This window comes from Nyctibius grandis, chromosome Z, assembly GCF_013368605.1.
Source record: "Nyctibius grandis isolate bNycGra1 chromosome Z, bNycGra1.pri, whole genome shotgun sequence".
Lineage (NCBI taxonomy): Eukaryota > Metazoa > Chordata > Aves > Nyctibiiformes > Nyctibiidae > Nyctibius > Nyctibius grandis.
Window position 1 is genome coordinate 63,666,534 of NC_090695.1, and position 144,179 is coordinate 63,810,712.

The 144,179-nt window shown below is 41.1% G+C and overlaps 1 protein-coding gene across 5 annotated transcripts; it reads left to right on the forward strand.

Moving 5' to 3' along the window:
- The first annotated feature begins 14,091 nt into the window (after positions 1-14,091).
- On the forward strand, positions 14,092-113,203 carry CDC42SE2 (CDC42 small effector 2). Of its 5 annotated transcripts, XM_068422831.1 has the most exons (7): positions 14,092-14,456; positions 15,404-15,461; positions 29,419-29,491; positions 71,960-72,282; positions 103,918-104,019; positions 110,658-110,775; positions 111,216-113,203. In XM_068422831.1, exons 4-6 carry the CDS (start codon positions 72,229-72,231, stop codon positions 110,754-110,756), a joined length of 255 nt encoding a protein of 84 aa, XP_068278932.1. In that variant the 5' UTR covers positions 14,092-14,456; positions 15,404-15,461; positions 29,419-29,491; positions 71,960-72,228; the 3' UTR covers positions 110,757-110,775; positions 111,216-113,203. The 5 variants fall into 5 exon arrangements, with proteins under 5 accessions (XP_068278932.1, XP_068278934.1, XP_068278933.1 ...); XM_068422833.1 differs by lacking the exon at positions 29,419-29,491; XM_068422832.1 differs by lacking the exon at positions 15,404-15,461.
- Positions 113,204-144,179: the final 30,976 nt, after the last annotated feature.

A 144,179-nucleotide genomic window follows, 5' to 3' on the forward strand; every position in this document is an offset into this window, starting at 1 on the left:
AGTCCAGGTAGATGACATCAGTCGCTCTTCCCTATTCACTAGCACTGTAACTCCATTGCAGAAGGCCACCAAATGTGTCCTTAGTGAAGCCATGTTGGCTGTCACCAATCACCTCCTTGATTTCTGTGTGCCTCAGTATAGTTTCCAGGAGGATCTGCTCCATGGTCTTGCCAGGCACAGAGGTGAGACTGACTGGCCTGTAGTAGTAGAGATACTTAATTCCAATTACAGGAAAGGAGAACTATAAGAAGTGGTCAATTATGAGAATAAGGCTGAAATCACTAATAAAATAGAGGCGGATATATACTGCTGAGAGGAGTATGATGTTGAGTAAGTTGGGAGCATGAACACTATTAGTTCTGACTTCTGCAAAGGACTTTGTTAAATTGGCAATTGGCACAAAGGATCCTCTGCTGCATTTCCAGATATGGGCTTAGTTTCCCCAGGGCTGTCTTCCATGCTTTCATGTTTTAAACCATATAAACTATGACTTCCTGAAAATAAAAATAGCTTTGTTAAACTTAGACTTTCAATAGACTACGTCAGATTACATGAGGCAGGAAAAGTATTTCTTTGCATAATAAAAGTTTCTGGCTAGTAACAAGACATTTTAAGACTTAAAACATATGCGACATCCTGAGCCTTCTTTCATGTTCACCAGTTTAACTCTGGATGGAATGAATGCTACTTCTCTCCACATTCAACTTTCTTCTCACGCTGAAGCTTTTAACAGCGATAAAAACATAAACCCTACCTCTGAGTTCTTCTGTCAGACAGAGAAGTGAAACAACTTGGACCAGTATCGGCATTTCATATTTTCTTTGCCATGCACAGCAGGACTTCAATCTACATGCAACTTTGTGAACAGTCTCACTGAAGGCAATCAAAACTGTTCCCATACAAAGAGATAAAGAAGAATCATCCGTATTTCTACTCGTGAGGCAGATTGCCATTCTAGAGATACCCACAGGTCGCGTGTTTGGTGAAATCACAGCTCTGGAGGCTGACTGCCAAGTCATGTAGGCAGGGTTTAACTGCTGGGCTGTTAACCTGCACTCCGTTCAGAACAGGCACTCGGTGAGGGCAAGCAGCACAAGGCAGAGCACTGTGACAGGCAGTGTCAGATAGGAGTAGCTTTGCATTTTCAAACGTGCTAAATAAATGAGACAACTTGTCTATGTGAAGTTTGACATGGGTGTGTGAAGGGCTAAGGCCTTAACAATGTATTAGAGTTATTGCAATGATATTTTCAGGGAAGAAGAAAAAAGAAAGCTAAATCCTATAGAAGTCTCCTGAGATGCAAACATGAGCAACATGCTGTACCATCTTCCCGAGTTTATTTGCAGGCCTGAATCACAGGGGAGTGCTTGGAGTGCATTTTGTCTGTCCACCACAAAGTGTGTTTCAAGAGGGTTAGGGAATGTATTTTTTTTCCCTTTTGGTGGTTAAAAAAGGATACTTCGCATTGTCAGAGAACAGACATTCATTCAGTCTAGCCCAGTCAAAAGCACAAGGCAAGGAGATTATTTCCTTGATGGAAGAGGACATTGAAGAGGGGTCCCCTCTTCCATGGGCACTTTCACTCATCCCTGTCAGTAGCTCTCTTTCTTTTACTTCTGCATTGCTGCAGGAGGTCTATAACTGTTCGTGACTGCAAACCCGCTTCACTGTTGACAGCAGAGTGAAGAGACAACTGGGAAAGATGCATAGGAGAAGCAGCAACTAAGAACACAGCTTTCTGCAGCACCTTGCTGCCAGCCTGAGGACAAATTATACAGATATGCACAACAATTTCTGCAACAGTTATTTTATCTGGGCTAATAGCAGCATAAAGTGAGTGAAAGTCAGCTTGCAGAATTAGCAGTCTTGCAGTATTAGCATCTTGTGGCCATATAAAGACAGTAATCTCTAAAATGGCTTCAGTTGTTTCTCTCCAGATAGCACAATAGGCAATGACTCAAGAATACAAAATGAATTACAGCAGAACCACTGATACAAAAGGGAATAAAGAAAAACAATGGGGATGTTTTTAATGAACCACTTGCCCTGTTATAGACAGTTTTCAGAAGCTATTTTTATGATTACTTTATATTTATACACTGTTATTTGCAAATCTGCTCTTGCCAGTACACGTCAGTGACTCAGTTTGTAAGGCACTTCTCCATTTTTGATGCCCTCACAGGAGTTTACAGTTGTTGGAGCCTCATGGAACTGGTTCTCTCTATTTGTCAACCATGCATGCACACACGTGTATTTAATATAAATATTTATTAATTCTCTGTAGATAATACAAGTACAACAATCAAACAGTCCTTGAATAGCCAGGGTCCGACAGTCTAATTTTTGAACAATCTGGAAGTGAAACACTCTGTGCCTAGCTGTTAAATTTACATCTTTTGTTGTACATCAGTGAATTCAGAAGGCCTAAGTTAATTTTTAGGGCACTTCTACATTTTGAGGTCTTTGTGTCACAATAGTTTTATCTGAAACTTAAAACAAGTATATATGAATGCAGTTCTCTGTATGGCCAAATGGGGAACTTGCAGTTATCTTTTTCAAATGAGTGAAACAGAAAATAAATAAATATCCTGTGTGCAGGGTGGGATTGTAAGATGTCCCGAGTATAGGTTGGGAAGCCAACGGTCCTGAGTTCTGAGCCAGATTAGAAGTCACTTTCAAACTTTGATGACAAAGTTACGTAAGTAAATCCATACTTAGGCATTATAATAGGGTACACAGTACGTCAGAGCTGCTTGGAAGAGACAGAAAGCCTAAGACACTGCAGCCAAGTTTGTCCATGGGTTGCTATAGTCTGCTGTGTGACATGCTTACTCTAAATGTGAAATAGTTCAGAAAGACAGTTTCTACATGAGCAAGTAGCATGGTGCAGCAGCAGCAGCACAGCAGAGCAAAGCACTGAGTGCAGAGGACTCAGTGTCTATACTACACACATTTTGGAGGTTTTGGAAGAAAAATGCAGGTGTGAACTGATTGGAAATTCCTGAATCCATTTTCACTCAGTGCTTTAAAGGAAAAATTATTATAAGCAAAAGAGACAATTAGAAAAAAAAGAAACTGCTAGAAAATATGCCTGTGGCCAACTTTTATTTCTTTTTTTTTCCTTTGGATTATGGTTCTGCATGAACTGAGCACTAGCAAAGGCATTTTTTTTCAGTGTCAAATTGGGTTGAAACAGACCATTTTGATAAAAACCTGGGGAGAAAGTTTTGTCTTTCAGTGGGTAGTCTGGAACTGTCAGAGTGGTACCAAGGCCACACAACTGGTCATTTAACCATCCTCATCTCCTCCTTCATTATTGTTTCTTAATTTTACTTGCTCCATCTCATTCTTCGTCTTGACTGTGAGCTGCTCAAGGCAGGATCTATTTCTATTTTCATAAGAACTTTCTTGTTTTGGTTTCAAATATGACATAGTGGGCCTTTTGGATGCTGGCCCAAGGCAAACAGTAAACGACAACAAAACTAATAATAATCATATTTAATATCCTGAGCTTCCATTACATTTTTAGCCTGCTCCTCCTCCCTGTTTTTAAAGCAGTTGACCACCTTGGGAAGTTAATGAATAGATAGCCATTTCCTGCATCCGTAGATTCAGTTTGTTGTGTTTGTAAAAATTGTATATGCAGCGATCATATATGGGTGAACTCCAAATGGACAGAAAAGCCAGAGAAACTGGTACCTTATTCAGGCACATACACATCAGTAGTTACAAAATTTGAACTGAAATTTGACAGTTGTGAGATTTTCTAACATTAGGCTGGGACAAATAGGCTGTGTCTTCACTGTGGGGTAACCATGCTTTGTGGCACACCCTGTGTTCTGGTCCACTAACGTACTGAACATAGGACATGCTGGAGCACATGGCAAGTCCCTGACAGGCTGCCAATCCTGGTTAGCTCTGTATAACAAGCAAGGTACAGCCAGGAACAAGAGGCAGGTGTGGTGTGTTCCCATATCCCTGGCTGTATCCCAACTCTATCCTAGCATAAGTGTGCACTCCTAGATTGAGACACTGGAAAGACAATCACAACCCAATTAATAATATATGGTGAAATGCATGTAATTGATGGTGGCAGGTAAACATGAAATTGTCAGCAAAGCTGAGGCACTTTCTGAAACAGAATCTGGACTGTTCACTGTTCCTGGGTTATAAATTCATGTGTGTGGAAAAACTGTTTGATACAGAGGGAGTTTTGGGGAGGGAGGGAGGAATTTTGTAGGTTCAAGAGGAGGGTTTGGGTTTTTTGTGTGTGTGTGTGTGTGTTCTTTTTAAGTCTTCTTTGAGAGAAGTGGTAGGAGGAAATTTGTAAAGGAAGGCAAGAGCGCATTTAATTGCTCTGTTCCCACACTAGATTGTCTGGGCACAATAAATGGAACATGAGCCCCATGTCTCTAATTTGATACTTTGAAAGTCCTTAATTTTCTTTTTGCTCAAGGCAGACATCTATTCTCCTATTAAAGTTCTTCTAAAACTAACTAAGCTTAATCCAGCTTCCATTGAAGTCAGTGGGAATTTTTAAATTGATTTCACTGGGAACAGAAATAGGCCTCTAGGATATATCCCTGCATTATTATTTATTTCCTTTTTTTGTCAGATTATGTTGTCATAATTACCTCTGCATTCTTGAGGAAGTGGCATGGGAGATAGGTAAAGACTTTCACTTCCCAGGAGATCTCTCATTTTTTTACAAATCTAGAAAGGGTTAAGGAAAAAAGCTCTAAGACCACCCAAATCTGTCCTGTGACCCAAATGATTTAGTACAGTTTTTTGTTTAAAACCCCTATGCTTACATATTAAACTCATTTTGCCACTACGAGTATCTTGTAGATAAGTATCTTACAATACCAATCTGTAAACTTTTGCTGGAGGCTACCAAAAGTTTTTTGTAAAAAATTTCCAACCATTCCTGAGTGGTGGGAATCTGCTGGTGCAACATTACAGGGAAAGTTCTGACAGCTACATGGAACAGGTTTAAGCAGCATTGGTTGCCAGCAGTGTGTCTTTGCTGTTGCTTCCACTTAATTAATACTGAGGTTGTCCTAGCACTGGCAACATGTAGGTTGAAAAATACCTTTAAACAAAAGCTTAGTGCTTGAGTGGATTTAAATATTTTTTTAAAGTGATCTCACATTGCATGGGTAAATTGTGCTAGCTATTTTCCAGCAAGATTTTTGTTTAAGCCCAGAACTGGCTATCAGCACTTGAAATGCCTTAGGGACAGGGCCTCAAAATAGAACTACTATATATAACCAGATGGTGTCAAAACTGTAAACATCTGGGGGAGCTGAGAAGCAGAATGTCATTCCCAGTCCTCCACACACTGAAGCAACTCACTTGCTTTTGGTGCCCTACAGACCCTCTTCTATCCAGTAAAGCACCAAAATAAAGCCCATAACAACAGCCTGTGTGATACACTGATGTTACTCCCTGTTTTGAATTCCTTGCTCCCTGGATAGGGCAATGCAGTGTGTTAACAACCAGGACGTCTCAGCTGGTTCTGGTTTTGTCACTCAGGTAGGCTGTGTATGGTCTCAGTGAAGCAAGTGGTGGTTAACCTGTTTCCAAATGTGTATTTGGACCAACACAGCTAAAAATGTAGAAACCAAAAGGGAGGCAATCACATGGTGGACACAAAGCACTAAAGTACATACTGACTTTTCAAAATTATACATCCTTATATCCTCCAGGGCACAGTCCTGTTTAGGTATCATTGCCATGTACAGAGCAGCTGTAGGTTGTTTGAGGAAAAGACCCTTTACAGTTTCAGTGAAGTATTCAGCATAGAAATCCTTGGAATGTTTTCCTAAATATATAAGTGGGTGGGACATTTTATATAGTTGTTCCCTGCTGCTATCCTCCATGTTTTCACTGTAATTTATTTTTCTAATTTATGCACACTGTAATCAATCTCTTTGTCAGGGATTTTCAAAGTGGAAAACAATTCATCAACATTTTGCTTGGACTATTTTTGGGACGTTAGAAAAGTAACAGCTACGTTATTGAGCAGGGGTAGCCTGTCAAGCTTCTGAACCTGCTCTGGTAGCATACTTGCTTTGCTTATGAATAGTACCTACACTAGTTTGTTTTGTTTACAGAATGAACTGTTCTAGAACGAACAGCTGAAATCTACTCAGGTGCGATAAAAGTCTTACTGCTTTTTAATAAGAGATGTTGCTGAAGTTGCTGTAAATTTCAATGGGAGCTCAGTATCTGGAGCACCTCCAAGACCTGGCTCCTAATTTGGAACCTGAATTACATTCAGTATCCATTTAAAGCCTAGATTGTTTTTAAGTTTGTCCAGCCCGTTTTATCACACAGTGCCTGCTTTTTCTTTGCAATTACTCAGAATCCGCCAAACTCTAGTAAAATTGCATGTCATGGGTATGCCAGTTACCAGCAGCTGAATGCTAATATTTACAAGTGAAAATGAGGTGTGCATTCCTACAGTTTTTCACAGAAACTTACTTGTATGAATTAGTGTGGTTGTTTTGTTACTTTCACCTCAAATATTTTCTTTAAAGAGTTCCACAACATGATGGAGGTAAGACTTGGGTAGATGTGGTGAATTCTGAATGGCCCAAGATTTCTCTGAATGATTGCAAGGGAAGGTGTTTCTCTGCACTGCAATCGCCTCCTGCTGTGCTACTGTGGCTGTCCCACAACAAAGGAGGTTCCAGGAATATGTGAAATACAACAAAGAGCAATAAACCTTAGTTAAAACTACTTTCAGTGCCATTCAAAGTGTTGGTTATCATAATAAGAACATCTAAGGTTTTGTTTCACTGGATGGAGGCCTGATACAAATACCACTGCAGCGGGAAGGAAGCTTTGGCCATCTCACCCTCATTACACCAGTACCAACCTACTGCACTGCTCCTGCTGCTGGCTGCTGGGTAGAACCCTGAAGGCATGGCAGCAAGCTACTTCCACTGAGGGCCCATACCTCTGAAACCTGCTTCTTCTGAGACTTCTCAGAAAGCCATACTTGATAATATTTTAATTTGCAACTTACCAATTAATTCATACAGGTGAACCTTTTGTTGTTTTTTTTTGCAGCACAACTTCCAAGGCGTTAAATCCCCTTATTGTAGAATGTCTGCTTTTTTCTTTGGATACAGCAGGATTGTATTTAATTCAGGTTAGATATCCCGATGCTCTGATATGTTAGACAGGAATGTTGCTACGGAGAGCTCAACAGTTACCTCTGAGGAACACTTCCTATGTTTCACATGGTTTTGTGAGGAAAGGAAATAAATTAAGATTAAATACAGGCTAGTGAAGGGGAAGAAAATGGTTGGTTAAATGCTGCTTTCTCAATTTTGTGCCATAGGGGAGAAAAGGCAGTCACTCAAGACAGAGAGGAAATAGAGTTTCAGAGAAAATTTGGATTTACAGTGTGATTAGCTGGCAGAACTTATTGCCACCATATATTCCTGAAGGCATAAAGCTGGAAAAAAAGATGTATTTTGTCTGCCTACAGCAGCTATGATTTTCATCATATCAATTGGGTAATTGGATAGTTCCATTTTCAAGGCAAATTCTCCCAAATACATAAATGTGAAAATCTGATATTTCTCTAAAGCTATTTTCCTGTTATTCTATTTGCTCTTTGTCAGTTCTGTGCTAGAGTTTCTCTTTTTTTGTGTCTAGGTAAGTAAGTTTTTTCTTACCTTAGTTCAGGTTGTGCATGCTGTCTATGTCTGTGTGTTTGTCATAAAAAGGTAAAGTCCCAGCTTTGTAAGTCTCTACAAGTTTTCAGTAAAAGAGGTAGCCCAAGATATAAGATAAATCTTGCCCATGAGGTGGAAAATTACAGAATTTTATTTCCCTTTATTAGACTGTGGAGAAATCCCACAGTAAAGACTCTGTTAATGTCTCCACCGCAAGAAAAACTTTGGTCACTTGACTTTTTACAAGACACCAGAGAATTGATCACAGAATAGAAACCCTAATAAAGTGGAATTTATGGGTTCCAGCATTCATGGAACTTCATACTGTTCTCTTACTATTAGTGCATCTTAGTCATATTTCAACCTATACGCATAGTTTTGTCCTTTTCTTTTGTAGTTTTGCACAGATCGAGATTTCACTTCCCTTCTCGGATCTGGGACCAGCATTCAGAATGGATGTTATCCATTTACACTTCAGGAAAACACTCTCCTACCAAATACTATGGGCAACATCCACATGACTTGTACCCCACTGTCAATGTTATTTGCTACATCACTGGGCTTGTTCAATCAGGAATAAAAAGGCAGGTGTTTGGACCCAGCCTTGTGCAGACACCCATGCCCTGTTGTGGTAAACTCTCTGTCTGGCAGTGCAGCTGGGACATGCAAAACTGCACCTTCCCCAGGAATGAAGCAGTGAGGCTGATGGCGTGGTGATAAAAAAAACCTGTGTAACCTCACATATGCATTTTGTGTGGAGTGGGTAACATTTGAGTTTAATTTTTGAGGCAACTGCATATAGATCCTGCCTCTGGCTTGACCTGAGAGTTTTCTGAAATTATCCCAACTCTGCTAGCAGTTAGTGGGATTCTTGTTCTTGGAAAAACTCGGCACATTTTTCCTAGCACATCATCTAGTTCTATTGTGAGCCCCACCCCTCTTTTGACCGGTACTATGGACATGAAATAAACACTGGTACTTCATGATAATAAGTCTGAAATCCCAGCTGCAGGTTCAAAGAGCATATGCTTCAGGGCATACAGTCAAGGTTCAGATGCTGAGGGTGGTTGTTTTTTTCTCATTAATATGAATGTCCCATTCAAAACAAATGTCATCAATATTTGGTGGCCTAGGACTGAAAGCAATTCCACATTAATCTAGCAGGTTGGCAAGAGATCAAAAATAGCAACAATATATGACGATGCAACTTACTGCCAGTTACATAAACAAGGAAGGCATCATAATGGAGTGGCTGACAGCAGAGCCAGATACTGCTGTAAGCAGGCTTTTAGTACTGCCTATCCGTCAGCTGAGTAAGACTCTGTTCACTTGCTTAAAATTAAGTAATGAAATTAAACTAGCTACAATAAACACTGTATGGTGTAGACTAAAGAAAAAAGGCAATGGAAGAGGTACACTGATATTTATAAGGTGGAACTGAATATCAGAGTTCCTGGTATAAAGAAAAAAGACCCAGACACACAAAGCACTGTGTTATGAAGCTAAGCATACAAGGTAAAAAAGTGGAGTGGTCTCACTGAAGGTAGTAGCACGTCTTCCACTGAAGCCATTCAAGTTCTAAGATCAGGATCAGACTGGGGTACTTCTGTGTGTTTAGGATTTAAAGGACATTCATAAGAACATGGAGAGGACAGAATTCTCCTTAGAAGCACAAAATACCCCTGATACTGAATACTGCATCCTGTTGTATTTTTTTAAAGCCAGAAATAGCATTATTCTGAAAGTATTAGTAACGTTGGTCTCCTTTTCATGTTCCTTTTTTTTTTTTTTTTCAAGGTGGGGTTGGGGGGAAGAATGGCTTTGAACAGCCTAAAGTAAGAAAAAGCAATGGGGATTTATATTGTTACCAGACCAAGAATTGCCATCTCATCACCTTTCCTCAGTTAAATTGAGCTGGCTATGCTGCAGGAACAGGCAAGTTAATAGTAGTGAGAATGTGAGTCCACCTGGTTTGCAGTTCAGAATAGGGCTGGTATGGTCACATTCAAAAAACAGTGAGTATAAATCTTTAATGGAAGTGGCAATTAAAAAATCAAAAGAAAAAGAAGAAAAACAATTTAAAGCACAAAAACAAGGGAGCAATGCCAGCTTTCAAAGTGCTGGCTGGGTGCTTGGAAGAGTGAGTGTAAATGAGTCAGAGACCTAGTAAGTCACTTACCCAAAGTTCCTGTTGATTTCAAAGGACTTTTTCCTGAATGAATAAAAGCTCACTAGGAAAATACTTGAACCTAGCCAGCAGCGCTAATGAGATAAGTCTGTAAAACTCTCCGTGCCATTAGTAAGGCACCTAGGAATATTAACAGCAATGGTGAGAAAAATGAGATGTCAAAGCAGATTCTGGGGTGTTTCCTCCCCTTCCTGAACCGTTCTACCCAGTTGGGTAGTAGCATGTTGCAAAGCCTGTAAAAAGCAAAGCCTGCTTTTTACAGTGCCTAATGGAATGCCCCTGATCTCTGGTAAAACCAATAAAACTATATTTTCATAAACAGGAAAGCAAAGTTAATCCCTAGAGCTTCTGAAATAATAATAAATTTTAAAAGGATAGAATTATGTATTATTTGTATCACAACAGCAAGTAGGTAAGCCAAACAAATTGGGAGTTGCTTAATACCGGGCAATGTGCAAACATAGCACAACCATAACAGAAACATGCAACCTAAACAGACTGGACAGCCAGAGGGTGAGAGAGGAAACACAGATGCATGTTAAATAATTACAACTTTCCACCGCCACATACACACACAGAATGAAAACTAAGGGAAGTTACAGAAACTATATTAGAAACATAATTACCAGCCCTGGTTCTTGCAAGTGTAAAAAATGCTATTGTTTGTGGGGTTGCATTTCTGTCAGAAAAAAGGACAATGAATGAAGATATCATACAGAGATTTCACTGCAGGCTTACGCTGAAGCAACTGTATCACTGCAGCTATTTAACAAAGATCCTTTCTGATAGAAACAGTACTATTATCTGAGAAAATCCCTTTGGATTTTCACTCGGTGAGCTTCTTTTGTTCAAGGATCTTCTTTTTATTGTGCAGAAAAGCTCTGAGCTACTTTGCCAAGTTCAGGTTTTTACATGTTGAGTGAGAAGTGACTGAGTCAAGAGGACACACATTCTTTTCCATTCTCCCCCCACTTTCTTGGTGAGTGGTAAATCTGCCTCACACTACTTGGTGAAAGAGCACCTCAGCTAATGTTTCAGGTCTCTGGATCTAATTCAGAAAGAGACATATGCTACCTATAAAGCCATAAGGGAGCAGGCGTGGTGCATCTGTTTCCACATGGACAGTTATCAGGCCATGTAGAGGGGCTTGTGTCCAAAACCTGTGCACATTCAGAGGGTTTGCTGGGACTTCCAGGTGAAACTTCTGTCTCTTCTGGAAAAAGCAATTTTTTCCCTTACCCGGACTCATTCACAGGGAAGAACCATTTAGAGAAAACACTGGACCATGAATATCCCCAGTAGCTTCCTCTTTCGGCAGAGGAGAAGACAACTAAGAAGCTAGACTTTCTCTTCCACCCTTGCCACCTCCATTCATTGGGCTGAGCTCCTCTTAAAGCTGGCGGTTATGACTGGACTCACCTTCAGCATTGGTCATGAACAGACCCTTGCAACTGACTGAACGATCAGAGCATAACATGTTGCCTCTTGTTAGCTGAGCCACATTAACAGACCGTACTTCTGGTTCCTTTCCTGTGGCAACTGCAAAATGAAACACATTTGCCTAGGCTGCCGTCATGAAGGTACACAGTTGCCACAGGTAAGGAATGCAGGTATGGTCAGCTAACACAGCTCAGTCAATAGCTACCTTAACCACTTGTAATTGCTGGTCCACACCTTCACTGACTTGTATATGGCTACACTAGAAATGGAGGAATCCTGCGGTGTTTATGAGTGTTACACCCACACACTGCTATTTAGTCACAGCTAAAATGTTCAGTTTATTGTTCATTTAGAAAAGGGAACAACGCATTGTTAACTTTGGAATTATAAAGTAATTTTTCCCTTTTTCCCTTTTAAAAAGCAGTCTTTTTTTCACAGATACCATCAAAGCCAGCAGTTATGGATTTCTATTTGTTGTGTTTGGTATGCTAACTAGCAAGCACTCTGGACCACGGGGTGGGAAGAATGTCATTTATCATCAAAGATTCATATAAATATTGAGTTATTTCTGCCTTACCATTTTTTCATGCTTTGGCATGAGGACAGCAGGAGAGGAAAAAGTTTTTGCAAGATAAAGTTCTTGCCTAACTTTGGACATGGAAGAAGTAATTAGTAAAAGTAGTCAGTAATATGGGCAAGACTGTCACTGGGGAAAGAAATCAGGAGAATGGTCAGTATTTAGTCAGAAAGACATAAGAGAGACACTTGGAAAGTGGTAAAGACAGTGTGACTGCACTTTTGGGGAACTAACTGTAATAAAGCAGAGTACAAACTGTTGGTCAAAGCGCATTTGTCCAACCCAGTTCAACCTACGGAAGGCTTAATTGAGTTTATTTGCAAGCATGGCTGGCTCTATACACAGTTTGTTCTTACACACAACATGATTAGTACTTTGTTAGTAACTATGACAGCTGAATATGTACCACTACTGCCAGAAGCAGCCTGGCACATGACTGTCTTCTGACAAGTATTTGACACATGCTTTCACAACGTTGATGAATCTCCTGACTCTGCTGCTGGACTTGATTTGAAGAGGTTGGCTTCTTACAGGTTTATGCTACTGGGCTACACAATGTGCCTTTGAGCACTCTAGTGTCTGATGAGACACATGGCAGGGGAGCTGTCCGAAACTGAAGATGTACCAGAGCCATGTAACACAGATGACTGTGGATGCACGCCCTTGACACATCTTTCTTCCTTGAGAGGAGTTGCAGTGGGGAACAGTTCAAACCGTTTTGTTACCACAAGGTCTGATGAAAATGCCACAACTCTTTAGAATGCAGTGGTACTCCTAATGTGGACAGTCCTTCATGGGAATCATTAATGTGTTAGCAGCTTCGGCCTAAGATTCCTGTGATGTTCCTGTGGTTCACCTGCTCCTGCATGAAATTTGGCCAATAAAAGCCAGATGTTCTTACTCACATCACATGTCTTAAACGCACAATAGTGAAGTGACATGTTGCATGGTGTTCCCCTTCTTGGTTTTTACACTTAACCAAATCAGGATAATGTTTCTGCAGAACTCTGTGTAAATATGCCTACTTGCAACATTTCCATTTAACTACACTCCTTTTGCACGAACTCAGCAGAATTCCTGTTAGCGTGTCTTCTTCAATATTGCTTTGCTCCTTCTCCCAATAATTTTTCAGGAGTGGAGTCCTGAGAAACAGAGCTTGAGAAAGAAAATGAACTTGTGGTTAGACTGGCTGGATCTGCACCCAAACTCTGGATGAAGTTTCTGGTTTTACCCCATACTATATGTATGACCTGAGGCAAGCTATACTGCCTCTTTGTGCTGCAATTTCTCACCTTGAAAGTGGAGATAATAATAGTTTCTCTACATCATAAGATTCTTGTGAAGTAAAGTCCGTTAACACTGGTGAAAAGTTTAAACAGAATGGAAGCAACCATCGCAGCTGTTCTTTGCAGGCATCAGATAAGGGTGCTCCGGCAGGGGGATTGGACTAGATGATGTTTCGAGGTCCCTTCCAATCCCTGACATTCTGTGATTCTGTGATTCATCATCTAAACAAGTGCAACTGAAACACCACCGGCAGGGCGCTGGGCTGGGACTGGTTTCCAGTGCCTGCATCTGCGCAAGGGAAGATCAGTGGCTGGGCATGCCTGATTCAGTCACCCCTCTGAAGGCAAGTTAGACATAACCACATCTGGTACCTCGGTGAGCACAAATAAAAGCCTATTAGAAATGTCCAAAATCATTAAAAAAAAAGAGCCTGGAAAAAGAATAAAACCCAACCATGTTGTCAGTTGATGCAGGGCTTATTAACGACAATAAATTTATATTGTTAGTAAGTGTAACTTTTGGGCAGCTGGCTAACGAACGGTCAGCCCTCTGCGCTAACCGCCTCCAGGGCGTGCTGTATGCTAAGGGAGCGAAGGGGGAGAACCGTCTGAAGAGGTGAGATGACCCCCGCCGGCTTCGGAGGGCTCTGGAGCGCTGGCTGCTCCCGGCTCCAGACAGGGAGAGCCCCTCCCGGGGACCACACTTGCGCCAGCCCGGACACGATGTCCCACTGGGGTACCCAGTAAGGCCCGTGGTAGCTCCACGGCTCGCCCCGCTCCCACCGGCCGGGCGGGGCGGACAGGGGGCGCTGCGGCGCCGGCCCCTGCCGGCGGTTGGGACGCGCGGCGGCGGCGGAGGAGGAGCGGGCGGTAAATCGGTAGCGCTGACGGGCAGCGGCAGCCGTCCTCGCCGCCGCCCGACCTCCTTTGTCCCCTCCCCGACGCGCCCAGCCCAGCCGGCAGCACGGAGCGGGCCGGCCGGCCTGGGGATCCCCTCCGCGCGCCGCCGAAGTCGCCATCTTCGCCCCCTACCCCGGCCTCGGAACCTGCCAGCCGGGCTGCCGGGAGCCGGCCGGCAGCGCGGGAGAGGGTCTGCGCCGCGCCCGCCCGCTGCATGTGACCGCCGGGCGGTAGCGGCCTCCTCCGCGGATCTCGTCTGCGTCCTCCTCCGCCCCCAGCGCGGCGGGGAGGGGGCGCGGGGCGCCCGGCAGCGGGGGACGGAGGTGCCGGGGCGCGGCGGGCTGACAAAGGAGCGGGCGCCTCCGTGGGCAGCGGTGAGTGGCAGGGGCAGGGGTGCGGGGGGTCCCCGCTCTCGCCGCCCTTCTTCCCCGGTGAGCCCGCGGGGCCGGTACCTGCCAGCGGGCCGGACTGCGCCGCGGCCGCTCCCTTCTCCGGGGGGGCGCAGGGGATCCGGCTGGAGCCGGCGGAGGCGGGAGCGGGGGGCTGCCCCTCCGCCGCCTGAGACTGCCGGTGTTTCCCGCACCGCCAGCCCCGCGGCCAGGCAGTGGCGAGCGAGGGCCGAGCGAGGTGGCCGGAGGCGGCGGGCGCAAGGGCTGGGGGGAGCCTCCGGCCCCGCCGCCGCGGGAGCGGGCAGCAGGGCTGGCCGGTGCCGCGGGTGCGGCGAGTGATGCTCAGCGGTAACCCCGCCTGTCCGTCAGACAAAAAGGAGAGAGCGACGGGTTTTCTGGTGTGTAATAAAAAAGATGAAGAGGGGTTGTTTCCTTTTCCTTTTCCTTTTCCTTTTCCTTTTCCTTTTCCTTTTCCTTTTCCTTTTCCTTTTTCTTTTTCTTTTCCTTTTCCTTTTTTTTTTTTTTTTTTTTTCCTCCTCCTTGGCGAAGCGTGTGGCGGGAGGGCAGGTGCTGCCGTGAGCAGGTGGGCGGCGGGAGCGGCAGGGCAGCGGGGCCTGGTCTCGGCCCGTGCCGGGCACCGGGCGTGGTGGCGTGCCGGGGGTGCCGCGGCGCCTCCCTCCCCGCGGGCCGCGGCCACCCGTGTCCGTGACCGCCGCGGGGAGCCCCGCACGGCGGCGTGAGGGGCAGAAGGCCGCTCGGGGCGAGGCGCTGGGGTGTAGCAGCTACCACTTTGTTGAGCATCCAGAGAGGTAAAGTCGTATTTAACGCGGTTATTTGGAATGTGGCGTTTGTTTTCTGGGTTAAGTGTTTGGTTTTCAGGCAGCGTGTGTAACCTTGTGGTCTTACCGAAATTATAAATCTTACTTTTATAGGCCAGGAGAGCGTAAGGTCGTGTGACATTTAACTTGGAAGTTGGATATGCATTAAACTGTAAGTCTTCTGATTTCGTTTTTGAACTTGGATGGGTGAATGGAGTACTTATTTCACGTTTGTGAGAAGTCATTTAATTCAGAAGTAATTGAAATGAAACCCTAAGCACACTGTTCCCACGCCCATTGCAAATGTATCGCTCCTGGACTGTGATAACTGGTTAAAAAGTAGAAAAGTAAAAAAATCTGTGAAGTCTGGGGGGAGGGGTTGCCTTAAACTCTTTTTTTAGGTATTTTTTTTGGTAATGGGTTTATTTAATCCTCAAGGGCTGACAGTCACCTTTTAAGCTTAAATCAATGTATAGGAAACACCTGTAAGTGTAATACTAGTATGTTTCCTTATATTTAACTGAAGTAATTGAGATTAGATGGTGCTTTTTCCTCACTCATAAGGAATGTTTGGTCAATTAATTTGCTTAGGTAATCTGATCAATTAATAGATCAGTGAAGCTACAGATACTGAAGGTTGCTTTTTATGTTGTTGAAATATAGATGCAATTTTGAAAGATGTAATAAAATACTCTATTTCTATTGTAATAATTTTTTTTGAAGGTTGAAAGGGACTATTGTAGATGAAATTGTAGAAGGTGATCAAGCAAATGATTACAAACACTAAGGAAGTAAGTAGCAGCTCAAATAAGCAATGAGATAATTCACTGTATAAATTTTAGTATGTACATAAATGTAATTGTGTGTCAACAGTGTGCACCACTGCTTTCTTAAATTTAATCTCTCCCGTTAGCTTGGGTGAGAAACTAGAATCTGGATATAGCTGTCCAGATAGCTAAAATGATTTTGCTAACGGGTAATACTTTCTACATGCTTTCTGCTTTGAGAAAAGGCTCGTATTCTTTCCACAGCAGAGAATGTTATTCTATGTCCAAGAAACTTCCTGGTGAAGTTTCTGTATATCTAGACCAAAGTTGTATAGATCAGAAATTACAGCGTAGAGTCTATAAAACATTATAATGTATTTGTGCACCAGAGGAATGAAGAACTCTGAAACTGTTGTTAGATGTAGCTTGCCCAAAAATGTTACAGCTGTGTCCTATGTTATCTTTGATTTAAAGGCTGTTTAACTGAAAAATAATTGATAATTTACTTATGCTGTCCTATGACCAGATAAATTGTTTTGAAGGATGTCAGAAGGTCTGTGGTGGATTGCAGTGTTGTGGTCTGTGGGAAGCGTTGTGCACATGGTGGCTTGTCACAATAGGAAGAAGACAGTCAGAAATGTTTTGAACATCCTATCATAGTTTTTGCTGTCCAAACAATAAGTTGATTTAGAAACAGGAAGGGGAGCAGAGAAATTGAGTGTATGTTCCAAGTAGCTTTCTAAATCTTTTACTGTGACTTTTTTTACCTAGATATCAGAGCTTTCATTGCAGTGACAAAACATTAACCCTAGAGTAGTGCTGAGGAATCAGATCGTGTCCTGTGGAGGCATTACGGTAAACAAGAAGTGTTAAACATCTCATTTCATGTTTTTTCCCCCCAGGAAGTGTAGTCGACACTGTCTTACATTTCTAGAATGAGTAATTGTTTGTGATGGTGAAATAATATTAATCAGCAGTTGCTGCTATAATTCACTGTCTGCTGGGGAGGAGACTGTGTAACACCTGGTAACTTGAGCAAGCCTTTTAGAGCAAACTTGCATAAACCCTTTAGATATTTGTGCCAGACCTTTTGACCCTCAAAGGTGTTGTGTGAAGGGTTTTCTTTTTTTGCCTCTTCAGTTAGGACTTCTTGCTAGAATTACTACTGTATTATAAAAATACAAATGTCTTTTTCTTTACGCTATTGACATGTGAATTACAAGCAAAACATGTTTCATTCTGTGGTATATGACTGAGGTGGTGGTTCTTTAAGTTCAAAAATTTTTTTCAAACTATTAAAACTATTAAGAATAGCATTAAGATATTTGCTTTACTTAGAGAGATTTATAGACCAAGCTTTAGGCATGAAGCGTAATATGGAATTGAATTAATAATGTTAAAAAAATGTTCAGGTACTTCTTGGAAGTACTTCTTTTGCACGTCTTTTTTTTTTTTTTTGCTAAGAAAATCTCATGCCAGTCTGTTTTGCAAACTCTGTCGTGATTCTTGTTAGCTCTGTGTGTGGAAACCCACTGGGTTCTGGTCCCTGTCACTGGGTGCTTGTATAGAATTAAAATATGACTAACTTTCTCTTGCTTTCCAGTGATACTTTGATGATTCAAATTAGCTTTCAGCAACTTAGTTGCAACTCATGATTACACTTGACAGCCTGAGTACAGGAACTGAAGAGCAATTCATCAGCAAATTCATTACTGCAACACATGTTTTTACTAGATATGGTTCTAGCTAGTATAAAAGGCTGTCGGCTTACATAAACAAGTGTCTGAATGGCCTAGTTATCTTTGGTCACTGCCTTACCTCTGGGTATCTGTTTCTTGCTGTACGCCTCACTGTATGCTCAGATAGAGAAAATGGGTGAACACTAGTGTTGCCCTTTGTAGAGCCTTGCTGTACCTTGCTGTGTCATATTGATGGAAATGTGTTTGCTAGTAATTACTGTATCTGTTTAATATTAATTTTCTTGTATCTCCTGATCTTAATATTAAACTGTAAAGCAAATAGCTGAGTTTTAAAAGAACTGAGAATGTAGTGAAAGTGTTAGTCACTGTTTTGATACCTTAAGTAAAAAGTCAGAGAAATTCTTTCTTATATATGCTGAAGGATTGTAGGGAATTGGCTGCTGCTTGTTCCACAAATGTAACTGGTAAATGTATGCCTGTCTTCTAATGCAATTTTATCAATTCTTAAAGCATACTTAACAGGGTTAACATGAAGGACTTTTTTGAGTATTATAGTTGTCTTGCTGTATCAGTGTTGCGTTAAAAGTACTGAAGCTAAGTGTACATGATGATGACTGCACAAGTAAATGATTGTTTTTTTTCAAGAACAAATTTTGAATAGACTAGATGGAGATGCATTAGAAAAGCAGGGACATGGTGTTCCTTCCTGTAGCCAAGTCTCGGAGGATAATAAAGGGGGAGGAGGAATGCTCCTCTGAAGGATGCTGATCCTGAGATGGGTGGGTTGGATGCCTTTTTGTTTAAAAAACATCAGTAAATCGGAAGAGAGGCTTTTGAGTATTCACAGTCACTTAAAGATTTCAGGATATTTTGATGAAGCAAGTCTGTCTTGCATGATTAGTGTCTCTTGTTTTATTGCATGCCTAGTGATAATGTCAAGAAATAATGACAAATTCAAGCAACAAGCAGCCTGAAACAAATGAAAGTGGTCTGTTTCTAGTTCAATGTTTTGTGTGTGGCTAGAAGTTGATGTGCGAGATGAAACTACTAGTCCAAGGATAATTATTGTCCCAAGAGGAACAGAAGCTTCTCTTGATCACTTCTTCTTGACTCCAAGAGGAAGAGGAGCTCCCTTACCTGGAATGAAGGCACAGTTAAGGGAGTGCAGACCTACTTCAAAGCACTCTTCCATCGTCCTTGTCAGTGTCACATTAACAAAAGGATTTAGGAGGGAGGTGTAAGGAGAAAGACATAAGGTGTCAAGGTTTTGCAAGCTTCTTCCTGGACACATGACTATGTATTAACTTATTCCTCTGATTAGTTAGCTTTCTGTTTGATCAGATCGATAATATTTGTCATGAGATGTCAGAGGGAGAGCTGATACCTTCTCTATGCATGTGCAGTAGTACATTGGAGTGGTACATGGGAGAAAGCAAGCTGCTGACAGTTGTGTTGCCTGAAGAGCTAGGAACTGGTGTTCGGCTTGCTTCCAAGTTATGGTTAAAGTATATTAAACAAACAGCTGAAATGGATCTCTGTGGGTAGTGTTCAATGGATGGTTTCCTTATTTGGCTGACGTTGAAAGTATGGATCACGGTATAGGCCAACATCTAGTAATGTCAAATGTCTATTGGGTTGCAGTTACCTGAGCACTTGATGTGATACTGTGGTTATTAGAAAACTGTCAGCTCCGTCCTTCACTGGACAGACTTTGAATCCTCTCCCCACCATACATAAATAGTAGCAGAAGTGTCATGGCCTGTGATGAGGTTTGTTGGCACTATATAAACCACTACCTATATTGCCTCTGTGTTGGAGGAGAGGGGCTGGAGGAGAAATTGCAATTCATCTTTAGCACAGTAAAGGAGGAGAAACTTTAATTCGACAATAAGTGGTTCCTAATGCTGGGAGAGGATTACACATGTGATGAGCACTCTGATCTAATAATTTTTCACAGCAAAACAGTACTTACAGTTGCACTTTAGGCAAGTACAGATAAAATACTGTATCTATAACCATTTAGGCTAAAACAGAGGGCTATTTGTTGTGTTAGTATATAAATCACAGTACGAGGGCAAAACAATGCATGAACCAAATACCAAAATAGCCAGCAAACAATGGTGCAGTTATCTTGTGCTTTTTTACAAATTACTGTGCAACTCAACATGTTTTTTTCTGACTGTACATGCCTTGAACTTTATCAGTTATTACACAGAGTTCAGAAATGTTTTCTTAGGAAAACATTCTTTCCACAGAACAGAAAATGTGTTGTCACCAAAGCCTTCCCAGTCAAAATCCCAGTTGTCCTCATAGAAAAAATAAGTGTCTCTGTCTTTTGAATGAAGTTGGTGATTTCTGTCTTAAACTTAGTGCCTTTTCTGTCATAAAGTACAGACTTTGTATGGGCTTGATATACTTTTGCCTCATTGCCTTTTTGGAAGGGGATCTTTTGTCATCTTCTACTCACGCTCTGAATTTGGAGACCGACAGTTTAAATCTTGTGAAAAAATAGGGCTTTCATAAATCGCAGCTGACTTCCTCATCAAAACAATTATACCAGTTAAGTATTGAATTATTACATGCGGAAAGCTCTTTGTTACCTTTATTGGTTGCTTTTATCTTACAGCTCATATTCAATAACTTGTGCTCACCGATAACATCTCTTTTAATTGGCCCCACGATGCAGCTATTCTCATCAAACACCAGTTGCTAAAGGAATTCCACCTACGCCTTTAAAGCTTCCTGAGAACAGTTTTTCATTTGAGCTCAACTGCCTGTTTCCCCTCTTAACCCTTCAAGTGAATGGTACCTTGCCCTGATTTTCCATACTGAAGTCCTTTTCTAATAAGATGAGTTCTCTGAGGTTTGTTCTGCCTTGAGATAATAAAAAGAAATTAGAATTGATGTAAGAAAGTAGTTTGAAGTTAAGAGTAGTCCTGTTCATCTGAACTGTATAAACAGATTCCAAGATATAATAGAAGCTGTTTTCTCCAGCCAGAAGTATGTGTAAATATTTCAGAAGCAGGAGTTTACCTGTTTTTTATTTGGTGGTGACATATCCAAGAAGTCAATATACAGTTGAATGAAAGAAAGGTTTAGAAATACCTGTTTTAAGTAACCTCTAATTTTTAAGGAGAGGGAGGAGGGAGCAGGGAGTGGTCTGCAAATACTTGCTTTAGTTTTGGTATTTCATGCACTCCTTGCTCATCAGATTTTTTTTTTATTGTCCTCAAGCATATGGGGGAAGTAATTTGTGGAGCTAATGGAAGACTAAGTCAGTAGCTCTGGTGCATTCTTTTATTTTCTTTCTTGTTTTTTTTCTTGTCCTATCAAAAGTTCACCTTATGCAAATGTTTAGGTGATCTACTCACAGTGGGAGCATGTCACTGATCATGTCATTGGTACAGCCAGGGTTTGCTGCGTAATAAAGTATTTTTATTTCAGTGTTGAAATAATGATGTATTCTGAAAGATAAATCTAGGTGTGGCCAGCTTTGTTATTTGACACAATTGTAACTTTTTTTCTGCTAAGCTGTGTTGAAAAATGTTAGTTGGACTCAAGACTGTATTGAGGTGAATTCAGAGGAGCAGTATGTCAGTACAGCCACTCTATCATGAAACACGTGATTGACTCTAATGCATTTTTTCCACGTGGACCATGTCCCAGGGTTCACCATTGCCAAACTTCGTGTGAGGGCTCTAAACAAGAGCCTGTAAATCCCTGCAGTGGTGCCTCTCCTTCACCCATGTGTACTTGTTAAGTGGTGTTTCCACTTACTGCAGGCCTTTCCCCAGAAGTCAGCAGGAGTGGTGAGGGACGCCTTTCAGTTTTAAGTGTTTCAGGTTAAACCCTGGCTATAATTAAATCACTGGTGAACCTATCATTGAGATCCTAAATCCATTATAATTGTGTCTGTGAAGAAAGTCAACTGCACCCCTGCAAGAATGCATTTGCAAAGGTAATATTCGTCATTACCTCCAGGTAGCAGTTATAGTGAAGTCTTGTCCCTTGTATTTCTTCATTAGAATCATATTTGCATTATTTGTATCCCAACGTGCATACAAACTAGAGTATGAGACATTACCACTGTACATACAGGACAATACAGATACCAGAGTTTGTGGTTGATTTGTTTAACCTGTTGTTTGGTTAGGGCACAAAGAACTAAGAAATGTTGCATTTGCTCCCAGTCCTGTGCCCTCTGTGTTGTTGGGATGTGTGTGTATTCACAGTAAGATGATCCTCATTTCTTAAGATGTTGGTTTTTTTTTATTTCTGTTGAAAATTATGATAAATAAAAGGAAACTGTGTCAAGAGTGATCCCACTTGTGGGAAACTCACAAGAGGCATAGACCTGTTATAGTCCAAACAAGTGTGCAATTTAGTGAAATATTATATAAATTAAGAATTCCTTCAAGGAAAATATGTTTTTTCTGAAAGTGACACTTCCACAGGTATCTATGAAATATTGACAGAGATAATGAGCCATTCTAGATTATGCGAATGAATGCTATTTCTTTTCTTACATCCTTAAACTTAGTTCCCTTTCTTTCAGGGACAGAAAGCATAATGTGAAAGCTTTGTTGCTTTTTTTTTTCTACTGGTTGAGGTCATTAAGATATTTTTGACAGTGTTCTTCTGTAAAGACAGCTTCATCAAACTATTTGTGACTTATTGTCTCTTTGAATGTAACTTAATTCGTGTTTGCATCTATTCAAAGATGCTGAGGGCATTTCAGATACTGTACTGTTCAAAATCCCAGGCAGCAAATTTTGCAAATCACCATGGTAATGTGTGAGGAAGGCTAAAGTCAGAATCTACGTTAACAAAATCTGTTAATATTGCATATGCTCAGTGCTACTAGCACTGCTTGTTCTTTGATGTAGATATGTGTTTGCTTAATTAAAAACAAAGTAATATGATGCAGCTTCTAGTCTGGGGGTTTTTTTTGTGATTCTGAAACTAATCCACTGAAATAATCAAGTATGTTGGTCATACTGAGTCATCTTTCTGTTCAGGAAATGGCATATAAGAGTCTCGTAATCTAGCAAAGAAACTTCAAAACATCTTTGTTGCCTCTCTTTGAACTTATGGATAGGCTTAAAAGTCAGTGTTTTACAACTGCAGGTACATACCAAGGACACTTACTACTGATAGCTCATGTCCTGGTGATTTCTGCCAAGTCATTATGAATGTTCAGTGTTCTTGGTTTTGGATAAGCCTGTCTGGATGCTTTTGTGCATGCAGTTGTTGCCTTAGACACAGAATTAGTTCTGAAGTGTAGTCAATGCTAGTTTAAATTAAAAAAAAAAATTAAGAGAAATTGTGTTCTAATCTAGAGTGTTGAAACTGGTTCTTAATAATTACCCTTATTCAGTCAGTGCAGATGACAGATAAACTTATAAATTCATAGGAATTTATAGGAAGACTGGCTATTGCTTTGTGTGGGGGACAGGAGAAGTTAAACCTGACATTTCTTGGCTCTTTACTACTGTAATGTAAATAAACTGGAAAAAAATGGGAGACTTGGATGAAGGACGATTTATTTTCCTCATTAGTATATTGATTGTCTCTAATTTTAATGAGTTTCAGTACCTTACTGGTTTAAGAATGCTGGCCCACTGCTGTTGAGAATTACAGAGCCATTGATACTGGTTCAAAATGCAGACCAAGTTATAATGACTTTTGTGTTAGACTGCCTGAGAGAATGGGCTTTTTCACTCTTTCATTGCATAGATAAACCCTATAGCAAAACCACTAAGAGGGTTGTGGAGTTGAAATGCTCTCTCTGCATCAGAGTTCAGGTGAGCTAGGAGAGGCTCGTGAGAGCTGACTATGCCACTGGCAGAGCTGATTAATTAGCCCAGTGTGACATGAACATTCAGTCAGACTGTCCTGAACTTACACAGTCAGCTGTAGGTCTGACCCACCCATGCGTACATTCACATCATTTGGTGTCTTTTGTTTTTACAACACTATTCCCTTGTTATATGCAGTCTGTCATAGTAATAATGTTTATTACTATGGTATTTTTTCTTCAAAATGCCAGGCCTCCTTTTGAGAGAGTAAGTGTGGGAAGTGATGACTTTGAAAGTCTTTGCCTTAGGAAAACAAGTTGCCATTTCAAGGCTGTTTTTGTGAAGGCTGAACTCCACTGTGTAGGCGGTGGAGCTGTTTGTATAGCTCGTGACTTGCTAGGTCCTTTCTTTGCTTGTCGAAGAAAGAGATGTTTAATGTCCACTAACAGGATATCTCTCTTTCCAGTTATTCACAAGACAAAACTTTAGGGCCGATAGGATTTCAAACTATTGTAGTTTTGGGTGGGTTTTTTTTTTGTTCTGTTGATTATGTTGACCTGTCTTCTTCTATTATGTACAGGATTTGTAGTAGCACACGGGTTGATTATGACCTGTGTGATTTAAAGCAGACAGCTAAGGGATTATTCATACTAGATTTTGAAGAAAAATTTAAGTAAATTACATCCATTATCTGATAAATCAGTTAAGTTACTCATATCAGGTTCTCGAAGTCTATGTTGGCAGGTATGAAAACACAGTACCTGCTTCTGAAAAGCATACTATTAAATGTACCTTCCACCAAAACCCCTGACAGTATTCAGCTGTTTCCATATGAAAAAGGAAAGCCTTTATATACAGCAAGGGATCACTGTTAGATTTAGGTTTTATGGTGGTAAAATAATCTGAGAAAGAAGTATTAGTGCACAGATACTTCTTCCTCCTCTGTGAAAGGCTTAGCCCCTCAAACATTGTAATACATACTGAGTTTCTCTGTACTAAAAATCCAGCGTGTCTAATTGGAATGAAATATAAGATTTCACGCCTTACGTAGCTGAATTTTTGCACTCCCAGCCCCTGACCCAGGTATCTTTGAGTCTCCTCCTTCGTGTGTTCATACAGTGTCGTCCATTCATCATCCAAGTAGACACACTTGTGTCACTGATGAGCCAAAGAATTTCATTAGAACAGAGAAGAAATAGGAAAGCTTGATGCCAGCACAGATAAGCATGACCTGGAAGTCAGGCTTCTATGTGTCTGACTCCCAGTGGCTTCAAAGAGGATTACTTGCTTTTTTATCTTGGGGAGATTTCTGGAGGCCAACGGAGGTAAATGTAAACATTATAAAATATTGAAATGTCTTAATGCTGCTGTCTTCTAAAGATCTCTCAAAAACAATGTTTAAGGTGGGGAAAAGGTATTCAGAGATAAGTTCAAGTAGGCTACTGTTCCAAGTTGTCTTCTAGGTTAAATTGATGGATAGAGCTATCTTCCTCCTTCAGACGTATCTAAGTGTAAATGCTGTCTCTACGTTGTCCTCTAAAGGACTCTGATTTTGAGACTTACATCCCTCTGATAGGAATGGGAGAAACTAAAATGAGCTTTTATGATTCTTTGTGCCTCGACTTACATTTAATGTTACATACCTTATGGCTCTTTTGCTTCCAAATATGCACAGCTCTGAACTCACTGACATGTATTAACTCCATTCACATTCATTATGGCTCTGTTAAAAGAATTGGTATACCAGTTATAAGCTTCATAAAGAAATGATAAAATGTGTTCTACTGTCTATCTGTAATTTTCTGTTTGTATGTGACTTTGCCATTGACTGGAATGGAAGGATGATTGTAAATCTGTGTGTATATGCTATATATGTCTATAAGGATATGAAAATTGCTTAGCAGGTGCAAAACTAATCCTTGGTGTTTTTTTCATTTCTGTTTTTAATAGCTTGCAAAAGGATGAAAAAGTCAGATGTTCTAATGAAGATAACAAAACAAAATATAGAGTTTAGATTATAATTTTCTTATGGATAAACTGGTGAAACTTCTGAAGTTCAATATCTGAATTTTTTTTTCAGTGGAAGGGACTGAATGTTTGCAAGCATTTAACTCTTCATCTGTCATATGTGCATGGCCTCTTTAGCTTAGAAAATACTTTTCCTTAAGAGACAAATGCATTTTTTAAGCTTACACTTTACATATATAGTGTCTTCAGGTTCTTTATCAAATTTCAACCTCTTCTGTGTAATCAGAAAACACCTTAGAAAATGTTACAGGGCTGCACTAATTATTTTCTCTCTGAATTTGATTCACTTAGTAATAACAGCATTAATTTTCTCAAGTCTGTTAATGCTTATGACACTTTTGTAGCTGCCCCATCAAAATATGACTTCTTTGGCATTTAGGTTCTCTAAAATAATGTGTATCTCTTCAGTAGAAGTACTGTACTAATAGATATGTTTCACCTTTCTGAAGTAATCTGTATGTCATTTTATCATATTGATTTGTACTTTGTCATGTTTGTTTCCATACACAGGTTTTACACTGAACTTTTCAAAAAGGCTAATATGACTTCTAAGCTCTGATGGACTAAGTAAAATAAGAAACCATCTGAGCAGATAATATCAGGATAACGATGAAATTGCCTGCTAATGTTGCAACATTAGTGATTTTGTGCAACTGGTTAAACCAGTGATTTAATTATCATTTAGAAATACAGGAAGTATACTGAATTGTTAGCTCTGAAAACAAGGCTTCAGACAAGCAGAAAGCTTCAAATTCTCATGCAAATATTAACACTTAGGCAATTGCTATTTATAACTGACATTCTTAAGGAATGACTGATGTGGGCAAGTCTGCAATAAGGTGTCCAGGCTTCACAGAAAGTGGTTACAGCTTGATTAGTAGGGTGCCTTGGCAGTACCTGCAAACAACCGTTCTTGCCACTCTGCTGGCTGGTACTCTATGCCAGTTCATTTAATAACCTTTCAAGCCAGAAATCTACCATTTATAGAAATGGTTTTGTGAATTACATTGTCCATTAGGATGTGGGTTTGGTCTACAAGCTTCATTCATCTGGGACTCTAAATAGCTGTGACACGATGACTTACAACAACTGGTCCAGATCTCATTTGTGACTAGCTTTTAAAAATGTTATTGTACAAGGATGGCCTTCATTGTTCTGTCCTGCTGCTCTTACAGCATGGCCCTAGATTTCTAATGCTACAGTTTAGGAAAGTGTAATTCATTTATTTTCCACCTAGTCTATTTTTCTTTAAGGAGAGATGTGGAGGAAGACATTTTGGGTTAGAAGTCATAGATATTCTTATATCTGCCTCATTTGTATAAATATTGTTACATATGAAATGGCTTATACAAAATTGCAGTCTCTACATGTTTTTAGGATGTTGTGTGTGCTATTAGTGTGTACTCTGTGCTAACATCTCGTAATGCGGAATTGTCTCAGTTTTCTCTCAGTAAAATTTACTACTATGAATCTTCCTTCACTTCAATTTCAGTTGCATTGCGTTTGAGTGAGGAGGTCCATGTTTAACTACAGTTAAGTTGGTTGGTTCTCCTACCTATATATCAGATATTGTCCACAGAGTCTTTAGCTAGAAGGCAGCCAACTTCCAGTGACAATTCTGTTACACAATTGACATCTACTCTAAAAATGCATGTTCGCCTTGCTGAGTTTAAGGATTTTATTTGCTTTCTTATTGAACTTGTTAGGCAACCAGTGCAGCGTCATGTGTTATAAGCTGGTTGCTCAGCTGTTTTGTCTGAGGAACAGCTTATTGTGACATAGTTATTTTACCAGGGGAAAGAAAAATCATCAGAACTCTACTTACAGGTATTCTGAATATAGTTTATGTGGAGCCCAAGCATTATGATATTGAAGTGTTTTCCCTGTGTTCCTCTGCGGCTATGTTGATGGCCTCCTGCTTTTCTCCAACTAGATGTCCTATCTTTACGACCTGTAGTTCTCCAGCCCGTCATCCAGTAACTCTACACCTTTTATATAGACTATCAAGCTTATCGTTCTGTCAATTAAAGTTTGCTTTTGTCTCCTCTTCATTATTCTGGTGTAACTAAAGATAAACGAAGTGTAAAAAGCTCTTGTTTGACTCCTTAGCCGAAGGAAGGAGACTCAAATCTCATTCTTTCAACAGTGTCTCCTTCTGTCACTATCAGGGCTATGCAATCATCAAACGTTATTTTCACGAAGGCAGTTATAGCCAATTCCTAATACTGTTCCTCTCAGTAATCCACTGTTGTGAAGACTGTCTTTTTTGACCACCCAGATTTCTATCCTAACAAAAAAGGTGATCAAAGCTTTCTGTCTCTGACATGTAACGCTGTCCACACAAGTTTCCTTCTTCCGTCTTTCCCTCCCCAACATTCTTCTCTTGATTTACAATTTCTCTTCATTTATAGTCTATTTTATCTGCTCTCATGTGCCTCAGCTCTTTGTTTCTAGTCCATAAATTTTCTGACAGTCTTTTCTGAAAGCTACAGAGGTAAAGATAAAAAACCCCTTCATTTTACTTTTCAAATCTCTCAGTCTGAGAAAAAACAGAAGACTCAGTTTCCTAGTTTGTGAGCAAGGAAGGGCTGAAATATGACAAACAAGCCCGCAGTGGAAAGTCAACAAGCAAATGTCTTGCCATGTAGCGTGAAAGATAAATCATTAGGGAGCTCAAGTGTAGAAGGGAGTTTTGTTTGTGTGGTTTGGGTTTTTTTTTTTAAATAAAATCTACATAACGTTGCCCTACCTACCATACAAGATGCATAAAATTTAATTTACTACTACTTTTACCTTATCTTACATTAACATTTGAAGTGTGAACTGGATTGTTTGGAGTTTTCAGCTTTCCTCACGGCTTCTGTCTGTTTGAAGCCCATTTCTGCTATATGAATGCTGTCACGACAGTTTGTCATTACATGTGAATGCTCTCTGAATACAGAGGTGTTCTGTTTTGGTTTGTTTTGTTTTTTTTTAATACAGGTTTAACACTGGTAAATAATCTGCTACTTCAACAGCAGAGTCTAGAGCAGTGATACTTCTCGCTCAGAGCCAGCTCTTATGAATGTGTTGCCTTTCTGTTACTGACTGAAATACTTGTAATCCATCCTTCCTTTTACAGAAAACTGCTGAACGTGGTCGCAGATATTATTGACAGTAATTCAATAACAAACTTTTTTGCTAAACCTGACACATGTCATGAGACTTAACTGCCAAGTTACACATTTTTACTGGACACTTAGTACAAACCAGTTATTTCCTGAACTACCTGGTATTGCCAGTGATCTGAAGGCTGATCAGTAAGAAGGATTATCTAACTAATCTTGCACACAAAATGTTGGAATATACATCTGGTTTAGGGCCTTTCCACCAGCCCATGCTAATATTAAGGTTTGACACTAGCAAAGGGAGCAGCCAAAACGAAGTCGTTTCTGCTTTTGAACCCACGCTCCTTATTTACTTCCTTTAACTGTGCCATACATATACACACACATAAATTATATATATATTTTAAACAGTGTGTAAACATTAGGATAACAAAAAAGAGCACCCAAGAGTGCACAAGTCAGTGAAGGTTTCTGCCAACACTGCAGTGAACAAGGTAGCCTCTAATCCTTGAATTCATTCACAAACGACAGTAGCTCAGCTATTCTGATGTATCTGCTGCTCTGCCAATGAGAAGAATTGGAGAAACTCCTGACTCTCCCTTTTCGTAGCTGTTTTCTTTTCTTCCTGCTAACATGAAGTTACATTGCTCTTCGTTATAAATAATTTGCATTAGGAGCTGTAATAGATAGTTACTTATGCCATTTTTTCCCTCCTTCCTTGTTCTCTAGAATTGGGGATCTCTTCAGTGAAAAACTTGCTGCTTAAAGAAAGGACTAGAGTAACTGAAGCTGTGAAACTCAGGTAGGTAATAGTGTCAGTTTACTTTTTACTTTAAATGTTAAGGTAAACATAGATGACAGATTTATGAATATTCATTGTGGTACCAAAACTATCAAAGCATGATAGGGATTTTAACCTTAAGTAGATTGATATGCTTTCATGGCTTTTGTCATGAATTCTATGCAGCATTTCAAGTGCCTCCCTGGCGATGAGCCCCTGATGTTCCGGAAGTCCAGCAGAATTGTGATATGCAGGTGTACTTTTGTGCTTATAATAAAACCAGACTGATTAATTGTCATATCTAATTCAGACTAACTTTGACAGGATGTCCAGGTACTTTGCGACCCTCAGTTAATTTAATGAATTATTTTTGACAGCATTAAATTGTCTTGTTGCCGTAGCAGACTTCGGTATTCATGATATGTGCAGCCACATATACTTTATCTAGATTTCCTTCCCTAATTTTCTTACCAAAGTATACTCTTGATGGATTTGCTGATTACTTTATGTCCATTTCACATTCCCATTCCTTTGTTCAAAGTAAGGCTTCTAAATAGATCTCCAATACCTAATTCTTCAATAAGATAACAAAACTCCTTTGGTGTTCTTTGTGTGATACCTTTCATGGCTTTCATAATTTAACTTGCAATTTAATATCATATGCTACTGCTTATCTTGGTTTGCTCAGCTGTGAAGGACCCATTCAGCTTGATTTTACTACTTTCTAATTCCTGTCAAGTACACATGCTTTGGTATGGTGTTAAATAATGTAGATGAATGGCCAGTGTTTTTAATCAGCTGAATTTGCCTCCAGCAAAATTCTGGGATAGATCTATTCCTTTTCGACTTTAGTAAGTGATACGATTGCAGCGCATTTATGTAGGGTTAATTTCTGTGGATTACATGAGTACTGATGGAACAGTTAAACCCTGAATCTACTGCTGGTTTCTTATGAGCTCACTTCTGTACAGCAACTTTCATTTTAGAAGCATGTAAATTCTACTTTAATGTTTTCCTTTACTGTTTCATATTTTACTGCCTAAAACCACAAATGAACTGTGGAGAAGAATTCTGTTAGGTAACAGTACTTTAGGAAACGTGCATAAAGATCTCTTACGCATGCTGCTTCCTCAGAAAGAGGTGTAACTTGTGGAACACATTGCACAATTCTCCGCATTGACAGCAAAGCCTGCAAAACACTATTTCATTTGTCAGGTACTACGTAATAAATATCTTTCTATTGTACCTTATTCCTTGTGCTTCTGAGCACCATTCATGAAGTATGTAACTCAAGTAGCAGTCAAACTTGATGCTTTACTCTAAAAATACTCTTAAGTCTGCTGAATTTCAGTTAAATACTAGTAAATGGCTAACATTACATTTTCTGTTTCCTTCTTTCTCTCTCCCTTCCCCATGTTCCTTTGACAACTCTGAAGTGTTTTTAGTACAACTGACGACACCAGACATGTTTGGGCTTATCCTTCATGTTGTGCACTTCCTTTCTATGAACACCTGTTTTTTTCAGCTCTGATTTCACTATGACTTGTAAAATCTTTCTGCCAGAAAGCCTGGGGAAGAAAGAGTCCGCACATTAATTTACCTTGGAGAAGTATGTGACAAGGAGGTGGTTTTATTACTGGCATGTGAAACTAGAAGTGTAAGTGGCATCCCAAAGTGGGAGCAGGAGCTGCAACATCCCCTGCTGGCCCTGTGCTTCGTCCTCTGGCTTGCTTCTTGCTGCTATGCCTCAGGAGCGTCCCCACACTTTTATATGACTACTCTGTGAAAAAATGTTTCATTGTAGAATGAGAATGGGATGTGGGGATGTGGAATCTCTGTCCTTGAGACTGTGTCAGGAGAAGGGAGAGAGCAGAAGGAAATGGTAGCCCAACCAGGTAATTTCAAAGTAAATAAAAAAACTACCAACCCCGTAAAACCCCACAACCAAAAAAACCCACCCTGTGGAGGTGGATGGAAGGGAAAGAAGAGAAGGCAGACAGCTGGGTAGCAGATAGAGGGGTGATCAGGGCAGGTAAAAGATGGTGGTGTCTGTTTGAAGAAGACGACTGAGAGGAACAGCGGAGGAATATTTACTCCCAGAGAATAAGGGCTGTACTGCAAACAGCAGGAGGAGGGCACAGGCATGGGTGAGAACTGATGCAGGAAGACCAAGTGGAGAAGGGACAGGACTTCTCCTGGACCACTGGCATCAGTCAGTGGTGATCCCCCCTGGAGCAGGGAGCAAAGAGAACTCCACAGCACAAAAAGATGTGTATTTCATTCTTGTGCCAGAAACAAGTGAAGTGCAGTGGGTGTTCCCAACCTGTTGGCTGCCCTTTCTGTACGTGCTCCAGGAGTGTCTGCAGGAAGCTTCAATCACAGGTCAGGAAGTACAGCCTTCCTGACGTGCCTCGCTGGCAGCTGTGAAAACGGTGAGTGTAAAATCTCCATAAACATCTTATGGTATGTCCTATTCCAGCCTAACAAAACTATGCTTGAAGTCCTAATATTTTTCTTTATTTATCTAAAGTGTTTTGAGGTTCAAACTGACAGTTTGTAAGACAGTGATGCAGGACAGTGCACCAGGCCCATTCCCTGCTGCCTCTCCACCTAGAACCCTGCAACTTTTCCCTCCCCCGTCCCCCTGCAATTGTGTGGCTGGACTTCCCTCTTCATTCACATAGCCAGTGTTTCTTGTCGCATGACTTTGACCACATGGTGGGTGGATGTACTCCCAGTCATGGGAAGGAGAAGGCATTAAGGCTTGTGGCTCTTCCTCATAGGATATTCCTCATCTGGTCTCATGATACTCTGAAACATAGACTTTCCAACTGCTTAGAGCAAACCTGGAACAATCTGAAAAAAAGATAAAAATGTGTTTACTTTAACATGTCCATTCTAGTATTGCTACCTATCAGTTAATTCACTAGAGGTCTAGAATATTGGGGTGGGGGAGAAGGTAGAAAAAAAATTCTTTTCTCCCATCTGGAGTTAGTGTCAAAATGGTAGTGAACTTTAGATAAATGCTTTTACACCAGTAAACAACTTGAGTTGTCAAGGAAACCCCTACTCCATTCACGTCTAGCACTAAAAGCTTCTGCAACACTTCTGCAGTACACTCGTGCAGCCAGAAGTTCTAGCTTAAAACATTAGCAGACTATTCATATGTTGTGTTCTTGTCTAGATACTACCACAGAAAAGCCTGCATATTGTCAAAATCTGAAATATGTCTTTTCTATTACTTTGCTTTTGTAGTACATGGTTTTCAAATTTGGTTCATGGGCTGTCTTTTCTGAGTAAGTTTTTCATAGATTTTAGTTTCCTAAGGAAGTGTTTAGACTTCATCCAACTTTCATCAATTCTGCATTACTGTAGTTTTCAATTTGATAATTGATTCATGAAGTTGGAGCAATGGCAAAAGGAGATGTTTTAGTTCAATTATTTAATTGAAATTTATATGTGCTGTTCACTTTAAGGGCAAAGGAAAAAAATTCAGACAAGATGTTGAATTTTAACATTTTGTTTAATGAAGGGCTTTTGGTTTTCAGTTTAGCTTAACTTTGACCTGCAACTCCTGAGTTCTGATCATTGCATTCATCCTGTAGAATAACTCTGAAGTAACACAGGTGCAAAACTCTGCTCTTCTGTTACTCCATTTCAGACGCCTGTTTGTACAAATATTCACATTTCATTAGTGCTGTCTCTTGCACCAGCTGTCTTTGTATCTGACTGTCCTCCACTTCCTTCATTGTTAAACGTGGGTCACATCACTGGGTGATGGATTGCGTGACTGATCCAGCTTCTTGCATAGGTCTTACATAGGTCTTGAAATATGGTTTTGTTTTTTTTCCCTGAAACATTTTGTTTGCATTTTGAAGTAGAACACAGCTGATCCAATGGAACGATATTAACACAGATGTCCACAGCGCAGCTTTTGCTGTCACTTATCACAGTAAAGTGAAACATGAGGAAAAAAGTCACTGAAGCTTTGTGCCAGTGGAAACCATAAAACAGGAGCAAGCTAGGAATCAAAGACCGTCAATAAGAAAATTGCTGTAATGGAAGCCACCTTTCCTTACACCTCTCTGTATGAAGAGAATAGTAAACAAAAATTAGGATAGGAAAGTGCATCAGGAATATTGGTTGATGTCTAAATTAGGCACTTAAACTGGTTTGTCCTTCTTTGTGGGTAAGCCATCCTGCAGTGTAATAGGGAAGGGGAAGGAAAGCTCGAGGCCTACAAAGAAATGATGCTAGGAAGTACACCTGCATGATGTTCAGTTACTGTAGTTTGAAATATTGAATATACGCCATGAGAGATCTTTCATTTTCGAGGTTTTATATTTAGACTTCTAACTAGCTATAGAATGTACTTTATAATGATATTTAAAGTATCTCTAACAGATTGGGAAGTTCTGTTCTATAAGAATTTTTTTTTCTTTCCGGAAGTACAGTCATATGCTATAATTGTTTCCTTAAATTGGCTAAGCTTATGTACAGTGTGAAATATGGCATCCTGAAAAACCTGTGTGTCCTTCCTGCCCTCTTACACACACTGTACTTTGCAATCATATTTTTGTTTTTATGTGTGATTTTATGCAGGAAAAAAATCTGCCATTTTGTAATTAAGGCACAAAGCCTAAGAGCTTAAGAGTGTAATTCTGCCTTTTACCACCATGAAAAATCGCATCTCCACAGACAGTGCCCCAAGCCTGTGTGGTGCATAATGCTCAGGCAAAGTGCTGTCTGCACTGAGAATGCCAAGGACAAACGTCCTGGGACTACTGGAACGCTGGTGTCCTGTTTCCTGGAAGAGCTCAGGCGTAGTGTTAACAGTCCTTGTCACAAATTGCTTACTGTCTGTCTTCTGTACATCAGATTTGTAGTGACCCTCCAATGTGCAATGCCTGTCCATTCAGAAAAGCTGCCCAGACAATGTGCATGCGTTATGTAGTCAAATCAGTTTGCTATAGGTATCAAATAATTAAGGAACCCTATTCTGCAACATGAAATTACTTGTGAGAAGAGCTCATATGAAGTCTAAGAGTCTGATCTTTACAGCAGGCTGGATGCAAAAGTGAACACAAATACAGGAGGTCTGTTTTCTTTACCATATCTAAATCTTGTTCTTGAATTCTCAGTGGAACTTCTAACCATGGCAACTGTCCATTTTCTTCAAAAGATGGAAAAGGATAATATTCCCTCCTATACTCATGATCTAGTATCAAGAAGGAAAGGGGGAGTAATGAACAGACTTTTGCTAATGGCCCAATTTAACTTTCAGGTTCACCTTTGCCACAGAAAATAGTCTTCCAGTCTGATGACTTCTTTTGGACCAACAGTTGCTACAGCACACTGAAGGACATATAATGCATTATTTTCTAGCTTTGTTTTTTAACATTATGTACAGTTTACTGGGTACTTCCCTAATAGGAAAAGCACTTTAAACTATGTCCCTTGAAGAAGGGATGTGTTCTAGTAAGCACTTACTCAGGACTTTGGCATATAGAGTCAAAATACTGTCTTAAAAATCTTACTAACATTCAGCTTTGGACTTGCAGATTTCACAGATATCTTGCTTCCTTTCTGTAGTTTCAGAGACACCTAGACTGCTTGTTTACTCATGTCCAGAATTGTTGTGGTTTGGTTGAGCCATTTGGATGCTACCCTGTGTCCAGGAGAGACTGATACAGTTTTTTGGAATATGCTTTATTCAAGTCATATTAGGCTTCTCACAAGACACCATTCTGTGATGTCATTTTTTTTTAAATATGAGTGAAGTAATTTCTTGCTGCTCTTGCCTCCTTAAGCATGAGCTAGTAGATGGAGCATTTTTCAAGAATTTTGCTTCCTCTTTTGACTGAGACAATTCAGAAAAAGCATATCTTGTCTTCCTGTCTTTCTCTGTATTGAAATGTATATCTGTCTTTAATCCTTCTAGTCTTCCTTGATTCCCAGTTATTAATTCTACCAGGAATGTAATCTGTTACCGACTAAATTGGGGAGGAAGGGTAAGCAGGCCAATATTTCCATTATTCCTGTTGCGTAATAAATCCGTGCCTCTCTCTGGCAGGATTATGCATGACTGACCATTCTTTTGAGGCTGGTTTGTTAGACTTCATTCCAAGTATTTGTCAACAGTTATTCTGTCAATCAAGTTGGGTCAATCAGCCTTAAGTATGAATCATGTTTGGAGGCTGAACTGCATTTGCACATCTTGAGCACATTGACTCCTTGGTCCAGGAGTTTGAAAAACTGCAAGTGGCCTCAAGCCATAACTTCCTTAAATCCCATTGACTAGCAGAAGAGGAAGGCTGCTTTTGAAATGACTCAGGCAGGAAAACAGTGGTGAAGGATTTGCAGTGGCTTCACTGGGGTTTTTGTTTGCTTTTTACTTAATATGAGTGAGTTAAAAAATGAGGATGGTAATGCCAGCCTAGCCCCCTTTTTAAGAGTAGTCTTTTCAAGTTCGTGCCAGTATTGTTGGGGAAGATGCTTTCACTGTGGTGAGGTGGAAATGTGAAATACACTCTCTTAAAGAGGAGTGCATGGGTGATAGTTATTTGCTATACATGTATATGAAAAGATGTTAAGTTCCTTATGCAGAAGAGGGAGTGGAGGCATGGAGAAGCATTGTAATTAATTATTGGGGGGCAGGGGTGCCGGAGGAATTGTTTGATTCGTAATCTGTAGTTAAGTAGCACCTGCTTGTCAAAAATCTGGCAGGCTTCGAGTGGAAACTGCTGGGTACTTGATACTTCTGAAAATCTAGCTACTGAACTTTCCAGTTTTGTTTTGAGGTGCTTCTAACATAAGGCTCCTAACTTGGGATGCCACAAGACACTGGGGTACTGCTGTATTTAATATTTTCTGCCTTTTAATGGACTGTGACTTAACAAGTAAATGAATTTCTGTAGTCCCAGCTGATTTTAAAGTGCAGATCCCCAGACTAGTTTGTACATAGATAGATGTTATGATTGATTTATCTGTTGTAGGGAAAACAAACTTATGGAAGACCACTGAAATTTCTCATTGTTAACAGAGTTGCCATAGAAGAAGAATACGATTTACTGTCAAAATTTCATTATTTAGCTTCAGATAAGCCAGTCTAGAAAATTATTTTGTAAACGAGTGCTCCCTTATAAATACAATGGTTCCTTAGTTTTGGTACCCTCCTTCTTCCGATCTCCATCTGCCTCCTCAATATCTCCTGCTGTATCTTTGCCTCTGGACATTTAGATATATTTCAGCAAAGCTTCTTAATGCAGTGGGTTATCTGTTGGCGTATCATTACAAGTGCTTTTACTTCCCCTTTTTTTTCAGTTTATTTGTTTAAAAACAAACAAATCTCCCACCCAGTTCTTCTATATTGTATGTAAACTTCAGGCCTGCTTCATGAGTATAGTTTATTTTGCTCTGCTCTGCCTTGCTTCTCCTCTCCCCCTCTTCTGCCCCCAATATAACACTATAACGTTTCCTGTTACCTTTCTGTCTCTTCCTTTTCATTTCAGCTGCTTGTATCTCAAAATAGCTGTAGTGGTCATTACTGCTGTGGTGATACTGTTAGATAGACCCAGAATTTGAAGGCTGCTGGATGACGTTACATTACGAAGTCCTTTGTGGGGTGTCACTGGAGAAAATAACTATTTCTGTTTTGAAAGCCTTAAAAAAGTTGCTAGCTCCGCAGAAACTCAGTGTAGTGCCATTTAAGGATGAGGGGCTTGGTATGCATTGCTAATGTAGTAGTAGAGGCTCTTAGATGCTCTTTGTTAACCTAATACGTTTCATTGCTGTAGCTAGTAACCCCTTGTAAATAGGCATCAAATTCCCAGATGTAAAGCTTTGTTGGAGGAAAGTCTGACTTTGTTATATGTCCCAAAACAAACTGCAACAAAAGCATGTGCTTGTTCCAGTCTCTAGAGACTGATATACTTTCACTTCCATATATGTTTAACAAAGTCACATAGCGTTTACTTACCGGAAGCTTCTACAGTAGAGTAGCACTGCAGCTATTACTGATTTGGTAGTTAAAGCTGAAGTCAAGTGTGGAAGTGGTTTTTTGTTCGTTTCGCTGCTTTTTTCAGATAGCTGAGAATACTCTAGAAGTAAGATACATTCACATATATCCAGAAATAACAGCTTGTTTTGCAGAAACCAGTTATATTCTGAGGACATGTTCGATAACGCAGTTGTTAATAACAAGCAGTTACAAAAAGAAGAAATGTCTGTCACTTCACAAATTAAGAGCAGTAACATGTCAGAAAAGCTTCTGAAAGGCTTTTCACTATTTCATTGTCCTCCTATTAATATTTGTATATTTTAGAAAGTACTTAATTTTTAATATTGCATTTTCATTATTGCATTTTCAATATTACAGTAAAATAGGATATTCATCAAGAAGTGGAGGAAAGTATTTTAGACTGTTGTTTTCAGAACTTCTGCAAAAATCCCAACTTTGCCTCTTTCCACATCAAAGTACCAGTACAGAATTAATAAGTTAAAGTTGATGACCAGTATGCACTGACTGTTATTACTGGTGTTACCAGTGCTGTCTAAATTTTGCAACTGTCTGCGATATCAGTATATTACAAAGGAAGTTAAATCAGCATTTGTTTTGAAGTCTTAGTCTCAAGCTGAGAGTGATAGCTTTGTGCAAATCTCACTAAAGCAATGGGAATGCTTGAGATATCTGTTTATATATATAAAAAAACATAATAGACACACATACTAGTTATTGCAAATGTTCAAAAATGGATGTGCTAGTGACATAAAAAGCAGATTCACTCTCTTTTGACAAATACCAGCATTATTCACTACATTGCACATTCAAAAAATGCAGTTATTTCAGTACCACTGTGTGTTATTCTACTCTATATGCTTCTTTGACTTTTACCCTCTTTATTCTTCTAGTTACTTCTGGCTTGTGTGCTGCCTAATGTGAAAGATATGTGTTGTTGTATTATTTTTTTTTTCTTGGGCTCTAGCAAATATATATCTTTAATGCAGAAATTGAAGTTCTTCCTAGCAATTGTTCTATCATCCCAGAGCTGTACAACAGGAGATGGAGAGAGAGGTATGAGATTAGGCTAGGTAAAAGAGCAGGTGGAATCAAGTACTGAAATACATAGTATTACAAGTAAGCATGGTATGTGTACCTTTTTTTGATCTTGTTGTATTCCTGCTTTAAATATTTGAGACCTTCACATGCAAGAAAGCCCACAATTGTAGGTTAAGGCATCACAAATTCTAGATTAGAAGAACAATTAACTTGCTGTTGAAATAGAAGTATTTGAGTCATATCCTTGAATAATACCAGCTGTATTCTTCAGGATCTCTTTATTTAAACTCCTGACTGTTTCCACCATGCCCCTCCCCTGGGTTATTGAATGCTTTACACAGAACTGAGACAGTTAACTGTAAATGTGTTGCTTTTTTCAAAATGTGACCTTTTAAAGAAATTCCCTTGCATAAATTAGACTTGTTCATCTCTGCCTTTCTTTGTGCCCATTCAGAAATAATCACATGGGGCTCAAAGACCACGGCAGAAGTACCAAGAGGAAACATGTTAGGGAAGATCTAACCTGTTTCTCGAAAGGTTAGCAGGAAATAGATTACACTGTCTGCATATGTACTGCTTCAACACAGAGTTAAATTATCACACTTGTGTCTATGGTCCTTCCAGTGTTAGATCACAAGTGTCAGCTCATAGGACAGGTTGCAGCCTTTTAGTTCAGGCTGTATCCGGAAGTCATCATCTGCTGACTCTTTGGGAGTGTGGTAAGTGCATAGCTTTGCCAAGATGCTCTGGTAATCTTATGGGCAGCAAACGCTGCAGTTCCTATCGCCTTCCATGGAGACTCGGGTTCCTCAGAGCTGGCACAGATCCCAAATGTTGCCTCCACTGTTGCTAAAGAGACAGACCTTCAGGTACAGGACTGCTGATCTGATAACACAAAGTGAAAAACTAGTCTGACCTTTAGTTAAGGCCTAGGAAAACTGTGATTTCCTTTCCACCTCTTGCTGTGTAATAGTCTGACACCCTGTGTGAGAATGCCTTTGCACCCTGTGTACCCTCCACATATGCTTGTTAATGTAAAACTAATGATCACTTGGGGTTGCTTCCTGTGAAATAAACCTTCTCAGTTTCCATTGTAAACTAGTTATTTGCACATAGCCTCGAAAAACATGTTTCATGAGTTGTTATGTGTTGATAGGGTTCTCATGGAGAGTTAATTTCTTTCTCATCTCTATTCAGTTTCTGCTGTTCAACATGAATTTTTTGCCCTGAGGAAGAAGAGTCCAAAGTAAAAACCAATTATTTTTGTCTGTTGTCTTTCTTCTGACACTAGAAATGCTGAACAACTTCTTTATAGGGAATTGCTGATAATTTACTGACATTTACAAGCAAGATGGTACCAAAACCAGTCCAAGAAATAAATTTAAAAAACAAATTGAAAATAATTAAAAATCAATTATTTTTTTGTTTTGCAAAATTTTCCAAATGGAAACACTGCCCATATCCCTTCCTGAAGCTTCACAAGTGGCACAGTTGTGTAAACGTGTTCATAGAATGAACCCAGCTGTAAATGCCAATAAAGATTTAAATTAAGCCCTGGGAAAGTAGTTCAGTGTGAATGAACGGCGCTTTAGACCACATCATGGTGTGCCAGTTTGGTGGTTGTGTCCTTTTATGTTTTGTGCCTTCAATCTGTACATCCCAGAGAAGGCCAGGACTTTTAAACACAACTGTTTGTGGAAGATTAGAAATATTAAAATTGTTCTTACTGGTTTTAAAACCCCCCATAAAAAACAAAACCCAAAAAAACTCATCTCACTAGTGATTAAGTCAAACTGCAGTGTGAACTTCCCATCAAGCTGTGAGTAAGGATAACTGGATCATAAATGAGCAGCTTCTGAAGACCCTTCCCAGGAGGGGAGCAACCCTTGGTGGTGGCAGGTAGCTCTGGGAGGGCACCGGGAGCCTTCTGCAGCTTTTCATATGTAAATAGTCACGAAGATGCGTTGGGGCTTGCCTGCCCACTTTCTGGTGGGGGGAGAAGGGGGAATGCTCTGTTCTGGCGGTGCTCTGCCTGCTCGGAGGAGCAGATAATGAAACCCTTTTTGCCCCCCTCCAAAGACATGTGCTTCAACAGGAATGGGCTGTGCAGCTGCCACCTGAGCAACAAGGGTCTGAAGAAAAGAATGAGGGCAGCTTCCCAGTGGAGGATGGCCACATGTGAAGATGAGCAAATTAAACTGGTAGCATAGTATTTAGAAGAACCTGTGTGCCTGTTAATCTTCCTAGGGATTTTTTTTTTTTAATTTTAACCCTGAGACTGAAATCTATCTATGTGGTTTTTAGTACATAGATAAATCAATGAGTTAAGACTTGCCAGGGTCATTGTTTGATACTTTTAACTGTATCTTGGTTTGAGCTTTAGGAATTTCTCATGTTGAACATGACACTGTAAGTTTGTTCTCATAACAAGTAGTAAAAATCCTTGATTTTTGTTTTTTTTTTTGTGATTTTAGTCTTAATTTGATAGTGCATTTCCTGGAGAATTCACAGTGCTGTTCGATACAGGGCAAAATTAATTGTCACCAGTTAAAGAGCATGAAAGAACTCAATTGGAGCTGATTTGTGTAGTATAGGTGCGCAGAATCCTTAAAGAAGCAGTTGTTTGAGAAACTAATTTATTGTAAAAAAAATTATACATATATATATATTCATGGAACTATTTGCAAGATTTGCATTGGTGCTTCTCAAGTGGTTATGCTTGTTGTGACCAATGTTTTCTAGAGAAATTAATATTAAATGTTTCATTTGTAAGATGTGGCAATCCGATCTATTTGCATGGGAAGTCCTGTGAATAAATTGGGATAATGCTACTGATGTGAATACAATAGGCTTCATTAATTACCCAGCTGTGGATAGTGATTCACCAGCCACAGTGCTGGCTGCAGGTCTGGGAGAAAGGGGGCGTTTGTTTGAGGGAGAGACTGAATAATGAATAGCTTAAACCAAATGATCTGTGGCTGAGTGGCAGACAAAGAGGGCTTTGGGGAAGTGCCTGATTATCCTGCGTGAAAGGATCACAACAGTATCTGGTCTTCGTGCTGAACCTCACATGTGAGCCATCGCCCCTGCTTTTTGGGGAGAAAAAGAGGAAATCAAATCTGCGTGGGAAGCAAGTGCACCTTGCCAGTGAAGGCGCTGTTACTGCATCATGCTTATCTAGTTACTGCAACAAAGAATAGTGACATGGAAAGTTTGGTTATTTTAGTTCTGGTTTTCAGTATTTTGACAAATGCAGTAGCTATTTTTTGGCAAGATAGGTACAGAACTTTTTTTTTTGTTTTCTCTTACACTTTCTTACCTGCTATACGTAGTCTCTAGCATGTGTGCTACAAGCTGACTTAAGTCAGAGCCCAGAGCAAATGGAGCAGCAGATGATTCCTGGATGTTCTCTGATCAGGCCAGCATGCTGACCTGGGGCAACTGCAAGTCAGGAGCACGTTCCCTTCCGCTGACTCTGCTACACAGGCAATAATGTCCTGCACAGGAGCTGGGTGGAAAGCTAGAACATCATCTCAGACTGTTCAAGCAGGGTTTACTGGAGCTTGATTGTAGATGGGATGAGTTACTTATTTCTTGGTTTTTCTTTTTTTTCTTTTGCCTCTTACCTCACTTGTTTTGTATTCAGCCTGAGCAAAGAAAGAGGACTGAAGGTGAAAGCTGGGAAGAACATGTTCCCTCACTAGCTGTATTTGTTGACTCGCTGTAAAGTGCAGAGGGAAAGGTCTGGCACCTGTAAAAGATTTAGAGACACCTTGAGTCTCAAATTATAGAATTCTCTGTATTTTTGTGAGGGGTAGGAAAAATCAGGGGAATGTTTTGGGCTGAGATAGGATTTGAGTCTGTACGTAAATGCTAAATTTAACAACTGTATCTTTTGCTCTTTGCAGAAGTTGCTACTGAAAGCAAAGTTACAAATTTAAAGAGCAGGACACCCGTTTTAACAGCCCTTTCCTCGATTTGGGAAAGAGCAACCATAACGGGAAAACGTGTTAAAGAGTGACTGTACCTTTTATCTAAATGCATACTTCTAACACTTTAATCTTTACTTTCAGATAAAAATTGTTATCCCAGGCAAAGGAATTGGTGTGTGGTTTGGGGTTTTTTGTTTCCAAATATACACAGGGTATCTTTGTCAGCAAATTCAAGGAAAATGTCCCCCATCCCACCCACCCACAGAAAAGAAAAAACAAACAGTTGTATGGCATTGGAGGAGATAGGATCTCATTCAAAATAGGGAAACTTTGTGTGGTAAACTGAAGTGTTGTCACCTTACAACTGTTTGACAATTTAGTCAAAGTAGTTGCTGCTTGCTTTTCATTTTAGTTGATTTACTTAAGTCAGTTCTACACGCAGACTTGATTGTACCCTCCAGCAAAACCCTAGTGACTCATCTCCAGACCTTTAACTGGAAAGGATTATACAAATGAAATACTATGATGTTATTAAATAATTTACAAAAAAAAAAAACCAAACCAACACAAACAGAACTAAGAGAAATATGAAGGCGGAAAAGACCTTTATTTTTTTCCCCCTTGAACAGAGAGGATTCCACTGAATTTTACAGCTTAAATTTTCAGTGACAACGGAGTTTGCCAACAGTTCTGTAGTGTGCTGAAAGAATGCTCACCACAAAGTTGGTAAAGGTCAGTATGAAGATACTTACCAGTTGTATATACTTCAAAGCTATTGCAATCTCTTCAACAGTGGCTGCAAAGCTTCTTAGCAGTTCAAGGTAACTGGATAAAGGGGCAAAAGTCTCTATAGGACTAAAGAAAATAGTGCATCTTCTCTCAAAATAAAAAAAACCTGCCAGTTTAGCTCTTTCGTAAAAGGCAGTGTGCTAGTTTGGACGATTTTTATCTTTCCTAAACTTGCTTGTTTAATTCCTGTTTCTTGGTCATTTACCACAGCAGTTCTTGAGAGAAAATTAAGCTGTTGTGCTATTTAGTGCTTTGTATCTCCAAATTGCTGTGATCCTGGCATAGGTGAAAGTTCCACTGTGTTTAAAACACAAGCATAATCTCCTTTAATGGGAAGCATGTACCAGTATCTATAGACTTTCCTGACCCTGGCAGTACCAGAAAAGGTAGTGGATTTATATGTTTGGAAATTTTAATGGTCTGTCATTTTTCTCTGTAACAACAGTTGGAGCCAGGATGATCCTTCTGAATAGCTTATATATTTACCTTGTGGTCTTGGGAACTAAGTATTCACCAAGAGAAATAACTGATTAACTAAGTTTACTTGTCAAAAGAGTAGAATAAGGCAACAGACAGTGGAGAACAGAGTAGGTGGTGTTGGCAAAGCATTTTTTTTCAAGCTTAAACTTGGAAGCATCTGATGTTAAATCCATCATGAGCTAAGTCTTGTAATTCACTTCACTGTCTGTGGCTTGTTCTGCAGTCTTCCTCAGCATAGTTTACGAAAGAGGTCTTGGAGGAACCTGACAGTCCTTCCTGATACGAAGAGCTTCAATGGTTGCTGCTGCCATTTTCCTTATGGCTTTGTCATCTGTGTTACAAAAAGATTGCCTGTTGCGTTGGCTGTCTGGAAAACTTCCGTAGTCGATCTTGAGTAAAAAAACTTGTATTTTCCTGTTTCAAGTGGGCAAATGGTTTTGACTGATGTGAGAAACACTTAAGTGTTCATGCTTATATTTACAGAGATTCTTACTGTGTGCAGAAGCAGCATTCTTTTCATAGTGAGTAAGTGGAAGTATTATACTTCATATTTGTTATTCAGGACCTTAAAAGTTTATCAGCAGAAGTACTGTATGTCTAGTGATCGTTTTGTCATGAGAAATACCATGGTCAAAACACTGTTTATTTTTCAGGCTTCTGTTAGGGGTTTTGTTTAGGTCAGAAGGTTAGAAAGAAGAGGGAGGTATTTTGTGTGTGTTTTGTTTCCCTTCCTTACCTGTTTGCAAGCAGGTAACTAAGTAAAATAATGTAAGAGAGATTGCTTGGAGACAGTATGCCTCTGACCCATACCATAATTGCTGATAGGGTTTTCAAATGTGTTTTCTTATAAATAACCTCATTTCTTCCCTTTCCCTTTCCTCCCTCCTAAACAAATTCTCCAGAGCTAGGTCTTTGTACTTGAAAGTGTTCATTCAGTGTGGATAGGCAAATACTGTTGGGTAATGTGACAGCAGAGTTGGAAGTGCCCACAATGGGAAAAAGAATGTAACTTCATTGCTGTGCTGTCTTACAGTGATAAGATTTTTATTTCATGCTGCTAACATCTTCTGTAAGTAGGTACTACTTTGGCCATTACAAAATGCAATATTCGGTGCATCTTTTTTCCTCACCATATATGTGCATGGAGGAGAGAAGCATAGATACTCTTGAGGAAGGGATGAGAAAGCAAGAAGTAAGCAAGGGGCAATGTCTGAAGACCATGCTGGGCTAGTGTGGAGACCTGGACAACACAGGGCAGGAGCAGGAAGCACGGCCTCCTCTTTCAACAAAACTTCTGGGAATATAAGTGTAAAAGGACTCTGTAGCAAGAAGCACCTAGTTCAAATCACTTTGAAGGGCTGTTTTTCACCTTCACTGTATGGAAGAGGTGGACTCAGCACAAGAGGGTCACTTGGCTTGTTCTATTTTGTTTTCTAACTTTTGACTCCTGTCCCCACTGCCCCCAGGATTCAACATGCTTGCTTCCCAGTGCAGTACTGCACGGAGAACAGAGGCAGCACAGAGAGGAAAAACACTAGAGGCTTAGTGTCTGGCAGCTTGATGCACCTTGAGGGCGATTGCTTTGTTTGTTTGAAATACTGGCAGAAAGATGAAAGGTGCACAAAACTCTAGCTAATATCCGTTTCAGCCTTAAAAGAAGCATTAACAGTGCAAGTATCTTGAGGGAAGGGTTAAGGAGGAAGATGTTTACTAGTTTGGGTTCACTTTTCCTAAATTCCTGATTTCTCTGTCACTCCAATATCTTTATTCCTTTAAGACCAGGTAGGTCATCCTACAGAAGCTAGATACATAGACAAGACCAATAGAATATTTTTAAATTTTTTTTTTTAAAACAAATAGAATACATGCATGGCAAAAATGTCAAGCCGGATTGTGAAGCAGGGAAAATTTCTACAAAACCTTGATTAATTTCTTTAAAAAGAAAACAATATATTATATGTCTTTACTTGGAATGTCATATATAATGACATGGCGAGCCCAAAGAAAGGCGGCGAAGCTGGTGCAGGGTCTAGAGCACAAGTCTTACGAGGAGCAGCTGAGGGAGCTGGGGCTGTTTAATCTGGAGAAAAGGAGTTTCAAGGGAGACCTTATCACTCTCTACAACTGCCTGAAAGGAGGTTGTAGCGAGGTGGGTGTTGGTCTCTTCTCCAAGTAACAAGTGATAGGACAAGAGGAAATGGCCTCAAGTTGTGCCAGGGGAGGTTTAAATTGGATATTAGGAAAAATGCCTTTGCCGAAAGGGTTATCAAACATTGGCACAGGCTGCCCAGGGAAGTGGTTGAGTCACCATCCCTAGAGGTATTTAAAAGACATGTAAATGTGGTGCTTAGAGACATGGTTTAGTGGTGGACTTGGCAGTGCTAGGTTAATGGTTGGACACGATCTTAAAGGTCCTTTCCAACCAAAACGATTCTATGATTCTATAATGCAAATAATAGTAAAAGGCAAGTGATGTGTGATCTCCCTGTACATGCACACCTTCCAGACGCTTACTTGTACGGCTTCCTGTATCTTGCCTTTTGAAAAGTGAGGAGATTGAGAAAATGTTGTTTGAGAAGTGGAGAAAAAAGTTAAGGGGGAAGGATGATAAAGTTTTTCTCTAACTGAATTATGTGGAAACAAAGGGGCATACTTTTAAGACTTAGCTTGCTTGATCATCAGAATAGCGTTCTAAGGGTACTAATGGATTCCCCATAATTTGTTTTCTTCAAGTGACATTTGAATGCCAATTTAAAAAAAAGTCACAAAACAGACTAGAGATTAAAGATCTTAGTTTTCATTCAATTATGACATTAATGTCTCTTTGTGTAGAATATTGGATAACAACGTTGTAAAGGCCTCTTCATACTGGAAGAACTACCAGTCCATTTTCACCATTTCTGTTTGTATCTAGAAGTTCTAAAGCAGGCTGTCTTTAGTTTAGCTGGCATTTGTCTACACAGCAAACTTTCAGACTTCAGGGGGTTTCCCCCCGCTTAGTTTACAAAAAAACCCTCCCAAAAATACTGAAAGTTTGGCTAAATTCGAAGCAGTAGAAGCGTACTATGGCCACATATCAACCAATGACTTAACTATATATTTATTTGTTGTTTTTACTGATTAAAAATAACAATCTACTTTCAACTTAATAGTGCTTCACAAAGAACAATCAGGCAAAGAAATGCAGTTTTTTGACATGGTGGTGTACTAGAAAATACATGCATCAGTAAAGAGGATGATGTTTCTCCAGGTAACTTCTGTAGGTCAGCATTAGTAACCCAGATTTCTTTCCAAACCATATTTTATGTTTTTTTAGCATATTTTTCTTGTATAACTTGTCTCATCTTCAAGGCTTTTGCTTCTTATTTGTAGTCTCAAGCCTTAAGTATAAAGTCTGTATCTAGAGAAAGAGATGAGGCATTTTAAAATCCTGTTATGTCATATGAAAATCAATTAAAAATAAAATATAAAATTCTAGTATATTAATAAACATGAAGTGCAGTGCTGTTTGGCACAGTTACAGTCCTGTGTTGTTGCCTAATTGTAGCAATGAAGGCAAATCTAATTCTCTGTCATATTTTTGGGATTATGATTGCTCCGCATCTACCTGTCAAGTAAACATTGACAGGTATAACAACTGCATATGTGATATATTAATATGTTACCTAAATAAAAGACCTGATGTACCCATTAGAGATTTTTAAAAAGGTTATACAATGATGTTTTGTCACAGAGCTGCTGAGTATACCGCAGAGCTTTTACAAATACAGAAGACTAAGTTAACATAGGGGAGATGAAACTACTAAAAGTACATAAAACTTGATACGTATCATACTCTAATTACCCGTGTGGATACTATAATTTTACATGTCTAGTAGAGAAGTAGTATCTGTGGATACTGCAGTCACTGCAATATATTTATAACATAGCTTACTAGAGTCAGTCTTTTCCACCTAAAGAAGGATTAAAACCAGTCTTTTCTTAAAGTGATAATGTTAGTTGAGAACCAACATGCCAGACTTACAAAAGACCACTTGTTATGTTTCTTCTGAGCAGCAGAATTGAATAACTGAAAAGATTCCCTTTAAGAAGAATGTTGTGATTTCATCATGGAACAGTCTAAATATTTGACTTTATAGTTACATTGCTAGAATGAAATTAAAGCAGATATCAAGACAGATATGTAGAGGCTTTTTAAAATTAATCACAGATTAAAGTTGCCAGCAATGTATATTCAGTGTTTTTTTTTCAAGGCAGACCATTCATGGCAACTTAAGAGTACTGTGAGCAGAGTCAGAAAAAGTTCTCCTGAGAAACGTACCTGTTGTTTTATATGAAAAGATACCATATTTTTATCTTGTTCTTTCTAATGAGCGCTCATAAAAATGTAAAAGACTAACATACAGAATTCTAAAAACTAATAAACATTTGTTGGCCACTTTTGCAGGGCAAAGGGTTGCCCTCTGTCTGTAGCATCACAGAGAAGTTTCAATGTCCTAGCTCTGCAAGAAGGCATACATCAAAATCGATAAATTAGTGGAAATGCATGTGCTTAGAACTAAGTTGAATAAGAATGTTCTTGGCTGTCTTGAATTATAAAATAATATTGTCATTATGCCTCAGTTTCCCACACATATAAAGCGGAAGAGGTCAGGAGACTTCCTCAAAGTCAGAGCGCTCATGGCTAAGCCTATGTCTGCCATGAACCTCCTGATTCTCGCCTTTTTTTTTTTTAAACAATTAAAATAATTCCTGTTAAATAGTTAGCAATACAATACATGATAATGGATTATACTTAAAGAACTTTGTATCTATGTATGGTATTTTTTACAGTAGTTCAGTAATTACCAGCCTTTGCTATGACAATCCAGTCACAAAATTGACTTCACAAATTACATCAATGAGGTCACCGTGGCCCAAGATGAAGAGTTATGCCTGTGTTAGACTGCTGGGAATATATTAAGTTCAGGAAAAAACGTTGTAGTTCTTTTACCTGCTTGATAATGGTTCTTAAAGTTTTTGCAAAGTCTTTAAGTGGTTACTGACTCAATTTTATTTTTTTTGGTAATGCAGTTTTTTAATGTACATTTTGATTTCTTTCCCACAGAATCATTAAGAAAAACGGAATGGAATGGATTGGCTCATTCATCTGTTAATTTATTTGCTAAGATGTGGCTGTTCATGTGTGGGGTTTTCTTTTGTTTTTTGAACTAATGTTCTGCACAGTTTAGTACTAAATGACTCATGTGCTGCAACTGCAACCTCTTGCCTACTGAGACTGTTCAACAATTTAGAAAAAAAAACTAGGGAGTGTTTTTTTGATAATCACCTTCTCCCCGCCCCCCCCCCCAGCTTTTACTGTTAAGCTATATACTCACTTAACTTGGGTTAAATTGATTAAAACTGTATTAGAGTAAGAAGGGGGCTTTCTAAAGCACGGAAGTACATGGGAGGCAGAGGGGAGACATTTGGTGAGGGGCCATTCTTAGTAGACCCGCTTAGTAGATGAGGGCAGGGCTGTGGATGTAGTCTATCTAGACTTCAGTAAGGCATTCGACACTGTCTCCCACAGCATCCTCCTAGACAAACTGGCTGCCCGGGGCTTGGATGGGTGGACTCTTCAATGGGTTAAAAACTGGCTGGATGGCCGAGCCCAGAGAGTGGTGGTGAATGGGGCAAAGTCCAACTGGTGGCCGGTCACTAGTGGTGTTCCCCAGGGCTCAGTTCTGGGGCCGGTGCTGGTCAATATCTTTATAGATGATCTAGACGTAGGGATTGAGTGCACCCTCAGCAAATGTGCAGATGACACCAAGCTGGGTGAGAGTGTCAATCTGCTGGAGGGTAGGAAGGCCCTACAGAGGGATTTGGACAGGTTAGATAGATGGGCCGAGACCAATGGCATGAGGTTCAACAAGAACAAGTGCCGGGTCTTACACTTCGGCCACAACAACCCCATGCAGCGCTACAGGCTGGGGGAAGAGTGGTTAGAAAGCGGCCCGGTGGAAAGAGACCTGGGGGTGCTGATCGACAGCCGACTAAACATGAGCTAGCAGTGTGCCCAGGTGGCCAAGAAGGCCAATGGCATCCTGGCCTCTATTAGGAACAGTGTAGCCCGCTGGTCTAGGGAAGTGATCGTCCCTCTGTACTCGGCACTGGTGAGGCTGCACCTTGAATCCTGTGTGCAGTTCTGGGCCCCGTACTTCAAGAAAGATGTTGAGGTGTTGGGGTGAATCCAGAGGAGGGCGACCAAGCTGGTGAAGGGTCTGGAGGGACTGACCTACGAGGAGCGGCTGAGGGAGCTGGGGTTGTTTAGCCTGGAGAAGAGGAGGCTCCGAGTTGACCTTATTGCAGTCTACAACTACCTGAAGGGAGGTTGTAGTGGAGTGGGAGTGGGCCTCTTCTCCCAGGCAACTAGCGATAGGACAAGAGGACATAGCCTCAAGCTTCACCAGGGGAGGTTCAGGTTGGACATTAGGAAGAATTTCTTTTCAGAAAGGGTTATTAGACATTGGAATGGGCTGCCCAGGGAGGTGCTGGAGTCACCATCTCTGGATGTGTTTAAGAAAAGACTGGACATGGCACTTAGTGCTATGGTCTAGTTGACATGGTGGTGTCAGGGCAATGGCTGGACTCGATGATCCCAGAGGTCTCTTCCAACCTAATTGATTCTGTGATTCTCTGAGATTAGGTGAGTCTGGGTCAAGTCTATATGTGGAAGTTGCAGTAGCTAGTCCATAGTCTGCTCAAAAATCCTGTCTGGCGTTAGTACCACTACTCCGCTTGTGAAAGTCAGCTCCCTCACATACAGCCGTGCTTAGCACCTCCTGAGGTGCCCACATGGGAAGTAGATTAAGTGCGGTGCAATGATTATGCATGAAATCACATCTTGGACAACTGACCTCTTCGTTCTGTAGACATAGAGACATAGTGTATGTGACAAATGGCAAATCTGGTTTCATATTCAGCATATTCTTGGCTGTTTTTCTTTTTCCTTTCAGAACAGGTTTTCTGATTTCTTTGTTAATAAGGTAGTTTGTTCTTAATATAATTCACAGATAAGAGACTTTCAAAGGCCAAAGTCATAGCGTAGAACATAACTGTAGCTGAAAGCTAATAGGAAGTAAGCAGCAAATACTGTCCGGCTTTAAGCTAAAGAATGAAATAACCTCATTTTGGGGTAGGGAGGATTGTGGTATGGTTGTTTTGGGGATTTTTTTTTGGGGGGGGGGGGTAGGGTTTTTTGGGAAGGTTTTGTGCTGTTGTGGTAGCTACTTGCTAATCCAGAATAGAGCTGTCCAGTCAGTCATGGGAACCAAGCCTGTTAAGAAGAGCTGGACAGCTTGTTATTTTTTGTTTAATGAAATCAGAGCCTAGTTAAGACTCCAGATAGCACAAGCACTGCGGTTGACTGTGCGTTTACAACATCTGTTTCTGAACGCCTGGTAGTATGGTAGTACAGTTTTTCAAACTGCATTAAATTGAGAAGCAGATAGCTTTGCTGCAAGTTGAGTTTTAGTGTACAAAAACATTTTTTACCAACAAGAAGGTTAACAGTTAAACCAGTGACTGTGAAGGTAAATTGAGCAAAAAATGTCATGTTATTTAAATCTTCTTTATTACCTTGGATAGAAACACAGAGCAGATTTACAATTGTGTGTGCTCTTTGCATTAGAATGGCTTATTGCTCATGCTGCAGCGTTCTCACATGTAAAGCAAAACCATTTGCAGTATAGCGGAGGTGGCATTGAAAACTGCAGCACTGAGATTTTTGTGAGAAAGTCGGAGGCAGTGTTTACCTCCTCTTTCTGATCCACTGGTCAGATTGAGATTAGAGCCTGAAAGTTAGTCTCCTTTCATGTGATTCTTAAAGTCTTTTGGTGTACTTTTTTTTTTCCCCGAGCTTGTGCATTTAGGAGGAAAAAATAGTTCTGATTAATTTTTAACTAGGTCATGTTGAATAGCTGGCATGACTCTGCTTTGCAAATGTCATGCAGTAGTTCTGCCTCTAGTGAATGTAATTTTTGTTGTGTGGCATGAGCATAGTCTAGAATGCACTGGGAAAAGAACAGGAAGGGTGTTTCTAGTGCAAAATATGCTTAAAAGCAAATAAAAAGCAGTGTTTTTAAGTAAGAGAATTAACAGCAGATGCATGAGTATGTCAAAGCCAACTGGCTGAAGCACTTTTGCAGTCAGAATAAATGAGTAAATGTGGTGCAGGTGAATCAGTTTTTTTACTGGGGAGAAAAAGAAAACCTCAGTAATCTAAGTATCCATCTATTATCTACTCCAGCTTTTTAAAAATTTGTCAGCTGTCTGCACTGGAGGGTACTTGCAGACGCCTGTAACATCAGTGAGGCCATACCTGGTGGCCGGGAAGCTGAGTGGAGGTCCAGGCCCCAGGGCTTTTGCCCTGGGGAAGGCTGGTCTGCCTGCAGCAAGCTGGATGCCTGGTGGCTGTTACTACCTGCCCTCCTGCACTCTTGGCCAAGCAGCTGCTCCAGATCTTGCCAGTTTACCTGCTCATCTGGTTGTTGTCCCGTGCTGTCACATAGCCCAAGTCTTAAACAAACCAAACACTTCTATTTCATCAAAAATTTTCGAACTAATGGTGAAATAGACACAACTGAGAAGGTGGGTATCTTGAGGGTGGGCAAGAGACCACCCGCTGAATCCAGATGTATCCTGAAAAGTTTGACTATTTCCTGAGGAACAAATCAGAAGTGGCTGGGTGTACTGTCTCAGTCCTCTCTTGCATATTAGTGTAATACATGGAAAATATTTCCTTTGCATCACAAAGAACAGAAAGGTCTTTAGTTTGAGAAATGATTGTGTTTATCACAATTCATTCCACAGGAGTGTTTTTTTGATGTTTTTAGAAATTGAGGGTTTTTTTTTCTTTAAAAAAAGCAAAACTCCGAATTTACAAGAGCAGTTGTTTATGTCGTGAAGCATTTTAAGACACATTCTGTTAGTAGGCTCTTGGATAATATTCGGTAGTTTGTGACATAGGATAATCTATGCAATTTATTAATGAAAGTTCTTTAAATTGTTTGCAGACTGAGTTTACATCCAGAAAATCATATCCTATCTGTGATACGGCTGTTTTCTAAGAGGATGTATGGAAGTAAAATTTCTAACTACATGCTCTATGGGTATTTCTGCCTATTGTATGAGAATACAGTTTTGAATAGCTGTAGTTAATACAGCTAGAAGTGTCACCCTGTGGTTATTTGGTGTCAGAGTACACTTTTCACATTGCGTCTTTACTTTCTTGTAGCGAGCCACTAAGAATCGAGATACGTAAAGTGTCTTTCATATTTAGTAGACAAGCGTTGCAAGTTGCGTATGATTTTGTCATCAGCTTTCATTTTGGGGACCTGAAATGAACATGTTCAGCATTTACAGGTATGAGCAACTTATTTTAAAACTCGTTAGGAAAATAGCTCTTAGCCTTGACACACCTTTATTCTAGGTTTTTCCTCTCACTGGATACCTATCAATGTAGGTAAGCCATATGCTGCTGTATACATGGGCATTTCATAGGAAAGCCAGACAATTTGTAAACCAGATTTACAGTGGTTTTACATTGGCAGTAAAACTCCAGGTAACTTAACCACCACTGAGATATGACCTGCAGGGCATTTTCCAAATGGGCATTTTTAGCAGTAATGGCTTTGACCTTCTTGTGGGTACACACGGAACACAATTCAGTGTTTCTTGGCAAGACAGGCTGGTCATTTCTGAGGAGACAATTTAGCTTCCTGTGTGTTCAGATTTCAGAACAGCAGTAACTGTTCTGCTGAGAATACGTACTTTGTTAAAATGTTTCTGGAACATTTTGAAACTCCCTTTTTTTGTACAGCACTTTGTTTCTTAACTAGGTCAATAATTCTGGTATCTCCATTGAATTTGCATTTCACTGTTGCAGATTTGTCTTGTGCACCATCTATTTTTGTTTTAAGCTGACTATATGTATGCTTGGCTATTCTTCTAGGCATGTTACGGCATAGTGTCTTCTGGTTTTAAAATTACATGTCTCTACCTGATTTCTTAAACTTATTAAGTTATGATTAAACTTTATTTGGTAAAGTTGTTCATGTTGTCTAGAGTATGAAAAGATGTGTTGCAGGTGAATTATTAAGAGAAGTCATTGTTATGGGATTAACTAAAAGTATTTTATTAATGATTAAATGATGATCAAATGATAATTAATCGATGATTGAATGAAAATTAAATGGTAATCAATTAAGCAATAATTGAATGGTAATTAGGCAGTGATATAATCCAATTTTTAAGAAGGGTAACAAGGGAAGACCCTGGTAATTACAGGCCTGTCAGTCTCACTTCAGTGCTTGGTAAAACTATGGAGAGGATTATTCTGGGAGTTATTGAAAAACACTTGAGAGACAGTGCAGCCTTTGGTAGTAGCCAGCGCAGGTTCATGAGAGGAAAGTCCTGCTTAACCAGCTTCATTTCCTTTTATGACAAGGTCACCCTTCTAGTTGCCCAAGGGAAGCCAGCAGATGTGGGGTTTTTGGATTTTAGCAAAGCTTTTGATACTGTTTCTCGCAGTATCCTTCTGAACAAATGTCCAGCACACAGCTAGACAAGTCCATAATACCTTAGGTGAACAATAGTGTGATGGGTCAGGCTCAAAGAGTTAGAGTAAATGGAGTTACATCAGGCTGGTGGCCAGTACCAGTGGGGTTCCCCAGGGCTCAGTTTTTAATGTTTTTGTAAATGATCTGGATGCAGGAGTCGAATGTACATTAAGTCAGTTTGCCAACAATACTAAATTAGGAGAAGCTGTGGACTCTCTGGAGGGTAGAGAGGCCTTGCAGAGAGATCTGGATAGACTAGGGAGCTGAGCAATCACCAACAGCATGAAATTTAAATAAGAGCAAGTGCCAGATTCTCCACCTGGGATGATGTAATCCTCCTTATACATACAAATTGGGGGATGAAAGGCTGGAGAGCAGCCCTGCAGAAAGAGATCCAGGGGTTGGGTTGATGGTGAGTTGAGTACGGGTCAACAGTGTGCCCTGGCGGCCAAAAGGGCCAACCATGTCCTGGGGTGCATCAAGCACAGCATCACTAGCCAGTCAAGGAAGGTGAATTGTCCCACTCTATGCCACACTGGTGCAGCCCCACCTCAAGTACTGTGTGCAGTTGTGGGCGACTCAATATAAGAAGGACATCAAACTATTAGAGTGTGTCCAGAGGAGGGTGACCAAGATGGTGAAAGGTCTTGAGGGCAAGACTTATGAGGAGTGGCTGAAGCGGCTCGGAGAAGAGAAGGCTGAGGGGTGACCTCACTGCGGAGGGGGAGTTGCTGATATCATCTCTCTGGTGACCAGTGATGGGACACAAAATGTCCTCGTTTGGTCTAAACCAGGCCAATTTTCCTTTCAGTGATTTTTACTTTCAGCTAAGTCTCTTCTAAGTAACTGCACTTTCTGAAACTAACTGCATGTTTTTGCAGACACTGTCTGCTTCCAGGACTGATAACGCTCAAAGTTTGTAGTTATCGCTGAGGCACCGGTAGGGATGTTGTGCAGAACGGCTCTTGCTGTACTTGTTCTTAGAGAAACTGAGGTCACTGCTGAATTCCTCACTGATTACGAGTGAAGAGCCGAAGGGGGGTCGCAGCTGCAGGGGGGAGCAGACAGGGCAGGTGACCCAAAATTGACCAACGAGGTATTCCATCCCATACACGTCATTCTCGGTATAAAGTGGGGGGATCACGAGGGTCTCGCTCTCTTTCTGCCATGGCTGGTGTCCGAAGAGGACTCTGTCCATTTTCCTGCTGCCCCCGATCCCGGTCCGTGCATCCCTGAATCCACCTCTCGACCGTCGCTAGGCCCAGGCTGGGCCTTCCCGGAGCCTGCCCTGCAGTGCCGGTGGTGACGTGACCGACATCAGGGGAGCTCGATCTTGGTTTTGTGTATATTTGTATATATTTGTATATATTATTTCTATTATTATTATTATTATTCTCTTTTTCGTTATTATAGTTTATTAAAACTGTTTTAACTTTCCAACCTGTAAGTCTCTCTCCCTTTTCCCTTTTCCCTTTGGGGCGGGGGAGGGTTAACAGAGAGCAACTGCTACAGGTTTAATAGCCGGCCCAGCTTTAAACCGTGACACAAGGAAATGGCATGAAGCTGCATCAGGGGAGGTTCAGACTGGACATTAGGAAAAGGTTCTTTGCTAAGAGGGTGATTGGTCACTGGAACAGGCTCCCCAGGGAAGTGGTCATGGTGCCAAGCCTGTCAAAGTTCAAGGAGCGTTTGGATGATGCTCTTAGTCATATTTTTTAGTTTTAGGTAGTCCTGCAAGGAGCAAGGAGTTGGAGTCAATGATCCTCACGGGTCCCTTCCAACTCAAGATACTCTATGATTCCATGATACTTTTAGGCCTAATATAAAATATCATTTGCTTCATTATAGAGATCAGATGCTTGGTAAGGGATCTCTCAACCTTGAGAAGTAACCTCGAGAGCTGCAGCTGCTCAAGGGGGAGATTACCCCATGTATGAGTACAAATTGGGGACAGACCTGTTGGAGAGCAGCGTAGGGGAAAGGGACCTGGGGGTCCTAGTGGACAGCAGGGTGACCATGAGCCAGCAGTGTGCCCTTGTGACCAAGAAGGCCAATGGCATCCTGGGGTGTATTAGAATGGGTGAGGTTAGCAGGTCAAGAGAGGTTCTCCTCCCCCTCTACTCTGCCCTGGTGAGGCCGCATCTGGAATATTGTGTCCAGTTCTGGGCCCCTCAGTTCAAGAAGAACAGGGAACTGCTAGAGAGAGTCCAGCGCAGAGCCACAAAGATGATTAAGGGAGTGGAACATCTCCCTTATGAGGAGAGGCTGAGGGAGCTGGGTCTCTTTAGCTTAGAGAAGAGGAGACTGAGGGGTGACCTGATTAATGTTTATAAATATGTAAAGGGCAAGTGTCATGAGGATGGAGCCAGGCTCTTCTCAGTGACATCCCTTGACAGGACAAGGGGCAATGGGTGCAAGCTGGAACACAGGAGGTTCCACATAAATATGAGGAAAAACTTCTTTACGGTGAGGGTAACCGAACACTGGAACAGGCTGCCCAGAGAGGTAGTGGAGTCTCCTTCTCTGGAGACATTCAAAACCTTCCTGGACGCGTTCCTGTGTGACATGATCTAGGTAATCCTGCTCGGGCAGGGGGATTGGACTAGATGATCTTTCGAGGTCCCTTCCAGTCCCTAACATTCTGTGATTCTGTGATTACTGCCATGCAGCCTGCTGCCATACAGGAGAGTTCAATGGGCTTGGGGGGACCACAGATACTTGTAGTGTAAAGCGATTGACTTGTAGTCAAACTCTGCTTTTGTGCATGTGCAAGTGTGCAGCTGTAGCAGGTTTAGTTTTGTCCACTCTCAGCTCAGGCTGGTACTGTTAGCTCTTCATAAGACATGGCCTAGATTCCTTAGTCCTGAGAAGATACGGCCTAGCACAGTTCTCACGGTTTGCATGGCAGGGCTGACTTCAGTCAGACTTCCTTGTTGGTAATGACTGAACTAAAGCACTGTTCACTCGGTGTGGGTGCCTCTGTCACAGACTTGCCAAACAGCAAACTTGATCTGCGCTTCCAACCAAAAAATTAATAAGCAAATATCTATCACAAAGTGAAAATCAGGATTTTCAAGATTTTGTTTGCAGTTACATTTTTCATACTCTTGCCTTTGATTATGGAGATAAACATTTTATCAGTGTTTTGTAAACAACATACAAGGGCTCTCTGTGGTCAAGTATTTCTTCCAGAGATTAAATACTCTAATTGAACTGAATATTAAGGATCATTTACAGTGACTGTCAACTTGGGGGAGGAAGAAGGAAAGAGCAATAATTCTTCTTAATTAATGTGCAGAATCTGAATCAAGCTGCAGTTTGAAGGTGGTCCCAAAATAGGATACTGAATTATAGGATTTCCTCTATGAAACAACCCTGTGTAGGTACTGGTGTTACTGCTACTAATGAGCTATATCTATGTGTACATGTGTAATGGCTTAGTGTGAACGATTGTAGAGATAAAAAAATCTCCTGAAGAGTTTTTCTCCATTTTTCTCCCTTCCCTAAATCTCAGTTTTGAAAAATGAGGGTTTCTTTCAGCAAAAATGGTACTGTTGACCTGCAGAATGTCATTTCATACTGACTGCAACTCTTTAATATATGAAATTTTCCTTCACCATCTGACCCTAGAAACTTTTTTCAGTTTGTATTTGTTCTCCTTAACACAGACTAGCTGTCTGAGGTTTGTAGAGGTAAAAGCTTGTTAGCTTTCTGGTTATTTTCATAATTGCTATATATAGCATGGTAGCCTTAGCCATAGGAATTAAGTACTTTGTGATTGCTGCAGTTACTGAATTAAAGGTTGTGTGTGTGGCTTCGTACAGACAACATGCATGCACATGCAGTCATGGTATTTGATAGGCTTCTTGTGCATAGAAGTGGATAAGAGTGGTTATCTGTGTTGTGGAAGTCTAGAATCTCTCTGTGTGTACTTCTTACTTAGTAATTGTATTTCAGTTCATTGTTCTGATTGCAATTGTTTAAGGATTATAGAATTAGGACACTCTTCTGCATTATGGCGTATTTAAGTTATGATACATGAACCAAACTTCTTTGTTGCTACGGTTTGTTTAGATTTTCTTTTCCCTTAAGTGACTTAAATGTCTGGAGGCAGAGGAAGGGAACCACCTCTTGCTATATGCTGCTAGATAAAGATGAAACGTGACCCTCCTGTCTGGGTGTCGCTTTGTGCTACGTGTTATGCAGTCCTGTGCTAGTGGATCTCTGGCTATTGATGGGATAAGAGTAAAACACGAGGCAATTTATCAGATTTTTTTTTTTCCCGCTCATGTGCTCTGGTCTGAAAGCACACGTAGCTATGGTAGGCATTTTTACATGTATGCATATTTCTGACTAGAGCATTCTTTTTAAGACTTGCTTTGTCAGCCCACTGGTGCAGCTCCACATGCTTATATTTAGAGAGAAATCTTAACAGGCCCAGTTAGCGCTTGCCACCTCTCACTGGTTCTAAAACTTCTGTGCTTCCTGGCTCTGGCATATGCCCTAGTAACATCCTGCTTTTCCTGCCTAACGTGGGTGGTATTGCTTGTATTTCCACTCCCTTTTCTGTCTGAAGATGGCCTTCCTATGAAATAAACCAAATATTTCAATGTAGTGCTTTGAAGTAACTAGTCAGGAAAAACTGACACCACTCCAGACCAGTCATAGCCTAATTTAGACTTGCGTATGCGTGGTTGTTGTGTGAGTGCTATTCAAATGAGCAACCACTAAAGGTGGTAGAAGTTAAAAAGTTAAAGCCAGCAGATATGATCCGTATTAAGCTACAGAGGGTCATTCAGAAGAATTAATGGGAGCACTGAAAGTACAGTTATACTGCACACTGCAGTAGTCTGCACAGTACAATAAACTGTACTGCTGCCTGGAAACTGGTACACCTGAGAAGATGGGCTGCATGAACTAATAGGTTCTGCCTATAACTTCTGTAAGTACATACACTGAATGTCCTAAATTCCACTTCTATTCTAGAGTGATCCAAGTATCTTTGAAAATGTGATTTGTCTTAATTTTTAAGTTTCTGCAAGCAATCTCTCATGTACGTACATGCAGGTGCACACACAGAGTTCAAGTCCTCTAAAGCAGCTAATAATAGCAAAATTATGAAAGGGCTAAAGAATAAATATAAAGAAATAATAGGGCCTTAAATGCCAGCAAATGAAAAATATGCCATTCTGTCATACTTAGAACAGAAAAATATTGCATTTTTGTTGCTTGCAAGCTATGGAACTGAAAGCTAAAGCAGAAGCATGCTGCTTGAGCTGATGTGCTCTTCCCATTTGAAACATCTCATCACCACATGCCAAGGAAGGCTTGAAGAGAGGTGATTCATCTGTCTTTTCAAACAGGCCAATGTGCACCCTAGCTAGTGTTACTAGGTGACTGAGTAACATTAACTAGGTTAACTTAACTTATCCAGTGGTGACCACTTAACTTATCCAGTGGTGCTGCTTTGCTTACTGTAATTGGTCTTATAATTGCTTTGTACTTGAGTGGGAGGTGAGGAAGTGACAGCCCTAATCTACTGAAGTGCATTAAAGTGTCTTTAGATACAGTGGCAGACTTCTGTTGCAAGGCTGTTTATCTTACAAAAGTAAGTTAAAATCTGCAATAGCCATGTGCCATGTTGATTTTTTTGACATGGAACAGTTACTGTACTGGTGAGAGTTTGCCTTTGTGAACTCCTGGCAGTTTTAATGACCTTTTCTCCCCTTGTTCCCACATACTTATTTCCTCTATCCTAAACCTTCCTTGGAAATTGCTTTGGTGTATTAGTATTCTGTGGAAAAAGGAATATTATAAATGCTGTGAATAATCCTTTTTACCTATTGTCATACTAAAAAACAGGTAGGGGACCCTTGAATATCTTGTATGGTCTGTCACGTAGTTTCTCATGGGCTTTTTTTTCCCCATAGACTATTCCATTACTTTTAATGCTACACTGTTGTTACAATGATGGATTCTCTGGACACCGATGTTGAGCATTTCCCATCATTACTTTAGAAGTAATAACAGAGGGCTTTTCAGGGAGGTTTTGGGTTTTTTTTGTTTTTCTTTCTTTCCATTCTTTATGGAAATGGTACCCTGTTCAGAGCCTGCCTTATGCCACTAATTTGCCTGGTTTATTTTTTCTCTGACTGGCATTACCTGTTAGAATTAACAAGCAGGCCAGCTGAGAAAAGTGTTCTTTTGTGTTACCTTCAATAGGGCTTGCCGTTTAGAGAAGATGTTATTGACCAATTAGAACTTTGACTAATAGGATTTTTTTTTTTAATGTGAACGGGCAGGCAATGTGAAATCAGATTTCCTAAACCATAGGAGTGGATTCTCAAAGGCTTCTCACTTGTTCTTAACTGACTGGTTTTGTATGCAGGGCAAAATATATTATGTCTAGACTATGTCTTAGTCATTTATATTGTCTTATTTTGTCTTTGGTCTGTCTTCCTGTTACATAGTAAATAAATTTGGACCAATAGTTTTCTGTTAGGCTTTCTATACTTTTCTAGTGCAGAACTATTAGATGTTCTCTGCTGTGGTTTTCAGAGAAATAGGTTCCTGTCTGCATTATGTGTGGGAGGTAGTATGAGCTATGTATCAGCTGTTTCAGAAAGCTGCATTGAACGCATATATATTGAAAGCAATTATTAATTTGTAGACACAGGAAACTTAGAAATGTCAGTGCTGGCGAAAAAGGTTACCTGGACTGCTCATTCACTGACACAGTCTGTTAAACCTGGTTTGGTCCTGAAAAACTATGCTGTTATGTTTCAAACTGGACACAGGGAATTTTAATGGGACCAGTGTAATACTGGCTGTTTCATTTGTTGGTTTTGTGAACAAAGTTATAAGGACCTTTCAAGGGCTGGACCACTTAGCTGTAAAAATTAAATTTAACAGAATGGCTAGAGAGTAAAACTCAGACAAATGGGGGGGGCGTTAAAAAAAAAAAACACCACCACCAAAAAAAAAAAAAAAGGGGGCAGGACACTTGTCAATGGTAAAACAAATGTGTGAGCTTTGCACTATCAAGATGTTTTAAAGGTGTTTAAAGGCTCTCTGCTTTAAGCTCCCAGCTGACACTCGCAAACAACATGATTACTGTCACACTGTGTGAGCTGTTCTTTCCTTGACCTGTATTATCTCAGATAGGTACATTTGTTGCGGGAAAACTTGCAGTGTCTTCCTACAAACTGAAAACACAAACAAAAACTGGAGGTATTTTGGTTCCAGTGGAAGATGAGATTGTTCCTAAAGCTAGACTCCCAAGAAGAATTAAAAAAAAACAACCCATCTTTCTCCTTTAAGTAAGCCGTAAGAGTACCTTCATCTTATTCCACCTTTTTCAGTATTCTTTGAAACTTTTAATTCAGAAGCAAAGCACTCTCATAATATGTAGTTGTCCATGGCTGTTAATTTGTGTTGAGCTTGATTTGAAGTACAACCTATTCCTAAGTTGCTTAAGGAAATACACTAATAAAAATCATTTCAGTATAAATAGGGGCAAAAAAAAAAAAGAACTGACTGCAAATGACCAATAATCCCAAAATAAAACCCTATAATAAAATCTTATAAATAGGTTTAGTCATAATGTTCAAAATTGTATCATAAAGACATGAATAAAATACCTTTTTACAAAGTCAGGACCTATGTGTTCAGGGTTTGCAAATGCACAAAAAAGTCTAACTCAAACTTTGAAGAAGCTTCTTCCATGTCTTGAAACTAAACTCTAAAGCACATTGGCGGGGTGGGCAGACTAGATATGGGAAAGTTATGAGGAAGTGAAAAAAGGATTTCAGCCTTATTCAGCCTATGTCGATGGTGAATGTTGTCCTTTGGCAAGCTCAGGTTTCTCAGGATCTGAAAGTGCAAAAGATAATTGGTGCATTAAAGGCAGTGCCAAAGTCCCCAGAAGTGCCTGCTCTGCTAGAGGGGAAGAGATGAAGAGTGCTTCTGTAAGTGCACCGCCCTGGTGAGATAAAGTTTCTGATACAAAATTCATGCATGAAGGCAACTTGCCCTATAAGTAGTGTTTGTTTAAAACTGCTTCTTGTACAGATTGTTCTGTTTCAAAAAATGGGGCTGGCAAGGGAGTAAACACTTCTCACTTCCTTTGAGAGCTGGAGAGCATCCTCCTGTTGCTACAGCTATAAGTGTATGGAAGTGTGGAGCAGCACAACCTTTCTGTTGGTTTGGACAGACCTTAATCCCCTCCCCTTTCATTTCTTGCTGCCACTTCACTGTATATGCTAAGCAGTAAGAGGAAATAGTATGGCTACAACAGAGATTTAAAGTGAAAAATATGAAAGAAGTCTTAAAAATACACTCTGAAATGATAATTTTCAACTTAGAGCTTGCAGGATTGAAATAAATGATAGCTGTTCAGAGCCTCTAAGGCAAAAAAAGATAAAAGTGTCTTTTATGGCATGATACTTCCCAATCAAGAATAATTTTAAATTTCTTTCTTATAAAATACTTGAGACTAAAAAACTAGTAGTAGTCCCGGTCGTGACTTTGTACATATGTGCCTCTGAGAAATAGATATGAAGCCCTAGTGGAATACAGCCGGTCCAATGGGGATGTGGTGGAGAGGCAACCTATATCAGAGGTCCCACCACAGTCAGAAAAACCTGACAGGCGTATAGCTACCTCCTCCACAAGGAAGAAGAGAAGAGTTTTAGTGATTGGAGACTCCTTCCTAAAGGGATCTGAGGGCCCAATATGCAGAGCTGACCCCCATCACAGGGAGGTCTGCAGTCTGCCTGGAGCCTGAATCAGGGATATCACCAGGAAACTCCCCAGCCTGGTGAAGGCCACAGACTACTACCCCCTGCTGATCTTCCAGACAGGTGGGGAGGAAGCTGCATCCCGTAGCCTGAGGGGGATGAAGAAAGACTACAAGGCCCTAGGACGGCTGGTGAAAGAGTCTGGGGCACAAGTTGTTTTCTCCTCCCTCCTTCCATTTTCAGGTGATGACGTGGGATGGAATAGTAGGATTCTCTCTATAAATGCCTGGCTACGAGACTGGTGCTACAGGCAGGGCTTTGGGTTCTTTGATAATGGCTGGTTTTATAAGACACCAGGCATGACGGTAATACATGGGAAAGGTTTATGTCGTAGGGGCAAAAGGGTTCTGGGACAGGAATTAGCAGGGCTCATTTGGAGAGCTTTAAACTAGATTCGAAGGGGGATGGGGTAGTAGCTGGGCTTGCACCACTGGGGCACCACTCTACTGTTGAGGTAGACCAGGAGGCCTCCCATCCCCCTAGGGTGAAATCGGTGTGCTCAGCTCGCTCCCTGAAATGCCTGTACACGAATGCGCGCAGCATGGGGAATAAACAGGAGGAGTTAGAAATCCGTGTTCGGTCGGGGGGCTCTGATCTAGTGGCAATTACAGAGACTTGGTGGGACACCTCGCATGACTGGAATGTGGTCATGGATGGCTATGTCCTGTTCAGGAAAGACAGGCCACTAAGGAGAGGTGGTGGAGTTGCGCTTTATGTGAGTGAGCAACTAGAATGTATTGAGTTGTATACAAGGGCAGATCAGGAGCGAGTTGAGAGTTTGTGGGTGCAATTAAGGGGCAGGCTGGCAGGGGTGATACTGTTGTGGGTGTCTATTACAGGCCACCAGGTCAGGATGAGGAGGGTGATGAGGCCTTCTACAGGCAGCTGAGAGCAGTCTTGCAATTACAGGCCCTGGTTGTCATGAGGGATTTCAACTACCCTGATATTTGCTGGGAGGCCTACTCAGCCAGCCATCCTCAGTCCAGGAGGTTCCTCCAGTGCATTGATGATAACTTTCTGATGCAAATGGTGGATGAGCCAACTAGGAGAGGAGCGCTGCTGGATCTTATCCTCACTAACAAGGAGGGTCTGGTTGAAGTGGTGAAGGTTGAGGGCAGCCTTGGTTGTAGTGACCATGAGATGGTAGAGTTCAGGATCTCATGTGGCAGGAACAGAATAGCTAGCAGAATCACAACCCTGGACTTCAGGAGGGCCAACTTTGGCCTTTTCAAGCAATTGCTAGGGGAAATCCCATGGGACAGGGTACTAGAAGGTAAGGGGGCCCAAGATAGTTGGTTAGCATTCAAGGACTGCTTCTTCTGAGCTCAAGATCAGAGCATCCCAGCAGGTAGAAAGTCAAGGAAGGGTAGCAGGAGACCTGCATGGTTAACCAGGGAACTGCTGGGCAAACTCAAGTGGAAGAAGAGGGTGTACAGATCATGGAAGGAGGGGCTGGCCACTTGGGAGGAATAGAAGTCTGTTGTCAGAGGATGTAGGAAGGCAACTAGGAAAGCTAAGGCCTCCTTGGAATTAAACCTTGCAAGAGAGGTCAAGGACAACAGAAAGGACTTCTTCAAATACATTGCAGGTAAAGCCAACACTAGAGGCAATGTAGGCCCACTGATGAATGAGGTGGGGGCCCTGGAGACAGAGGATAAAAAGAAGGCGGAGTTACTGAATGCCTTCTTTGCCTCTGTCTATACTGCTGGAGGCTGTCCTGAGGAGCCCCGGACCCCTGAGGCCCCAGAGGAAGTCAGGGTAGAGGAGGAATCTGTCTTGGTAGATGAGGGCTGGGTCAGGGACCAATTAAACAATCTGGACATCCATAAATGCATGGGCCCTGATGGGATGCACCCGCGGGTGCTGAGGGAGCTGGCGGAAGTCATTGCTAGGCCACTCTCCATCATCTTTGCTAAGTCGTGGGCAATGGGAGAGGTGCCTGAGGACTGGAGGAAAGCGAATGTCACTCCAGTCTTCAAAAAGGGCAGGAAGGAGGACCCGGGTAACTATAGACCGGTCAGCCTCACCTCCATCCCCGGAAAGGTGATGGAACAACTTGTCCTTGGTGCTGTCTCTAGGCACATCAAGGATAGGGGGATCATTGGGGGCACTCAGCATGGCTTCAGCAAGGGGAAGTCATGCTTAACCAACTTGATAGCCTTTTATGAGGACGTAACCAGGTGGATAGATGGTGGTAAAGCTGTGGATGTGGTCTATCTCGATTTCAGTAAAGCGTTTGACACAGTCTCCCACAGCATCCTCGCAGCTAAACTGAGGAAGTGTGGTCTGGATGATTGGGTAGTGAGGTGGATTGTGAACTGGCTGAAGGAAAGAAGCCAGAGAGTGGTGGTCAATGGGACAGAGTCCAGCTGGAGGCCTGTGTCTAGCGGAGTCCTTCAAGGGTCGGTATTGGGACCAGTACTATTCAATATATTCATTAATGACTTGGATGAGGGAATAGAGTGCACTGTCAGCAAGTTCGCTGATGACACCAAACTGGGAGGAGTGGCTGACACAACGGAAGGCTGCGCAGCCATTCAGAGGGACCTGGACAGGCTGGAGAGTTGGGCGGGGAGAAATTTAATGAAATATAACAAGGGCAAGTGTAGAGTCCTGCATCTGGGCAAGAACAACCCCATGTACCAGTACAAGTTGGGAGCAGACCTGTTGGAGAGCAGCACAGGGGAAAGGGACGTGGGGGTCCTAGTGGACAGCAGGATGACCATGAGCCAGCAGTGTGCCCTTGTGACCAAGAAGGCCAATGGCATCGTGGGGTGTATTAGAAGGGGTGTGGTTAGCAGGTCGAGAGAGGTTCTCCTCCCCCTCTACTCTGCCCTGGTGAGGCCGCATCTGGAATATTGTGTCCAGTTCTGGGCCCCTCAGTTCAAGAAGGACAGGGAACTGCTAGAGAGAGTCCAGCGCAGAGCCACGAAGATGATTAAGGGAGTGGAACATCTCCCTTATGAGGAGAGGCTGAGGGAGCTGGGTCTCTTTAGCTTAGAGAAGAGGAGACTGAGGTGTGACCTGATTAATGTTTATAAATATGTAAAGGGCAAGTGTCATGAGGATGGAGCCAGGCTCTTTTCAGTGACATCCCTTGACAGGACAAAGGGCAATGGGTGCAAGCTGGAACACAGGAGGTTCCACATAAATACGAGGAAAAACTTCTTTACGGTGAGGGTGACCGAACACTGGAACAGGCTGCCCAGAGAGGTTGTGGAGTCTCCTTCTCTGGAGACATTCAAAACGCACCTGGAGGCGTTCCTGTGTGATATGGTCTGGGCAATCCTGCTCCGGCAGGGGGATTGGACTAGATGATCTTTCGAGGTCCCTTCCAATCCCTAACATTCTGTGATTCTGTGATGTGTGCATGTCATGGTACATTATGTCATGACATACCATGATATGGCATACTTAGTCATTACTTTGTGAATGCTTCACTTTTATTTTTTACCTTTTTTTTTTTTTTTCTTTCTCCCTTCTCCTTAAATAGTAGTCTGAGCTGCAGAGCAAATTGAGTTAAATTCAGATGTTAATACCTGCAGTCATTTTCTTTCTCTTCCTGTGGTTTTATTTGCTTCAAGTAATTGTCAAAGAACGTTGTTACCGCACTTCCTGTTTGAAGCCGTAGTGAGCATTATGCAGTCAAAGGATATAGAGGGTTCACCCTTAAAAGGAACTTTATAGGTGTTTTTTAAAAACAGCAGGCTGTTCTTAAGCTATGTAATTAATAAGTAGCTTTATTCTAACTGACCTTCTGCAGCATGCAGCATATTCCTGTTTTGATCACTGTCACGGTTTAAAGCTGGGCCGGCTATTAAACCTGTGGCAGATGCTCTCTGATAACCCTCCTTCCCCCACCCAAAGGGAAAGGGAAAAGGGAGAGAGACTTATGGGTTGGAAAGTTAAAACAGTTTTAATAAACTATAGTAATGAAAAAGAGTATAATAAGAATAATAGAAATAATCAAATATATACAAATATATACAAAACCAAGATCAAGAGCTTGGAAATCCTCCTCAGGCAGAGTTGCTCCCCCCAGCCCAGGTAGAGGGGAAAATGCAGTAGCTCTCCCCAGCACAGGCAGAGGGGAAAATGCAGTAGCTCCCCCTGCCATCACACCTTCAGGCTTTTAACTGGAGAATTGGCAAAGCTGGTACCAATCAGTGGGAGACAGGAGGGCCCCTCCCTCCTGGGCCCCACCTCCAGGAGGCAGTGGGTTAGTGATAAATAGGAAAGTGAGAATGACGTGTATGGGATGGAATACCTCGTTGGTCAATCTTGGGTCACCTGCCCTGTCTGCTCCTCCCTGCAGGTGCGACCCCCCTTCGGCTCTTCACTCATAAGCAGTGAGGAATTTAGCAGTGACCTTGGTTTCTCTAAGACTAATTGGCCTGGTTTGGGCCAAACCAGGACAATCACCTAAGGTAAATGCTCTCTAACCTGCTTTTTGCCAGTGAACATGAAGAGCTTGGAGGGGAGACTGTTTTCTTTTTTTACCCTTCCTCCTTTCCTGCTCTGTTTATTTCCTACAGAAAAGTTAATACTGCTTTAATACGAAAAATTGCTGATATTGTAAGAGAACATGCTCCACTCCCACTATCCATTAATGCAATGTTTGCGCTTGCTGCGTTTATGACTGGTATTTAACAATAAGCAGTAATTTTGGTTTTTGCGTTAGATCAGCTACTGTGGAATAAACTTCAGAGTAATGAAAATTACCTTATTGGTTTTCACTTTAAGTTCTAAACACTGTGTCCTTTTTAATATCTTCATTTCTTCATTTTACTTAAAATTTCTATAAATGGGATTAAAGTCGTGCATCAGGTATAAATGCCTTAAAATGTGACAGAGTTGTTCAGCGTGATAGTCCTGTGTGTTCTTGCAACGTGAATCGTACTCTCTAAAATAAGTTGCATTCAGACTTCAGAAAGTTTGAGTGGGAAAAAACAAATAGGTGTTTCACCATTCACCACTCTCATGAACTTTCCGTTTCAGACAGAACAAGCACCTTGTCTTTTCGACATGAGCTTTGTGGTGTTCTTCCTCTCTGAGCACCATAAAACTGTGTAAAGAGTGAAAACAGAGAGTGACAGAGCTGTTGTCTTGAACTGTGGTCTTCAGCCTCTGTTGTCCTCTTCACCTGGCAAGTCTACACAGACAAATCACAGAATCACAGAATCATCCAGGTTGGAAGAGACCTCAGGGATCATCGAGTCCAACCGTTGCCCTGACACCACCCTGTCAACTAGACCATGGCACTAAGTGCCATGTCCAGTCTTTTCTTAAACACATCCAGAGATGGTGACTCCACCACCTCCCTGGGCAGCCCATTCCAATGTCTAATAACCCTTTCTGTAAAGAAATTCTTCCTGATGTCCAACCTGAACCTCCCCTGGCGAAGCTTGAGGCTGTGAACAACTTGCAGCAACACTTGCGAACAGCGCCGTATTAAAAGCTTGATCTTACAACAAAGCAGAGAAGTAGCTGTGAAGTATTGCACGTTTTTGGATCTCATTAATTGCAGCTAGGTTTGGGGTGCAGTCCAGGCTTTGCAGGAATGCTTTCTCAAGAGATTGCAAGTGGGCTGATACTACATAATTACCTGACTGGTAGCTGTAGGTCACTATGGTGCTTTTTGCTTTCTTACTTTATAACCAATAATTTGTAAGAGAACAACAGAATTTTCCTGTTTCAACTTGTTCTTTAAACAAGCAACTAGCAGCGTAAGAGGAGTCATAGTGTGTTGCTGTTGACATCGCAGTGCCAATATGCCTTTTTGCCTTCAGTTTAATTGCTTTTTCTTTTCATTTTAGTGTGGCAGGTTTATACCTGATCTTTTATATTAACTTGGCCACTGTAAAAATCACTTGTGTAGCAGAGTGGGGGTGTATAAAATTCCAGTACTCTAACAAATACTGCTAAGCTTTTGTTTGCCTTTTAAGGGGTGCAGTTACTGTCTGTTTTCTCCAGACTTACAGATACGTCCTTCCACCACAATTTTTTTTTAATTCAAAGACAACAGATTGTCAAACTGCTTGGTACTGATTGCAGAACCATGAAATTAAAGACAAATGTGGCACTATACAGGCTATAAGAGATAAAATACATTTTTAAGAATGAACGTGTTATCAGAGACGATTCATGATCTCTAGCTTGGCTTTGTCATTCAGCAGCTTTGATTTAAGGGAGGGAGTCAGTTTCAAAGAGAACTGTCCTGGAGGGCACAAGTCCTGCGTGCTGAGAGTGTCTGGGTGGAGAAAGTCTTCTGCACCCTTGGGTATTTTGTAACCAGGAAGAGCCTTCCAGGCTCACGTGAGCGTGCACGAGCCCTTCGGGTTTGTTCCCAGGGCTTCAGCTCAACACAGCACTTAACGCTGCAGTGAGCTTGAGGAGCGCACCAACTACCAGTGAGCAAATGAGGAGATGGATTGACAGAGGAATTTCCCTGCCCTTTCCATGTACGTCTTCTGTACGCAGGTGTAACAGCAGGATGGAAGTTAACCCTCTGTGAGTGCGAGAATTTGATATGTTACATCTGGACTTTGTCACAAAGAGATTGTGAGGAAGCGATAATAGTAGTGTCAGAATTTCAGGAGCTGCGAATCAGAATACTGGGTCGCTTGTGCAGCAAGAGAAGCCCACTGCAATGTATCTGTTTATAGCTCTGGCAGGTTACAATATATTTGACTTCAAAATGCTCTAACTTTGAGTAGTTGCTTTCTCAGTTTCTCATAATCTGAGCAGCTAGCATTGGGGGAGCATTGCTGCGTTTCAGAGCAACTTGGAGCCTATCTTCTCAGAGTAAAACCAGCAAGTTTTAAGGAGAGAGAAGCTTTACAGTTACTGGACTAAAATTGTCAGTTGTTACATGCTTAACAGGAGTTAACCATGTTTTAGTTCTAATTCTGTTACACTGAATCCAGTTTAGAAAAATTGCATAGCACACACATCTTGAGACTGCAGAGAACAGTATTTTCTTATCAGGCTTTTCTAGGTTAGTCCAGCTCTTGCTATTTAAAGTTGATCAAGCTTTCAGTAACCAGAAGAATTGAGAAATGTTATGAAACTACCTAATTATGAAGTAAGAACTTCCTTAGAGACTTTTAAAGTTATTTTTATTCTTGAATTTCACCCTGATGGTTGATAATTCCCATGCTTTATTGCAGCTTCTTGACGGATACATGGGATTTAGATGGTCATCTTTGAGTAGAAAAAAGTCTTATTTCAAGTAGTAAAAATATGTCATATTAGCACTGTACTAAGACCTTTTTTTTTGAAGTATCTGACGAAAGGTTGTTTAGAAGGGTTTTTTGTGTTTTGTTTAGGTTTTTTCTTACCCTCAAGGTGTTCAGTTTAATAAAATTGCTTTGCTCTATGTGGTGGTAGTGACAGGAAAACGTAGCAAAGCACTTTTCCCCACATCCTATTCTGATCTCTAGGCAAGAAATGCCACAAACAGGCATATAAACTTAATTTAAACACTACCAGTAGCTTTTTCAAAGCTAAGATAGACAAGTACTTTTGCTGGGGTTTTGGTGTTTAGATGGTGTTACTGAAACATGCATTTATTTCTTGAAGAGCCTCTGTTAGTCTCTTAAAATGTAAGAAGTGGGAAAGCTTCCCAGAGGCTTTTGGACTTAGTACAGGAAAGATGCTACTGTATTTCTGTGTGTGTGCATCGTGTGTGTGCCAACAGTCCTGGAAAGTACCTGGTTAGTAGTGGCTGCACAGTACAGTAATTTGGCATGTATGTGGTAAATGAGGGACCTCATTACTTATGTTCTTGACAGGTAGAGAACTGATGAAGGCAGTAGCTAAGTGGGACTGTGTGCGTGTATGTACATATATGTATGTTGTTTATGTGTCTCCTGGAGACTCCAAACCACTTCAAACTGTGAGGAATTGCATACAAATAATGCTGCACAGTTATGCACACATATCTATGAATGAAGATGCAGTTGTATATAGAATTGTTAAGGTGTATGCATTTAAGAATTTCTGAATACTCATTATCTCACTTTCTCTGCAAGTAAAGTTTATGATAGATGGCAAGATAAATGACCAGGGTGAAACCTCACAGGAATTTTTATTGCACTCTTACTGAAAGAAACCGGGTTGGAGATTAACCAATAAACATTATTTTAGCAAAGAAATGGTTGGAATCTGGAGCCTCAGTTGTTCCACATGAGGAATTTTAGAGGTTTAAGGAAACAGTTTCAGACTCTACAAGTAATCTATTTTGAAGCCAACTGTATGTGAAGCAGGAGGCTAGAGAGAGTGGAAGGAAAATACCTTGAGTTGACCAGGTCCAGCCATTTTGCAAGTTTTCCATACATAGAAAGTTATTTATTTGTTTCCTCAACATTTAGAAAAGCTTTCCTTTGCTTGACAGCTGTGTGACAGAGTTGGGGTTAAATACTATTTAAACCTCATGCTGTGAATGGACTGGGTAACTTTTCCATTGAGAAATATGAAATGTCAATAGGCACAATTTCCTAAGAAGTTTAAAGGGGTATATAGGCAATTGTCACTTCATAAATGACATTTGAAAGTTAGAAACAGACCAAACAGAGATGGCTGCTAAAAGATTGGACACCAGTTCTTGATATCACTTATTCTAATCAAAGCTGGAATGTAAGCCTCATACGGATATCTGGTATATGCAGTTTTTGGTAGTTATTGTAGAAATAAGCACATGACTTGTTTGCTAGTGTCTCTTCAGTCTGTAGTTCAAGATATTACCAGGAAATCACTGGTGTGGGTGGCTGTCTGGGAGCACGAGATTCTGTATATTCTTTCTTTTTTACGTAATGTACTTCTGTTTTCAGGTTCACGTAACGCTAGGGACCAAAGAAGCATACGTAACATTTCTGTGGTGCTGGGACCAACCTTCTGAAAGAAGACTCTAAAATAACTTTTGGCCTTCAAGTTGTTTGTCCTGGGACTAACTTGTCTTTGGAGAAGAGCTCTACAGAGAAAAGATTTTTACATTGGAACCATTATAAATAAACCTATTTAAAGAACTTGCTACCTGGAGACAGATTTACAGAGGCTGAGTCCTGCTTTTCATCTGTGTTCCCACTTCAGACTGTAAACAATGAGTGAGTTTTGGTTGTGTTTCAACTGCTGTATTGCAGAACAGCCTCAGCCTGTAAGTATGAATATTGGCACTGCTTTGTTTTTGTATAATTAACTACATTGTTCACATTTTCTGGTTTTCTTATGGCTTTCTAAATTAGTGCTGTTTGGCCAAGCTCAGTGAGATTTAAGGAATTAACTAACATTCTGGCTTAGTGGGGACAAAAAGATGACTGTTCTAGACTCTTGTCACACAGATATTTTCCTGTCCTTAAAATCAAATCTATCTAAAGTCCTTGGAAAGAACCTTTATTTGTTTGAATTGGAGGTGAAAGAAAGGGAAGGATGAGGAGGACCTAAGTCATTTTTGAGTGGAGATCCATAAATGTCCTGACTTCTCTATGGCTTTAAGGCCTGTCTGCAGGTGTGGTTGGACAATGATGAAGGAAGGAAGCGAATGATTCTGTTAAAAAGTCCAGAGTGAAATCCAGTCCTCCTCCACCTTAATTTAATTAAGGATACCAGCCTTAATTGTTTTGTTAATTTTTAGATGAAAACTTAGAAGAGTGAAGGGATGCACTCATACTGTAAATACTTTTTTTTTGTAATAGAATTTGGAATGGCTGTTGGATGAAAAAGTATATAGCAAACAGTTGGATAAAAGAACATTTCAAAGGATACATAAGGAAGACGCAAAGTACAGAAATATTCTTGGCGTTCATATAATCTTAAGTACCTTTGGAGTGTGTTCTTGAGTCCAATGCTGTTGGGAGAAAGTCTGCCTGCATAAAGGTAGAATTAACCAGGAATATGGTTAGCACTGTGAGAAAAATCGTTGTATGGTGTGGCATCGAGATCAAACTAAATGAATGTATAGAAAGGACAGTCATCTTTCAAATATGTGGAAAAGAGCCCAGTTACTACTAAAGGATATGCTGGAATTACAGTGACCAAGAGAATCCCAGAGTGAATAGAGCAAACTCGTATTAATATGCTCAGATGATAATATTTGGCTTCAGGGAAGACAAAGGATTAAAAAAAAAATCTGATGTTAGGCGTTCTCTTGTACAAAGCCTGAATGCCAGACTGATCCTTGGGTGGCAACGCAGATATTAAAGTGTGACCATTAACATTTCTAACAAATGAATGCAACTTTATCTCGCTCTTAGTCAAGTAGAGCTGTGGGAGTTGAACTCTGAAATACCAACATGGGAAGCTGCAGTCTTCTCCTGTTGCTTGAATACCATGCAGTCCTTTAAAATGCTAGCTGTGTCCATATATAGCTGAAGTTATTTGCCTAGTTTTTGGAACATGTATTTCAATTAAAAATAAGGTATAACTTTTAAAAATCTTCGAGATAGAAAATGGCATATTTTGTTTGCTTAGGAGAATCGTGAGGCTCAGTTCTTATAAAATCTTCACTCAAGCTTTATGATACAGTTATTGCCCAGGAAATACATGGTATGTTAATACAGCATGTAGTGATCTGTGGGCCATGACTCATGGAAAGGGTGGAGAATGTACTTCAAAAGTGGAGAAAAGGGAAATAACCCATTTTTACGTGTTTCTGATGATCTGGTGGCGTGCATTTGCTTAGAAAATTAAAACCATCCTTATGTTTAAGATACGAATAGCACGTTGCTGAGCATTGACCTAGTTCCTCAAATCTGCCTTTCAAATGTTGTAGGAGCCTTGCTCGTTAAGAAGTGCCAAAATTCTTCAGGTTACATCTCAGAAAAGAGAGTGGTGGGCCCTCCTTGGCATGCTTGACAATAGGCGCTTAGCTGTCCTTCCCCTGCAGTTACTGAGCTCATTTTGCTGTGCTGTGTTGTACAGCCATTGTTCTGCCATGCACTGTTGCAGTAAGTGGAGTACATATAACCAGTACATATACACGTACTGGTTATATGTAGATATATGTATGTACATAACCAGTACATATACATCCGAGTAAGTACAGGAACGTTTTTCCTCTCTGACATGTAGCAAAGCATGTACTGTCAGTGTGAGCAAACTGATGTGGTAAGGAACCAGTTTTTCCCTGTCTCTGAAGGTGGTGTGTGATTGTATATTTGGGAGACTTAAATGCTGAAAAACATGCTAGTTTTTAGCCCAAAAATACTGGTACTTATTGCCCTGTTGTATCAAAAGGTAGGTGAAACACACGAACTTGCTTAAAAGTGACTTGTCTGTCCCCTACCGTGCATTCCACCTGTGAGTTTACTCCAGTTTCTCAGGAGAAATGCCTCATCTGCTCGGTTTCATCTCTTTCTTGTGCATTCTTTCGTTTTACCTCCTGCGTCTCAACTTCTTTGTGCCCTGACTAACAGTGTCCCAAGCCATCACTTTCATGTTCAGCCGTTACATGTTCAGTGTGCTCCTTCTGTGGAAGGACTAATGTGGTCTTGTAGCAACACAAAACGGCCACCAGCCTCTCAGAATAAAAACCTTGAAAGCAGGAAGTTACTTAGTTTGCTACTTGTTCTGACCAATGCTTAAAATGTTCCTTTTGTTTTTAAACTTACATTCTCTGAAACGTGATTTTTTTTCTTATTATCTTTGTCAGGTGCTGATATATGGAACACCTTTAATGTCATGGATAGTGACATAAATTTTAAGCCTCTTCACTGGAGAAAAAAAATGGAACTTTTAGTAGTTGCATGTTTCTGTGATATTTATAGCTTCCATTGAGCTAAGGGGTTTTCTTCAGTCTTGAAATCCAGGATGCAGGAAATGTCTTTGTTGCTTTCTTCTGGCAAAATTCTAGTATATTATATTAGGAGTTTTCAGTACGGCATCTCTATTATTCGCAGCTATAGTGCGCTTAAAATGAAAAAAACATGCATGTGCATTGAGTCCTTTCAGTGAATTTTATAGAAGGCTATTATTCAGCCTGTACACAAAGGCATTTTCTAGGCTATTGCCAGTACTCTGTATGCCTTCTAGACTTGCATAGTAGTGCTTTCCCTTGCATTTTCATGGTTTTAACCCATGTCTTCTTAGATAAGATTTTCAAACTTTATGGCAGTAAGAACACATTACTTACCCAATTTCACTGCCATCACTTCCCTAATAGCATACCCCAGAGCTGAACAGTAACAATGTTGCAGTTATATGTTAGTGCACTTTAAGATGTTCCTTAATTAAAAGACAGTATTCAAGTATTACCATCATCTTTTATTGGAATGTATCACAGCACAGCTTTTTGTCCTTTGTCAATGCTAAATGGATGTGCTGTGTTGCTGTGAAATAAAACATAGGTGTCTTCGAAAGCAGTGTTCTACTCTCTCTCCTAACATTACTTTGGTTGCTACATAGTTCACTTGGTGTTTCCACGACTGCAGTACTCATAATAAGATCATGGAAGAGGCATGTTTAACATCAGTCTCCATGATTCTCTGAAATAGGGTGATAAATGCAGAAATTGAGTATGCAAAGAAACAAAACTAAATAGTGATACAGTTGAAGGAAGCATGTTCCTGGTGGTGGCTTAGGTCTTGCTTCTTAATAACCTGAGGTCTTTACCACAGTAGAATGCAAAGACAAGCCAAGGGAAGGTGTTCTCTTATCAACTTCTAGTTTTCTCTTGTCAGATTTGGATTGATAATATATTTTACCACAGTGAAGCCCCCAGACAACTAGATGCTTTCATATCTGTTTTCATGATACCAAGGAGGTAATATTAATCCCTTGATAATTATGATTAGGTTTTCTTAGTTGTCTAAATAGTCTGAATTCCATCTCTCATGATCTGACACAAACCTTTTTTTTTTTTAATTTTAAGAGTAGCAGCACTTTCTGTGATTGCACTAGATTTCTTACACCTCCCACTGACACTCTTTGTAGGTTCTATAAGCTGATCTTGTACTTCCCAGTGACAACATGAGTCTTGCTTCCCGTGCTTTCTATGTGCTATCGTACCATCCACTGCTACTGTTCAGTAAACTCTGCCAAATCCCCACTACCAGATGCATTGCTTGGTAACAGAAGTTTAGAGAGCCTTTTATCTTGCAGGTTTTCAGAGAACATGTCTGTGGTTTCTTTCTTAGGCTGAGCTCGTCGCCTACACCAGGAATCTGTTATTTTCCTCCACTTTTTTTTTTTCGTGTTCTGTCCATTTTTAACTTGCAAAGTTAATTTTTGGTTTGAGAAGCCTTTGGTCATGATCTGATGCACTCCCACCTGGTTTGGGCCACTGCTCAGTCCAGCTGAGCTCTTCAGTTTCCTTTGACCTTGCAGTAAAATTACTGCTCTGCTGTAAAATAATAAACTGTACTCTCTTCCTTCTTGCTTCGAGCTTCCTTCTTCCTTCTCTTGTTAAATTAGTTTCTGTTTTGTTGCTTGTCTCTTGTTTAGATTATTTCCATTTTGTATGTTGTCAAAGGGTTATTACGGTTTTGCTGCATTCTATGCCATAAATGTTTAAAGTGGTTTGGAAATTGAAGTTTCCTTTGTCTCTTTTTTGATGTGTGAAAGAGGATTGACAGAACTGTATTTAGAGTGGGGAGGCCCATCTTAAAATACAGGCAGAAAAAACCCTGCACATACTGCTGTATTTATCAACTGAACAGAATGCTGAATGCTGCAGAAGACATAAATGATCTTGACTCTGGTTACTTAAGGAAATTAAGCACTGATGGATATTGTCAGCTCTAGCTTTTTTCCTAGAGAAGGAGTCATAGATACAGCTAAGGATACATCTACCACTGCAACTCTTATTAAAACTTGAACACAATAAAGATAATGAAGCATTCAGTATGCACAACAAATGCAGAATAAATGACCCTCAGTAGGCATGCCCAGTAAATCAAGTGTTTGCTGCTGAAGTACTGGGCCAGGCTCTCCGTTCAGTAAGACAGTACTGTGGAAGTGCATCCTCTGGCTTGAAATGACTAAAACTCAGCCTCTTTTATTCATTAAATTTAACCAGCCTACCACATTCAGTAAGCCTATGAAACACTCAAATGTAAAAGGTGACAACTTTAGAGAGCCCTCAGTTTTCACAGTTGTCATGCTGAGTTACATATTGAGCTGCCAGTTCAGATATTTCGAATTCCTTCTTTTTCCTATTCAGTGCTGTTGTAGAAGTAGCCTGAGGGAACACCTTATCAAAGGGGGCAGAGTTAAATAAGCAGCAAAATGCTTGGCTTTTATTTCTCAAATCTGATCTGTTTGTGCTGCTTTCAGCCTGATGATAGATCTGCTTCAGATTTTTCTTTAAATTAGCCCCCACACATCTTAAAATATCTGTTGTGGTGTTCAAGTTTTAAAATGTTTACAAAGAAAACATTCGGAGAGCTTTAAACTAGATTCGAAGGGGGATGGGGTGGTAGCTGGGCTTGCACCACTGGGGCAATGCACTAGTGTTGAGGTAGACCAGGAGGCCCCCCATCCCCCTGGGGTGAAGTCAGGGGGTGAATCTGGGATGAAATCGGTGTGCCCAGCTCGCTCCCTGAAATGCCTGTACACCAATGCACGCAGCATGGGGAATAAGCAGGAGGAGTTAGAAATCCGTGTTCGGTCGGGGGGCTCTGATCTAGTGGCAATTACAGAGACTTGGTGGGACACCTCGCATGACTGGAATGTGGTCATGGATGGCTATGTCCTGTTCAGGAAAGACAGGCCGCTAAGGAGAAGTGGTGGAGTCGCTCTTTATGTGAGTGAGCAGCTAGAATGTATTGAGTTCTGTCCGGGGGCGGATCAGGAGCGAGTTGAGAGTTTGTGGGTGCGAATTAAGGGGCAGGCTGGCAGGGGTGATACTGTTGTGGGTGTCTATTACAGGCCACCAGGTCAGGATGAGGAGGGTGATGAGGCCTTCTACAGGCAGCTGAGAGCAGTCTCGCAATTACAGGCCCTGGTTGTTGTGGGGGATTTCAACTACCCTGATATTTGCTGGGAGGCCTACTCAGCCAGCCATCCTCAGTCCAGGAGGTTCCTCCAGTGCATTGATGATAACTTTCTGATGCAAATGGTGGATGAGCCAACTAGGAGAGGAGCGCTGCTGGATCTGATCCTCACTAACAAGGAGGGTCTGGTTGAAGAGGTGAAGGTTGAGGGCAGCCTTGGTTGTAGCGACCATGAGATGGTAGAGTTCAGGATCTCATGTGGCAGGAACAGAATAGCTAGCAGAATCACAACCCTGAACTTCAGGAGGGCCAACTTTGGCCTTTTCAAGCAATTGCTAGGGGAAATCCCATGGGACAGGGTACTAGAAGGTAAGGGGGCCCAAGATAGTTGGTTAGCGTTCAAGGACTGCTTCTTCCGAGCTCAAGATCAGAGCATCCCAACAAGTAGGAAGTCAAGGAAGGGGACCAAGAGACCTGCATGGTTAACCAGGGAACTGCTGGGCAAACTCAACTGGAAGAAGAAGGTGTACAGATCGTGGAAGGAGGGGCTGGCCACTTGGGAGGAATATAAGTCTGTTGTCAGAGGATGTAGGGAGGCAACTAGGAAAGCTAAGGCCTCCTTGGAATTAAACCTTGCAAGAGAGGTCAAGGACAACAGAAAGGGCTTCTTCAAATACATTGCAGGTAAAGCCAACACTAGAGGCAATGTAGGCCCACTGATGAATGAGGTGGGGGCCCTGGAGACAGAGGATAAAAAGAAGGCGGAGTTACTGAATGCCTTCTTTGCCTCTGTCTATACTGTTGGAGGCTGTCCTGAGGAGCCCTGGACCCCTGCGGCCTCAGAAGAAGTCAAGATAGAGGAGGAATCTGTCTTGGTTGATGAGGGCTGGGTCAGGGACCAATTAAGCAACCTGGATGTCCATAAATCCATGGGCCCTGATGGGATGCACCCGCGGGTGCTGAGGGAGCTGGCGGAAGTCATTGCTAGGCCACTCTCCATCATCTTTACTAAGTCGTGGGCAACGGGAGAGGTGCCTGAGGACTGGAGGAAAGCGAATGTCACTCCAGTCTTCAAAAAGGGCAGGAAGGAGGACCCGAGTAACTATAGACCGGTCAGCCTCACCTCCATCCCCGGAAAGGTGATGGAGCAACTTGTCCTTGGTGCTGTCTCTAGGCACATCAAGGATAGGGGGATCATTAGGGGCACTCAGCATGGCTTCAGCAAGGGGAAGTCTTGCTCAACCAACTTGATAGCCTTTTATGAGGATGTTACCCGGTGGATCGATGATGGTAAAGCTGTGGATGTGGTCTATCTCGATTTCAGTAAAGCGTTTGACACAGTCTCCCACAGCATCCTCGCAGCTAAACTGGGGAAGTGTGGTCTGGATGATCGGGTAGTGAGGTGGATTGTAAACTGGCTGAAGGAAAGAAGCCAGAGAGTAGTGGTCAGCGGGACAGAGTCCAGTTGGAGGTCTGTGTCTAGCGGAGTCCCGCAAGGGTCGGTTCTGGGACCAGTTCTATTCAATATATTCATTAATGACTTGGATGAGGGATTAGAGTGCGCTGTCAGCAAGTTCGCTGATGACACAAAACTGGGAGGAGTGGCTGACACAACGGAAGGCTGCGCAGCCATTCAGAGAGACCTGGACAGGCTGGAGAGTTGGGCGGGGAGAAATTTAATGAAATATAACAAGGGCAAGTGTAGAGTCCTGCATCTGGGCAAGAACAACCCCATGTACCAGTACAAGTTGGGGGCAGACCTGTTGGAGAGCAGCGTAGGGGAAAGGGACCTGGGGGTCCTAGTGGACAACAGGATGACCATGAGCCAGCAGTGTGCCCTTGTGGCCAAGAAGGCCAATGGCATCCTGGGGTGTATTAGAAGGGGTGTGGTCAGCAGGTCGAGAGAGGTTCTCCTCCCCCTCTACTCTGCCCTGGTGAGGCCGCATCTGGAGTATTGTGTCCAGTTCTGGGCCCCTCAGTTCAAGAAGGACAGGGAACTGCTAGAGAGAGTCCAGCGCAGAGCCACGAAGATGATTAAGGGAGTGGAACATCTCCCTTATGAGGAGAGGCTGAGGGAGCTGGGTCTCTTTAGCTTAGAGAAGAGGAGACTGAGGGGTGACCTCATTAATGTTTATAAATATGTAAAGGGCAAGTGTCAAGAGGATGGAGCCAGGCTCTTTTCAGTGCCATCCCTTGACAGGACAAGGGGCAATGGGTGCAAGCTGGAGCACAGGAGGTTCCACTTAAATTTGAGGAAAAACTTCTTTACGGTGAGGGTGACTGAACACTGGAACAGGCTGCCCAGAGAGGTTGTGGAGTCTCCTTCTCTGGAGACATTCAAAACCCACCTGGACGCGTTCCTGTGTGATATGGTCTAGGCAATCCTGCCCCGGCAGGGGGATTGGACTAGATGATCTTTCGAGGTCCCTTCCAATCCCTAACATTCTGTGATTCTGTGATTCTGTGAAAACAAAAAAAGGCAGTATTTTGTGTTTACATATAAATACTTGTATGAAAATTAACTGAATATTTTGCTATCCTTTATTACGGATGTGAAATTTTTAGGAGCTCTTACTTAGCTGTATTGATGCTATTTATTTAATATAATACTAGTTGATGGGATGGAAAATAGCTCTTAAGGGGGGTGGAAACAAGAATTATGCCAGCTTTCTGTTGATGAGAATGTGTATTGCCATTATCAACATATTTGAAGAAGGACGTAATATGTTTTTAGTATCTACAGGCTCTACAGAGCTCAGGCTTTCTGCTTAAACATGGGGAGGAAATAGATTGTGCTCTTTGTTGATCTGGACACCAGTGTTAGAGCACTTGAATTGCTTGTTTCTTTTAAATCTCCAAATTTTTCAGTGAGAAGACATGTTCAAGAGCAAAACCCAGTATGAGCCACTGACAAAAGGAGGTGCCACAAGAAGTAGTTGATACTGCCTAGCAAAAGTTGATAGTTTTGCAGCCACCCTTGGAGACTGTGCTGAAGCATTTCTGAAATTAAGAAATTCAATGCAATTTTTGTAATTTTTTTTAGTGGAAGTTGAAGCTGCAAAGCTGTGGTATTTTTGGTGTGCCTTAATTTTGATGCTTGGCAGTTCAGCTATTTTTCCTCTCTTCTGCGCTTCATGTCGGAGCAGGGGAGATGGGCAAGAATGTAGGTTTAGGGGCATTTCTACTTGCCAACAGCTAGAGGCAGAGGTAACTTGGACGTAAGTCTGAGAGATGTGCGCTTTCACTTACTCCGTATGGAAGTATGCTTGTATGGAAGTATGCTTTGTGTTAGTGAATAGAGAAGTCAGTCATTTCCTGAAGCTAAGTTTTCAGCGTTTTACCTTTAACTGTTTTTGATAAGAAAGGGAGTATTGAGAATAATAGCTTCTTCTGCTGCTATCTTACTGTATTTTTATTGTAACCTTTCCTTAATGGATCTGAGAAATTCTGTTGAAGATAATTCTTAAGACCAATATCCAACTCACAGAATATGCATTTTTAAATGGCTATTTTAAAGATCTCTGCCTGCACTTAGATTTTTAGTTTCCAACATTCATGTTTCACAATGATGAAAGTTTTCCTTTTTCAGACTGTTCCTCAAACCTTTAGTTCTGCAGTTCCTGTCATGACTCTTACTTATGCGTGAGACATGCATGGTATCAAAGTTCCCGTTGAATTACATTATAGCTGTTCTTCTGTTCTTCGAGATCCTGAAATGATAAGGTACCCATTAAGCTATACAGAGTTTAACACATAATCCCTTGCAATGATTTTCTCACTTTCATCTTCAGAGTGGCTTAGCTGATCACTCTAAAATGCTGACTTCTGTAATTCTGAGTTAATATCCTGCCACACAGTGAGGAGAGTAGAGGAGTGGAGGCTGGGCAGAAAAGCTGAAGCTGTGAACCACACTCTGATGCAGATTCAGGGAAGTAATGCCTCTCTGAGCTCATCAGTTTTATTTTTGTTTTTCAAATAATTTTAGACATTTTTTTAGCTAGTTGGGTGTACCCTCAAGAGAGCTGTAGTTTACTGTAGCTGAGGAAAGATACCATCTCTCTGTGTTTTCTCCCTTAAATAAATGTGTGACACTGACTTGTTGACATGTCATACTCTGAGAGTGACCTGACATCAAAAGGGAGAAGCTCACATGGAATTTTTAAAAAAAGTTTTAAGCTACATTATCCCTTCTTGCAATTGTAAATTCAGCTTATTCAGTCTCAGAAAATAGTGTGAGTTTATAATATGCTGTCTTCAGCAGGCACAGGGTCTTCATAATGATTTGTTTCTCTTGCTTGTGGTAATACTTTTTTCAGTGTGAACATAACTAACCTTTGTGTTCTGCTTGATGGTTTATCATAAAGCACTACCTAGATCATAGTTTCTATGTTTTGGTACTGGGATGCTCTCAAATCAGAATATTTTAATTTTGCCTTATCTTTGGCAGGCCTGCATTACGGTTTAGGTGTTTCTAACCTGCACAAGATGGTTTCAGGTTGGTATGGGGCTGCCTTATCTCCGGAGACTGGGAAATAAATTGGGACCAAATTGTGATTTGTCTTCTTAGCTTGTCCAGACCAGCATTTCTTTGCTGGCATAGCATGGCACTTCATGGTCTACTTCTCTAGCATGGTGGTATTGGCCAGCTGCAGCTCTTCACCTCTGGAGCAGAGGTGCAGAGCTCATCTCATCACATTACACAGCAGGAAATACTGTTGCTTATCAGAGGCTGCCTTCTCTCTGTTTTACATCCATCTCTCTGGGGGGATGTGGTGCAGCACAGAGCTTTGTAGTTTCACTTTCTTAAAAGCAATTGTGACTTTTTGAATTCTTCTACTTGCTTAGAAAACAGAAACATTTCTGGTGGGCCGCGACTGTGGTGCCAGCTGAGTGCAGGCGAACGCTTTGGAAATTTATGGCAGTCTCTTATTCTGGCCTCAGACTGCTTTTAGCACAGGTTAAAGTCTTGCCTCCACTGAAACCCCCAAGTTATGCCACTGATTTTGAGTTCTGTTTTCTTGCAGCTCAGGCCTCACTCAGATTTTGAGAGGTCAGCATTGCTATCCTTGTTTTACAGCTGGAAGGTGTTAAGCAGGGTACTTGGAGAGCTGTATGGTAGTCCATCGGTGCCTTCAGAGCCTCTGACTTTATATGAGGAAAGAAGAGAAAAATTTTTTGGTGCATGTAGGATGATGTGGTGGGTAGAGAAAAATGAATCAGATTCAAATAAAATGGAGGAAAAGACTTCAACAGGGTTGATGAGTAGATGTTAATTGGGGATTACGCCAGAATGATAGAATTTTAGAGGTGATGTCACATCAGGGTTTTCAAAAAGACAGTTGCATAAACTGTAGTTATTAGTCTTTACCTCATTATGTGTATTTGCATAAAACTTGCCTTTTGGGGTGCTTTATCAGTTTTGTGAACTGAAGAACTGATGCTATCAAGAATTAAATTATCTAAAGAAAGCACACTTGGCAATATTCAACTGGGAACTAAAGTTGTGTGTCAAGGGAGTGTATTATTTATAAAAGGAAATTACTCTTATGACTCACGAAGTTCCTCTAAACGTAAGGGGCGTCCAAGCCAAATCCACTCTAGGTAGATTTCTTGAAAGACTTGAGTAAAATTAATATAGGACAACATGTTATTATAGGACAACTCTGCAACAAATATTACTTTAAATACAGCTTGCTGTACTCCAGTTACTTAAAAAACATTTAATTCCTAGGCTCTAGGATGATGGTTAAATAGTAGATTACTGTTAAAATGGGGCAATAAATCCTGCTGGGCACATATTCCAAACAAATCTGCTAGGACATGCAAACGCACACACATATACGTGTGCGCACATGTATGTAACATACTGGATCGCTTGTGTTTGTGTTAGCAGCTTGGCATTGCTGAACTTGTAAAGAGAAGAAGAAACGCCAACACAAGAACAGGCGTGCTGATCTACAGAATAGTAGGCAAAAGAGCCTACAGGGCCTTTTATTCTCCATGGAAAAATATCAAATGCATATTTTCTTTTTTAACATCAGAATTAAGCTTTGAAAATGAAATGCCTTTTCAATTTGTAATGCAAAGAAAGGAAGATTTGCGGGAGGAAAGAAAACAACGGCAATCTGTGTGCTTCAGAGAATAAAGAAATAGGACTTACATGTGAGAGAGAAGAACTGGGGCTACTTAATTACTGTTTCTAAAAACTATTTTTAAACCTGTCAAAGATTTCTAAGCCCATTATGCTATGTGGATATTACCTTCTCTGTAAGCTAACCGTGAAGACAGTGCAGATCTGTAAAACACTATGCAACCAATGCTACGCTGCTGCCAGTAGTGAGTATGAGGGAGAAGAAGTGATGAAAGTGGCCATGGTGAAAGCAGTGTGGATTAAACTGACTGCTGCAACACTAGAGAGGATGTAATTGAGGACTCGTTGTATGGCCCTACCCCTAAAGAAATAAAACATATGCACGTATCAGGTTAATGAGGTTCAACTGCTCTTTTTAATTCAGGAATAAAAAAGCCAACATTTCCATTACAAAAGAAGGCTAATGTTCCTACACAGAGAAGACAATCAGGAGGAAATTTACACATTTTAATACATACACACCTAGGTTAAAATCTGGCAAGAAACTGACTGATGTGTGAAGATATATGTGCATTAGCTCATTTGGTGGTTAAAGAACTGAAGGTTATTATGGGGTTTTCTGCAGGCCGCAACACTTAGTGTTTTTGTGCATAGCAGAGGCATATGAACTGTAGTTCCTGGTTTCTCTGATTTGTGAAGTATGTTTCGGATGGTGAGTTGGATTTTAGTGTTTTGTATTTTTTGTGTGTGTGTTTAGGGAATAATCTGCTGAATTACAGCAAAACCCAACTGCCAGAGTATTTTTCTGAGTGCTTCCCTGGGATCCTGCTAACTGTGCTAAGATCTTCTGAGGAAACGCACTTCCAAATAAAACAAAATATAAAACTCTTGGATGTTTAATAGTAAGTTCTTATCGGGCATGTGTATAAGCATCATGTTTTTTTCTGAAGGCAGCACAGCTTAAATGTTACGGCAAAAATTTATTCTAGCTAGATTTTGAAATGGATAATGTTAATTATAGATTACATATATATTATTTTTTTAGACTTAACTACTTACTTGATGTTCATTGTAAACAGCTTTTCCATATCTAAAGCGATTTTCATAGGAGAGGAGTTTCTGAGGTGTGTGATACTCGTGTGTAAAAACTGCTTTTTAACATCTGTCATAATATTTTACAAATATGAGGGCATCTTGATCATTCTTTGAAGACAGTAAAATTAGCGTCCTTGTATGCTGCTGGTAGTGTGCGTCACATCACCAGAATGACATTCTGCAATATTTTTGTGTCTCTTGCTCACTCTCTGAACTTGATGCCAGTATAAATACTAATTTCTGTTTAGTCAGAGTGAACAGAAGAGCTTACATCAGTCTGATCTATCTCTGCTTTATATAATAGGAAAAGTGATCAGGTACTCTGTGGTACCTCACATTATATAATATTTTATGTAATTTAGTGTTCCAGAATTAGTCAGCCTACATTATTCCCCAGTGAAAAGGAAAGAAAAATTATAACGGGAATGAGAGGATCTTATTTGGTTTTAATGTCCTTGTATATTTTATCTAAAAAGACAGCGAAAACTTTCCCTTTGAAGCATGCTCTGAAATACAAATCGAAAACCTGTTTACCATATAGTTGTTTGTTGTTCAATAAAACGTACATCAAGTGATCGACTCTTACAAGGAACCACTTTTGAAAATAAGTAAAACTTCCAGTTGCCAGGTCTACAGACTCACTCTGAGTTCAGAGAGTCAAGCTGAATCTTTTTCCCACACTGGTACAGTAAGTTTTCTGCAAGTAATCCCTTTGCTTCAGCTCACTGGAATTTAGTAAATAATTTGGTCATGCCCAAGAAGGAATAGAATTCAACTTGGGCTCTTAGCAATGTTGGCTCTGCAGGCATTGCAGGGGTGAATATCACTGACAATTTATTTTTTATGACCAAACATAGCAGACACTTATGTTTTAAATGCGTAAGTCAAGAAATGCGTCAGGATGCACTAACTGTGGTATGGTTCATGCTGTTACTGTTACCCAGGTGAACAGCCACACCTAAGTTTTAGATTGTGTTTTGTGCAAGTTTACTTGTTTTAGTTTCTTAAACAAAACTGAACTGTAACTAAACAATCTCAGAACACAGAAGAGTGATCTGAAAATGGAGCCTCCAGGGGAACAATTGGGAAGGGCAGAAAGGTTTGGGTTTCTCAGTTTTTTTCTTAGTGATCCCAAAGAGGTTATGTTGAGTATCTTGATAATACATGCATCTTTCTGCTTTCTGACTTTTTTAGCTTTGCAGCTGGAAAACAAAACCCCTTTGTGCTTTTCTTCTTGGAGAAATTTATGTTTGCCCTTGTGTTTTAAAGAATACTAGATTCATACATACTTAAAATGTATTTGCATTTTCAGTATAATTTGTTAGAATTAATATTTTAAAGCTTAAGAAATTATGTTTAAAATTGTCTATAATGACGTTATAGAGAGAACTAGGGTCACTTCTGAAGCTGTAATGTTTGCTTTTGCATAAAAGCAGCTGAAGCATAAACCAAGTATACATTCTTTTTATGAAGACAAGCTTTTTAAGCTTCTGAAGAGCTATAGCAATTTCTGTTTTTCAGGAGGAACTTTTACATAGCTGCTACAGATGATTTAGGATAAAGAAAGATGAGGGAACAGCCAGAAGCTTAAAGGGGCAGGATTTCTCAATAATACTCTATTGTCTTCTAGCTATGCAGCCTTTTGGAATCCTTTATCAAGGTAACTTGTAAATCAGTTGTTCTTTCCAGTAAGAAAAACCAGCAGCATTTGAGTAAAATTCCTGTCTGGATGGCTGTCAAATGACAAAGCTGACCGATACCTTTAGGGGACCAGGACAGAGATTAAAGTTACTGTAATAGAGAAGAGCAAGGAGGAGAGGCAGGGAAGACTCCGGAGAAGTGAGTACGCAGTGGGCTGTAAATGCCAGTCACCTAAAAGGATGACATTTCTCTGGCTGGCTGTGCCTGCATGTGTGTTCGTTCCAGCAGGCAGTGAAGAAAGGGATGGTGGAGCAAACACCAGAGGGGCAGCAGGACCACCACAGCCTTCTGATTTTCAAAAATATTTCTAACGCACTATTTCCAGACATCTGAAAGGTTTAAAGAGGCTCTGAGAAGCACTCTGAGAAGCACTCAGATTCTGCCTATTAAAAGTGAGTCCTTTCATGTTGATGCATCTCTTCTTGTCCTAAATTATTTTGATGTAGTATGCAGCTCTCCTTAGTGTAAAACTTTGAAGCTATTGAGAAACACGTAGGTGGCAATGTCTGTTCAGGACAGCAGTTGTAGGTGGCTACTATAATGCCTGTGTCCATGGATCTTCACAGAACTTCAGGGAGACTTGGTGAAGTGAGGCTGAGGCATAGGAACCATGCAGGAAATCTGGGAAGAAAATTAACTTCTTGCAGATTCTGTGCCTTGATCGTGGAAGCATGTTTCTGAGTGGTGTAGCTTGATGACACTGTGGCGTAGGGAACTCTTAAAATAATCTGATATGATCAGAATTTGGCAGTTGTCATGCTGGTAAGCCAGCTGTTCAAAACCAACTTGTTTTATTGGCATAGCTGCCGGAGTCCACTGGAGACCTGTGTGTCGGGAAAGGGTACCTGACACTCAGGCTATGAAACATAGAGTGGTGGTGGTAGTGTTTTAGCTTAGTTGTTTTTTTTTCTTTTTCTTTAATTTATTTAATTTTATTAAAGAAATTAATTTCTTTAATAGCTGTGTAGGAACAATAGCTATTTTCCTACCAACAATTATTGTTCAATTCTGTGTTCGTAGCTCTAGTTGTTGGGAAGATGGAGTTGTGTACCTGTCTTTTTAGGTCTCATATGGTTCCGTTTGCTGAAGAGTAAAAGGAAAAATATTTACTATAAATGATCTACACTTATTGTTATGCATACAGTTTAGAAATTCCCAGCTTGCAACTCTTTTGAAAACCTGTTTTTGTTCTGCATGTTTATTGCTTTTTCTCCTCTTCATTCTGACTTTTTTTTAACTGCCGGTAAGTCTGTAGCCAACAGCTGATGTTGACCATATCTTGGTTTTGGTAGAAGCTGACTACACTGGTGGAACTGGGAAAGCAGTTGCCCTGAAATTGCCAATGAACCTGGAGGATTCTGAGAGATCTCACAGAATCACAGAATCAACCAGGTTGGAAGAGACCTCTGGGATCATCGAGTCCAACCATTGCCTTGACACCACCACGTCAACTAGACCATGGCACTAAGTGCCATGTCCAGTCTTTTCTTAAACACATCCAGAGATGGTGACTCCACCACCTCCCTGGGCAGCCCATTCCAATGTCTAATAACCCTTTCTGAGAAGAAATTCTTCCTAACGTCCAACCTGAACCTCCCCTGGCGAAGCTTGAGGCTATGTCCTCTTGTCCTATCGCTAGTTGCCTGGGAGAAGAGGCCGACTCCCACTTCACTACAACTCCCTTCAGGTAGTTGTAGACTGCAATAAGGTCACCTCTGAGCCTCCTCTTCTCCAGGCTAAACAACCCCAGCTCCCTCAGCCGTTCCTCATAGGTCATACCCTCCAGACCCTTCACCAGCTTGGTCGCCCTCCTCTGGACTCACTCCAACACCTCAACATCTTTCTTGAAGTGCGGGACCCAGAACTGGACACAGTACTCAAGACGCGGCCTCACCAGTGCCGAGTACAGAGGGATGATCATTTCCCTAGACTGACTGGCTACACTATTCCTAATAGAGGCCAGGATGCCATTGGCCTTCTTGGCCACCTGGGCACACTGCTGGCTCATGTTTAGCCGGCTATCGATCAGCACCCCCAGGTCTCTTTCCGCCGGGCCACTTTCTAACTTTCACTCTTCCCCCAACCTGTAGCGCTGCATGGGGTTGTTGTGGCCGAAGTGTAAGACCCGGCACTTGTTCTTGTTGAACCTCATGCCGTTGGTCTCGGCCCATCTATCTAACCTGTCCAGATCCCTCTGTAGGGCCTTCCTACCGCTCAACTTGGTGTCATCTGCAAATTTGCTGAGGGTGCACTCAATCGCTACATCTAGGTCATCTATAAAGATATTGAACAGCACCGGCCCCAGAACTGAGCCCTGGGGGACACTGCTAGTGACCGGCTGCCAGTTGGACTTTGCCCCATTCACCACCACTCTCTGGGCTCGGCCATCCAGCCAGTTTTTAACCCATCTAAGAGTCCACCCATCCAAGCCCCGGGCAGCCAGTTTGTCCAGGAGGATGCTGTGGGAGACAGTGTCGAATGCCTTACTGAAGTCTAGATAGACTACATCCACAGCCCTGCCCTCATCTACTAAGCAGGTCACTTGGTCATAGAAGGAGACCAGGTTGGTCAAGCAGGACCTGCCTTTCATAAATCCATGTTGGCTGGCCCTGATGCCCCGATTGTCCTGCATGTGCCGTGTAATGGCACTCAGGATGATCTGTTCCATCACCTTGCCTGGCACTGAGGTCAGGCTGACAGGCCTATAGTTCCCTGGATCATCCTTCCGACCCTTCTTGTAGATGGGCGTTACATTTGCTATTTTCCAGTCAGCTGGAACTTCTCCAGTTAACCAGGACTGCCGGTAGATAATCGAGAGTGGTTTGGCAAGTTCGTTTGCCAGTTCCTTCATTACTCTGGGGTGAATCCCATCCGGGCCCATAGCCTTGTGGGTGTCCAACTGGCACAGCAGGTCACTAGCTGTCTCCTCCTGGATTACGGGGGGTTCACACAGCCCCCCGCCCCTAACTTCAGGCTCTGGGGGCCAAGTCTCCTGAGGACAACCGTTCTTGACATTAAAGACCAAGGCAATCTCCATGGTGCTCAGTGTGGCAATGCCAAAGCTTCCCTTGTTTTGCTGACTGTTAAAGAACCATGTTTTCCTATTCTTCCTATCTTAAGAAGCTCTTAAATATGGGCTTATTCTGGCAAGACCAGTAGATCTGACACACTAAGAAAGCCACTATATTTCCTGGAGATTTCTACAGTGGATCCAGCTTCAGAGCTGCCAGTACTAAACTGAAGGAACGGTGTCAAAAAGTATGCAAGCAGGAGACACAATAATACAGTAATAGAAATTCTGCTCTCACAGTAATGAATTTATCATAGATAACTTACTGCAGAAGACCTGAAAGACAATGAGGGATAAGCTTGCCACAGAAATGGATTAGTAAGTAGAAAGATTTTTCTGAACATTATGAGCAGCCAACACTGCCTTTAAAAATGATTGTGTGATGTGTTGTTGATCCTATTCGTGAGTCTGGCAGTAAATTCTAAATAATTAATGTACCTGAGACTTTGTCCTCAGCAAAATTTGTGTGTCCTCTTAGTGCGGCTAGTGGAAGACTAAGGAGCTATTGCTACTGCTCCTGAATACCTCTTTTCAAGGTATTTAGAAGAGTAGAATTTGACAAATAAATTAGGAATAGGGGGCACTTTCTGACTTGATGAAATTTAAATAGTTAATGATTGTTTACACTCAAGACCTGTGGAATTGTGGCATGCCTCAGCTAGACTATGCAAAAGTGCCTGTATGTGCTTAGAACTGGTGTTTTCCTTTTGATAGGAGGCTGGACAAGGCAGCAAGGATTCCTGTGTTTTGCCAGGGAAAGAAAACACTCCTTGAAAGGACTTCCTTTTTATGTTCCTTGCTGAACTGAAACAGGTAGTAATACAGTGCTTGACTACACGTTTTCCATCACAATGGCCTTTTTTTCTTCATTGTCTTTCGAGCCTGTGGATTTGCAGTGGCACACCATGTTGCTCTTCCTTTTCCCCCATGCTTCAATTAGCTCCTGTACAACTTCCCTTCTGTCTTTTGGGGTTATTATTTGCCACACTTTGGGCACAGGCTTTTGTGTTGCTGCTTTGTGTCAAATGCTATTCTGAATATGACAAAAGCTGAGCAGAAAGCTATTTTAAGTCTCGGTGCAGCTGTTGATTTGAACATTTCTTAAGGGTTGCTGGTAGAGTACTATTCCAGAGATGCTTCTACCTGTGCTACACGTGGGCTCAGCATCTAAGCATCCCTAAAATATCTACTGGGCCATCTATTGCTAAATTGTCTTGCATGCTTGTTGTATTGTATTTTTTATTTTGTGTATAATACCATAATTTCCATGTCCACTACTGGGATCACCTTTCAAATGCGTGACTATTTTTCATAGTATAGGAAGAACAGAGGAGGCTGTTCCTGCTTCCCTTGTGTACGTTGTAACTCCTTTTTGCTTTGATGTTTCAAGAGCAAGCAAAGACAGACTACATCATAATGTATTTTGGGATGCACTTGTTCCAGTGACTTACCTAAAATGAACTGGATGAACAGGTTTCCAACACTGACAGTCAGATTTGGGAGCTTTGCAGAAGTGCTCACAGGAGCAAGAAGTGAGATGGCCCCTGAAGCAAATTCATAATTCCATGTTTATGAATGCTTCTCCTGCAAAATGGGGAACCTGAGGCCGTGTGACAGTGCTCATACGTTCATGAGGTAACTGGTCAGGATGCCTTTGGGGCAGCAAGGAGAACCCAGAGATAATGATGAGTTCACACAGGTGACAAATAACTTAGCAAGGAAGTGCTGATAGGAAGATTGCCAGAAAGGTCAGCAGTCAGTCTTATGGACCCGACATACACAAAACTGTGATTTAAGGGATTGCTTCCCTTAAAAAAGGATTTGTACAAAAAATAAGAAAGTATCTTCATTCAGATCAAGTTCACTTTGATAAAACTTCAGTGAGAAGTAAGTAGTACAGTGCACCACTAGAACACCAGGTGAATATTTAGGTATTTCATTGCATATGTATATAAACAAACAAGAAGCTGCTGCTATTTGGACAAACTAATGTCAGGCTTTGAAGGTGACATTCACAGAGGTATTTAGAAGCTGATGAATTCACTATGTCTGTGGTTGTTGACTCTTGAGGATATTATTATTAAATATTGTGGCATCTTCTCCCAGTAAGGGAATTACTATGAGTTGCATGCAGACGTTTTGTGAAAATGCTACATGTGCCCTGATTTGTTGTCCTAGTCAAAGGTGAATCGCAATGTACAGTACCAAACTGCAGCTTGTGAGCACATACGACAGTGCCTTTAGAGCTATTATATTCAAAGCAGTAGATGTTTTGACTAGCTGGTCCAGAGAAAGTGTTAGACTTATTAAGTGATTGGTTTTGTATGGTGAGTGTGACTGAGGATCCTGTATCTGGCAGTGGCTGTCACCCATTGGGAGATAATATTTCCATTTATTTTTTGTACTTCTCTGTAATGGAGTTTGGTATGTGCATATCATTCCAATGTAGAAGATTCTACAGAGTGTACATAGGAGTACAGAAGGCTTATATGTAATCTATCTTATGCAACATGTATGCTTCCATATAGGTGCGAATATGTGCAGATACCTGCATATTCAGGACATAACAAATTGTTTGTATTAGCCAGCTAGCTCTAGGAAGTCTCACTACAGGATTTGCGAGCATGAAATATAACTTCTTAACAGAAGAATTTCAATACACAGTGCACTTAAGGACACCCAAAGCTTTTTTTTGTGTTGTAGCTCGTGGGGAGACATGACACATTCATTTGGCTGAGCAGGAGGGACTACATGTTGTAATCCTGCCACACGTCCCCTAGAGAACTACAGCTCTTGTCATGCCAGATGACCTTTCAAGTATTTCCTATGTTCTTGTTGGAAAAGGTCAGCGAGTGAAAGGAAAGAGAGCTCAACGTGACGCAGGTTGCAGTATGTTCTTACTAGGACTTTAGGATTTGGTTTATTTAAAAAGCTATTAGAAATTGCCAGAAAGTTTTTATTGTGGTGTATCTTCACATTATTTTTTTAATCTGTATCTTTTAACATTACGATTTGGATCACTGGGGAGAATCTACTGCATCTCTGTTACAGCAAAGTCAATTCAAACCTGCTCTACATTCTTACTCTTCATCACCAGCTGAAATTAGAGACTTGGAAAGTAACCTAGGTGACAAGAGACCTTCTAGTGCAATGCACCTACTCAAAGAAGAACCAAATGGACTGACTTTTGCAGGGCTGTGTCCAGTTGTGTTCTGGGGATTTCCAAGGATGAACATCCACATTCATTGGTTTCTTGGTCCAGTGCTTGACCACCTACATAACTTTTTTTTTTTTTTAATTTAATCAGTATTTTCTATGTTGCAACTTCAGGTTGTGGCTTCTCATACTATCACTGTGCAAGTCCAAGTCAGCCTGTCTTCTGTACCCCTCCTGTTAGGTAGTGGAAGACCATTAGGCCCACAAGGAGATGTCTCTTCTTAAGGATGAACAAACCCACTCTTTCAGTCTCTCCTTCTATGCCATGTGCGGCAGAGTTTTTGTCCCTCACCTGTGTCATGGCTCTGGATTCACTCCAAAAGGTGCAGTGAGAAACTTTGTTTCCAGCTGCGTGGATTGGTAATAAGCACTTGTTCCAAGCAACAGCTAACACATTGGAAGTTACACAGCTTGGCAACTGTAAGAAAAGAGTATATGTTAAATGCTAAATTTTGATTTTTGGTGAGATACCACAAGCCAGTATCACAGACTTGTTCCTTTAATCACGCCCTGCTGTCCTTATCATTGATGAATTACCTGTTACTCTACAGTCAGACTGCATACCCTGCCTGCCTAAAGACATTAAAGAAGTATGGTTGCTATAGCAGAAAACCATATTGTTATCTTAGATGACAGTTTTGTTTTTTAAACTGTGTTAAAGAGTTTTTAAGAGGCATTAATCACTGAAAGCAATGAAAATAAACTTATTGGAATGAGAACTTAGTTTGTGGCATAATGTGACAGCAAAGTTACAAGTTGTAAATGTTGTCTTAAAATTGTGCTAATGTGTATTTTGAAAAGGACAGTACATAACTAGCTATACCAAGGAATGTATTCTGATTTACTATGTGACTTTAAGCATCTGGAATGGAACAAATTGCCTTTAATGTGTGAGCTAAACACATTTCTTAAAAGACCTATTGTCTTTAGAGTCATTTGACCTCATCTGGCAAATTTTCCTGTTTATTTAGAAAACACAGGCTACAATGCCAGTTTTGTCATGTGATGACTAACACCATCATAATATAATGGAATATTGTGTAAACAGATCAGAAGGCACATACTTCAAAAGATTCAAGAAGGTGCTGAATTTGCTAAAAGCAAAGGAGCTGTTTGAGATAACAACAATATGCAGTCCAGTTTGAGGTATTCATTCACAAAACAGATTAATTCAAAGTGTACTTAAAATCAGGCTGAAAGATTTGATAAAATCAGCTTCTCTGCCATTTTAGATTCTTTTGTTTTCCCTGTACTTTTGTCTTTTTCTAAATATTAACGGAACTGCTAGTTCCTTTGCTTAGGAGTTCAGAAAGCAATCAGATTTGCTCATTCCTTTTTTGCCACTTGAGTCAGTCAGTAAATGCCAAGTGATTTTGCCTAAAGGCTAAGTCTGGTGTACATTTGATAATGAATTTATTAGATGCTAGTTATAACATTACATTATTTAAAAACTTACCTCTTTTCAATCCTTTGTCTCAATTTCCTAACTCTCCTTTAGCTAGAGAAGTCAGGCAGCATCCTGGTTTTTTGGAAAAATTGATGAAAGCTGAGTATGCTGGAGGCCTGCTACTTATCTCTGTTGTTAAAGAGCTGGCATGAAGACCTGTGCTGGTTTCCTCCTGTTTCTGTTCTGATGAAGCCCTAGTTTGTAAGATCCGTAAGCAATCAAGACTTTAAGCAATCTGCTAGAAACTGGCAATGTAAGGGACTGGGAAAAATGTGTTAGTAACGGTAGCAGCTTTGGTGTTTCGCAGTTGATGAAGATCATAGCGCTGTACAGAACATCATAACGCTGGGCTTAGATACCATGTGTTACTGCTTTAGAATAAATCTGTCACTGAAATATAGTGGTTTGGAGAGAGTGGCTAACAATTTATCTTGCATATTATCTTAGTTCTGCTTCTCTGTGTTTCTTCTGTATGGTAGACTTCTTGACATAAGGCATTTGAAACTTAAAGGTCTAGTTCTTCATCCTTGCTTCTTCAGAGAGTATGTGGTCTCCTGCAGTTCAACATAGTCAGTGTCAATTTATGGTGCAAAAGTTAAGTTAAATGTTAAAACTTTAAACATATGCTAATGCCTGACCAGAATTTTAACATTACTGTGGATGGTGTCTCTTTAATTTCATCAACTTTCGTATAGAACTGGCAGATTGTATAAATGTTGGAATTGGCAGTGTAAGCTCATGGTTTTAAAAAGCTGAAAAAAAAATGAGAGTTCGCAATATTCAGGGAAATGTTTAGAAGGTTTGCAGCCTTTTCTTCTTCAAAAATATCATTCTGGCTATATGATGATCCTATACATCCAGCCACTGGCTTCACAATACTGGTTTTCTACATAATGATCCAGTTGCTAGAGATGGGAGTGTATTAGCAGTCCAGCTTTATAGGTGTACATGCTTTTTGTTTTTAACATGAATCTCTAGATTCCTGATTAGGGAGGAAAGTGTGGAGAAATGCATCTTAAACACACAATGCACAAAAACAAATACATGGGACACCCTTGCCCCTGCAGCCCCTTTATGTGGGGTTTGATGAAAGACACTCTTAAGACGTTTTTAGGTAATTTTGTTGGGTCAATATTGGGAACCCACACACATCACTCAGACCACAGCTTGTTTTGAGAGACAGCCAGCCATACCGTGCACATTAGACTATTTTGGGAGCAGAACAGCATTTATGTGGGAGGAGAGAAAGCCACCTCGACAGGGTCATCTGATAGTTCCTATTCTGAGCAAGTACCTAGCTCTTCTAGTGTGTCAGCGTGTGGAGGATCATCTGGGTAGCACAGCATTGGGATTCTGAAGAGAGCTGCTAGTGCTCTTTTCAGTGCAGATATAAAAAGTAGGAGAGATCAAAGAAGGAAAAAAATGAAGGGTGTTTTCTTTCTTTTCAGTTTGTCCTGTAACTGTCCAAATCTCCCATCTTGAAATGCTTGACTGTCTTGTCTTTGATTAATTCCTTTCCTTAGATTTCTATCTTAGTTTTATCTTTGGCCGGCACTGCTTTTGAAGTTTCAGATGAGTTCTTGAATACAACACTAGCAAACAGCTCTATTTCAACAGAGAATTATATCATTGAAAAGTTTAATAGGTCACATTGTCCTCAGGGAAAAGTTATGAAACACCTATCTTGATTGGTGGCAAAGATCCCAGAGAGTAAATTACCGGATTAAAAGAGTTTGCTTTTTGCATTGGGTTAGCCTGAAATTAACACTAGAATGAATGGTAACAGAAGTTCTCCAAAAATGGTTGCTGTTTTAGGGTTAGTTGTGAAAGAAGGCCAAACACAATAGCTGTGAGCCTCCACATAAATGTGATAGTTCCTATTTAAAAAAAATAAAAAGGCAAATCACGTACTTACCTATCATTGTCTTGATAGTACATCCATAGAATGTTGGATGTATGAGCAGACTAGCTCTTTATCAGGAAAACAAATGCACTAGGTAGGTACAGAGGAGCATATTCCTTATTTGCATTTGTCCTGTCTACCGTAAGAACAGCAGTTGTGGTGGCTCTGCTGGGATTTGTTTTATTTTAGTAGAGTTTGGGATTTGGATTGTTTTAGTATGGAAAGATGTATTAGCTCTAGACCTCTGGCAAATGATTAGATGATGTGGTTAAAAGTTATTGTACTTCATTATGTTCAAATTACCCCAATGTTACTTAAAAGTCAAGCTTGCAAAGAGCTATTGTACAGAGTGAGTTGCTTCTTACTGTATTTGATGCTGTTTTAATGACTGAGATAGCAGTGACTGAGCAGTCTGAAAAACTGACCCTCATGATGTGGAGACAAGTTTAAAGGCTGTGTAACTTTCTAGTGTTTATGAATTCTCAGTCACCTTTCTGCTTCGAAAAGAGCAAAAGTTTTTGTGGTACTAAATGTAAATAGGCATTCTCTGACCACAGAAACTCATTCTGCAAAGCGACTTTTTATAGCATCCAGCTGGATTGTTCACGTCTATGTTCACCAGGCAGAGTTTGCCAGTAGGGAGTTAGCAAGTAGATTTATTAAGTCTTGAACCAGGCTTCAAAGAAGAATTAAGTTTCTTTAGTTATCTTCTTGCCAAGAGGGATAAGCCTGTTTTATGACAGTAATCACTTAAGAAAAGAGAAAAACTGTTTTTTGTCTTAGCTAGGTTACTGAGCCTGCAAGCCATCAGTCAGCAATCCCACTGAAGCCTCAAATGCTGCTGCAATAGCCCACTCTAATGCGGAATATTATTAATACCTTGATTTACACAATCTGCACTCCTTCTAAAGAATTAATTTTTTTAAAAAATAGTCTGAAATTAGAGAAGAGACTGATAGAAGACTGGAAAACTAATCTTGGGAAGCTGATGCTTTTACTCTGCATCAGATGAGGTGCCAAAGCATGGTGTTTTGTTTGGTTTTCCCTGATTATGTATCAAGGCTGTTTTGAAGTTAAAATACAAAAGATATTTCTCATCATTTTATTCAGAAAGGGAGACTATAAAGCACAGGGATTATGCCTCAATGAATGTCACTTCTTAGATTTTCTGCATGTGAGTCTTTGTGGCAAGCTTACAAATATTGTATTGAAATAAAGAGAAGCTGAAATAACATGTCATGAAAAATAATAGAGATAGTCTTGCGGAATAAGCAGAAATTTTGACAAATTTGAACAAAAGTTCCTCTTCTACAGATAGTTAGAATGAAAGACAAAAAGAACTGTGTCCAAAAAAAGGAAGGTGCATCACTTGGCATTTTATATATGGATCACTTAATGTTGATTTGGATCTGGTTGGAAACATGTTGCACAAGATTTGACTAGATAGATCAGATCAGCATGCTGTTCGTTTCCTTTCTAATTTAGTTTACTGTGCCCTACGTTTTTTGAAATACAGATAAGTATGAAGTGACAGAAAAATACCTTGAAATGCAATATAAGATATTAATATCTATTGTTATGTAATACATAAATATATTATGTGCAATATATTTTTACTGCATATAAAATAAGACAAAACTACATATAAATATATGGAAGCACAGTCATGAAAAATGACACTTGTAACATTTTAGTAAATGTTACAAAGTTAGCAGTAGGAAAGTGTTATCCCTGCCTTGTGGTAGGTTGATGATATTAATACATAATAATATAATGTTCTCCTCAACAGAAAAGCAACTGTATCTGTGGTAGTTTTAGAGAAGAATCAAACCAAAGATTTACTACTTGTGACTTAAATACCAAAATTTGTTATTCTTAATGTGAGGTGAAAAGTTCCAGTCTGCCCCTTCCACTAATTTGTTGCTAGTGTGGACGTGCTCTGTTTGTTCCCTGTAGTAGACTCGCATTGAGGGCAGCGGATACTCTGTTGCCTGGATTCTTACAGTTTACTTGACTGAGATTCTAAGATGCAACAAGCCAGGATAACATATAGCTGTGTAAAGAGCATTGCCCTCTGGGAAGAAGAGTGGCAGTTTTTCATGTGTGTAAAGTGGAGATAAATTAAATGGTGGGTAGTAGGAGAGAAGTGCCATATGTGGGAATTTTAATGAAGAAACATTGTTTTCAGAAACTCTACATGTTCACAATATGGCAATAACTCATCATCCCCTCTGAATTTCTTCAGTTTACACCATGTATCGCTTTATGCTTAGAAAGTATGTTCCTCATCTGCACCTGCAGTACCACTTCCATTTGAGGACTGACCAGGGCTGAGATGGAGCCTTCTGCAGGTCAAATCCATGCAGGCTTTTATGTTGCAGGGTCCTTTGAAGTGCTGTGTGTCACTTTATATTTCACTCAGACTTGGATTTGGGATATGTATCTAGCAGCTGTCTCAAAAAATCTGGTGTAGATTTAGCAGAACATGCTTTTCTGACAGCTAAACAGAAGAGATTTCTTTGCTTTTGATCCCCGGCATATACAGGTTGGTACTTGACTTTGGGATACCACTATATGATATTCTATTTGACTTCACTTGTGACTTCTACTTTTAGCAGCTGCCAGAAAGATAATTATCAGCCTGCTAGGATCTAAGTGACATCACTGAGATATTTTCTTATATGTTTGAGACCTTGATGTTACTCTGCATGTCCTTTCTTTTTCTTTTTTTGAGAGGGCCTGTCATGAAGGGCAGAGAGAGGTGCATAACTGTGCAAAGGAGAAAAATTTCCAAAACTCTTCTTTTTCATATGTATACATACAGGCAGAGAACTTGTCTAATTCAGAACTGTTGCTGTCACTGTGAAGTGGCTTGAGCTAGAAAAGTGCAGCCCAGCCTCTGGACAAAATTTGGAGACAGTCAAAACCTATCAATTCTTCCCTGCAAGCGAAAAATAGAGGGGAATAAAATGGAAATTTTACTTGCTTCTGGATCCATCAGTGGCAATTATTTGTCTGAAGAAACAAATTACAGTTTTGAATTTCTTGAAGTAGTTTTTTGAACTAAAACGGTGTTTCAGTAAAATCCTTGTGGCTTTGCTGAAGGGCAGGTTGAATACATGGTGTAATTAGTTAAATGTTTTTAAGCAGAAGTTTAAAACTGTTTATAGAAAGTTCCAAGAAACTCGCAGGGTTAAAATAATTTTTGTGTGATGCAACTGTTGGTGACTTTCTGAATTCTGATCTAGTACTTCGAAAGAGATGCTACCCTGTGTGGGTGGAAAGCATCACTTGCAGATCAAGAATAGAAGAGACGTCAATTCTTTACTTCATTACTATGGTAACTGAAATGTGATCCAGTTTCATTGCATCTAGTGTATGTTCAAAGCAAAGCTTCTGAGATGGGTCCTCAGACTGCTTCCATTCCCCTCAAACATTTAACACACAAACCTGCATCTCTTCTATTTAAAGATTGTTTATTCTTTTTGTGGCATAAATATTACCTGGTGTGTATTTCACAATCCAGATTCTGCAGAATTTTTTCAAGGGAACAAACTAAGTAGAGCCCTTAAGTGATGGCATTTCATATTCCACTTCCAGGATCCCTTTGCAGGTTTTTTTCTTCTCATCTCACCTCTGTTGTGTTCCTTGCCATCCCTTCCCCTGTTAGTAAAGGGGGAAGTGCCCTGGAACAAGGCAAGGGGAGAAAGAAAAGTCAAATACTACAATTCAGGTTTTAAACTCTCTTTGCCCGTTGATACCAAATGTTTCAGTAACTTGACCCAAACTAAGGAAGATAACAGTCAAGTTAGCTAATCATAATGTGAGCTTTCTTCTACTTCCCCCCTACTAAGAAAACATCCACAAAACACACAGATAGGGGACATAAGGTCTCATTGCAGTTAGGCTGCCAGAGTTGGGATATATATATATTCCCTCAGAAACATCGTTAAAACAAACCTGTAGGTGATACAAATATTCAGGTGCATGTATGTTGAAGTCCTTTGCACTAGCATCATAAACATGCAGTTGTTTTATAGATCACCTTTACAGTCAGATCTCGTTACTACAATGATTAGTGGTATATGTATATTCTAAGGCTAATTATTTATGGTATGTTATCAAGCAGAGTTTGAGCCATGGGTGAAGGCTAGTGGGGATTAATTTTTTCTGGGCTCTGTCAGCTTAAGTATATGACTTGCACTAGAAACAAGCATGAAAAGGCACAAGTGATACACAGAGGGAAATAAGCATGATTGAACAATTAATTTCTTCTTAAGTAAGAGATGAATTAGCTGCTTCTCAACTTGTTCCAATTAAATGTACTAAATTTACTGAAAAATCAATCTGTGTGTTAATTTTTACTGTTTGTAGAACAGTGGTATTGCATGTATTCTTACAGGTACAGGGCCTCAGAAAATACAACTTCACAATAAAATCCTGGCAAAACTCATGTTTACAGTGTCCTCTGTAAAAGCTTTGTAACCTTTCAAGGCATGCTCCTCTACTCCTGTCTCCTGTGTTACATTCCTCAAAAAGAGGCAGATTTTTATAGCACTCCCCACATCCCTTCACCATACTAACTGGTCATTTCAGTTCTGGCTGAGGCTGTGTCTACAGAAATGGCACATCCTAGTAGGAGCAGCAATGTAGTAGATCAGAACAGCCAGTGTTGGGGAACCATGATGTGCATTAGTCTGCTTCAGACTGGCTCACCTGGTCTGTTGGCCTCAATGTCCGTTAGCAATGGGAGTGCATCAGCTAGTCTTCCAGTGCAGCTTCACTCAAAAGAAGTCTAATTTGTACACTCCAAGATTACTCTGAAATTAAAATTGAAGCATGGTAAATGGGGACTGGCAAAGTTGCTTCAAAAGCCTGCTCATGATCCAAGCTAAAACAGTAATGTAAATGCAAACTGAGTGCTCCTGCAGAAAATAAAAATGTTTGATTTGCTTTCAGAGTGAACTACTTTGTAGTGTTAATATAGCAGAGCATTTAAATACGGTTCTGGTGCTTCAAGGAGATCCCACCAGTGGGCACATGCCAGGGTGTAACTGGCTGATGGCCTCTGATAAGAAACTCACTTAAGATAAGAAACAGGGTTTGATGGTGTTTAACTTAACTAGTGGTTACTGGTTGACTAGCTGATGATTAGCAGATAATCATTTACAGTCGTTCACAAGATCCAGCACTCTAATTCTGTTACTGGCGTGCCAGTGATCTTAGCAACAAGTAAAGGAGGAAAATACGTTGAGTTGCCCAAAGAGTGAGTTTGGTTGTTTGCAAAACAAATAAACAAACCAAAAATTCCAAAAGCTTTGAGATTGTCTACTTTTTCTTTGCATCAAAACTCTGCATTTCAGAAATCTACTAAAACCCAGAAATCATGGATGTATTGTTTAGACATATAAATGAATCTGACTTTGGCTGTTAGTTTTTTTAAAAGCGGGAGAGGGGCAACTACTGCAGACCTGAAACAATTTTAAGTGTTTTAATTGGAGTGGTGTGTTTCATACAGCTCTCTAGAGCTGTTTTCTGTGTCAGAGTCACAGCATATCACAATACTACATGGTGTAAATAAAGCAACATGCATTTAAAATAACCATCACACCTGGTGGAGATGCTCCTTGTCCTGAATGTGTCAGATGAGCAGTTCTCATGTTTGTTGTATGTGTAAGTAAGCTTGACTTCCAGACTGAAATATTAAAGCATTGGTGGGACATGGTAATAGATTCTGTTGTGGCTGTTTATGGCTCTAGGAACTCTACTAATGTTTTCTGCAATTGAGACATCTCGGTTAATTTCCATAAACTTTTTCTCTGTGAAAGCCCTCAAACTAAGTGAAGATGTTTTTATAGTGATGATTATATATTTAGTTGATCTTGTCAAATTTGTTGGGAGTAGAGAATTCACTAGTAGTTTTGGCATAGATCAGCTAATTTTGTTTTGCTGATTCTATGGGAGTGTTTTATGTGTTTCCCCTCACCCCAGCTATTAATATGATGCAGTAAGGTACTGAAACCTACTGAAATCTGGTTTTAGTAATAGGGAAAAGGTATGGGAAAGGATTAAATGTGTTTTATACTTGCTGGCTAAACCCCATGATGTATTCTCATAGTTGTGGACTCTGATTCATAAAGATTTAATCTGTAGCTGTGTTTCAGTAGCAGCTAGCCCACTCATGAGGCATGTACCTTCATGTCTCGAGTCTGGGTGGCCATATGATCTCATTGCAGATTAGAAACTGAGATCTCTTTAAAAATAAGACTGAGTGGACTTTAAGATGATAGGAAGCTTTTAACTGAGCTCAAGCAGTTTCTTAGCTATTACACTGTATTTTGTATGACACATGTTAAATTGAGATATTCATACTGTGCCTCATGGCTGTTGTTTTTTTTCAAATACAGGACACAGGCATACAGTGACTGCACACTGCATGATTTGCTCTGTGTAAGCTCCCTGGCTCTGGCCTAAGAAATGAGGATAGGATTTTCTTGGTTTATTCCTTTAGATGCAATGCTTAGCTGAGCAGGCAACCAAAGCAGCTTTAAGTAGAGGAAGTCCTTACTGCCTCCAAATTTTCATTTGCATGTTATTACATTAATAATAATTGAAGCTGTGACTCTGAGAAAGGGGAGGCAGAGGTTAAGCAAATCTTGCCTTCTGTTTCATGGCACAGGAACTGGAGTCCCTAATCTGGCATCCTGCCTTACTATCACACTGCATCCCTTCAGCTCACACTCTGCAACCACGTAGACTGGAAGTTACCTGAGTATACGGGGTTCAGTAAAGATATGTCTGTGACTAACCTTGGTCAAACTCAAGGCATTGTTCTGAACATCACCAGGAAGTAATATTACAAATAGTGACATAAGTTCCCATGGCATGCAAATCAGAAATTCTGTAAGTTAGCAGTTTCATAGACTATACTAATGCTCTTTGATCCTTAATTCTTGTTTTGAATGACTGAACCTCAAATTTGATCTGTCACATCATGATTTAAATACAAATATAGGCAGAAGTTACTGTATGAAATGTTGCAAATATTGCTTAATAAACCATGGAGTGTAGTAAGGTTATTTACAAATGTTTTGTTGGCATAAATGTTAGGAGTGGTGTCAGTGCTGGTCTAGTGATCTGCTGTAGATCATCCAGGTAAAAGCAAGGGACAGTATTACCAATGTTCTGGTTAAGCTGGGAATTTGGACTCTTGCTTTTTCACTCTATGAAAATATCTTACAGTGTGTGAAATATCCTATGGACTTCTACATTTATGACACACATTGATTTCGCTTTTTCAGTGACTCTCAGTGAGAGGGTTTCTTTACCTTCCTTTCAGAAAAGACGGCGGCGGATTGACCGAAGCATGATTGGGGAGCCCACAAACTTTGTTCACACAGCTCATGTAGGATCAGGAGACCTATTCAGTGGAATGAATTCGGTAAGCATGAGCAAATGAAGAATATTTCATCTTGGGCAGAATACAGGAACACTGTATGTGTATAATGTGGCTGAAGCAATGAGTCTTTCAACTATAAGGAAGAATCTCTATAAAACTGAAGAACAATCTACTAGCATCTTAATTCCAAGTCCTAAACACTTGCATTCAAGATTATGATAACATTTTTTAAATTCCTATATTTATTGACAATACATAGCAGATGCTATGTACAGGCTATGTGTAGAGTACTTTTTAAAAATGCGTTCTGATGGCATGTATGAATTAAAATAGAGGTATATTTGAAAATATACTAGATTATTTTAGAGAAAACTTTTTGAAGTGTCTTATAATTGACTACATTTCTTATCTTAAATGCTTTAAGCTATTTTAAATATAGTTCATGTAAAACTCTTGACTTACCTTGGTTTATGGTGCACACAAATATTTTTAGGTGTCCTTGTTGAGGTTTTCTATATTTTTGTAGCGCTGTTTGCAGTGTCAATTATTTCCAGAGCAAGGAACAATGTCACAGGCAAGGTTTTGTGGCTTCCTGTAGATGATAAGAGCAATAAATATTTTTCTCTCTCTGAAAGTGAAAAACGGAGGCGAAGATAGATACTGAAAATCAGCTTATGAGGATAGATTTCTTTTGTACAGCTTCATATTTATGTGAAACGTCAATCTGTTTTTAAGGTCAATAATATGCAATCTAGAAAAGGGTCATATGTAGATAATGATGAAAAATGCTTCTTGACAAGGGAGAAGAGAGTTCTGTCAGAGATATCAGAATAGAGAGCAGAGCTGTAAAGAAAAGAGACGGTTTTAATGTAGGCAAGTGAGGTAATTTGTAGTTTCAGCTAGTTTACAGCTTATTGAGATACAACAAAAACATTTGCAACGCAGTATGTATTGGGGAAGGGCAAAGCTAGAAAATCTGACATGACAAACAATATACTATGTTTTCCCAGAAACAACATAATGGATTGGAAGTTATTTGTACTAAAAACATTTGTGAGCAAGTTAAATGGACAAACAGAGCTTCAGCTTGATAAAATTCAGTTAAAGCTAGTTACCTATTTAATGCAATATAGCACATTAATATTTAAAGCAATTATAAATTGAAATAATAAAGTGATAATAAAGTGAGCAGTTTTCTTTATTTTTTCTTTAAAGCATGGCTTTTTGCTTTTTAAGTGTTTGTTGTCCCTTCTCTGAGAACTTTCCTCATTCTCACAGCTGAGCTGCCTCATGTGAGGTTTGCAGTGATTGCTGCTTAGCTCTTTCACCTCAGACTTTCCCCCTTCTTGCCCTCTCCTTTGCCTTGTGTAATATCCAATTCATCTCCAGATAGTAGGTAATCATTATTGCCTCTCTACATATACTTTTTCATTTTGAATGCTCAGAACTGGCTATCTCTTTCTCTCACTTTTTTTAATTTGGATAATGTGCTGTGTCAATGGCCAGAGTGATTTTTCTGATCGCAGATAGAAAGGATCTGTATGCAAAAAATAATCCTTTTTTCCCTCTCTCTCTTCAGAAGCACAAATCTCTACTTTTTCACACTGCTTATTTTCCTGCCTCTTATGTGGTAACTTACTGTGGTAATATTGCATCCAGTCTCCTTGTTCAGTCTTCACAGTGTAAATTCTTCAAGGACCTCCTTGGAGGTATCCCATGGGTTAGGGCTCTAGAGGGCAGGGGGGTCCATGAGAGCTGGTCAATATTCAAACATCACTTCCTTCAAGCTCAAGATCGGTGCATCCCTATGAGTAAGAAGTCAAGCAAAGGGGGCAGGAGACCTGCATGGATGAGCAAAGAGCTTCTGACAAAACTGAAATGGAAGAAGGAAGTCTATGGAATGTGGAAAAAGGGACAGGCTACTTGGGAGGAATACAGGAAGGTTGTCAGAGTATGCAGGGAGGCGACAAGGAAGGCCAAGGCCTGCTTGGAATTAAATCTGGCAAGGGACATCAAAGACAACAAGAAGGGCTTCTTCAAGTACATCAGCAGCAAAAGGAACACTAGGGAAAACGTGGGCCCGCTGCTGAATGAGGAGGGTGCCCTAGTGACGGAGGATGCAGAGAAGGCAGAGTTACTGAATGCCTTCTTTGCCACAGTCTTTACTACTAAGGCCAGCCCTCAAGAATCCCAGACCCTGGAGGTACAAGAGAAAGTCTGGAGAAAGGAAGACTTTCCCTTGGTTGGGAAGGATCAAGTTAGAGATCATTTAGACAAACTGGACACCCACAAATCTATGGGCCCCGACGGGATGCACCCACGAGTGTTGTGGGAACAGGCAGACGTTATTGCCCAGCCACTCTCTATCATCTTTGAAAGGTCATGGAGAACAGGAGAGGTTCCCAAGGACTGGAGGAAGGCCAATGTCACTCCAGTCTTTAAAAAGGGTAAGAAGGAGGACCCAGGCAACCACAGGCCTGTCAGCCTCACCTCCATCCCTGGAAAGGCGATGGAGCAGCTCATTCTGGATGCCATCTCTAAGCATGTGGAGAAGGTCATCAGAAGTAGTCAACATGGATTCACCAAGGGGAAATCATGCTTGACCAATCTGATAGCCTTCTATGGTGACATGACTGGCTGGGTTGATGAGGGGAGAGCAGTGGATGTTATCTACCTTGACTTCAGCAAGGCTTTTGACACTGTCTCCCATAACATCCTCATCGGAAAGCTCAAGGAGTGTGGCTTAGATGAGTGCGCAGTGAGGTGGACCGAGAACTGGCTGAACGACAGAGCCCAGAGGGCTGTGATCAGTGGTGCTCAGTCTAGTTGGAGGCCTGTAGCTAGTGGTGTTCCCCAGGGGTCAGTACTGGGTCCAGTCCTGTTTAACTTATTCATCAATGACCTGGACGAAGGAACAGAGTGTACACTCAGCAGATTTGCTGATGACACAAAACTAGGAGGGGTGGCCGATACATCAGAAGGCTGTGCTGCCATTCAGCGAGACCTGGACAGGCTGGAGAGCTGGGCAGAGAGGAACCTCATGAAGTTCAACAAAGGCAAGTGTAGAGTCCTGCACCTTGGGAGGAATAATCCCATGCACCAGTACAGGTTGGGGGCTGATCTACTGGAGAGCAGCTCTGCAGAGAAGGACCTGGGTGTTCTGGTGGACAACAAGTTCACCCTGAGCCAGCAATGTGCCCTTGTGGCTAGGAAGGCCAATGGTATCCTGGGGTGCATTAGGAAGAGTGTGGCCAGCAGGTCAAGGGAGGTTATACTGCCCCTCTACATGGCCCTGGTGAGGCCACATCTGGAGTACTGTGTGCAGTTCTGGGCCCCCCAGTTCAAGAAAGATAAGGAATTACTGGAGAGAGTCCAGCGAAGGGCTACAAAGATTATCAGAGGACTGGAGCATCTCTCTTATGAGGAGAGGCTGAGAGAGCTGGGTCTGTTCAGATTGGAGAAGAGAAGACTGAGGGGGGATCTTATCAATACTTACAAATACCTTAGGGGTGGGTGTCAAGAGGAGGGGGCCAGACTCTTCTCAGTGGTGCCCAGTGACAGGACAAGGGGCAATGGGCACAAGCTGAAACATGGGAAGTTCCATCTGAATATGAGGAGGAACTTCTTTACTTTGAAGGTGACAGAGCACTGGAAGAGGCTGCCCAGGGAGGTTGTGGAGTCTCCTTCTCTGGAGATATTCAAAAGCCGCCTGGACGCAACCCTGTGCAACATGCTCTAGGGGAACCTGCTTTGGCAGGGGGTTGGACAAGATGATCTCCAGAGGTCCCTTCCAACCCTTAACCATTCTGTGATTATGGTGTTAACCTCCAAATTTTTTTTTTTGCCGCTTAATTTCTTTTATGGTATGGACATTATACTCCTTTGTGAACCTCCTTGTGCCTTGTCTCTTCTGAATACCCTGAGAGGACCTCTTGCAATTTCATTAGCTTTTCCCATATAAATTTGGTTCTTCATCCGCTATGTGCTCTGTGACTTTTTTCATCAGCATTGTTCTTCATTACATATCCTTATGATTCTGAGTATAGTAGTTTTCTGACTACTGAAATATTTTGCTTTCTCGTTTGCCTTCTCTGTAGAGCGCCTTGCTTCTTTGTCAAAGGTACACTTAAACAGTAGGAGGCCTCTGTGCACTGTTTCTTTCTCATTCCCATAACTTTCTTCTTATTTTACCTTCATATTCCATGGTGAAATCTCTCACTTTCTTCTTCTGCTTCATATTCTTCAGTTTAGTCTTTGATTTCGTGTATTCCATCCTTTTATCAGTTTTCTCTTGTTTTCTTTCTCAAGGACCCTCTGTGCTATTTCCTAATTCTAAAAGGGAGAGAAAGGAAAGGAAGGAAGGAAATTAATGAGATAGATAAGTAGCACAATGGATTGTATGATCTTTAATTGGTGCAATCCTCTCCCCCTTCCCAAATCTTTAAATCCTTATCCCATCTAAATTGTACATAAGAGAGAAGAACCTTGCTGTTATATATCATCAAGGGAAAGCAATGGCATCTTTGGGAAAGAAAAAAAATAATTGCGTGTCATGGTGCTTGTTCTTGTAGCTCAGACTGCGTCAAAAGGAGGATGCTTCAGAAAGAATGCCACCATATTGTTAGCCTACAATTGTTAGATCTGCTTTTTGCTCACTGTTTTTAACATTGTATGTCTCCTATATAAGTTTTCATATCCATAATAGCCACTGAACTGTTAATGCAGCCAAGTTTAATTTTCTGAGTTCTCTTTGCTTTAGGTATAACAGCTTCTGCATTTTAGACTGATACTTCCTTACCCACTAACACAAATGTCCATATGTGTGACTCAAGTACCAGCGAAATTATTCTAACCTTTAGAAGTACTCATAAAAATTAACACTTAGCCTTGCAATTTGTGTTGATTTGCTGTTCTCCAAAATTTTGAAGTCATGTAGGCAAGTTGTCAGACTGGAAGGTGACATGGCCTGGAGATATTTTTCTAGCTCTTTTTCACTAGAGGCAGGGTTTGTTCAGATGAAATTAATGCCATCCTCAAGTCATTCTTGTGAATACATTTACATGTAGATTAATTATTTTCTGAGAAAAAAAAAAGATTAAATTCAAATTCCTTTTATTCCAATGAGCAACAGAAGATGCTTGGTGAAGACGATGACCAGCTGGGTGAAATGTGGAAGTTCGTAAACCCCATCCCATGAATGTGGTTGCACTTCTCCACACTTCCTTACTGAGTTTGTAGACTCTGATGTCCGACCCAGTAAGAGTACTGGCTGTGAACACTTTTCCCGGAAGAAAAATGTGAATGTAACATTGCTTTGCTGCAGCTGTATCCCTTATTTGAGTAAAGCACCAAGGTAGATAATGGTTTTACATTGCGCGGCTTAAATACATATACAGCACTGCAATATGCCATTCTGTTGAAGACAACAATCCTAAAACATGCTCTTTTTTTCACATTGGTTTGAGAAACTGTGTGTAAGAAAGAGCTGTGCTGATTTGTTTTGTGTGTGTACGCGTGTGTTTTGCTTTGCTGTGAAAAAGAATATACTCTTTTGTCTTTGTAGACAGAGAAAATATCGTGCAAGCTACTTGGAAATATTTCTTCAGTGCTATTTTAATACAGCTTTCTAGTGATGTTTTGAGGTCTCTGTGAAGAAGCATACATGTAATAATTGCAAGTGGTACCCTGCAGGTATAGGCTTTGCTGCAAGTTCAATTTCAGAAGCTGTAGCCTTGAATGAATATGTTGGTTTGTGCTTATTGTGTTCTTGTTATGTATGCTCTGGGGCACGAAGAGAAACAGGCCAAACCTTTAAGGTTGGAGTTGTCTTCCTGCAGGCACTTGGAGATTATTATTTTGACTCATGCAACACAAGCAGGAAACAACTATGGATTCCCTTCCTTTTTGTTGACAAAGGCAATGAAAGCCATAGAGGGATGTGCAAGTCTATGTATGTGTGTGTGGGGGAGAGTGTCTTTATGTATTCTTTTGCATCAGGCTAAAAATACCTTCAAACAAGCTGTTTCCAGGCAAGCTGATAGACTGAGTATGATTTAAACAATAAATGCCCTGCCTTTTAAAGGAATAGTAGCAATTAAGGAAAGAGGTGAATGCTGTTATGTAAATAGAAAAATAGAAAGCTTTCCACAAACCAAAAGCTCCTTTTTGGTTTAGAAAGTCCTTTTTTAATTATCTGAAGTTAGCCATACAATGCAGATACTATCCAGATATTTTGTAAGTTGTCTATTATATTTTTAACATAATGGTGTCAACTTCTTTCGTTTATCATACTTGGCAAAAAACGTTTTCCATATAACAAGATAAATTATAGCTTGTCAGATGGAGTGGAGTTGGATACCAGTGAGGGATTTGATTAATTTTTTTTTGAGTAATCAAGTGGCTCAGTGAAAGCCTGAATCAGCCACTTTTCTTTGGGAGAGAGGAAAAACTTCTGCCTCAGCACCAGTTCTTCCATCTCTCCTGCTGAGTTGCCTGCAGAAGTGAAAATTCCAGCAAGCCTACACTGCCCATGTCCTCATGCAAAAGTAATGTAGCTTTAACGGTAAAGAAGCACTTGAAAACCAAACCTAAACAAGAAATAAAATTGGAAGGAAGAAGATGCCATAGCTCACTAACTGCCTTTCTTGTTTCCTCTGCCCCCCTTTCCCTTTTGTCTCCAGGTCAGCTCAATTCAGAACCAAATGCAGTCCAAGGGAGGCTATGGAGGTGGCATGTCTGCAAGTGTTCAGATGCAACTTGTAGATACAAAGGCAGGATAACTTTGGGGATACCTTTCCAGTAAGTATTGCACTCTGCTTTTTAGGCACTGTTAGAGCAGTAGGAAGAACAACGATCCTACTTCAAAATTAGCTCCCTATAAATAGCTGTGTCTTCATGATGCCCAATTTTAAATGCATTTCTGAATAAAAAAATTCAATATCATGTAAGCGTGTTAATTTTTTCACACAACGAACAAGAGATTGTCCTGACTGCATCAGTCTGTCTGTAAGCCTGTTTTATACCTAAGATGATATTGTAGGCAAATCTTTGCAGTGAAGTTAGTTGTATAACAAATTTCGGAAGAATTCTGTGATATGATTAGAGTACCATTTTTACAACAGTTCCATCCATTTAAGCATACCATGTATGGTGTTAAATCAATGAATAGCAATGTAACAGTAGGAAAATGGTCACTCAGAATGTTCAAAACTCAGTTTAGTGTCTTCTCTGTCTTCCAGGATTACATGAGTTCCTGTACCTTCTTTCCTGTGTCCCCTCCTTTGCCTTGGTGACTGCTTTCTGTGCTCATGACGAGAGAAGTGATGGCTCATTGTTCACCCTTTGTGATTACTCCAGTGAAAAGTTGCTGTTCTGCTCTGATGATGCCATTTATCAGATTGCTCTGACCGTGCCTTTCAATGGCATGCACACATTGGCCTCTGCCGGTATCATGGACATAGTGCTGTTTAGGATTGGTTTTAGCTTTTTGTTTGTTTTAAGGCAAATTAAAGCATCAACCTTAGCATCCCTCATCCCTCACAAATACTAATGCACAACATTCTGTTGCTTTTTAGTCTTTAAATCTTTTCTCCACTCAAATAATTTAGAAATGAGTGAGTTTCCATTAATGTCTTCAATCATCTATAGTTCATACCCATTTTTGAATGGTCTAGGACCTGCAAGCACAAATGATTATTTCATACAAAATCAGCAGAGTAGATGACTGCATGCTTTGTGAGGTTGCTTTGTATGGTGGCCTGCTTGGTGCTAGAAGGAAAAAAAAAATTGCTTACTGGAGACTAGTGAAAAATTTTGCTGTGGCACAGAGCCATGCCTGTTTCTGAAAAAGGACTTGTAACTTAGCTACTGCAGAGTTATGTCTTTATTTTAGTTTTTATCCAACTGGTCTTGAAATAATAAAGAGAGAGCTTGCATTCACGAGGCATTTGTTGTAAATGTTCAGTATATTTATTTGGAAAGAGCTGACCTTGAGACTGTAAACCAGTGTAGTACCGTATCTAAGTGGTGTGGAAGCGCTTTAGTCTATTTAGAAAAGAAAAGCATCATGTTTGGCTGCTTCTTTTTCTCTCTACAGTTTTTCTTAATTTTAGTCTGTATGGTCATTTCCAGTAGCAGCATGTCAGACTGCCTGCAATATTAGCTGAAATGTTTAGTAGACCTCTCTAAGTAGTTGGCAGTTTCTGTGTACTAAATAAAATATATAGGGGCCATGGAAGCTGCTAAAAGCAACTTACTAATCTGGCAGAACAGATGCCAATGAAAACAACATACAGGGTGACTTTTTACTAAGTCAGTAAAACACGTTTTGCTCAGGTTCCAAAGCATGTTTCTTTCACACGTTGTGAAATTGTATTTTAATATTGCACTGTTTTCAGATTATCTCTGTAAATGGTCCCTTTTTTCCCTCCTTGGTGGTGGTTTGAAAGAAGACAATGATTTGAGTCCTGGTTGAGTTAAATCTTTATGTGAAAAAAAAAATCCTAACAAGGCATAACTGAGCCTAGTCTGATCCATTTTTATATGTAAACACGCATGTGTTCATAAATATAGATTGCTTTCATAAATGATTCCTTATTCTTTTCTCATCCTTTCCCTGATTTCACATTGCAACAGCTGTCATGTTGATTTAAACATGTATGAACGTACCTACTCTTCTCTCAGTTCACAAACAACACACAAAATACAGGGCCATGGAAGCACTTTGCCTTCCCTAAGTTATGGGTGTCCAGTGGTAGGTGTCAGTTATCTGATTGAATAGTTCCAGTTAGGCTGGATAGTCTTCACTGATAAAGGTACTGATTCGTGATGACAGAAGATCAAGATGTTCAATTATCTGGGTGCATAAACACATGGCAGTGCAGCGATATGTTTCTTTTTTTAGGGGTCAGCATTTCCAATGCCACTTTATCAATGAGTCTTACAATTAGTAAGACTATTAGTCTATCAATTAGTCTACTACAATTACAAAATTATTTTAACTTTGTCATTGGTAACAGCGGCTTACATTTGCTTGCCAAACCTATCTTGCACTTGTCAAAATGTTTTCAGCTCAATAGCGAGGAAAAAAAAATTGACATATTTTTATAACAGACATACATTTTTTGTACATTGTGTTCATTCTTGAATAAAGTCAGTTCAGTGTTGGCTTGTAGATATTAAAAGGAAAGTATTGACTTTGATTCAATAAATGTTTTCTTTCAGTTGATGGCCTACCCTTTTTCTTTTTCATTAATTACCTTTGCATTAGAAAATGTTTGCAATCTACAGGCAAATTTGTAGTGAAAATTCTCTGAAGAGTAAGCTATTAGTGTCAATAAGTAACTTGCAGCCTTGAGTTTTTTTCATGCCACTTGCCCCTTTTGTTGCCAAGTGGATTAAACCACAATTTTGTTGGCAGTTTTGTTGCATTGATTTAGCATGTATACCAGGGGCTTCTGCAAGGATCCTTGAGGGAAGGTTTCTTAAAAAAATACACTGGAAACCTCAAGGGAAGGTTTCTTACAAAAATACATTGGAAACCTTCATATGCAGCATTTCTTTCCTTTTGACTGCGGCTGGTATGTGTGTTACTTTCTTGACTGTGACGCAGAGTACTGTGGTGATCAGTAGAAGACTTAAATGTACAACTAATCATCGTTATATGCACATCTACATTAAATACACCTGCAAGGCACAATATTGTCTACTCCGTATTTGTCTCAATTTATGTTTGACCCTCTCAAAGTTAATTCCTTAAGCTGTAATTTACTACTTTAAACTTCCTGCTAAATTGTTTTAAAGACAGATAATTAATTCATTACCTCATGGCAAGTTCTTGAGATTGTTAGTTGAGGAAAAAAGATAGTTCTAAAGGGAAAGAAAGATCAAGATAAAGCCATGAGATATCAATCAACTAGAGGGTCCTTTTCTTTAATTGCTGAGGTTATACAAGCTTAGTACTGTCTACAAAGGTGTGTCTTGAAGAGCAGATGTTTTAATATAACCATCTATTAAAGTAAAGGGGTTTGACCTTTTAAAGAAGGAGCCAGCCTGTTTACACTTGATCTTTAGTCTGTTTAGCTGCCTAAAGCAGTTGTGTGAGTCAATTCATCCCTTTTGTGCCTTTTTTATTTTTTAAGTGAGAAGGTGCTGCATTAGCAACCAAGTATCTGAAAGTAGTCTTGGTCCCAAGTACCACTGTACTCCGCCATGATTTGATATCCTAAAAAACCCCTACCCTTCAGATCCAGCAAATTAACTTTTTAGGAAGTCTTGCCCTGTCTACGTAGTGACACATTCTTACCAAGTACAATACATGTTTCATCACAACACAATTATTCTGATTTCAGTATTCCTTGTCTCTTTTTTTTTTTTTTTGAGGGGAGAATAGTGAATTAAATATAATATTGCTTTTCAAAGTCTAATTTTTAAAGCTATTCCTATTTTGTGTGTATGCATGTGAACAGGTCCCCTTCCTAGAGAACGGAAAATGATTTTTGAACTTCATAAGGTTCCTATAGATCTTCAGCACTTCATTGTATTTCCCGATCTCCATCTTCTGTGAAGATCTCTGCGTCTGCCACTCAAAAGATTTCATGAATTGACTGTACTTTCTCTCTTTGTATGCCTTAAAAAAATAAGGACTACTATGTCCCCTTCTGAAACTAGTAGGAAACAGTATAGGGTTTACCAAAGAAAATTTATTAGGTTTTATATTTGTGAAAATAGTTTAATGGAAGAGGCCTGAGTAGTACAGATACCCACAGATCAAAAGCTTTTGGTGAGGATTTCAGACTGATTCTGATCCTGGATTTTGCAGTTTGGGAATATTGCATTTATTTGAATTTCAACAGTAAAATTCCCACTCCTTAGTCCATATCCCTTTTTCTCTGTTCACAGCTAATCACAGAAGACTATGCACAATTATGCATTTTGTTATTATTATATTATGCACTATTTCCTCTTTAACATTTCTTATTCCTTAAAAACAGATAGAATGATGAAATACGGACTAAATTCCAGATTTAGTGGTATAATGCAATTCCATGAGCACAAACAGTTACATCAGGACACAAAACACTTCCAGAGTTAAAAGACCTTTATAGGCACAGTATTTAGGATGAGAGTTTGAAGCTTCTTTTTTGTTAAGTCTATAAAAACATGATGGCTGCAGCCACAAGCTACAACTTCCCTATAAAACTATTCTACTAACAGTAAGAAGATGTAAAAATGGTAATCAGCACAGCACTACCTTATTTCTGAAGAAGTTCACCTGCTTGAGACTGATGGTACATGCAACATGTGCCACTGGGAAGTTGAGAGATACTGAGTGAGGGAATTGCTAAGCAGTGACCAAGATTCCCCAGAACAAGATGTAATGAAAATTTAACCACTTTCTGCTGGCAAAAATCTGTGCATCGAAGTAGCAATAGGTAAATTTCAGACAGTTCTTTCAATGTTTGCTGTGAGGTGATGAGGAGCGATCTCTGTGCATAGATGCAATAAGCCAACATAACTGGAAGTTAGTGTGAACTTCAGCAAATTACACGTCTTAAGTGCAAGCCATATTTCTTGAATCATCATTGTAAATGTATAGCTCTGGCTAGATTCCTTGGAAGTCAACAAAACACATGACCAGACAAAACACAGTAAACCATCCTTCTTAGTCTTGATAGATGTCGTACCTTATGCAATATTGGCAGATATTAAAATGGTATTTTGGTGACCATATTTTAAAAGTTTATGTAATGGAGAAGAATTGCATGTGCTCTTCAGTATTTCAGAAGAAAACCCATTTACTTTCACTATTCATGGCACAAAGCAAAGTGTTCATACATGTGCACCTCATCACTTAATATTATTCAATCAGCTATAGATTATTTAAAAATGTGCACTAGTCAATAAATAAATTGACAAATATGTCATTGTATTTGGCACCCTGAATAATAATGATGTAGTCCTGACCGTAGATCCATATACAGTGACTGTGACATTAAAGCTTATTGAAAATGATGTCTTGGCTCTGCCAATTATTAGTAGAAGTACTTCGAAGGCATACCAGTAAATCCAATTGGAACTGGTCCCAGCTACTTAGTCTCACAGTCTGTGCTAGCACTGACACTGATTTGGCTGCTCAGCTGACTGTATTGGGTACTGACCTATAGTAAAGGTTGTTGTTTTGGCCAAATTGGTTAGTTTTAACCTGGATCAGTTTCTTGATGCTTATCCAGAGTAAGCATGGGAGTGACTGGCATGGGATCAGAAACAATCTGTTATGGGGAACATTGATCGCTTAACCCGGTTGAGAAAAGCACCAAGTTTGTTTTTTTTTTTAATTTCTGAATTGAAAAAAAACACAGAACATTTAGCTTGGTGACAAAGCTGAGCTGCAGCTGTGAATACATCGACTGAAAAGCTATTTCCGCTTTTGGGAGCTCTAGTTCCATGTATTGGGCCCACCAGCTTTGCCCAGGTTAGTCTGTTTGGTTTGGGGGCGCAGAGCACATTGAACACATTGCCAAATGGTAAACTACATCATCACCAACAGTCAGCCGACCTCAGGCAATACGATTCCTTTCTGCCATCAGTGCTAATTCCATCTGTCACCACTACACGAACATGACTTTCTGCCTTCACACAAGCCAACAGAAATGATGAGTTCAGACTCCAAGCAGGTTTCCTGTTAAGCCCGGAAAACACAGAGTGTTGGTGGAGCTGGCAACAATTTGCTGAATACCAAGCTTGCTTACTTAAATATGATGCAAAATGGTGTAACCACATGTATGAATGATTGATAGAGCTGTCATGCAAAAGGCACATTCATTTGTTATAACATAGCTATTTAAGCATTTGTGGGAGCCTTTCACGGCATGGATTGTCTGCAGCCAAATTTGTCTTTTTTTCCTCAAAATTTGATGATCTGTTTTTAGATGCAAGATAGTAACAGAGCCTATTAGCAGAAAATGCAAGTAGAGAGTTATGTTTGGTTTGTCAGTTCTTTCAAGTGAAGTGGATGCTTCGCTTTTGGACTTGGCTTGTAATAGAAGACACTCCTGGCATGCGATGACACAGGCACAGAGCAGAGCTGGGGATCTGGTAGATAACACTGACATTAGCTTGCTCTGCTTTTCCAGCAGTTCAAGAAGGTGTTGGTATATGCAAGGGTCATGATAAGCTTTATCAGTCCAACAGTGACTTTGAGGGTAGGAGATGTTTCAGCATGAAACAGTGAGCCATGCACTATGCAGACACGTCATTTTTCCTCAAAATGCTAAGCTGTAAGAAAGCATCATATGTTGATGTCAGCATTCAGGGAGTGCTGGCCTTCTACCAGTGCTCTGCACGTCAGAGCCATGGGCAATTGTTTCGTGGGAATGTGCTTTGTTTCGCCCACGCTATGCCTTCAGTGCCACGAAGGGGCTGTTGGCTTTTGATTTGTTTTTTAAATCTCTCACTATTACATCAGTCTTTGCAGATTATAATTGATTTGAAATGTCTGCTAGGCAATATAAACATAGTTTGCATTTGTTCATTTCCTGATGGGAAGCTCAGATGAGAGACTCCTATTGACAGAGCAGTGGTGTGAGGAGCCTTCATGCACCACACAGGAGCTGGGGTTTCGCTTTTCCACCTGCTGTCACCCACCATAATCCCTCACCAAATGTGTGAGGTAGGCTGTTGTGGAAGGCCAGTTCTTAAAACATCCTCTGGGAGGAAGATGAGTGTTACTTGGAATTGATTTTGAAGTCCTCAGTTTTCATGAAATATGGCAACACTAGAGAAATGGCTTTCTGAAACAGTTTTTCTTAGGAAATCATCTTTACAGTAGCAATAAAACATGCAAAGGATCATAATCCTTGGAGAAGAGTACACTTTCTAGGTGGTTAATGCTAATGTACATTTTGGCACTCCACAGCTTTTTCCACTTGTCACCATTTCACCTACTGGAGCAGTAACAATCATCTCACGTGTATGGTGAATGCATTAAGCAGCAGAGATAATGCGTGGATGTGGTGGTGTTGTGCAGTGTTTTGATTCACATTCATAAAGGAGAAAAACCTTTCAAAAGGTGGAAATAAGGAATCAACAATCACATTTCAGCAAGCAACACTCTGGAAGGATGGAGGACTGTGAGGAGGGCAGATATTAATGGTGGGTGAGTGAAAAGAAAGGAGAGTAAGTGGGGGAGGAGGGTAAACTTTGATAGGTGCCCAAGCACTGTACCCAGGCCAATTCCCCATGGTGCTCTTTTCAAGAAGGAGCTATTGGCAACAGTCACGAAAACAGAGCCCAGCGCAGCAAGGCTTGCTCATATTTCACTGTTTTAGGTAGTAGGTTCCAAGCCAATTACTCTTTCTGTAAGTTGCAGCAGACATTTGGTTTCCAGCTGGCACAAGCAGGACCTGTCATGACAAGCGGGGTAGGAGCAGCCCAGGAGAACAGGGTTTCATGGTGAACAGACCTCGGAAATTAGACACTTTTTCACAATTTTCAAAGTCTGTATTAAATGCAAACTATTTTTCTGAATGTGAACGTACATAGGATGGTGTGATGAATGCCCATGCAGCTCCACATCTCTTAAAAAAAATTCAGCAGTTTGTTTCCCAACCCAGTTGCTGGAGCTGGACAACATCAGGATGATATTGCTGCTACAGGTCCAAGTCCCAGTATTTCTTTTTATTGACTAGAACCACCCACTTCTATCTGTTTACATCTGTATGCAATTGCACAGATGCTGTTTTCCTCAGAGACTGCCAAAATGCACCCAGCCCAATCCTTGGATGGGAATTAAATTGCCATGCCATGCTTTGGTTAAGAGCTTCCTCCCTTACTCTCTAAATCACAACCAGACCACTGGAAATATATGGCAGAGGGAAACATTGTGGCTAATGCAACAGCTTTGTAAAACCTAGAACTGCAAAGTTACATCAAGATGACTGCTTACTAAAACAATTTTAAATAGGGTTTTCAGCCTCTTAAAACACACTTGCATACCCAAACACTTAGAGCGAAATTCATCTGTTCTGACCTACCTAGATGCAGTGGTCCATACTGTCCCAAAGTACATGCTGTAACGAGACGCAAAGATTTCTTCTCTAAGAATGAGTGCCTGACGGTTTCTGGGGCACAAGGCACTCCTCAGCCGCTGTGCGAGAGATCCACCTGCCTCCTGCACCGCGGCGCTTCAAATACCCATCCGGCAGCAATGTGGAGCCAGCGCAGCGCTGACAGGACAGACATTTTGTCCCAGCCCAAAGTGCCACAGCCTTTTGGCACGAGGGACTCGCAACTATTTCTGCCAGTGCTTGCCAGCGTTGCGGCCATGGGCAGGTACAGCCTGCCACAAGCGCAGTGCCCCCAGCTCAGCTGGTGTGCGGGCCGGCCGGGTCTGCCATGGCGAGACTCGCTCAGACATGTGCAACCGCAGCAGGTACCCTGCTCCAGGGGCAGCTAAGACAGCCCCGGCCTCACCCCGAACTAAACGAGCGGTTTGCATCCCGTTCCTGGGAAGCACTGCTACCTTCCCAACTGCAGATGCGCACAGTATGGCACTGAATTAAGAAAACCCTTCTCAAGTGAGATTTTCTAAGTAAGGGCCCTTAGCCCTTACTTGTTCATATTACAAGGTGTTTAAAAAGTTGCAATAAATATATGGATAATTGGAAAGTGGGCACTAGCTCCCTGGATGGGCAATCACTTTAGATAGCTCATTGTCCCAAGGTAAAGCCAGTTTCACAGCACACTGGACTATTTCCCAGTTCAGAACCCTACAGTCCAATCCTCTGACCATAAAGGGACCTGCGAATGAGAATGGCCTTTTCTAATCAGGCCAAGAGGACGCAGAATCAGAGAGCTGTAAAGCGTTTAAAGGATTTTACAAAACTAAGAATACATTTGCATGGTTCAGGATTTCATTGCCTTGCATTTTCCTCTGTATAACCTTTTGCCCAAATTTCTGGTACACCACATCATCTGCATTTGTGTTCCTTCACTGTGTACTACTAAAGGTTTTGGGATTCTGCAAATGATTTCTTAAGACTTTATGTGCTACTGATGTTGCTTGTTTCCCACCTGAGGTCAGTCTTAATCCTCCCATCACAAATGGCATAAATCCACATTTACATGGATTATCAGGAATGTGCAGCAGAAGCTAATGAATTTAAGTGAGGCTTGAAATAACAAACATACGAAAATTGCCCCTAAACATCTCCTAGAATGCTCTTGAAGTAGCATTATCAGTGTTTTGATATTTGGTGGGGGGCTGACATCCTCTGAAGGACAACAGCAGTGCCACGTTTTGCTTTTGTAGCATTCCATCAAATGACTGGTATCCCAGGCTCATTCTCACTTCACTCAGCAACACTTATTGAAAGGTCACTTCAGAGCTTTCTAGTGAGGAGCACAAGCACACAGGGTATAACAGACACTTTGAAAAAGAAAATTTATTAATAATTATATAAATCAGCTAATAATTTTTTTCATAAACTAATTGCCCTGTCTGTTGCCTGTGTTCTGTACCCAGAAAGATAAGACTGCTTCAGAATCAGCAGGGTAACAAGAGAGTTCTCTACTGCTTCAAGCAATTACCACAAGATAAGAAAAAATGGATCTTCTGAGAAAAGTAAAAAGGGTCATAGCACTCTTGTCAAAAAAGCCTAATTTGTTTTAATTAAATAGTTTCTTTGAACAAAAACTGCGAGAACTAAGCCAGGATAGGACAACTTATCTCATCAGAGGTCACCGCAACTTACTTTTACTTTGCTCATTTATGTCAGTAAGAGCACGTAGGGTCACCTGGGTGAACAGAGAGACAACCTTTCACTTCTAATAGAGCTTCAGATACAGCTTTTAGTCACTTCTATCACAAATGTTCTTTTTACAGGACATAGGAATGAGATCTGCCCTCTGCCAAGCTGCTGCAGAGAGACAATCCTGTTACCAGCATCTTGGCATGATGGAAGAAACACCAAACTGCAAGAGGAACGACTAAGAAACTTGCACAGATGGACATGATAATTGTTTTTCCTCTGGTTCCTATAAGCAACACCTCCAGGGAAGGCAGGGAGGAGATCGGAAGGGGAGCTGTCACAGGCATGCCTGCTATAACTGAGAGTCTGTCCATTGAAACTGCTCATATGGCATTTTGCTTGCACACGCTGACCTGGTACACGAGATCTTTGCAAGAGGCAGAGGTCTCTGATTTTGCAACTTTGCATGGTTTCAACAAGTATCTCTTTGTCTGTGAGTGTGCCTAAACGTGATCATCAGAGAAGGTGTTTACAACACTCAGATGCCCCCTTAGTCAGCCCCAATGACACAATATTGCCACTCCGATGTAATACCATCCTGAGCCCTTATCACTGAGGCTGAGGATGGCGGTGTCAAAGGCATACCATCTGTTTACCTTACAGACAGGGTGATTAATGGAGGAATGCTATTGTGAACATAGCACCTCATTAGAGATAAATGCTTCAGGTCTTGCCATTTTACTCCTGTAGTTAAATGCAAAGTGTATATTGATTTTGATTGTTTGTGGCTCTTTAATCAGCAAGTGGGTTTCATGTTTGCATTCATGGGTTATGGGAAGCAACGGAAAAACCCCAGCCTGCCTGGAGGTGAAAGTGCACAAAAAGGTGTGTGCTGCAATGGCACCATCCGGCACAGCCAGCATGGACTCGCAGAGGGAAAGCCCTGGCTCACTAACCAGAGGTCCTTCTCTGACAAGGTCACCTGCCCAGCGGGTGAAGAGCAGGCTGTGGGTGGGGCTTTGCTGGATTTTAGGGAGGCTGTTGACACTGTCCCTCAGAGCATCTGTCTGGACAAGTTCTCCAATGGGGAGGTGAGCAGGTGTACCCGGCGCTGGGGGCAGAACGGGCCTGTTGACATGAGGAAGCATTTCTTTTCCAAGACGGTGGTCGAACGCTGGAACAGGCGTCCTAGATACAATACCATACCATACCATGCCATAGCATATAATACATAAAATTCAATACATACAGTAAATACATACTATAAAATACAAAACACAAAATACAATACAATAAATACCATACCATAGACTACATGCAATACACTACATACAATACATACCATTCAAAGCAGAATCCAAAATACAATCCATACAATGAATAGAAAATAGAATATATTACATAGATTATAATACAAACAATACAACACAGACAATACCATGCATCAATACAACACATCCCATACTACAGCATATGCTACTGACAATACAGTACAATAGAAAATACAATACAAAAACAATACAATACATGCAATAGAATAAAAAATACACCACATAAAATACAATCCATAAAACACATACCACACCGTACAATACATACAGTACAATACATACAATACAGTACAACACAAACCATACAAAAATTCAATACAATAAATACAATATAATAAATACAATATATAAAATACCATGCACACAATATATATCGTACCATACACCTACAATCCATCCAATATCTACAATGCAATATATACAATACAATCAATACATTAAATGCCATATCAAACAATATATACAATACACAATATAATACTAAATATAATACACAATAAGATATGTAAAACACAATACAAACTGATAGAAACCAATACAATACATACAATGTATAGAATACAATACATAAAATACAATAAATACCACAGAATACAATAAATGCCATACCACACCATACATAACATATGATACAATACACACTGTACCATACAATAGACACAATACAATTAAGAAAATACCAAGAATGCCATAAAATACAGAGTACCTACAATACACAATACAATACAAAATACAGTACAACAAATACTATACCATGCAATACATGAAATACAATACAAAACACAGTACGAACACTGCAATACAAAATACAGTGCATAAAATACACTACAAAACACAATACAATGCCTACAATACAAAAACCATATAATACTACACTATACAATACGATATGAGATGATACAATCAAATGTGACACAATACATACGATAAGTTACATGCCATGAAGCCCATACCATACAACACAAAATACACTATAGAATACAAAACAGAATACACAATGCACAACAAACTGCAGCACAGGAAGAGCTGCAGTGCAATACAACACATACAATGCAATACAAACCATATAAATAATGCTATAGGATTCAATAAAATGCAACACAGACTATACCTATAATACATACCATACAATACAATTCCATACAAGACAATACCATACATTACAATACCATACAATACAATTTGATAGAATGCCATACCCAACCATACCTTGCCATACCTCCCATACCCACAATACCGACAATACCAACAATTCAATACATACTGTAGAATGCATACCATACAATATACTACATACGCTGTGTACAATACAGTACAAAAGACAACGGAACACATACAATACAATACATAGAATACAAAACCTACAACACAATAAATACCATACCATACAATATGATACATACAAGACAATAAATACCATACAATACATACCTTCCAATACAATAGCACGCAATACAATACTGTACAATACAATGCCATTTCATACCATGCCCTACCATACCTACAATACATACTATACAATACATGCCATAAAATAAATCCCATACAATACACTGCATACATGGCATACAATACAGTACAATACAAAATACAACACAAACCAAAATGCTGTCCAAACCAGAATCCAATACAGTCCATACCACACAGGACATACCATGCCATATTATACAAAACACAACACATAAAGGAAAGCACCTACTGTACAACACAATGCAATAAGATGCAATGCAAACCAACACAATACGACAGCACACAGTTCATGAAGTACAATAAATAACATGCCATACACTGCATATAATTGTGGAGGCTTGGTTAAGTGAGAGGGGGCATGATTTCATGCTTCTGAGCAGTCTGAGCAATCCAGGCTCTGAGCAAGAGTTAGGCCCAGAGCGAGTCACCTTGGACTCTCCTTGAACGCTGCAAAAATGCAACAAAACAAGAACTTGGCAGTTGTAACAAACAGATAAGAGAAACAGGAAAAGGGGAGGGGGTGCTCATCTCTCCGTGTATCTAAAATTATAGACCAATCGTATATGCTACTAGTACGCGTGGACAGCAAGGCTTTACCAATGGAAACGCGGGCTTTGGTGCGTGATCAGCGTGCTCTCTGCTTAGAGTCTATATATATCCTGTATGTATAATCATTAAACGGAGAACTTCCATACTCATATTGGGATTGTGTCGTTACTCTGGGACCGTCGCCCAGCACCCAAGAACCGCGCCCTCGACTCCCCCTTTTCTTCATATAATAAATTCCATACCTACACTGAAAACACAATACCACTCAATACATACAATACATACGATACAATACATAAAATACCATACAGTAGATACCTTACCATACAGTACATACCATACATAAAATACCATACATATAATGCGAGAAATACCATACCATACAATCCATACAAGAAATACCATACCATATAATACATACAATACAATATGTACAATACGATAAATACTGTACCACACAATGAAACACAACACATACAATACATACAGGACAATGCAAGACAAAATACAATACATACAATAGATAGAACAGATACATCACAATAAATATCATATGATACATACAATGCACAATACAATACAAAGTACAATACATACATACCATAAGACACCATACCATACAATACCATAGCATACATACACTATATACACTACAAAACACAACACAATACAAATTTCAATACAATACAAAATGCAATACAAAAGAAAACCACAGTATAACACAATACAACACAATAAAATAAATACAATAAACACGATGCCATAAATTACATACTTTACATATACTACAATACATATACTACACTACATATACTATGATACAGTACAATACCTCGTGGGTTGAGATAAGGAATGGGAGAGATCACTCAGCAATTACCGTCACGGGCAAAACAGGCTTGATGTGGGGAAATGAACTTAATTTATTGCCAATCAAAAGTCAGACTAAGGTAATGAGAAATAAACCCCAAATCTTAAAACACCTTCCCCCCACCCCTCCCTTCTTCCCGGGTTCAGGTTCCTTCACTCCCCATTTCTCTACCTCCTCCCCGCGGGTGGTGCAGGGGTCGGGGAATGAGGGTTACAGTCGGTTCACCACACGTTGTCTCTGCCTCTCCTTCCTCCTCGCTCTCTTCCCCTGCTCCAGTGTGGGGTCCTTCCCACGGGAGACAGTTCTCCACGAACTGCTCCAGCACGTGTCCTTCCCATGTGTCCTTCTCACGGGGTGCAGTCCTTCAGGAATGGACTGCTCCAGCGTGGGTCCCCCACAGGGTTGCAAGTCCTGGCAGCAAACCTGCTCCAGCGTGGGCTCCTCTTCACAGGGTCACAGGTCCTGCCAGGAGCCTGCTCCAGTGCCTGCTCTCCATGGGGTCACAGCCTCCTTTGGGCCCATCACCCTGCTCTGGTGTGGGGTCCTCCAGGGCTGCAGGTGGATATCTGCTCCACTGTGGACCTCCATGGGCTGCAGGGGGACAGCCTGCCTCACCATGGTCTTCCCCACGGGCTGCAGGGTAACCTCTGCCCCGGCGCCTGGAGCACCTCCTCCCCCTCCTTCCTCGCTGACCTTGGTGTCTGCAGTTTTTCACTCACATATTCTCACTCCTTTCCTCCAGCTCCTGTTGGACAGCATTTTTTTCCCCTCCTTAAATATGGTATCAGAGAGGCGCTACCACCATCACTGATGGGCTCAGCCTTCACCAGCGGCGGGTCCATCTTGGAGCCAGCTGGCATTGGCTCTGTCAGATGTGGGCGAAGCTTCTGGCATTTCTCACAGAAGCCACCCTTATAGACCCCCGTTACCAAAAGGTTGCCATGAAAACCCAATAGACTAGTACTTCCCTGGTATTAATCTCTCCCTTATGCCTGAGAGCTTTTTTGAAAAATGTGGTGGGCAGACACTACCCTCTTTCACACGAGGCGGACTGGTGAGTGCTAAGCCTTATTTTCTTCAAACACTGCACAGAACAGGTGCTGTAAGATATCTGCTAGCCCCATTCATACTGGCTAACAGCTGACCTCCCTCTGAGAGGCTACCGGTGACTTCACCTAGCACAGCAGTGTACAAGGGTTCGGAGGTGTCCCAGCATACTGAGAGCGGTGGTGTGAGTTGCCACGTAAGTCTCTGCAGTGTGCTGCTGTCCTTGGTCTTCTACACGTGTCTCTGGGTGAGGGCATCATGAACTAGTGAAAAGCACACTGACATGATGTATAAGTTTCTTATTCCAAGTAAGAGAAAAATAGAAACATGTGAATCTAAACAAAAAATAATAAAAACCTATATGCTTCCCCTCCACTCTTGACCTTGCTTTCTTGCCATTGCAGAACACTCTGCAGCTTCGGTGAGGGCTATCTCAGATGTTAAACTTAGGGCAACCCTATTTCTCACTGAGCATTTGGCTATCAGTCTTTAAAAGGTCTAAAGTCCCCAGTGCAATATTGCTTGTCCACTAGATCCTGAACACTCATTAAACTTCTCTCTGTGACAAATCAGCTTAAAATGGTTGGCTCGGTTGAGCTGAGTGAACCAGGACTCCCCCTGTGCTCCCACCTGCACTGTGAGCCTCTCTTCCTCTGGGTTGCACCTTTCAGTAGTGCAGTCAGATTTTAGCAACCCGCTATGACCAGTTCTGTGATAATGCTCTTGGAGCCCTCAGCTCACAGGAGAGGCAAAAAAGGCAGCAGAAAACAACGTCCCCTCTAAAGGTTAAAACAGAGTTGCTGTTTGTCATAGTGCCATATGTGCCATATTACTGTCTGCTGTACTCTTTTGCTTCAGCTGACACTGAAAATCCTAACTGGCGGTGCCCATGGTTTTCTACTGGCAGACCCACGTCCTGTTGCACTGCATCTCATCGCTTCTAGCTGTGAGCCTTGCTCCTGGGCATTTTAGCATCAGTTCCAGCCAGAGCCCATGACCTACCCATTTCCCACCAGACATACTGAGAAGAAGCATTTTACTGCCTTAAGTTAATTATCACCTCAGAAACACAAAAGGACTTCTGCGTGTCCCTTAAGATTGTCCCAAATCTCTGAAGACCAAACCAAAGAAGTAACTAGAGACTGCTTTTTGCCTCCCTCTCCCAGAGCAAGACAGTAACAATTTCTAACAAATACATAACCAAGAAAAAAGTTGCATCTTTTCTGCTGCATTTGGCACTCAGAAATAAGCACTAGTTAGCACAAAAATATGGGGGAGAGAGAAGAAAATGGCTAACTCGGACAATGATGCTATCCTCTTTCTTCAACAAGCCTGGCTGAATCCTGATCTCCTTCTCTTGCCTCCTCTTAGACCTGGCAAGCAGCTGACCTGGCAAGCACTGATGAAAACCATTGTTGGTTTTGGACATTTTCCATCTCTGGAACTTCCTTACAAATAAATTCAAAGAGCTGTTGTATGCAACCACCTTTATTCTGGCTAGGTGGAAGTAAAGGCACTTCTGAACTAGACAGGAAATATACTGGTTTTGAAATATGCTGTGTACACAGGACAGAACAGTACATGCATAAGCATGCCTGGTTCTCAGGTCATGCTCCAGCCTAGTATAGGTTTTCAAAGCTTTCATTGGCTCCAAGCTGCTTGTGAGAGGTTACATGGCATGATATTAAGTAGTCAGCACGACTAGCTTCCAGCCTTAGCTCAGGTCTTCCTGCAGCACTTTGCTCTCACATCTCTCTCCAACTTTCTTGCCTGATCCTAGCAGCGTAGGACACACAGTACCAGAATGGTGTGAACAGCCCAAAGCTTGAGGGGTGGGCGCCACATGGAGCACATCACATCCATAGTAGCCCCAAGGGCCTTATGCTGCTCTAACACTGCCATTTCCCTTGGGAAGGCTCCAGTCCCTCTCTGCTGGGGATGGCAAAGCAAACGAACCGTTCCCACTTTGGGCCCCTGCACTTGCTTTGCCTTGCAGTGCTCCTCCACACGAACAAGTTGGTTTCTAGCATCACATGCAATAGTTCCCTGCCAACACCAGGAAAAGAAACTTCCCCACCTCACAGCACTGGCAATGTACACTTTGTACAACAGCAAAGCTCACAGGCATGCTTCTCCAAATTGTTACCTAGGATAAGAAACCAGCTCTGTGGACACGTCAATTATTTTGAGACCATATGCGAAAGCTGCCTGCCCAATTTACAGAGCAATCACTGTTGTCATTCTTGATGAAGCCTTTTACATTTAGGATACTCTGGTCAGCTACAAAGGGAATAGCTGCCCTGTGCTTTGTGCAGCTCTGCTGCCTGGGCTGTTTCCTTCACACTGAAAATGGGGACACTGTCACTGCTGGATGCCATTGCTCCATCTGTCTATGCACCACCCAATTTTCCTCTGCAAACACACATCTGCAAACCTTAGACCATTAGAAGGTGCCATACACGTTTATCACACAGACAAGGCCTCTGCTTCCTGCAGTAAAGAGAAAACAAAGATAGCACACTGTAAAATAAGAAGCAGAGCAATGTACGCTGCAGGTATAGGGCATGAAAATATCACACATGCAGTTAATCTACCTATAAAACTTGTTTTCTTGTGCCAGTCTGTAGCAAGGCAAAGTTCAAGACACCTGTGCAGCAACTGGTTTCTTCCCCAATTCTCTACTTGCTCCCACACTCCTCCTACACTTGTAAAACCAGTCCAATCCTCCAGCTGCATTGCACAAAATGTGACTGAAGAGGCTTGAACAAAGGCACTAGAACAGCAGCGTTTTTAAAGCTCTGCTGAGCTCTGAACAGCAGCTCTGAGCTTTGGTCAGTGGTGTCAGAAGGAGCCTCTCTCTCAGTCACCCCTACTTCCCCTTCAAGTTCTTGTGTGATGCTGCTGTCCTGCATGTCCCACCCCATGGCCAAAGCCCTGGCTAGGCTGCTACTGCTGTTGTTGGTTTTTTTTTTATTTACACTTTCAATACCTGTGCTAACAAATCTATAAAGCTCATTATCAGTCTTGCCAAATTATGAAAATCACTGCCACGTGCAAGTGTGAACACTATAATGTTGTCTCTAAAATGAGAGCAGATTGAGAAGGGACAGTTATTTTGAAGTGAAACTTGGAGGCTGTTTCTTGTTGACAGTTTTGGGGACTGTGGAGGAAAAAAAGAAGGACAAAGACTAAGAGGAACAGAGGTTCTATCTGGCCAGCTGAGCACAACTCCAAGCCAGGTCAGGTCATTCTAACCTTTTCTGTGTTTCTCCACCCTTTCTTTACATTTAAAAGCAAGCCCAAAATACAAGAGCTTAGTGTCACAAGCTAATAATGGGGTTGGTACGCTTCTGAAGTCTGTGCTCTTGTATAAATCTTCCTTAACTGCTCAAGCCAACTAAACTTTCAAACACTGTCAGAAGAGTAGGCTGCAATCGTGACTTACAAGCATGCATAGTGCATGCATTCCCTCAAGGACAGATGATGCATGGGACAGGGAAGTGTATTAGTAGCAAACTTCAGACTATATCTGCAATGTCATGCTTGTTAAATAATTAATACACTTAAAAATTACTCTCAAGGGAGAACATGGGCTTTAGGACATATACAAAATCATTCATGTAGTATCCCGGATTATTTTTTGTATTACAATTATACCTAGAGGCTTCAGCTGAGACTGAGGACCCCATTCAGTCAATATACTCTGCATAAGAGTAGTCACTGTAAGCTCACCAGGGAAATCTGAACCAACAAAGTAAGAGATAAAAATATTACTTCCAGCTGTCAGACCAAAAATACAAAACCCCCCTTTTTTTCTCCCTCCAAAATTGAGTGCCTTCAGGTTGTGGCAGAATCTCCTGTGAAGGAGGCAACAGGCCAAACTGAGAAGTATTTCATAGAATTATACAATGATTTGAGTTGGAAGGGATCATCTAGTTCCAACCCCCCTGCGACAGGCAGGGACACCTTTCCTCTAGACCAGGTTGCTCAAAGCCTCATCCAACCTGGCCTTAAACGCTGCCAGGGAGGAGGCATCCACAGCATCTCTGGGCAACCTGTTCCAGTGTCTCACTATATTCACAGTAAAGAATTTGTTCCTAAGATCTAATCTAAATCTACCCTCTTTCAGTTTAAAACCATTCCCCCTCGTCCTGTCACTACTTGCCCTTGTAAAAAGTCCCTCTCCAGCTTTCCTGTAGGCCCCCTTCAGATACTGGAAGGCTGCTATGAGGTCTCCTGGGAGCCTTCTCTTCTCCAGGCTGAAAAGCCCCAACTCTCTCAGCCTGTCTTCATAGGAGAGGTGCTCCAGTCCTCTGATCATCTTCGTGGCCCTCCTCTGGACTCGCTCCAACAGCTCCATGTCCTCCTTATGTTGGGGGCCCCAGAGCTGAACACAGTGCTCCAGGTGGGGTCTCACGAGAGTGGAGTAAAGGGGAAGAATCACCTCCCTGGACCTGCTGGCGACGCTGCTTTTGATGCAGCCCAGGATACGGTTGACCTTCTGGGCTGCAAGTGCACACTGCTGGCTCATGTTGAGCTTCTCATCAGCCATCACCCCCAAGTCCTTCTCCTCAGAGCTGCTCTCATTCCATTCTCCACCCAGCCTGTATTTGTGCTTGGGATTGCCCCAACCCACATGCAGGACCTTGCACTTGGCCTTGTTGAACTGCAGGCGGTTTGCACCAGCCCAGCTCTCAATCCAGTCAGGGTGCCTCTGGATGGCATCCCTTCCCTCCAGTGTGTTGACTGCACCACACAGATGAAAGATTTCTGCAGAAATAGTTTGTAGTTTCCTTTTATCTTTCCTTAAAACATGTCACATTTACAGGCTTTATCCTCCCTTTCTATTCTATCATAGAACATAACTAACATCCACACTGAACAAGAACTGCTGGATAAATAAGTTTTACATCACCACAGGTATTTCTCCAGATGAGAGGTGTGCCAGTCCAAACTTTAAATTGGCATTAATCTAGTTCTTTTTTTTTCCATAAACCAACTCACAGTAATGAAATAAATACAAGCCAGAGGACTTACTTAGTAGATTGTAGGTGGCATCTGATGTAATTAAAAAGGGAGCTGAAAGGAAAACCACAATGGTTTCTCTGTCATTCCTCCTAGAAATAGCTCTTGGGGAACTTGTCCAGTAAAAAAAGTATTTATTGGAAGAAAGCTACTAAAAAAGCAGGAATTAGATGAGAGAATCTCCATTCCAAGGTGCTTTCTCATATTAAAATATCCCGCCTTCTTCAGAAGTGTGTATCTTATCATCTCCTCATATCTGGTAGACCTGGAGTACAAAAGATGCTTCGTGCATTCATTCCACACAGAATTTCCTTATGTTTTCTTTCCTTATGTTGCTACACAATGATGTTGGAATATATTCATAGCAAACAAATCAAAACTATTTTATCTTCCTCTTCCCTGTCCCCTTACTACACCAAGCGTTCCCTTGCACCACTTTCCTCTTGGTCAGAGGCACCAAAAGCAATTCTATCCTTCCAACACCCCTTCGCTAAAAGAAAAGTTATTTTTGCATAGCTCAGATAAGGCCATCCATGCAGAAATGGTATCAGTAAGGAATTTCTGCTATAAGGAGACTAGACGAGGGTAACTGTGGCATTTCATGAGTCAAGATCTAAGGCTGAAGAAAGCCTCAACGAAGAGCCATGTGGAGATTTTACTGAAATAATGGAGCATACGTACAGAAAGGCAGAAAATAATTCACTTAATAAAGGTTTTCTTTATTTTGCACCTTATGTCAGCTGTCATATTGACTGGCAAGTTTGTCCCTGGCTGGAGCAAGCCTGTCTAATGCTGAACTGCTCAGTCAGCAAAACAACGCTATTGCAAACAATAGATTTAACTACTCTCATGTATGCAAAGAGGTAATTTCCATGCATCTAAAAAATGCTTGATGAAAGTACATGGAATAGGTTGCTGAAACAGAAGCTTCTCCATATGTTCAAATATATGCCTAACTATACAGAAATGCACGCAGAAATGTACACATTTCAAATTTCTCAGGGAAATTTTTAGCAACGAGGTGGGGAGAAGAGATCATAAGGGCCATCACAGTTTATTCCAAAGCATTGTATCAGGACATTCACAAAGTGTTGCATACTCAATATGTCAGTTTTCTTTCACATCTCTAAGATCAAAGAAAGAAAAAAAGGTTAACCCTCCTCTCCTTCTCTAATTTTATTAGATATAATTCAGAAACGAAAAATTTGCATTTTACCAAAATCCAGAAAGCTGCTGTAAGTCTTGAGATGATACATTAAGTTATTAGATTTGCTGCATTATTGTCAAGAAACAACCCTGTGGCATTTAGTCAAGACAGAATTCCTGAGGAATCAGCTGTCTGAGTGGCAGCAGAATAATAAAAATTATATGCGTCAGACAACCCAAGCAATAATGGAGTTATTTATCTTAGTGGACAAAGATATCAATATTCTGGGTTAAAATAATGCACAATAGGTGAAGGAACAGTGATGTTTTCCCCCAAAATGTTTTTTCTTACTGTGAATTCCCAGTAGCACTGTTAAAAATTGAACACTTATTTTCAGCCTGAAAGATTAAAATGGGGATATTAAATATGTTTTACCCCAACAGCAATTCACTTTTGTCACCCAGCATATACTGTCTTCCAAGAATTGAGAGATGATTTTTGACAGCCCTGCACAGAGGTTTCTGACAGCAAAGGCAGCAGATCCTTTTTTTCTGTACTTCTCAGAGAAAATTTCTTTCAACAGAATTAAATCTGTTTTCCCTTTTGCTAACCAAATATGACACAACATCTAAGAACTAGCAGAAACTGCTGATTTAATGAAACATTAAGGAGGGAACAGGAAACAGGTTTACTCCAAAACAGCTGAAAGCTACAGAGTAAGCTCAGCAGGTAGAAAGAATTACACCTTCTTCCATGGTCAGTTATTAAAAAATAAGGCATGTCACAGTATGGAACATGCACTGGAAACATTTTCCTGTGTGGTTACTGCTCTGAAGCACAGAAGTGTTACAGGCAGAAGACTGGGTAATGCTTTAAAGCAAGTCTAAATACAGCCTTAAAAAGCATCCGACTTAAAGCATCATTCTGTCTGTGCAGGCACCACAGGAGTTTTTTCCTTCTTTGCACTTCTTGATTACAGAATTTGTCCTAGCACAAGGCAGGAAGCTTGCTAGCAAAGAGCAGAACTTTGCATCTCTCAACATGAATGTGTTTAGACCCCAAACAATTTATGGTGTCTGCATCATGGTGTTAAAGACAACCAAAGTTAATAACCCATACAGAATGAGGAATATAAATTTGAAGAAGTCCTAAAGTATATTTTAAAGTTTTGAAAAAGAACAACCCAGAAGCTTGTAAAGGCAATTACATTATTTTTCTTTAATGAAAGAGAGATTAAAATTTGGAAGCATTACTGTGTTCTGTGGTATAGAAAGAGCACAAAATGTGGGCTGGGTATTAGTCACACACTTTCCTTGTTTTGCCTAAAGCTACTGCTGAGGGTCTGCCTGGACCATCATTACACATGCCTTTCCAAGAGCATACACGTTTCAATCATTTCACTAAAGACTGAACCACCAGCAGCATCAGAGGAAGGCTCTTGCCAAGGAACAACTGGAGAACATGAGCCAGAAACAAGGAATTATGTGCTGTGACAGCTATGGGAGCAGCAAATCACTGTGCAGCCCTGTTGGTTTGCATGGGACAACAGCAGCAGCAGCAGGAGGAAAGCAACAGAACGAGATGTCTGTCCAAGCAAACCCCTTTCCTTTTGGTTCTCTCTTTTGACATAGATGTCTCCCTCCATGGCTTCTGAGCATCTGTCTAGCTCAAGTCTTCTGTCCTAAATCATTCTGAGGAAGCAAACCTCCCAGAACTGCAGTTTGTGGGCTCCAGGCAGAAGAGTGATAAAAGCTGCAAAAAGCATTGTTATGCTGTTTAGAATTATACAATCACAAGTCCCAGGGGTCTCTGCTTTAGAAGTTTCCTGTTGGCAGTAAATCGCAAAATACTAAATAGTAACAGCACTCTGCTGACACAGGAATGGAAACAATTTGGGGATGCTTCTCTGAGCTCTTTGACTTACTGACCTCAACATACTTCTGTCTTACAAATACAAACCTGTGAGACATCACTCTAGTTTTCTTGGATCGTCAAACCAGTCACAAATTTCCAGTTAACCTGCTGACCTAGCACTTGCAGATAGGATTGAACGGCTGATCAGATAAAGGCTTTGTCCAGGACAGCAAAGAGTTATCTTGTGGAACCACATATAAGTGTTAGTGCTAACACTGCACTCTTTCCTGGTACAGATAAATCAAAGCTCTGGGCAGCACTGTGAGTTAGGAAGGCTTGTTATCTAGCTGCTGTATCTTAAAGTGCACATTCTGGATAATTTTTGTGGTACTGCTACACAGCAAGAGAGCTTGCTTCCTGCCAACAAATATGGAGTAAGCACTATTCTACTCAAAAGACACCAGCAGACACCAGCAAAAGAAATTGACACTACACTGACTCAGCCTGCCAATGGTTTTCTTGGCAGGTGTAAATTCCTCCTTGTCCCCTGACTGACCTCTAGCCCATTTTTGGATCATTTAATAGTTAGGTCTTCCCAGATGAAGGCAGAAACAGGATGTTTTCTCATGAGTAGTTACACAGAATCACAGAATCAACCAGGTTGGAAGAGACCTCAGGGATCATTGAGTCCAACCGTTGCCCTGACACCACCCTGTCAACTAGACCATGGCACTAAGTGCCATGTCCAGTCTTTTCTTAAACACATCCAGAGATGGTGACTCCACCACCTCCCTGGGCAGCCCATTCCAATGTCTAATAACCCTTTCTGAAAAGAAATTCTTCCTAATGTCCAACCTGAACCTCCCCTGGCGAAGCTTGAGGCCGTGTCCTCTTGTCCTGACTCTAGTTGCCTGGGAGAAGAGGCCAACTCCCACTTCACTACAACCTCCCTTCAGGTAATTGTAGACTGCAATAAGGTCACCTCTGAGCCTCCTCTTCTCCAGGCTAAACAACCCCAGCTCCCTCAGCCGTTCCTCATAGGTCAGACCCTTCAGACCCTTCACCAGCTTGGTCGCCCTCCTCTGGACTCGCTCCAACACCTCAACATCTTTCTTGAAGTGCGGGGCCCAGAACTGGACACAGTATTCAAGGTGTGGCCTCACCAGTGCCGAGTACAGAGGGACGATCACTTCCCTAGACCGGCTGGCTACACTATTCCTAATAGAGGCCAGGATGCCATTGGCCTTCTTGGCCACCTGGGCACACTGCTGGCTCATGTTTAGCCGGCTGTCGATCAGCACCCCTAGGTCTCTTTCCACCGGGCCGCTTTCTACCCACTCTTCCCCCAACCTGTAGCGCTGCATGGGGTTGTTGTGGCCGAAGTGTAAGACCCGGCACTTGTTCTTGTTGAACCTCATGCCGTTGGTCTCGGCCCATCTATCTAACCTGTCCAAATCCCTCTGTAGGGCCTTCCTACCCTCCAGCAGATCGACACTCCCACCCAGCTTGGTGTCATCTGCAAATTTGCTGAGGGTGCACTCAATCCCTACGTCTAGATCATCTATAAAGATATTGACCAGCACCGGCCCCAGAACTGAGCCCTGGGGAACACCGCTAGTGACCGGCCACCAGTTGGACTTTGCTCCATTCACCACCACTCTCTGGGCTCGGCCATCCAGCCAGTTTTTAACCCATTGAAGAGTCCACCCATCCAAGCCCCGGGCAGCCAGTTTGTCTAGGAGGATGCTGTGGGAGACAGTGTCGAATGCCTTACTGAAGTCTAGATAGACTACATCCACAGCCCTGCCTTCATCTACTAAGCGGGTCACTTGGTCATAGAAGGAGATCAGGTTGGTCAAGCAGGACCTGCCTGTCATGAATCCATGTTGGCTGGCCCCGATGCCCCGATTGTCCTGCATGTGCCGTGTAATGGCACTCAGGATGATCTGTTCCATCACCTTGCCTGGCACTGAGGTCAGGCTGACAGGCCTATAGTTCCCTGGATCATCCTTCCGACCCTTCTTGTAGATGGGCGTTACATTTGCTATTTTCCAGTCAGCTGGAACTTCTCCAGTTAACCAGGACTGCCGGTAGATAATCGAGAGTGGTTTGGCAAGTTCGTTTGCCAGTTCCTTCATTACTCTGGGGTGAATCCCATCCGGGCCCATAGCCTTGTGGGTGTCCAACTGGCACAGCAGGTCACTAACCATCTCCTCCTGGATTATGGGAGGTTCACACAGCCTCCCGTCCCTAACTTCAGGCTCTGGGGGCCGAGTCTCCTGAGGACAACCGGTCTTGACATTAAAGACCGAGGCAAAGAAGGCATTGAGCACCTCTGCCTTTTCCTCATCCCCTGACACTACACTACCCTCCTCATTCAGCAAGTGGTGGAGGCTCTCCTTGACCCTCCTTCTGCTGTTGATGTATTTGTAAAACCTTTTTTTGTTATCTTTGTAGCAGCCAAATCAAGCTCTAATTGAGCTTTGGCCCTTCTAATCTTCTCCCTACACAAGCTGGCCACGTCCCTATAGACCTCCCAAGTTACCCGACCCTTCTTCCAGAGCAAGTAGGCTCTCTTTTTTTCCTTAAGTTCTATCCTGAGTTCCCTGTTTAACCTGGCCGGTCTTTTTCCCTGACGGCTTGTCTTCCTACCCTGACGGCTTGTCTTCCTACACACCGGGACAGCCTGCTCCTGAATATTTAGCAATTCCCTTTTGAAGCATGTCCAGCCTTCCTGGACTCCTTTGCCCTTCAGGACCGACTCCCAAGGGACTTGGTCCACCAGCCTCTTAAACAGGCTAAAGTCTGCCTGCCGGAAATCTAAGGCAGAAGTTCTGCTCTTGCTCCTCCTTACTTCCCACACTATCGAAAACTCTAACATTTCGTGGTTGCTACTCCCAAGACGGCCACTGACCCTCACATCTCCCAGTAGTCCTTCTCTGTTCACAAAAAACAAATACCTTGTTAATCTTCCTATCCCCATTCACAAGTGCCTTCTTAGGTGTTAAACTGCTTCCATTTATATTGAACTCAGAAACCGGGATTTTTTGAGTACCATCTTTAGGATTTCTATGTTAAAGTCCCCATCATCAGTACATAAATCTGCACTGAGCTAAAAATAGAGATGAAAAAAGACCACTGAAACAAATCGCATCATGCTATGCTTCATTTTAAAAATAAACCACTTCATTTTTAAAAGCATCTGAATTTCTATGCTGTAATGCTGGGGTGACTTTTAATCTTCTCAAGCAATTTGACTTTACTGCTGAGACCTTGAACCTTAGTTAATACAGCAAAACTTTGTCACAGAGTCCTCTGCCAACCCAGATTCCTGTAACCTATGTATCTGGGAAGCTTGTCTGTCATGTAAATGCTGAGGTGCTCTTACATAGACATGCCCTTTTCCTGGGGCCTGCTATCTGGCTTATATATAATTGAGGACAACTCCAAGATTTGCATGTATGTCAAGTAGATATATTGCCCTTTTTCATTGCCGCTCCACACTGTATAGGTGATGAAGATGCCAAGTTCTATGCAACGGGACAGGGGGCTGTGTGAACCTCCCATGATCCAGGAGGAGACGGTTAGTGACCTGCTGTGCCAGTTGGACACCCACAAGGCTATGGGCCCGGATGGGATTCACCCCAGAGTAATGAAGGAACTGGCAAACGAACTTGCCAAACCACTCTCGATTATCTACCGGCAGTCCTGGTTAACTGGAGAAGTTCCAGCTGACTGGAAAATAGCAAATGTAACGCCCATCTACAAGAAGGGTCGGAAGGATGATCCAGGGAACTATAGGCCTGTCAGCCTGACCTCGGTGCCAGGCAAGGTGATGGAACAGATCATCCTGAGTGCCATTACACGGCACATGCAGGACAATCGGGGCATCGGGGCCAGCCAACATGGATTCATGAAAGGCAGGTCCTGCTTGACCAACCTGATCTCTTTCTATGACAAAGTGACCCGCTTAGTAGATGAAGGCAGGGCTGTGGATGTAGTCTATCTAGACTTCAGTAAGGCATTCGACACTGTCTCCCACAGCATCCTCCTAGACAAACTGGCTGCCCGGGGCTTGGATGGGTGGACTCTTCAATGGGTTAAAAACTGGCTGGATGGCCGAGCCCAGAGAGTGGTGGTGAATGGAGCAAAGTCCAACTGGTGGCCGGTCACTAGTGGTGTTCCCCAGGGCTCAGTTCTGGGGCCGGTGCTGGTCAATATCTTTATAGATGATCTAGACGTAGGGATTGAGTGCACCCTCAGCAAATTTGCAGATGACACCAAGCTGGGTGAGAGTGTCGATCTGCTGGAGGGTAGGAAGGCCCTACAGAGGGATCTGGACAGGTTAGATAGATGGGCCGAGACCAACGGCATGAGGTTCAACAAGAACAAGTGCCGGGTCTTACACTTCGGCCACAACAACCCCATGCAGCGCTACAGGTTGGGGGAAGAGTGGGTAGAAAGCGGCCCGGTGGAAAGAGACCTGGGGGTGCTGATCGACAGCCGGCTAAACATGAGCCAGCAGTGTGCCCAGGTGGCCAAGAAGGCCAATGGCATCCTGGCCTCTATTAGGAATAGTGTAGCCAGCCGGTCTAGGGAAGTGATCGTCCCTCTGTACTCGGCACTGGTGAGGCCACACCTTGAATACTGTGTCCAGTTCTGGGCCCCGCACTTCAAGAAAGATGTTGAGGTGTTGGAGCGAGTCCAGAGGAGGGCGACCAAGCTGGTGAAGGGTCTGAAGGGTCTGACCTATGAGGAACAGCTGAGGGAGCTGGGGTTGTTTAGCCTGGAGAAGAGGAGGCTCAGAGGTGACCTTATTGCAGTCTACAATTACCTGAAGGGAGGTTGTAGTGAAGTGGGAGTTGGCCTCTTCTCCCAGGCAACTAGAGTCAGGACAAGAGGACATGGCCTCAAGCTTCGCCAGGGGAGGTTCAGGTTGGACATTAGGAAGAATTTCTTTTCAGAAAGGGTTATTAGACATTGGAATGGGCTGCCCAGGGAGGTGGTGGAGTCACCATCTCTGGATGTGTTTAAGAAAAGACTGGACATGGCACTTAGTGCCATGGTCTAGTTGACAGGGTGGTGTCAGGGCAACGGTTGGACTCGATGATCCCTGAGGTCTCTTCCAACCTGGTTGATTCTGTGATTCTATGATTCTGTGATTCCGTGATTCTGTATTCTGCAGAACAGCTGACTAGAGACAAATTGCTATGGACTGCTAAGTTAGTTCATCCTTGAGACAAATGATGGAGTTCACATGCTGACTCAACAGACATCATTTAACTACACTTGCAGTAGGATCAGCTGCAGTCACAGAAGCAGCTCCTGTCCCTCACAATCAACACTGTCGCCTGCCCTGCTGCTGGCTATGGCGATACAGACATTTCCTTGCAAAACCAAGGTGAGCAGTTCCTGCCTCCCTGTCCTCTTGCCTCTTCCCCCTGCCACGTTCTCCCCCACTTTTGGTAGTTGTGCAGTTTGTGAGGCTGCTTCTAAAGCCACAAGTTAACCAAACCAAGGAACTGACTAAGGTTAAAAATAACTATTAAACGAGCAAATAAAAAGCAGCTGCTTTGCTCTGGAGTCAGATATCCATGGAGCTATGGTTTCTATAGAGAGGATGGCACATTCTTTACAGACCTACCATTGCTTCCAGCACGATGTGCAAATTGTTGATGACCTTAGCTTATATTATCAATTGAGGAGATTAAGGAACAGATACATGTTCTTGTTGTCTGCTCCTGCAATGCTGGGGACAATAGCCTCTGGTGAAGGCTGGAGGGAGGAACAGAACTCAAGCACTGGAGCTTAAGTTCCTCGTGATGGTGAGTCAGTGCTCTTGGGCTTTAAGTAGCAGTATGCATCTGGTTCAATTTCTCACATATTTATTTTTCCTTTTCAGAAATAGCAGTATTAAGATGAATTTTCAAATTCTAGAGTGCAAGTCTGTGGCAAGGCCTTGTGCAGAAAGCCAAGGAGTTTTGCTCAGTAAATTGGGTAGGAGTCTGTGGTTGGTTGCTTCTGCAAATGTTTTACTTCCTATCACTCTAGAATAATTCCATCTTGGTGCTGGGTAGCTTTTACCAGACTTTTTCATCCCTTTAGAATGTGAGACCAAACAAATCTTAAGCCACTCAGTAGTGGTGTTTTCTGTTCTAGTTCCTATGCGTTCAATAATAACAAGTAATTCTTCCTCCTCACTCTCATGACTCAACAGGAATCTCTGGTTTTCACATGATTAGTTTTACATTACAGACTTCTATCAGTTCAGCATTGCTCAGGCATCTGAAGTTCCAGTCACTGGCCAACATAGGTAGGTTAGCAGAATCCCCTTATGGAGGTACTGTTACATTGGTCTGTCTTGTTTCTGCAGGAGATAAGCAATGGGGGGAAAAAACTTTTACATTACTATTATCATGTATAGTTTTGTCAGTATAGCTATGTCTATGCTACCATCATTTTCCTGGCACTGTTACACTTGTTGCTGTAAAGGACAGAACTTTCTATTAAGCACCAGAAGAGTTTTCATTAAGTATCATGTATCCCTTTCAGTAAAGCCTGGTGGTTTTAATATATTAAAGGATACTTCCTATGTTTTTTTGTGAAGACCTGTTAACTACTTTTGGCACACTAAAATATCTAAAAGAAGAAAAAAATCCTAATTAATATATCTTACTTCTATACAGAACTTAAAAGTTTAAGTAACTTACAAAAACTAACTTAATGGTTATAGAAAAACAAGTGACACCACTAATGTATTTAATGCCCCAGATCTTTTTCGTGGGATGACAGCTTAAAAACAAACATCTCCTAATCCATACTAAGCAATAACATCACTTAATCATTGTCTGCAGTCATATAATTAAAAAGAAAGACCTTCACTAACTAATTCCAGTATATTTATGACAACAAGCTGGTTTTGCTTCTGTACAACTAAATCTGCTTTGACAATGTCTCCAGATTTCCCTCTGCTGGGATAATGGTAACATTGCTCATCAGAAATAAACCACTGCAATCTGTTTGCCATAGTTTTGTGGGGAACACTGTTTTTAAGTTTATAAATGTAGGAAGACCGTACAATTTTCCTTGTGCATTTCTAGAGAATTGAAAATAATCAGACTGATTGGGTATTACAGTCTTGTTTCTGATGACAGCTTAGATGGTGTCTATCGCTTTATTCTTCCAGGATGTACTTGGCTGTTTAGGGCTTGAGTGCAGATGTAGGAAAGGACGTTCTGAGAGATACATCTCAATACTGCTATGTCTTTGGGAATTTTGGCTTTATGTTTTCAGACAGGTGTAGCATTAGCTGCTGCCCAGCACAGCACTAAACCCTTGCTTTCATGACCATAGCATCCAGTCTTCCCTGTTTCCTGACTGCCCATGGGTAAGTACTTGCTCTGAAGGCCCCTTATTCATTCACGTTCATGCCAGGAGAACTGGCATCAGCAGCTCTGGCTTTCATTTCCATTAAAGCAATTCACTACTGGTACAAGAAGGTAACATTACACTTCAAAAGACTGATCTGAAAAAAAGAAACTAACAGGCTAGGTCCTGTCCCACTCACTGGAGCTAAAGAGAGCAGGGCAAAAAGGCGTAGTGTTCATCTTTGCGATATGCATTTGCTTGCTCTGCTGGAGAATAGGGTAGTTAGGCAATTCATCCCAGTGAGTTTTCCAAACATTTTTGGCTCAGCATGATCGTAGAGGGTCACGCGCTAGAGGATATAACTCTGTGTGGGGGAAGGAGTAGCTAACAGAGTTTATTAAGGCCATTTTGACAGCTCCCAGTGAGAAAAAACCCTTTGTACCTCCATGAAAGACCAAAATAGCTATGCTTTGGACACAAGCTGGGAAGCTGCTATGTTAAATTTTTCAATAGGTGCTCTACATATGTTTTTCATGTTAAATAATATTTTTCTTCCCCTTACTTTGCAGTCTCTTTCAGATACTCTTTCTTTCCCTACTCTTGCATTTTCTATAGAAAAACATGCAGATCACTGACATTACTCTTATTCCAAAGAGGTTAGTGTTTTTGGCTTGATCCTGCACTCCCACCAGCTGGAAGGTTCCTCTACAGCTCTAGATCCCAGTGCACACTGTGGTCCTGCTCTGCTGAACGCAGACTGCATTTGTACTGCTTGGAGATTATTTCAGTATTCATGCATATGAACAGTATTATGTTTGTACAGCTAGATACCAATTTGGTTCAGATATCACATTACAGAACATTTCTTTAGTTACTCACCGCTGTAATTTTCATACACTCTTGCCGTTACTCTCAGACAAATAACAGAGCTCGCTCAGTTACAGTGTGGTATGTTTGATGCCAGGATATGGACTAATCATTCTTCCCTATACTGCAGCCTGTCGCAGAACTATACTACTCCAAGTAATGCATGTAGAAAACATTATTTTCAGCTAATACTTTCCATTAGCTCCCATACCACCTCCCCTACTCCTCTTTTAAAGGTATGTGAATTTTACAGGCTTAGATTAATTTTTGGATTATCTAGGAATCTAACTCGTCTCAACTGCCTGGAAGAATTCATCTTTTACAAAAATAGAAGGGTGAAAACTAAAACAAAACTAGTTCAAACAAAACTCCCAGCACAGACTCACTGCTGTATCATGCACAGCTCTTGTATTGGGTCTGGCTGGGACTGAGTTAACTTTCCCCATAGCAGCCCTAATTGATAGTGCTATGGTTTGTATTTGTAACTAGAAAGGTGCTGATAACACACCAGTGTTTTGGCTACAGTGATTGCATAGCATCAAGGCTGTCCTCCAAACCCCCCCCTCCAAAGGCCAGGAGGTAGAAGGGTGGGCAAAAGCTTGGGAGGGCACATAACCAAGACAGCTGATGCAAACTGACCAAAGGGATATTCCATACTATATGACGTCTGCTCAGCAATAAAAGCTAAGAGGAAGGAGCGGGGGGCGGGGGGAAGGGGGGAAGGGGGGAGGGGGGCGGGGCGGGGCGGGGCGGGGCTGGGCTGGCGGGGGCATTCATTATTAAGGCGTTTGTCTTCTGGAGAAACCACTATGTGTTGAGGCCTTACTTCACTGGACATCACCTGCTGATGGGAAGTAGAGAATAAATCTTTTGTTTTCCTTTGCTTCTGCATGCGGCCTTTGCTTTTTCTTTACTAAACTGCCTTTATCTTCCCCCATGAGGCTTTTTTCGTCTTATTTTCTCCCTCGCTGTCCTGCTGAGCAGATTGGTGGGCACCTGGCAGCCAGCCAAGGTCAACCCACCACAGCTGGTCAAAAGCAAATTTATTCCTAGTGTTGAGGTTACATTAACTTTCACAGCTTATTCAATCTTTCATCATTCTGCTCAGATCATTTGGGAGGTAAAGCCACCTGATTGTGAGCTTTACAGCTCAGACATCTTGTTCAGGTGAACTGAGTTTGCTCAACCTATTCAATTCACATTGGTTACAGGTTGATACCCAACATCAACACCTACCCACCTAAGCTCGGTTCATAGCAGTTTCTGATAAAGGAGACACACACACCCACAAAATCCTCAGAACTGGCACTATGCAGTTTGCTCTGGGTATAGCCTGGCCATCTTATCTAGGGCTGCTCCTTAAGTTGAAAAATTATTGCTAAATATTTACAGGTACGTTTACTCGTACCCATCTTACAGATGGGTTTTACAGTCCATTTTCAGAAATCACAGTATACACAATGGCAGCATGAAAAAAACAAGCATGCTAATCTTACTGTTAAAGGAACTGACTAAGGAAAGCAGAGAATCAAAAGTATGACCAAATGGTATGGCATGTACTCAGAGATCATTTGTTCTCATTCTACAATTAAAGGCTGTTGGATTTTCTGTAGCAACATCTAACTAACATTTACATTTACTAACATTAACTAACGTTAACATTTAATTAAGCTTTTAATTGACACCATGCATAAAACTCCAGATAGTCTTTTTTCTGCCCTGCTTGTGCTCTTAAAGTCTACATTCTGTCATTTTTAAGATGCTTGATATAAAACAATTAGGTCCCAGAATGTTTCCACTAGCATATTGTAATCCACAGAGCTGCTTCCTGCCTAGAAACGCTGTGGTACACCATTAGCAGTTAGGGTGAAGTGTGGCAATCCATGAGAGTGTGGTTTGCGCTTGCATCCCAGTGTCTTCTCTCATAT

Excerpts from the sequence above, each read along its gene's own strand:
- CDC42SE2 (XM_068422831.1), top strand. The coding sequence starts at position 72,229 with ATGAGTGAGTTTTGGTTGTGTTTCAACTGCTGTATTGCAGAACAGCCT. Across the intron at positions 72,283-103,917 it reads TTGCAGAACAGCCTCAGCCT|AAAAGACGGCGGCGGATTGA; the intron begins GTAAGTATGAAT and ends CCTTCCTTTCAG. Across the intron at positions 104,020-110,657 it reads TATTCAGTGGAATGAATTCG|GTCAGCTCAATTCAGAACCA; the intron begins GTAAGCATGAGC and ends TTTTGTCTCCAG.